The sequence below is a fragment of the Strigops habroptila genome, chromosome 2 (assembly GCF_004027225.2).
Source record: "Strigops habroptila isolate Jane chromosome 2, bStrHab1.2.pri, whole genome shotgun sequence".
Classification (NCBI taxonomy): Eukaryota; Metazoa; Chordata; class Aves; order Psittaciformes; family Psittacidae; genus Strigops; species Strigops habroptila.
Genome location: NC_044278.2, coordinates 30617705 through 30720529, shown reverse-complemented (window position 1 = coordinate 30720529; position 102825 = coordinate 30617705). Strand labels below are relative to the sequence as shown.

Here is a 102825-nt window from a genome sequence, read left to right as displayed (position 1 = left end):
CCAAATCAATATTTAAAAAAAAAATAATTAAAAAGTTCTGTTACATTAAAGTCTCCTTTGAGGCCACTACACAACTTAGCTATGCAAAGCTCATTGATTATAAAAGCTGATGTAAAATGTGAGGTTTACATTGCATTATTAGCAAGCACATACGCTCATTTCCTGAGAAAACACAGCAATTTCTGCTCCTCTAAGTGACTGCTCTGACCTAAGTACTGGGCTTAATGACCAAAGGAATAAAAAAGTTATCAACTGAGATCAAACTAGTGGGTTGATTGACCCAAGATTTTGCTATCCACATAGGACTTGTCATATGGAATATCCAGCTCCCAGATAAATTTTGGGCAAGATTTTCTGTTTAATATAACTGTGGATGTGTTCAGTATCTATATAAATATCAAATTATTTTTCAAGTCCTATCAGCATTCAGAAAGTGAATTTTACACATTAATCTTGTGTGATTTTTTAAATATTATTTTAACATTCTTAAAAAAAAAACCAACCTTTTTTTTTTTTTAACACTGACTACTTCAATTTACTGCTGCCGGCAGGAGTTTCAGTAGGAGAGTGCAACTTACTTTCCAGTGCTTTTACTCTACATATTGGTATCATGCTATGGCCTATCTGGCAACTTACCAAACACTTCCTTTATATCCATCAGTTCTCACACAGAAGTCTGCAAATTTTACTATTTTGTTAAGAATTTCTTTTTCCACAACATTTTAAAAGATATCAACTTGCACATCATCATCCCACAACACCCAGTACCAACTTTTTGCACTAGGAAAAGTTACCATTTATTTCCAGAGGTCATTAGCCGATTCTTAAGTATTTCTTATGCAGGATAAGGCCTCACTTGACACTCTTTTATTTTCCTGCCAGACTATTTCAGTAATTTTTTAAATGTCTATATCACATGTTTTGTTTTATCTAATGCTGGTTGTCAGCCCCTATATGTGTCATAATATTATTTTCCATATTTGCTAATTCTTTTGAGAGGGAAGTAAAGCTCAGTGTAATTTTCGATAATTTCAAGCCCTTTTCAAACTATCTAATGGCATTTATTCTAAGGTAATTCCCTTAAAAAATGTGCATTTTTTGCTGGAAAATGAGTTAGTTCATTCTTAAATACCTTTGAAATTCCTTGACTGGTATTACCTCATTTATGGAATTATATGCATTTCTTTTCTTACCTTCCTATCACCATTTCCTGCTTTTTCAACACCTCAGCTTCCAGCACTGCTTTGTTGCATGGCACAAATAAATTTCCTGTATAAATTTCTACATTTCCTATAACACATCAGTTTGCAGTGGTTTTACCCTCTTCAGAGGAGTCCTCATCGTGCTGCCACTGAAGTTAACACAAAAAGCTCTGTAGGTTTCAATATCACAGAATCTAGTCCTTGTTCTTTTTACTTTCTAGTGGCTGAATACAGTCCTCTAATTAACATGGACAAAGAATGTACATCTGCATTCTTCTACTCTATTTATGTCTCTTGTTTCCAAGTCTTTGAGCATTTACTTTTATTCTGCCTCTACTTCTCAATTTTAACATGCTATACTATTTGGCTTTTTGAAGACCTTTTGTATGGACTTTTCCTCAGCTTAGTTTCATCTTGACTAGCTCTTTCCACATTCACATTTGAACAAATAGGTGTATTTTGTTGCCTTCTGTAGCCTTTTCTCATTTTTATATATATATGATATGCATAGTTCTTTTAAGTCTGATATACTTTAAAGGGTAAGTTTTAATGAAAAAGAAATTTCCGTGCAATGGGAAATGTTTTAGAAAACATTGATAAGATTTAACATGTACATAGTCCCTGTATGTGGTACACAGATTCTAATTTCTTTTTATTATCTTTCTCATTTCTGAGGCATTCAGAAACACTACCACTTACATGTTGCAGTGCTGGGATTTGGTATGATTTCTCCACCAAAGATAATGAATTTCAATATGCTTCCTGTTGTTTAGTGTATCAGTTACAGTTATTTCTTCAGCTAACTCCTTTGTTAGTTAGGAGTAAAGAACAGCTTTTCCACTCAGGTGCTCTAAAAACAATTTTCAGCTTATCAAACATATATAACATTATATAAACCATGGAGTGCTCTAGAAATTGTCCAATACATGAACAGTATTTGGAATTACTGTTTTATTAGACTTAACGATCTCTGATCTCTTTCAGTAGTATGTACTCCATATTTGTCTGATGGCAAATACCGAACTTTCAAGTACATTTCTATTGTGACTTTCTATTACGTGTACAACTTCTCCCATTGGATTACTTAAGTATACCATTGTTGTCTAAGCAAAGATTTCAAAACTAAGAAAAAAGCTCAGAAACCCCTATGTTTCAGCTTCTCTATGGACCTTTACCCAATTTGCACAGACTAAATTTTGCTTGTTCCACGTTATGAATGCTATCATTCCACACCAATTAATGTGTACATTCAGCTCTAGGTCGAGGCAAATATAGAAGCTTGATTATTCTGAGCAATTTAAATGTATTTATTAAAGTAATGTCCCAAAGGAGATTAGTTACATGCATAAAACAAACGTACGTATCTTTCTACTGAAGTTAATATAATTTTTCCATTTAGTTTCAGTTTAGGTTCATGTTACCTGAGTTGTTCTAGTTCAGTTCTGGTTCAGGCTCAGCAAAACTCAAATCTGATTGAAGTTCAAAGTCAAGTTTGGGTTTGGTTAACTTCACCAGTAGTATTACATCCAAGATGAATTCAAGTAAAGTATGTAGTCTAGTGCTTTGTGATAAATTCAGGAAAAAACAGAATATATTTATTTAATCTTATTCTCATAGCTGAATGCAGCACTGCATGAACTAATAACAACAATTATATAAATGAATAAAGAGCTGTCATATCAAAGTAGCTACTGCATTTATAAATTAATTCAGATCTCCCAAATAAAACTATGTTAAAGAAAACCAACACCCCCAAAATAATAAAAGGTAAAAATAAAAAATAAAAAAAAGGGAGGAAAAAAAAAAAGAAAAAAGGGAGAATAAAAGAACTACTTTAAGGGAGAGAAATATTCAGTATGATTTTGTCACTAAAAATGCATATACAAAGAAAGCACCTGAGGACTGCAGAATAACCCTACTGTAATCACCTAACCCGTGATTCCTTAACTCAGGAATCTAACTAGCACCTCCAAGTTCCTAAAAGCTGAAGAAAACAACAAAAATACCTTTCAAATTCTGCTACACGGTACAGCAGTGATCCACATGCACATAATCTGTTGGTAATATCTTATTCTCCATCACAAACCACTGCTGCCTGAATTGCCTTGTAGCGATCCAAGCTGTTCCCATGTGTCTGGGCCTGCCCTCAGAGGTGGTATAAGCCCTGTTCTTTGCCCCTAGTGCCGCAGGCAGTGGCTGCCAGTCCAGGCGTGGTGACAGATGAGCTGCCTTCCCACCTCCAGTCTACAGGCACCAATATTCCCCTGAGATGCCCCTTAACCCTCTTTTCCCTTTTCATTCCTTCTGCATTTCCAGCCTGGAGCATGGCTGGGGCAAACCAAACACAGTTGCAACTTCCTGAAGGACCTCCCAAACACTGGCCAAATGAAGCCTAAAAGCTTTCAGTCTCTCCATTTGTCCATATTTGGAGTGGATTTTTCAAGTGGACAGAAGCAGCATGCTCCTGACAATGAGAGGACTCGGTGCCAAAATTCAAGACTTTGCTCTGAAGCTTGAACTGTTTAACTTCTTTTGCTGAAATCTTCCAAAATAATTCAGCATGAGGTGGATACTCAGTAAAGAAGATTTGTAACTTGGATCGATCTAAAGAAATCAGTTCATATGAATGGTTCTAGTTAGGCCTACAACTAGTAATAGGACAGAAACAAATAATACAAGAGATGGTCACTAGGTGATTCATGATCTTCCCCTCAAAGAGTTGGATTTTACTCTGGTAAACTTTTTTTATCTTGTGATAAAAGTGGTCAAAAGGGGAAGGGATGATCACAAGAAAGGAACAATAAAAACTGGTGTCAGATTTTGTCAAGCTGAATTGAAAAGATGAGGTTGGTGTTTGGCTTGGGCATCTCTTAATCTCTGTAACTAGTATCAGCTTGGTCCAGGCATTTAGAAGCACTGCTGGCCACATCTGCAAATCTCATTGTTTTGGCCAACAGCCTCACTAGTCCACCAGAACATACCTCACATCGGAGGTCATGGTCATGAAGGAAATAACCAATGCTGGCAAAGAAGAAATGCACTAAGAGTATTAAACTATCAATAGAGAGACTGTATTTGGATTGCGCAGTTCTTGGGAGCCAGGGGGCTCCACAGCAGTTTGTTTGTGATGATTTGTGTTGCTAGGCAGATGGGCAGCTACAGCTTGTACCAATAGGAGTTTTTTCTGGACATGAGACTTCAGTTCCTAGAAATGAGTAACTGAAGTACCTTTAAAAAGAATGATAAACAATTGATTGTGAAAATTATGGCTCTCTGAAGGCAACTATACTGCCTAGGCTAATAGTTTTCTATTTCTAGTTCTCCTTTGTCGGGGTAAAAAATAAAAATAAAAAAAAAATTCCTCTTTACCTGCCTTACAGTGACTAATAACAGTAACTAGCTATATGAGGCATGCTACTGTCATTCAGTAATCAAAGTTAAGTGCTCCTTTCTCTTTACACTGACCACTTTCATTCTCTCTTCTCTGAAACTAACACTCAGCAGAATGTGGAATGACTCGCATCTCTCACTTCTTTCCGCGAAACAAAAGATGCTCCTAATTATGAGAGTATGCACTGTTTTTTGCCAAGCTTTCTGTAAGCACTCAGGCAGGAAGGGGGCACAGTGATGAGGTGGTCTTCAGTACTGAAGTGTGTGTAGGCGTGAGGAGGAATAGGACAGAACCACCTTCTTGGCTTCATGTAGCTGAGAGGACGAATGCAGACTTCAGACTGCTTCATGCAAGCTGTGAGCGCTTCCCTCCTGTTGCTTCATGCCCCTCCATGCTCAGGAATGGTCTCTCTGCACACTGTTGCTAGTGTGGTACTCCCACTACTGACAGGGGCTGCGGGTTTGTTTTTTTCAACTATGTGAAGCTTAAGAAAATGTATCTTTAGATTGCTACTTCTAAATACCAATCTTTAAAAAGCACAGTTATTTATAAAGAACAGAGAACTTTAGAGTCTTGAAAGGCTTTTTCATTCTCCAATTTCTTCTAGGCGCATTTGCATTACCTGCTTTCATGGAGAACAGCGATAAACATGCCAGGAGACTCGTCTTCAAGCTCCAGTCAAGAGAGACAGCTCCAGCAATCAGGCTTCAAAAATCCCTAATGCCACCAATGAACAGTTCCATTAGTGCCTATCCTGGGCCATTTCTTTAGACTTCTTGGAAGACAGCATTCCAGAAATCTGTCTTGACCCTTCAGCAGTACACTTTATATACATTTGTTAGAGCCAGCTTACAATAACTGCACTGTCCACTTCCACTTTTTCTTTGTTCAGGCTTTCAGTGGCTTCATTATTTTGATTGCTACTACTCAAACCCCAGAAATATATCAGAATTCCCTGCTCCTCCACCAAGCTATAGTTTAAGAGTGAATTAGCAAACTCCCACCTTTTAAAATAAGGTAAGGATGGTGGTGTTAGACTCTGAAACTTGCTTGTGCTTCTAACATCCCAATGAAATGGCTGCACTCACTTTTCAACACAGTAAGAATGATGACTTTAGAATAGCATTAAAATTCATGCTTTATAGATTTCCTTTAGGACTTGAGATATTGCTGATGGTGGTCTCACTGAAACCATAGGAATTACATACCCATGGTCCACATCTGTAAGAGATTGAAGCATTTCTCTCAGTACTAAAACCTGACCACACACATTAGCTGTTCACCTGCAACATTTTCCAGACCAATTTCTTTGCTTCTGTTTTTTAAGACACATTTTCTCACTGTGTATTTTACTATAAGGCACTGCCTTCTTAAATGTATCCAACAACTTGCAGACAACTTGGAGGAGAGGCTGGAACATATTTTGAAACTCAATGTGCCGAATCGTATGTGTAATTGTAACAGGGACAAATTCAGTCCTCGTATGCACAGGTTCTCGTGGCTGTTAAGGCATACGTAAGACTAACCCCTCAGTGTAGTCAGGAGTATGAACTTGAAGACTGAGGACCCTTTCCTTATCTCCCATTGTTACCGCGCTGGCTGGAACACGGCCCCCACCATGCGCTAACACAGCGCGGCAGCGGAGAGACCCCGCCCGCGGGAGCCTGACACTGACACCGGCACCCTCACCGGCCCCACCTCAGGAGCCCCTGACCGGGCAGCCTCGCGGGCGCGGGCACCGGCCCCGGCCCCGCCCCTCTGCTCCCGCCAACGGGCGGTGCGCGCAGCCCTGAGGCAACGCCTGCGCACGCGCAAGACCCCTTCTCCCCTCCCGCCCTCCGAGCCCGACCGTTACGGCAGGGCCGCGCTGCGCATGCTCCGCCTTCGCGCGGGCGCCGCCGCCGACACGTCCCACCAGGCCCGGCCAGGCGAGGCGGCGCCCGCGGCGGGCCCATCCCGGAGCTGCCGTCAGCGCCCGGGGCGTGCCGCCGCACCCTTTCTCGGCCCCCGCCCGGCGGGAAGCCCCCGCCTCCTCCCCGTTGCCATGGTAGTGAGGAAGCGGGCGGAGCCAGCCGGGAAACGCGGTCACCGGCTGAGAAATGACGCCGCTGGAGACCCGGATGTTCGCGGACAGGCACACGCACCCACCCCTGCGGGCGGAAGCGGGTGGCTGCGGAAGGGCTGCCTTCCTCCGGGCTGGGTCATGTGATCCGTGCGCCGCCACGTGACACGTCGCGGCAGCGATAGTGATGGGCACGGCGCTGGACATCAAGATCAAGCGGGCCAACAAGGTCTATCGCTGCGGGGTGAGTGCGGCCCGCTCCCGGCTCCGTGCATGGTGCCGCGGAACCCCCGTGCTCCGCCCGGTGCCGCCGTGCCCTGGACTTGCCGGCAGCCCGGGAACGTCCTGGGCGCTCTGAGGCAGCAGGGCGCGTCCTACTTTACGCCGTCCTTTGCCGTGGAGATGGGGCTGTAGCGGGGCTTGCGGGCAGTTGCCGGCGCGCTGGGGAAGTTTGACTTCTATCCTGAGCTTTCCTTCTCTATCTCCCCTGCCCGCCCTGTGTCTCCCCCTTAGGTCCCTTACCGAGGACGCCACGGGTTCCTGCTGCCTCCTGTAGCATAGCGCTGCTGGGCTCCGGCACGGCTTTAGGATTAAAGCCGGCTTTTTGTCCTCCCCTTGTCCCCAGCTAGCGCGACGGTGCTGAGGGAGGACCACCAGTATGTCTCTGGGGAGGGCGGCAGGGCTTCGGGAGGGAGGGAAGGAAGGAAGGAGCAAGGCCCCCCGAGGAGTGACTGTGGAGTTCACCTATAGGGAAGTGTTGTTCAGTCATTTATACTTGTGCATTACAGCAAGTCTGGTGCTTCAATACGGTATGCAGGTTACAGTCTTGTTTCGTTTCTGTGCTCTGCAAGAAACCTGAAAGTGTCTCAAGATGTTGTTTGCACCTGATAGGAAATCTCCTCTTAGATAAAGTACTTTTTCCACTGATGTAGTTGTTGATAGTAATAAAGTGATTGTGCATACTTCCAACTTGTGCAGCTGCTTGGAAAAACGTTCTGCTTCTTTTCATTGTTGAAGACTTCAAGCACAATTTAAAAATAAAAACCCCATTTGGCTTATGTTTTTGGCATTCATTTTATCCTTTTCACACATTGCTTTCCTGTATGTTAGAAGTTTTGGTTGTTGCAGTGTATAAAGCTTGTTTCAATGTATTAAATGTTTTCAATGCCAGAAAACTGCTTTAAACAGATTTGAGTGGAAGGGTATGAAGCATCTGTTCTGCAACTATCAAATCACCTAAAGGATGACTTTCATAAAGCTGAATTATCAGTTTGTGAACAGCACATGCTTTAGGTATGGTGTCATAGTGGTAAAGGCTGCTTTCTGTATCTCGCTTTCACATTGTTTTCCTAATGTACTTTAGCAGAAGGACATTAGTTATTTATTTCAGTACCGTATTGCTGTGCCCATTTTCAGTTTCTTCACTTGGCTCGCTTTATATTACTTTAAACTGAATTATTTTACAGTAAGGGGATATTTCTTCTGTCTTTAAGCTGGAATTAAATAAGATATTTATGGTTAGTAAATCTGTCAGTATTGTGTGTTTGCTCCTACTTTAGCTCCATGTGAAAAGGTTTATAATTTTAGTTCGTTAACTAGGCTTGAAATTTGGAGGTCTTGAGTGGTATGAAAACATGATGAAAGAACTGTACACTAGAAACACATAATGAATTTTTAATAGAAATTTCATAGGGACATGAAGGAATTGCAGATCTCTCTTCAATTAGGCATAGAATATACACAGGTTTGGTTTTGAGGTTTGGTTTGTCATCATTTATTTTTAGAAATTTACTGGTTATTGTATACTTCAGTGACAGTAGCTATGCTAATAATACCTTTAGTCTATGGCAACTTTCATCCCAAAATACGCTTGCATCAGTGCTACTTGAAAATGAAGGGATTCCTTTAGTAAACACAGTGGTTCATCCCAGTATATATGTCTAGTTATTAATTTGAAGACAGTAGGCTAGACTTGATTTCCACATTACACCACACCCCCTCACCCCCTCCCAATGTATTTAAAGCTGCATTTGGGTATGGAAGAAGGTGATGTCTAAATTATGCACTGGCATAATAGTATTTTTGTTATGCCTGTTGCATCATAACAGCATAAAAAGTTGCTAAAATGTTACTGAGCTTTATAAGTCATAATTTGCCTGAGATCATGCCACTCACCTAGCATTTAATTTCTGCCACCTTTCTTGTGCTGACAGTATTGGCTATGCAGTAAGCCAGATCAGGGAAGCGGATAGTATTTGGTTGCAAGACACTCAAAACAAATAATAACGATAATAAACAAAAAAGGATGCCCATGATTCCACAGATAATTTTTTTTTTTTTTCTTATGCATGTTTTCCAACTAGAACACAGCGTATTGAACAGTTGGTATCAGAGCAGTCTTGTGGATGGCCAACAGAAGATCCATAGTCAAGCAGGAAACTGGACAAAGTGGGATGGATGAAGAGCAGTCTAAAGGATCTCGGCCTGTAATTTTAGGTGATAATAGACCAAAGAACTGGTAATGGCCATGGCTGAATTCAGCCACCTTCAAAGGAAGAATCAGCATGGCATTACCATTCCAGCTCTAGTTTTGAATATCTTGAGAGTGTGTAGTCTGGATGAATTAGGGTTTTTAGCAATCCGCATCTCTCAATCTGTTGTGTGTATGTCAACCTGCATCTTTACAACTGTTGAGTGTATTTGCTACAAATCTTTATTCCCTCAAGCAGGGAAAGGGTAAAGGGGAACAGATAGAGGAGAGACCCATATTTAACAAGTAACTGTTCTGAGAATCTCTTAATGGTAAATTCTGTACTGAATAAGGCCCTGAAGGTGTGGGAGTTTATATTAAAAACTTATAGGGAAGAACTCTGAAAGTTAACAAACTTATACCTAATTTTATTGCAGAACTGAATTAGAGTCCTGTTAGGGAAAAATATTGTTGAAAGTACCTATGAGAAGGCTGGTGAGTGGAGAAGATAAGGGTGTGTCTAAAGCAAATAGCTGACCAGGAAAATTAAGGCTGAATAACTTCTTTTTTGCTCTTTGTAAGGTCAGAGTGATGCATGCATTTCATTACCGGCTTTTCCGACCACGTCAAGATATTTAAAATTTCTCTTTGGTCCTGAAATATCATACAATAGAACCTTCAAAACCTTCCCTGTTGTTTTGGGTTGGGTCAGACTACCTCTCATCCTGTCACAGGGACCTTGGTTATACTAAATCCAGCTGATTTCAAGCATTTCTCGTTGTTGCAACGCAATCTCCTATGCCAAGTGGAAGTCACTTCACTTCCTAAGACTTTCTTTAGTTCTAGGTAGTTGAGTAGGCAACTGTTTTGTTATTTTTAGTTGTTCTTTGCTTCTGTGTTGACTGCTCTTTTTTAATTGGGAGAAATTAGACACAAAATTCATAAAATAGTCATGCATCGTGCAAGCCTGAGACTGTGTTCCTGTTTTTAAAAAGGAAGTTGGTTAAAATAACATGCTGTGATAAACAGTAAGCAATTTCTGTACTCATTATTTATAATCACCAGAAACTGGAGGAACTAAATAAACAAAGACCTTTATTTTGTCCAGACTTCAATTTGAGAAAAGCTGGCTTAAACAGATTGCTTTAAATTGTGAGTAAAAAAGAAGCTTCCCACTTCTTGGACCAAAAAAGTAATAGCATTGTTAAAGAAAAAAATATAAAAAGGGGATTTGAGAATAAAAAGACAGTAAAATGGATCCTAATAAATAGCACATCCTATATTAGCAAAATACAGCTTATTGCAGTAAAACTGTATTTAAGTTTCTAAGAACAGAAGATCTGTGTTCAGGAGACTCTTTATTTAATTGGACTTGAATTCTTGAGCCATTGAGGCTCATTTAGTAAACTCTGGAATGCTAGAAGAATGGGGGGACAGGCACAACTAATGATGCGTTTTATTTGGAAAACCCAAACAGGATGACTGGAGGAAGTCTGAGATTGATAATTAGAAGAATTGTAGGCTGAAAGGCCTGAAAAATGCATTGTGCAAAGAAAGGTACCATAGTTAACATCAGCCAAGACTTTTAGTGACAAGTGACTCCAAAATATACTTACATCAGAATTTGCCTGTAAGGAAGCCTTTTCCTTTTCTCTAAAAAAAGGCAAACTAATTAGTATATCTGAGCATTGAGGTTTTAAAGCATCTAATGACTAGTTAGTTGGATCTAGCAGGCTTTTTCTATTGAATGTGGTCAGTTTCTGTCTAAATAATCAAAAGAATACGTACTTAAGATTTGCAGGTAGCTTGCCTAGAGGAATAGATGTGGAAGAAAATATTCAGGAATATTTAGTAAATGTGATGTACCCGAATGTGAATTTTTAAATTGTCAACTGTTTGTCCTAAAAGTGAATGCCTGTGATGTGGAAAGTGGAATCTAAAAGGAACCTAAGGCGTCTTGTTGGTAACCAACTGACCGTGGGCTTGCATTCTACCAAAGTAAGGATAAGCTTAATCCATAGATGTATAGTGGCTATCAAATGGAATGAGAGAAATGTTAGGCATTTCTGTATGGCATTAGATACGATGTCCTCTGCTATTGTCAACACCTCAAAAAGCTTGATGACAGATTTCAAGTGGTCTTAAAACCTGCCTCGTGGTTCGTTACTTATTCAAAGCTACCTTGCATTTGAGAAAAGAAAAAAAATTACACTGATTTTTATTTTTTTCCTATTAAGGATGCTGTCAAGTGATTAGATACAATCTGAAAATACATAATATCTAGCTAAAATTCTTTTTTCTAGCTCATTAATGTAGCAAACAGATCTGACAGTGTAAACAGATTGGAATTGGTATAAATTTTAACACTAAAAGTAATTTTCTTAACAATTTATGGGGGACTGTAGTGTGTGCTTCGATCCTCCCAGTCCTTACGTAAAGTTTATAGGTACCGCATTGCTGTCTAGTTCAGTTAGAAGTCTATAGATATGGCTTAGGACTCTCAAGATGAGATTCTGTGCTGTGTTATGAACCATTTTGTGTTATTGATTTAAGATCATTCCAAATTGTCCTCAGCCAGACTTGGATAATTCTGCACCACAACTAGAGAAGCAAGGAATTGTGCTGTTGGATCAGATGAAGCAGGTTGAAAGTGTCATGTACGTATCTGAGTGTTAAGGAACTGAGAACAGAAAGCCAAAAGAGCTTTTTAGGATTATTAACCTGAGACATTCTTACAAGGATGTTTCGTTTGCAGTTTAGAACTAGTACCTCATTTCTCTGTCTGCTTCACATAATACACTGGCCTTCCTATGGATGGTTACTTTGTTGAGATGAATAATTCTGTATATAACTGTATTAGCTTAGTTCCATCTTGCAAAGTTTTGGTGTCGCATGGTGAAGCCATGAGGCATTTCTAGTAAGGGAGAAGGTAAAAAGTGAACAACAGCAGCTGATTGTAATTTACTACATTGTAGTACATGGGAATTGATTCCAGTGATGACTACCTCTGTGCCTTTAGTTTTGTGGTGTTAAAGAACAGTACTATTTTAGTATGACATGATGCTGCATAGCTTTTGCAAATGGTACATGTTTGCAAATGTTTTGCAAAACTAAAGTTTTCTCATAAATTATGTGCCAGCTGTAAGTGTTTTAACATCTTGGTAGGCTTATGTTCTTTGATTTTTTACTTTTAAGAAGGACATGTTTACTGACAGCTTTGTATTTAGAGGGGACTCTGGCCTTACACAAAATAACTCTTCCCCAGAAAATACATAGCTGACCACCTCCCCACACTTCAAACAGAAATACGAATATTATATAAATAAATACTACTGCATCTTTTTCATGATTCTTCCCTCTCCCCCACACTAGTGACCTTTAAAGTTTTGTTAGAAAGTGGTTTTGAGGTGGGGGTTCTTTTTTTTTTTTTTTTATTTCTTAAGAGACATTGAGTGTTATAAGAAAAATTCATATATAACTTCAAGTCACTCTTCGTTCTGCCCCAAATACATACACCCTTACCGTGTGAAAGTATGTAGGCAGTAGCTCTGGAGTAGGTTGTTGCTGGGTGGTGGGAGACTGTTCTCATTTATTAAAGCATTTTGTATGTTCAGAATTGTCCTTGCTTCTTATAGTTCAGCTGTACTCGTTTTTCAAAGCAATAACCTAATTGCTTGTACTAATTAAAGCCTGTTAGCAAAGCAGTACAGTATTTAGGTCAGCTTTTCTTCAATGTCCTTTTGTGCTTGTGCCTCCTGTTCCTGGCATTTCCCAATTGCTGCAGGTCCTCTTTTCAGACTTGCAGTGTGTCAGCCTTTGTTGTGATGCTTGATGTTCTACTGCTGTCCTGTTCTGCTTTAAACCGCCTGACCCATTTTCTATATTGTCATCCTGTACTTCTAGTAAAGACAAAAGGCTGGCAAAATTCAAATAGCGTCTGTCAGAGATGTACATAACTAGACTGGTTTTAGCTGGTCGAGTGTAGAGTGGGCAGTCTGAATTATTCTTTGGTTGGAGTGACCTGTAGTTTGGTGTCTAGCTTACAAGCCTGGTGAAGGTGCAGGGACCATTACCACCTAGCAGAAGAGAAGGTTAGCCCTCAGAAACTTTCTTCAGGTTCTCAAATCGCTTGCTGATATTTCCAGATGTGTATGAATGTTTGACGTTGAACAGTGACTTGGAGTGGATCCTCTGTTGTAGGAGAGGGGAACTCTCTATGGGGTATGTAAAATGAACTGTGTGTTGTTCTCCTGCAGTTAATCTCTTTTTTTTTTTTTTTTTCAGTGTTAGAACTTCTGAGTTGATACTTTCAAGATGCGGTGTTCTTGTGCAAATACCGTTTAGTTGACAAAACATTCTTAATGGGATAAGTGACACATTGTTTGACTCATACAACTTGTGCCTTTGATTTCCCATTGTAGCATGGAATTTTCTGGTGTGTAGCAGAGCAACTATTTATTTATTTATTTATTTTAAACCTATTCCACTCCACTCTTGAAGTGAGTCTTATCCTCAGCTTGGCCATCACTTTCACAGTTATGCCATCTCTTTCACCTCCCATGTCTGACTGTCCCACTCGTCATATAAAAATTCCTCTTGGGATTTCATTCTATCATGTGAAATGGAACTTGTTTATTACCAACTGACCTGATAGTTGTTCATGAGGATATTTTTCATCTTTCTGGAGAGGAAGATCTTGAAACTTTCAAAAGAAATCGAAGTTTGGATCAGTACTTCTGCAAGGAAGAGGACAATATTTTTAAAGAAAGCAAACTAGAAGTACAGAGGTCTCTTCCTCACACTGCTTTCATTATATTTGTCTTGTCTGACAAGGTTAGACTGTTCTCTAGGAACAGTGGTTTTGAGTTTGGAAATCAGCTAGCACACTGCCTGAGTCACAGCTATAGAAGAAATTTATTTAAACAAATATTTTCCTGTTGTCTTTTCTTCTATTAGGAAGTTCTTTCTGGAGTCGTGGTCATAACAAGTAAGGACACAGTCCAGCACCAAGGTATCTCATTGACAATGGAAGGATCGGTAAATCTGCAGCTTAGTGCCAAAAGTGTGGGTGTGTTCGAAGCCTTCTATAACTCTGTCAAGGTAAGACCTGTGCAAGTTAGTATTTTTAGCACAAAACCTTTTTCTTTTTTCTCAAATTAAATCTTTCCTTAATGACTTTCAGGTAGTTAGAGCACTTCATGCTATGTAAATGATAGAAAGCAGAGAAATGCTCAGTATTATCTAGTGATATATGATGACATTTTGAGGGAGGAACTCACACTGATTTAAGAGTTTTCTTTGGGGCTGAAATACAGTAACAAATAGTATGGTTACTGAATGATGCTCTGTGCTGTGAATAAACACCTGAGTTTCTCGAAATTCAGGAAGTCCATTCAGTGGGTGTTGCTGGTTCTTGAAATGGTGGGGCTGTCACTCTACTTCAAGCTAAACCTCTTAATATTTATCTTTGCAGCCTATTCAAATTATTAACAGCACTATTGAAATGGTAAAACCAGGGAAGCTTCCCAGTGGCAAGACAGAAATTCCGTTTGAATTTCCATTGCATACAAAGGGCAACAAAGTTCTGTATGAGACATATCATGGTGTCTTTGTTAATATTCAGGTAAGGCAGTCATATCTGCAAAGAAAATCCGAACTTTAGTTATTTCCAGCATGTATTTACTCTAAAGCATCTTTTATTCCGTGGAAGCAGAGGCTAAAGTTTTGCAATAGAGTTTTTATAGTGCAGTATCTTTTCTCTAATTTGAAGAATGAGCAGAAAGTCAGAGATCCTTTGAAGTAAGTATCTTTTAAGCTTCCCTTTATTAATACAGCATTCTTCTGGTGTGTACTGTATTTTCTAGATATAATTTAAGATTAAAAATAATGATACAAGTTAACCTTTAAAGTACTGGTTTCTGGGTAGTTTCTAGTTTTTCACTTCGAGTTTCTAGGAGTCAACACTTTCTACAGTGGTACCACTTCTTAAATGTGGCAAAGGAACCATCCTGAGATCTCAGAATCCTATCAATATAATGTTGCTTTAAAAAAATGATGTTGTGATGTCTGTTCCCTTTTCCAGCAAGTTTAAGCTTTTCATTGGAAGTAGTTGATAGTAATGAAACTAATTAGATGTGACATGCAGAGTATAAGAGAGAATTAAAAGCATACTGGGAAGAGGAGTTTAGGGTTAAAAAAGAATCAAATACATTTGCCATGCTTGTTAGATCTCGTACAGCTCTTTTACAGGGTTCTGATTCTATTGTGAAAGAAGTTGCATTTACTTTTTGTAGATAATCTGTATAGTGGTACATACCCCCCAGATACAAGTGTGTGTACTGCTAGCCTAGTACCAGTGAGACTTTGTTAGCACAATAGACAACCAATTACTGCTAATAATACTAAAATGTTAAAAATTAAGTTTATTGACTTACCAGATACATTTTAAGACACAGGGATAAATCCTACAGTAACAAAGCTACTTAGTGTTCAGAGTCTGTTTTCCTACATTCATTTATGAGAGGTATCCTCTAACTAGAGGAAATCTTTTCACCACTTAGTGTTTCAGGCCTTCCATAATGGAGTAAATATTTAAAGAATGATGGCATAAACAGAACAGTAACAAGATGTCTTGCCTGAAATACCTTTACAGAGCTACGTAGTATATATTTGATCCCTCCTTATGTTGTAGATAACTACATTTTCTTCATGAAAAAAGACCGCACCACAGTGTCCTTTTGTTCAAAACACAGGTTTGAAACTTAACCTTTTTTAGTTAAAAATTGTCTTACCATAGGTGGGTTCATTTGTTTGGGTTTTGGGTTGGGGTTTTTTGTGTGTGAGCTTGTCAGGTTTTTTTTTTGGGTTTTTTTTGAGGGGGAGGTCTACAGCCGTTTCTTGAATGTAAATATTGTGTTAGACAGTGCTTTTTCTTATTGAGGAGTACGTTTTGGGTTGGATTGGGTTTTTTTTTTTTCTTCAAGGAAAAAGTTGAAGGAGGCATTAAATGCAAAAATTTTAAAACCACTGCTGATGAAAAATCAGTGGATTATAAAGCTGGTGTTTTATTCTTTTTGTGTGTCTGTGTGTGTTTTTCTTTTGTTTGTTGGGCTTCGTTTTGTGTTTGCTTTATTTTTTTCCCACTTGTAGCTCACTGAGTATTGAATTTGATGACAAAGTATAAAACTATTGGCTATTTAGCTGAACATATTACAGTCTCGGATTTAAAAACAAACCCTAACAATCCAGAAACCCACAGAAAACCCCCTACCTACTAGCCTATCAGAAGTAACTAGAAGAAAAATTCCCTGTTTTTTTGTCTACATCCAGATGTTTTAAGTACTTCTCATATGTTTTTTCAGCCTTGGCTTTCTTCCTAATGTAACATCTGTTGTTTGTAGTAGGTATGTCAAAAATGGTGCAAAACTGGTTGAGTTGCTTTCCATATCCAGATAACTTGCCTATGATCAATATCAGTTGTTTTAAGGTATACTTTAGTGGTGAATATTTGTTTTGTTTGTTGTTCCCTCTCTCATAGACATAGCTTCTCTTTACAAGTTGGGAATAAAATGTAATTAAAAGGTTAATCATTAGATTTCAGCCAACCTGTGACAGTTGTGCTCTCCTGAAGAGGAAAATGTAGTGTTGAGGTGCAGTTTAAGAAACACTTCCTAGCCCTCTGTCCAAGTCCAAATTTAGAAGCAAACCCCTCTTTCTTGATCTGGGTACTAGCATGTTAGCTGGGGGTTCAGTTTCAAGATTCAGGACTCTGCTCTGTTGTGGTGACTTTCTAATTATCCACTGATGGGGAGGCTGTGGGCCAAATTGCAAGGCCTGTGTGGTCTTGCTGCCTCATTGCACTGTGTTCCCTGGTCCGAGTCAAGTGTAGTGCAGTAATAGAAGGTTTGCTCAACAGTGATCAACTTCAGTGGAAACCATAGTCTGTGAGGGCAGGGGAAAGGTAATGCTCCCCAGTGTCTTTCTTGCATGTATATTCAGGTTATGTGCAGAGAGGCATCATGAACTAGCAGTTATGAAGCTGAATCAGCATCTAGTTTGACTGCACCTGTTTTTGCCAATTCCTCATCTGTAAAGAAGGAAGTAAAAACAAAACAAACAAAACAAAACCCAAACCACCCCAACAAATTCCGTATCTTGTAATGTTGAACAGCTGTGTTATAGATGCTGAAGTATATGATTACTGTGATAACCAAGCTCCTACTATTTTTGAGTCCCTGGTTTATGGCTCACTTTTTTTAGGGGAGAAATGGGAGGAAATTGTCAGCAAGGTTTTGAACAGTGAACAGCAAAATTAACCTTGTTGCCTGATTTTACTGCAGGCTGCTGCTTTTAAGTTCAAATGTATGGTTGAAGACAGTTCCCCATTAACAGTGGTAACAGTTATATGCATATTTAAATCTTACAGTAGATTTAGAATTAGAGGGGCTATGAATATATCTTACTGATAATCACTTATCCAAAGCATGGTGAAAAGCAGTACCATAATCACTCTTAACTAATGTAATTTGGGTGCTGAAGCCATACAAGAATACTACTCTCTGTCAGTGAATTAGTCCCTCAATCTTACAGGTTGTTATATAATGCAGAAGATATGGAAAGCTTTTGCAAATGACATGGGGACTGTAAACTCAAAGAAAAATCAACTTTCATTTGGGAGTATCTAAAATCACTATAACTCTTACCTCCTTCCCCTTTCCCCATCACACGCAATGTGTGTACATTGCATACTAATCTGTGTTAGATGATGCCTTAAATATTAATAACAGTAAGATTCTGCACATATGCAATAAAAAGATGAAAAGGGAAAGAGAGAGCAAATCTTAATTAAGGCTCTCTGTTTCTTCTCTGCCATCCTGTTCTTGCTAGTATACCCTACGGTGTGATATGAGACGTTCTCTGCTGGCAAAAGACCTAACTAAGACGTGTGAATTCATTGTCCACTCACTGGTAAGTGTGATTTGTATTAGCTGTACAAAGTGAGATTTAATCTTTTTTTTTCCAGTTTATGTAAAGTTTGGCAGTAAGTTTGAAAACCAAGTAAAACCATGTAATTTGTAATAACAAAAATTAAACGTGTATATATATTTATAGGGATATGTACGAGTAAAGGAAGATGGCCTCAAAACAAAACCATCCAGAAGAGATAGGGTGTCAGTTGCTTCTGATTAGAATAACACATCTCTCTTCATTTAAAGAAAATAGTATAAAGAGGATTTGGCTTATAAGATGTTTTTATACTGTACTGAGTTTATTCTCTTATTCATCCTTTCAGTTCTGAAACACTGGTGTGGTTAAACATTATGGTGTTCTTCTAAACACTGTTTCAGGTTATCTGAGCATTTGTTAGCCAAAGGTTCTAGGCACCAACAATGCTTGTCCTAAAAATAGGAGTTTGTTGGTGAAGAGAAAGTATCTGATATCTGTTATTCAGATGACTAATTACAATTTAGAGCCCTGACTCAAAGTATCAAAGCTGGGATTGCATCAAGCTGGAAATAAGAAGCTTGTCAGCTTAATCACCTTTGCTATTAAGTAAGTCCATGGTTGGCAATATGCTAAGATAACTAGGTTAACAAATATCCACATCCTGCAGTTAGCAGCATGGAGACAGCATTCCTCCTGTGGAGATACCATCATGGGATGAGGTTTGATTGTTTCACAAGGAACACTTTGCTGCTTGTAATTTGAAGTTCCTTTATCAGATTGGTTTCTAGTTTATATTGACTTTATGCATGTCCAGAGCATCTGATGTCAGTACAGCCTGTGCAGGCCTAATTAAGTATCTTTTTCCACCCACAACTTGTTAGAACATACTGTTTGTATCAGTCCTTTGAACTCTTAACGGGACTGTAAAGTATTAGACTCATTTGTTTTACTTATGAATAATGGTGGAAATAGGTTATTTTAGTTCTGTAGTGCCTTTTAAAAGATTTAGTAGCTTTTTTAAAGATTTAGCTAGGTGCTATGAAGAAGTTTCCTGTTGGTAAGATTTCATTTTTTCTAAAATATTATGCTACACTTTATTGGTCCATTATTACATTATAAGTAAGCCACACTTGTCAAAATAGTGAACAAATTACATACTGTGCAGTTTCCTGGGTTTATTTCTTGTTCCCACTACAGCACTTCTTAGATCACAAGTCAGTAAATCATGAATCTCTCAGTCAGGGTGAATTAATGAGGTTTTACTGAACATATAATTCTCGCTGTCAGTGCTCAATGTACCATTTCCCTTAACTTTATTGTTTGCCAGAGTTAGTCATTTATGGGAAAATACAGTCAAGTCTTCTGCTAATATCTTCCATCTTGCAGCTGGGCAGCAGAAGCTATTTTGAATTCTTAAGCAGTGAGGGTAGATCCTAACTAAGAATTCAAGTTAAGCCCATTGATGGTGGTGTGCTCTGCCAACTCCCAATTATGTACAGTTGTGACTCAGAATTGATGCTGTGCTGGCCACTTATTCTAAATATGTAGGGGCAAGACAGTGCACCTCACTGAGATGGGGATGGAGAGAGAGGTTGGTGAATGGTAAGCAAAGCTTGCCTTCCTGATGCAGAGGACAGGCTGCCATCTCAACAGAGCTCAGGGACCATTCAGCCACTTAAAGACTTCTTGGTTTTGTGATAAATGGTGTAAATAGATACTGAAGAACTCTAATAATGTGCCCCCAAAATTGCTTCTCCAGCATGGAAAGCTGGGCCAAGTTTTGTTTATTTTACAGTTAAAGAAGCTAGAATGCTAGGCCCATTAAATCAATGCTACACTTCATTCCACCATCCGAGGATCTGCTAATGTGAGGATGGCTTACAAGACCCAAGTTGTTATAGAAGGGGCAGCAGCAGGAGTTCAGAGTGCTCAGAGATGTTTGTGCTCAAACATGTTTGAAGCAATGAAGCAAGTTCATTTATAATCTCCCTCTCTCTGCAGTGCCCAAATTCACTAAGTATTAATAACAAAAGGAAACATTGCAAGTGATACATAAAATGCAATTATTTGTAAATACAGAAATGTGAAATTTAACTGTTTTCTAAGGTGTACCCTATGCTTCACATAGGTAGTGTATTTCTTTATTTCCAGGTGTGTTAGTCAGCCACATGATTTGGTTTTGTTTTCCCTTTTTCTCCTCCAGTGTAGGTAGAGTGTATGCCAAAAACTTACAAATGGAGAGTTGAGAGGTTGTTACTGTTTAAAGCAATGGCAAATACAGAGTAACCAAAAACTGACATGGTTTTGTTTCTACAGTTCAGATTTGTGTTGCGTTGTGACTTGTACTTAGACAATGTTGTAACGTTATTTAATAACAAAGGCAGGAAATACAATTTTTTTTTTTATTATAGATGCATACTTTTAGTATGAAGAAAATCCTGAAACATCCCATAGTTGCTTGACTTTATCTTTTTTAAGATTCTCTGTGTGTGTTTCATAAATCATGGTTTTACAGTTTAACTCTTTCATTACTTGTAGTCACAGAAAGGGAAACTGATGCCAAGCCCAGTAGACTTCACAATTACTCCTGAAACTTTGCAAAATGTTAAAGAGGTAAGGGTTTTCGTATTATTTAAATGTAATGCCTGTGTGATTCTTAGTGAGAATAAGAGAGGAATGATTAAATGCTGTCCTGCAGATAATCAGCTCTCTCTGCCTTTTTCCCTCCCTTTTCTTTTTTTTACTTTTGTAAGCAGTAAAGTGATTCTGCCTGATCTCTTGTAATAGTGGTGGCTAATGTAAGGGGGAACTTTTGTTTGGTAATGGTTAAACATTTTTACAATTTTTCTGAAAGATGGTAGTGGAGCAAGGAAAGCCATTCTAAACCATGTGTAGTCAAGATCCTTTAAAAATGTATATTTGGATCCTTGTTTAAGCCTTTTTTTTACAGCCCCATGTGGCTTTGGGAAGTCTGGATGAACAGTAGTAGCTGTCTTGGTCTTTTAGCTTTCTGAACCTTTTCTGTTTTTTCCAGATTTTCCTCTTGTGCTCTTTTTGTTAATGGGACTATGTTCCCGCTTTAGGTTTCTCTTCTGCATCCCCAATTTGTCTTCCATTGCTCTTAGCCCCAGACTTCTGAATTTAGACCTATTCTTCCACTTGTTTTTCAAAACAGACCTCTTATTCAGCTGTCCAGTTGTTTCATGCTATTGTTGACCTTATTCTTCATGTTCCCAGAATCACTATGGCTAGAAGGGACTTCTGGAGATTGGTTAGTCCAGCCCTGTGCTTAGAGCAGAGTCATCTAGAGCAGGTTGCGCAGGGCCATGTGTAGTCAAGCTTTCAATATCTCAAAGGATGGGAACTTGCAACCGCTCGGCAATGTTAGTGTTTGACCACCCTCACAGAATTAAGAATAAATAATTAAAGGTAAGGGTGATGTTTACTGCCTTCTGTTCCTCAGGAACCTTTTTTGTTCATGACGGCCTTACAAAGATAATTGAGGTTGGCCTCATGGGGACATGGGTCAGTTTCCTCAGCACTTGTGAGTGCGTCCCATAAGATCTGATGGACTTGTGTACATCCAGTCTGTTTAAGTGTTCTCTAACTTGCTCCTTCTCTGCCAAAAATAACACTTCCTTGCTCCAGACTTTCCCTGTGGTTGCAAGGGCCTGGGATTTCTGAAGGCAAATCTTATCAGTAAAGTCCAAGGCAGAGAAGACATTAAGTGCCTCTGTCCTTTTCACGTCCTTTGTCACTAGGTCCATGTTGTCCTCCATGTGTCTTGATTTAACTCCAGGTGGTCTTTGGCTTTCCCAAAGCCATCCCTGCACACTTGGATACTGTTTTTATGTTCCTCCTGGGTTACTTCCATCTTCTGTATACTTCCTTGTTATGATTTTATCAGTAGCATCTTTTTCATCCATGTAGGTCTTTTCCTGCCTTTGCTTGACATTCTGCATGTTGGAATAGGCCATTCTTGAGCATGGAGGAGAGGATTCTAGAAAACAAACCAGCTAAGTTAGAGGATGAGCAGGTTGTGTCCAGCAGCCTCTCATGTCTTTGGAGGCTGCTGCATGCTGAAAGCATGTCTTTCTAAAGATAAGGATATAATAACTATTCTTGATAGTAAAATTTCTTTTGAGACTACTGCTAAATACTAAGCTCTCAGCAGTCTGCTGTTCCTACAAACCATGTTTCCATATAAATGATTTTCTGTTTCTTCTTTCTTTTCTGTATCTTGATATTCTACTCACTGGTATAGCAAAAAATTTGGTGGCGTACATCATGAAAGTCCCGTCCATTAAAAGCTCTTTCTTAGCAGACCTTGTGCCTTTCTCTATTTCAAGTACATAACCACAAAAGTAGGTTCTAAAACTTCTGACATCTCTGATCCAACAGATGTTGGTGTTTAATTGTGGAGCTGTTTAAGGAATGGTATTGAATGTGTATGGTAGCACAAACAGTGCTAGCAGGTCTCAGAAAAATTTATGAAATGTATGGTCTGAAGTGACAACCCAGTGGACAGCTAGAAAAAGTCACTGTTTTGGTATATTTAAAACATTAAAATTTCAATTCTCTGCTTGTCTGGAGATTGACAGACCTATAATTTCTGGCGGACTACTAGAAAACTGATCAGAAGGTTTAAAGTAGCCAAGCAAAGCAGAGAGAGGTTGGATGAAAAAAACAGGATTGATTTGCTTCTATGTTCTTGATTCTCTGAGGGGGATTATGAACTAGAAGATAGGCCCCATGAGAGAAAACCTAGCTAGGATTAAAATATGAAGAGTGCCAACAAGATTAGTACCTTTAAAAAAACAGGTCTTATAGACTAAGATTGAGGAAAATGGCCTTGAGTTCTCATTCTGCAAGTTCTTTTTATCTCTCTCCGTTAGGTTTCTGACCGCTAAACTTCAGGGCATAGTTATATGATGTCCCAGTGAAGCAGGGAAGCAACTCTTTTTTGCTATAAACAGCTATGAGTGTTTACTCATAGTGGTGATGAGAAGAACCTGGTGAGGGATCATACAATAAAAAAGCATTTTACTAATACATCATTAGTACTCAGTATTTCATAGGGTGGTTTTGTCAGGAATGCAACTTCTATTATTTAAGTTAGGAGAAAATACTCATTTACTAAACGCATGAAAATTCCTTTCTTTTTATTTCCCTCAAAGATTTGTTTTGAGTGGAACAGCTAAATTCTGCAGAGGTGTTGGGTATCTGAGTGAAACAGTCTAAACAATAGCTGAGGAGAACTTTTCTGCCATTGCTACTGGCAGCCAGGACTCAGAAGCAAAACAAACAGAATGGGGGAAAAAAGCTTTCGACAAGAGAGTTGGTTTGGAAGAAGGGAAAATCAGTTACATGGGCAAGGAAATCCGATGCCACAAGCAAGTGTGAACAGATGGTTGGAAGGTAGGGGCTAACATCAAAGATGACAATAACAAAAAATTAAGGAGAGAAGAATAAGGCTTGTAAAAGAAGGGGAAGGTTAGAGCAGGATGCTCAAAGAGCTTGGAAAAAGTTGGATGGTGAAGATATGAGCTGAAGATGTGGGTAGAAAGCTTGACTGTTTCAGTATGCCTCCTGCCAGTACTTGTAATTGGGTCTTGTGGCACACAAGTTTTTCTGCTAGCAGAGAATATCTGTGGTGCCTGCTGGCCTAAAAAAAGGGGAGGGCAGGGGGAGCAAACCCCCTGCTTTGGTCTTTCATAGAAACTGATTTATAGATTGTCATCCTTGATCAGCTGTTCTCACTGCTTCTTCCTTAAAAAGTAGGAAACATGCTTGTTGTTAAGAAAATGTTGAAAGTGTGATCCTGTATGTAAATTAAGCTCTTTATTAGTTGTCCTTAATTGGTATCTCAGTACATACGCAGTATGCTACATCTTGCATCAAACAAAGGTTTTAAAATGTCTGTCTTCCCTCCCAATACTAGCGGCTAGGAGAGAGAAATTTAAAAGGGTAGGAAAATCACTGAAATGAGAGACTATATTGTAATCTGTAACAAAATGGGACCAGCATGTGGTTTTTAGAGCACTGCCAGCCTGCTTGACCATCCTGTTAGTTCCTGCCAGCCTACCTCTTTCACCATGCAGTTCTGACTTCTGGATTAATTGCAATAGCCAGGTTTTGTCAGTGCATCCCAGGAAAAAGCTCCTGTGGATGGAATGAGTAGGGGGGGATTCCTGTCAAGGGGAACAGGGGTAGTAAGAGGTATCTTAATGCATCTGCATAAGGATGCATATGTAAGGAGATTGAGTTACTTGAGGCATTTCTGAACTTTTAAATTCTCAACTTCGCAGCTTTTTGGGATTTCCTACATATTTTGATACCTTTCTGTAAGGGATTTTTTTCTTGGTCTGCTTTTACAGTTGTGTCTTTTTCTCTTCCCCGCTCCTCCCAATCTTTTTAGAGAGCCTCACTTCCAAAATTTCTCATCAGAGGTCATCTCAGTTCTACAAACTGTATCATTACGCAGCCACTGACGGGGCAGCTGATAGTGGAGAATGCAGAGGCTGCAGTCAAAAGTATCGAGCTGCAGTTAGTACGTGTGGAAACCTGTGGTAAGTTTCTCTGTCAATGGAATGTGTATAGAACAGGCTGCAGTAATTACTGCCTGTGATCTTTCAGCTTAAATATGAAAGATTGTCAAAAGCCATATAATTAAAAAGACTTGCAAAAAATTGTTTTGTGCTTGAGGTGGAACAGTCCAAACATTGATTTAAATAATCTCTGTGATCCTTAACTCAGATTGCTAATGTGAAAACTTGCAGGTCAAAGGGCAAAATGTTTTGCCCACACATATCTCACCCCCTAGCCCTGGTGTATCTTTGTTTTAAATTTTGGCCACTGTGTTCTCTTCTCCCTTTCCTTTCCCTCTGAATCTCCCGCTTTCACCAGGGTGCGCGGAAGGGTATGCCAGAGATGCCACAGAGATACAGAATATTCAGATTGCTGATGGAGATGTCTGCAGGGGCCTGCCAGTTCCTATATACATGGTGTTTCCCAGGTTGTTCACCTGCCCTACCCTGGAAACAACAAACTTCAAAGTTGGTAAGTGTGTAGGGCTTTATACTGTGTCAGTGTCTTTCACCTGAGGGAAGTTTCTAAGTTTCACTTCAGCTTCTGGCAGGTAACAGGATAAATCGCTGCCAGTGCTGCAAGAAGCATCAAGGACATCACTTTGTTTCCCTGCAGTCCCTGAACAGGACTGTAGTCTGCTGTATTTCATGTAGATTGAGAAAATACAGCCCAAATACTTAGAACTAAAAGCAGCTGTGCATCTATTAAGCTACTTCTCACTACTAGAATTATATGGTAAAGGGACAGGAGCAGCAGTGTAGTGGCAGGCTTGGGGTTTTTTTTCTACCAAAAGTTACATGTGATTAAACACTTGAGTAATAGGCCAAGAATAAAATGCCAAGATGATCCCTTCTTTCTTTTCACCATCACTGAGAACTTCTCTTTCCATTTCCTCTCCTTTTTGTTTCCCATTCTCTTGCTGCACAGACTCAGAAGTAGAAGTAAAGTTAGGCTGCATGTGGCTTTTCTTTTTGCATGTGACTTTGCTTTTCTTGATCTACCAGCTACTTCTTCCTGCTTACTGTTGCCAAAATCTAACATTTTCCTTAATAAATACCTGAAATTTAGGATTTTCCTCACTTGTTCAAGTAATTACTGCAAAAATTCTCGTTGCTAGCCTGTTTTCTTCCCTTCATCCTGCTGGAATCTATGGGTGGTTCTTTTTTAGTTTTATTGTATCAAATTGAAGCTACAAGTCACTGCCTTTAGGGTCCTTCCTAGCTGAAGTCCCTGGAACTTTTCTGCTGTACACCTTGGACAAATGTGCACAGCTAGTTTTCCAGCTTTGCCTACCTGTTTACCTGTTCCCTCAAGAACTTTCTCACACCTGATGTGTACGGTGATGTTTCCCCAGAGTACTACTACTCTTTTTGCCATTTCTAGCTGTTGAACAGCAATTTAAAGTGACAAATGGCTCCTGTTAGTGTAGTATCTACTTTTAAGAAGTTATGAAGATTCCAAAAAAGGACAGTTATTTTCCGTTTAATTTGCTCTCTGGTTTCCTTCATTTATTAACTTTACCTGATTTCGTATCCTGTCTCTACTTAGGATTCATTATCGATCTGATTTTGGTTTTGAAAAACACAATATACTATCTAAAGAGCAGATTTTGAAAATTTTTTTATCCTAGTTTGTGGGCTTATTTTATTTTGGTGTTTAATTTCATAAGGCCATATGTGATGCACGATTCTAAGGTTATGTGCTGACAGGAGGGGAGGAGTCTGCTCCCCAGCTGTTTCACTAACATGCCTGAGCAATGCATATTGGTGTGAGGTATCTTTCTCAAAGCATCAATCTTGGAGGCTTGAACTCTGCCTCTTGTCTGGAAGGCTGTATGTCATAGTTTATCAGTGATGCAGAAATGAATCCAGAGGAATCCCAAAGATGAGAACAAACCAAGGTTCTCTAGGAATGGTCCAAGGATTGGGTGGGATGCCTGGGGTGGGGTTCTGCCTGGAGTACCATGTTCATGCCACAGGAAAATCCAGGGTACTGGAGTGGCTTGGAACTGCTCTGTGAAGTGCTGTGCGTGAGAGCAGGACCTGCCTGCCTCTCCTCCTATTGCTACAGTTCAGATCCACAAGGGACTCTTCATCAGGGACTGTAGCGAATAGGACAAGGAGTAATGGGTTTAAACTTAAACAGGGAAAGTTCAGGTTAGATATAAGGAAGAAGTTCTTTACTGTGAGGGTGATGAGGCACTGGAACAGGTTGCCCAAGGAAGTCGTGAATGCTCCATCCCTGGCAGCATTCAAGGCCAGGTTGGACAGAGCCTTGGGCGACATGATCTAGTGTGAGGCGTCCTTGCCCAGGGCAGGGGGGTTGGAACTAGATGATCTTAAGGTCCTTTCCAACCCAAACTATTCTGTTTGGTCTCCTTCTTTGGTTTTTTTGTTTGTTTGTTTGTTTGTTTTTTTGTTTTTTTACTTTTTTATCTCCCTCTTGCAGAGTTTGAAGTGAACATCGTTGTCCTTCTGCACGATGATCATCTCATCACGGAGAACTTTCCACTGAAGCTCTGCAGGATGTAAATAGCCAGAGGAGAATCACTTGAGGATTTAATGAAAAAGGACAGAATTCTTCAGAGGCAAAGTGAAATTTTATCCATTTCTTTCTTTAACTGAAAACACATCACTTTCTTTTCCCTCCTGGAGGTCTGTGTGTTTTCAGTTCTCTGTAAACCGTGCTATGACTTTGCCTGCCTCACGATAGCCTATGTGGAGGTGTCTATGCAGACAGCCGTGTCAGGTATCTTTCTGACTCCAACAACCATGTTCTCTCAAATTTTCCTCAGACAAATTCTGAAGGAATGATTCTGTATATTTCTACAAATTGTAGAAATATATAGTAAGTTTCTCTCATCATTTCATTTTGTAATACTTGTTCCAAAAGCCTTTGAAGACCTCTTAAACGTAGTAAGTCCTGTTATATATGGTGTATATATACTGGGGGGGGGAGGGTATGGGACTTGTAATATAATACTGAATCATGTCTTTGAAGGCATTATAAATGGTGCTACAGCAACAGAGGGTGGTGATGTGGGATGAATATTGAAGGATGAACGTGAAGTAAGTGATTTGAAACAAATAATGATGTGAAATAACACCATTGAAGTCAAGTAAATGCCAGGAAAGGAATAAGCTGTGGTCAATACATTGAATTTTGTAACTGTCCATCTTAAAGGAACTCTGTGGGAAAACTATTCCAGCAAGAAATGGTCTTGCCAACAGGACCAGGTTGTAGATTTTGATGTTTGTTATTTTAACAAAACAGCCACAATATTGTCCTAATTGAGAATTTTCCACACACTATTCTATGGGGTGGAGGCAGGCTAAGCATTTAGAGTATTATATAGAGTATAAGTGTAAAGATGACAACCTGAAATGACAGAATTAAGAACACTGCTTGAAATAATTTCCTTTAGCAGTATCCAGCAGCACTGCCAAGCAGGAAACTTCAGTTCTAGGTTTAGCCCTGGTTCTGTATCACCTTTAAGAATAACCATCTGAAATTCTTACTTTTGTCTTACAACACTCTTGGGCCGGGAGGGGGGAGCTTATTTACCAGAACTGAAAACATATTAAGATCAGGACCTGGTACAAGATAAGCAAAGGTGCTCTCTCTAGCCTGGATGGTGGTGCAAGAGTGCCACCTGCTGCTCAAGTGCCACTATCGCCTCCTACCATCAAAGTTACTTGGAAGGATGGACAGGTGTCCATCCTGCACCAGGCCCCAGCATCCAGAGTAGATGTTATGATTTAAGCCCAGCCAGTAACTCAGAACCACGCAGCTGCTCGCTCACCCCTCCCTTCCCACCCCCCGGGCAGGGTAGGGAGGAGAATCAAAAGAATGTAAACCCCACGGGTTGAGATAAGAACAGTCCAATAACTGAAGTATAATATAAAACCACTACTGATAATAATGATAAGGGAAATAACAAGGGGAGAGAATATAAAACTAAAAGGGAAAAGGAAAATAAACAATAAACTCAAGTGATGTACAGTACCATTGCTGTACCCACCAACCACTACCCAGCCCGACCCGAGCAGCGATCTGGCCCTTCCGGGTAACTCCCCCTGGTTTATATACTGGGCATGACGTGCTGTGGTATGGAATACCCCTTTGGCTAGTTTGGGTCAGGTGTCCTGTCTCTGCTTCCTCCCGGCTCCTTGTGTCCCTCCTCATTGGCAGAACATGAGACTGAAAAGCCCTTGATTGGGGTAAGTGCTACTGAGCAACAGCTAAAACATTGGTGTGCTATCAGCATTGTTCTCGGACTGAAGCCAAAACACAGCACTGCACCAGCCACTAGGAGGAAAATTAACTATCCCAGCCAAAACCAAGACAGTAGATTGGTGACAGTGGCTGGGACAGGAGGCCTCTGACTCAAAGGTGTAAGTGAACTATCTCTGAAAATCACTAAAATCCTTCCAGCTTATAGGAGTTGGGGAAAAGGAACATCCTGCTTATTTGGGGTCCCATCTCTGCTGTGGGTATAGGAAAAAGGTCGGTTGGTACCAAGCATTTCCACAGCCAGCTCACCCTTACTACCTCAGGGCACGCCATGTTCCAATTGGACCATAGTGTTCACTAGGGCAAGTGTGGGACTACCTTGGCTCTGCTGAGCAGGGTCTTGCCTCTGCTTTGGACAAGGGTCATAGAATCACAGACTCATACGACGGTTTGGGTTGGAAGGGACCTTAAAGATCATCTAGTTCCAAACCCCTGCCATGGGGTTTGGAACCTTCCAGTAGACCAGGTTGCTCAAAGCTCTGTCCAGCCTGGCCTTGAACACTGCCAGCTTCTCTGGGCAACCTGTTCCAGTGCCTCGCCACCCTCACAGTAAAGAACTTATTCCTGATACCTGATCTAAATCTCTGCTGTTCTAGTTTAAAGTCGTTCCCTCCTGTCCTGTCACTACATGCCCTTATAAAAAGTTCCTCTCCAGATTTCTTGTAGTCTCCCTTTAGGCACTGGAAGGCTGCTCTAAGGTCTCCCTGGAGCCTTCTCTTCTCGGGGCTGAACAAGCCCAACTCTCTCAGCCTGTCTCCATAGGAGAGGTGCTCCAGCCCTCTGATCATCTTCATGGCCCTCCTCTGGAGTTGCTTAAGCAGCTCCATGTCCCTCTTGTGTCAGGGGCCCCAAAACTGAACGCAGGACTGCATGTGAGGTCTCACAGGAGCAGAGGGGGAAAATCACCTCCCTCAGTCTGCTGGTCACATTTCTTTTGATCAGCCCAGGACATGGTTGGCTCTCTGGGCTGCAAGTGCACACTGCTGGCTCATGGTGAGCTTCTTGTCAATCAATCAGCCCCAACCCTTGGTGCTTTTCGTCAGGGCTGCTCTCAGCCCAGTCTCTGCCCAGCCTCTAGTTGTAGTTGGGATTGTCCTGACCCAACTTGGGATTGCTCCAGCCCTTGGTCCTGAGGGTTAAGGATGTGGGCTACTGGTGGGACAAGCTAAAAAGATGAAGTATATGTATCCCCCACCCCAAGAACATAACGGAAGCTGAAAAGGGTGCATGTGCTGTTATGGTGAGCAGTGCAGTACCTAACTGTTGAGGCAGCAAGGCTCACCAGCCTACAGCAGACCACTTACCAGTAACTCACACTAGGCAAAAATATCACACAAAAAATTACTGCTGCAGCCAATTTATTTTTGATCCAAGTGCCAAGTAATATACTGATTAATCACAGAATAGTTTAAAACTTCATCTGGAGAATACATATGCATTTGGGGGAACATCTGATTCCTAGAATTAGCTAACAACCAACCTCATGTAATCAACTTAATACTGCCTGTATCCAAACAACAGTCACAGTCCAGTTTCAGGGTGGTGAGGCTGTACACTCTCTAGTCCTGGTCTTTTGGGTACTGGAGAAAAGTTTTACAGTGACAAAGGTACTCAGGCAAGCTCAGACTTCTAAAGCAGTAGGAGAGCCAGTCTTTCAGCTGTCTGCATCCTGTACCTCACGCTGTGGATGAACATCCACACACAGAATACAGATGCAGGTTTGCTTCGTCAAAAACAAAAATTTTGTAATTCCGATTTAAACAAATCAGCTCTTCAGCAATGAGGAAAATTCAAATCATATTGTGAGATTAAAGAACTGAGCCACAGTATTACAACTCAATGATAAACAAAAAGAAGGAATCGTGAATACTTAGAAATTCTTGCTTTAAAATATTACTAAAAGTAATTACTTAAACAATTTGAATTATAAGCTATGGATTTATGCAGAGTAAGGAGCTGCAATTATGTGAACTGCATTCATAATGAATACAACAAGCCTGATTTGAATCCTGCAGTTAAATTCTGTTTGTGCCAAAGGAAGGTAGGTAATGTCTTGGCTGTTCCAAATTCTGCTGGTCTGGCACTGGGGTCACCTACTTGGTTTAATACTAGAATTTATTTTCAGGGTGGTGTAAGCTCTGGAGGATGGTGTATCACTCTTAGCAGGAGTGATGCACCATCCTCCAGATGGAGAAAAGTGGATAGAGTAGTTTCAATATCCCTTAGCCAAAAAACATGACCAGTTTTGTGTGCTGCCAGCCTCTGAGCTACACCAGCTTCACACAAGAAAAGTTCTGGATCTTAGAGGATGCCAACTTAATTCTGAGGGTGCCATGGCAGTACCAGCATCTTATGGCTTAATGTTCAGTGGGAAACACTGCAGCAAGTCCGAGCTCTGCTACCATTTCAATATAACCAGGGTTCTGTCTCTTTCTAGGCATCATATTTCTGTTCCTTATCATGGTGGTTATTCTGCAGCTGCTTTGCATCTTACTACAATGTGTTCAAATAAAACAAGGTTTAGGTACATTTGTTCCGTGCAGGAAGCTCAGGAAAGTCTTCAGGTAATAGAGCATGAACGCGGCAGATGGGGCAGGTACTTGAGTGTTGCTTGAGCCAGGTTCTAATGCACTGCAAGAATAGGAAGATGTTGAGGACATAAATCCCGGTATCAGGAGTTCAGTTTAACTAAGTTAGTAATTGTCACTAACAGGCAAGCACAAGATGTTCTATGTTATTAAAGTTTGCAGCAGAGAACTGTTCTCCAGCTGTGACGCTGTGCTCATCAGTTTACATTTGCACCTACTCTGCAATAACAAATCTGCCGTGAACAAACAAGGAAGAAGTCACAGGCAGAAGCATCCAGTTATTCTCACATAATCCTCACTTCTTACTACAGGAAGCTACATGTGCAGCTGCTAGCAGGTGGCAAAAGCAGGGCTTACAGTGATAGCCCGTTCTGTAAGTACGCTGCAAACAACTCTGTGACTTGACTACCAGATTTATCCTCTGAAAAATAAGCTCAAATTCACTCTGATGAATTATCATTTAACTTATAAATCTAAACCTGAAAACTTTCTGGCACAGTAAGGCCATGTGTGTTGCAAGTCTTGGCGTACAAAGTATGGAAAAGAAAGGGGGTTCTGCACTGTTCTTAGGTGCAGACGGGTAAGGGGGGAAGGCTGCTTTCAGAAAATGGAACACGGGCATAACTAGACAGTGTCCATAAGCATTTGCATCTAAGTGATAAGAACAAAAGTCCTTACTTCTCTGTGAAAACGATGCCCGCATTCTAGTTCACACGAGTCTCTGCTTAGCTCATCATGACATATTGTGCAAGGATCATCACTGGAGGCCTAGACATAAAACGCTAAGTTATTTGAAAGTTGGCAACAACTAATCAACAAATTCTAATAAGTTAATAGTGTTACTAATTTTAACAAAGTATATTTAAGCTTTTGCACACCAAATGAATGAGTCAATTATTTTTGTCAGCAGTTCTTTGATTATTTCATGTCTTATAAGAAGCACACTGCAATCACTTCCCCTTCATGGAAACAGTGGAAAACTTACTGTATAGTCTCGTTTCTTCCATTTCGATTTAGGTGTTGCTCCAACATTTCCCCAGGGCTGGAGACTTGGCTGAGGCGGATTTTTACTTGAAGCCTTTTTAAGTGCAGTTGCAGGTTTTGCCTTGGGTGGGCTGGGGACATGTTCTCCTGCAGGGACTTCCCGACTCTGAGTTCCAGCCTGTGCTGCTGACACAGAGGATGGCGACTTCACAGGTCTCCCTGTTGAAGTTGGTGCCTAGGCAGGTATTGGAAAAGAATTTGGAACAAGTCTGCGTTTCAGAGCCTGCAGCAAAAACAAGGTTACGTACTTTCCTGGGCTGTGCTACACCAGTTCCTCTGGCAGGGATGCACAGCAGGAACAGCAGCAACTATGTACACCACAGTACCTTGCTCTGCTGCTCCAGAATGAGATCCGTCACTCTGCTTAGAATTTCATCGAAGCTCAAACCTGACAACGTATTCCCATTTCTTCTTTGTATGGCTTTTATGTAGCTAGTAAAGTCTGAACTGGAAGGGCAAAGACGACATTATGTCTGATTGGCAACATGATGACTGTTACTGGCATAGTCAGAGCATGAGAGAACACGGTAGCCTCCGTGCTTGATTCACAGCAGTGAGAAGATACTCAAATGAACTGCACCAAGTACCTGCTTCCAGTACCTTGCAGTAACTAGAATCTTCCTTAATCATAACCCCCCTCCACTCCCCGCCAAACAATAAAATAATGCTACTTCTATTTGGCAGTGGCTCTAACTGGGGAAAAAACCCAAACCACATAAACGAACACCACAGGTCTGTTCCCTTAAGGAACATCTCACTGAGTGGGAGGGAAGGGAACAACTAAGATTACTCTGCTCATGAAACAGAAGCCTAAGAAATCAGTTCTTGTACTGGATGTTCAGAACTTCTGTTACTCAGCACTACATAGCATTACATTCGTGAAAACAAATACCTGCTGTAATTTGGGAATATGCTCTGTAGATGTGCAATAATATTTTCCAATGGTTTTGGAAGCGTTCTGTTGTTCGGAAATCCGGGAGGCCTCAGTTGTGTAGCTGAGTCACCTTGGTGCTTCTGGTTTGGCTGGACATTCTGAGCGTTATTTCCAGAACTCCCCGACGGGCAAGTTGCTGAAACTTTATCAGAATATGATCCTTCCAGGGGCTTGGAAGGTGTTTTCACTGATCCGCCACTTGCGGAACAAGCCTTAGAATTTGAATATGCTGGCTTAGCTCCAGCCTGTGTATTAAGTGAAGTACGTCTTAGACCTTTATCTTCAGAACTTGAAAATGCAGGAAGTAAATTAGGCTGTGCAGGTGCAGAGGAACACATGATGATGGCTGGATCACTGTCTGGAGGCCTGCCTTGTTTTATCTAGAAAAAACAGTGATTAAAATAAATTGAGCAGATTTCTCGAGCATTTGCAACATGAACTATGACACAGTTGGTAATGCCAAGGAACTGGAAGGTCACATCAATTTATCTAAACTTGCTTCACCTGGGTAAAAACATTGCACAAAGGTGCTCTGTAACAGGTACTACACGTAGAGCACCTGTCTGAAATGGGATTCAATAGGACAGACAGCCCATACACAGGCTGTTCCTTTAACTGAAGACAAAGCTGTTGGACAGCTGTCAGTTTTACATAGGTATAGCTTGAAGTTGGTAATAGAAACAGAACTGCTTTAAACAAGTGCCATTGATTTGGAAATACAGATTTCACTGCTTTTAAAGAATTATATAACCCCTATATAATTCAGTGTAATTTGTTTTTGAAAACCAGAAACAGATGTCAGCTATTGTCATCATCTTGAGAAACTTGGAGCTCACACGAGTCAGGAAGACTTTCTGCACTAACAACTGTCTTCCATAAATGGGAAGAACTCCTTAGAGTAAGTCTAGTTGTTTGACCCCATGACTGCTACTTCTTTCAGAGCTTGACTGCTCTAGGAAGGTGGCTTTCTAACATATGGAACTGAAATTCTGCACTTCTTCATAGTTGAAGTTGAACCTGCTGGTTCCTGTTCTATGTTCTTTAGTTTAGCACCTTTTCGAAGTGATATTTTACCATCCTTCTGAAGGTGTTTAGTTAATGGAATTAAATAGGGAAAAAAAGAGTTTTAATCCACGTCTCTCATTTAGGCTTGATAAAGCCCTCTCAAAGCTGAAAGAATTAGAGATACCTCTTCTAAAAGGTTAGTCTTGTATTACTGCAGTAAAAATAGATACCAAATGCAGAACGAGAGGCTCAACAGTCACTCCTCCCCAACCTGTAAATTGGTGGTAACCAAAGGATGGTAACTAAGTTATCTATATACTTTTAAGAGTTCTGTGCCAGTAAATAGAAAGGAGATACCTAGAAATAAGTGGGGAAGAACAGGTATGCAGGAGAGTGTAAGTGTAACTATTACTTGTGTAAGTCTAGAAAAACTGTAGTAATGATCATTACACAGTATTAGAACAGAGCCTTGAATCTAAATTATACCAAAACCAAACAAAAAAACCTATATGACTTTCTGCAGAGAATATATATAAAAATGTTGTCTTGCCTCTTCGGTGAATTCATGGATTTCCTATGTGTGTGCATTTCACTTATTGAGTCTGTTATCTCCCCTATCTTGAACCGTCTTCCCCTTCCCCTACACCATCCCAGGTCCTGTGGTTTCTGAATGCTATTTGTCTTCAGGGCTGGGCATCACCTCCCTGCCCTGGTTTCAATTTTGCCATGAGTGAACGTTTGCACCACTGCTGCAGCTAGCTTGGCTGTATTTTATCACTGTCAGGTGTCTCCCCACCACCGTGCTCATGGACAGTTCAAAGAGTACTGACTTTGTCCTTGCTCCAGGAACAATCACAGGGTATGGAAGTAACTAACATGACATGAGCAAAGCATTTGTGGAACTGTTGGCCCACAAGAAAATGTTTTTAAGTAGTAGTTATCCAGGATGTAGTCATTGCAGATGCATTTCCATAAATGGTATGCTCCATCTAGTTCACAACAGATATAACTGGAAGTTGATTTTGGTATTTGTAATCAGTTACACATGTCAGTGTAATGAGGCCTTGTCCCTATGGATTTTGGTGCTACAGGAAAGTCACGATACACAGAAATATTAGTCCCAATTCAGATAGAACATGAAGCATTTTAAAGTTAACTTCAAACAGCTTGAGCCTCTCAAACGACTTGACAATGTTCTTCTCACTGGCCTTCATCATGCTAATCCGCAGTCACCCTTTCCTTTTGACAATTACCTGGACGTATGGAGAGCCAGGTTACTTTGTATTCAAGGCTGTGTATTAAAGTTCTTTTTGTACATGTCCTATAACGGGCAGCCATGCCGATTCAACCATAAAGAACTTCTTAACAAACAGCTATCAAATGTAAGATACATACTAAGACACTGGGAGGAGAAGGAAGATCCACAGTTTCCATTTTAGTGAGGCAGTTCCGTGCACCATTTTTCACCATCTGAATTTTTTCTTCATACTCGATCTGCAGAAGAAACACAAATTATCCTCCACATCAGCTTAACTCACTCTATAGAAAATGGCATGAACACAACTACTTTTTTGCAAGACACCAACGATATCAGGCCTTTCAAATGGAGATGTGAGGCTACCATTTGCTATAAATGATGTATTTGCATTGATGCTTGAAAGGGTTTGGGAAACCCTTTCTAGTTCCTAAAACTCAGTCTAGACATTTTACATCTTAACGTCTCTGTTGTTTTCAGAGAAGTTGCATGGGTTATCTAGAGTTCAAAAAGTACAAAAGAACCAAGAGCAAGAGTGGGATGCAATTTCGAAGCAAGTGTATAAAGGACAGATTTTTGCCTTTATGAAATTGAAGATAGTTATTATAATTTAACTACACTTAAATAATCTGGACTTAAACCTGTGCCTTTCTTTTGTAATTAAAAAATTGCAGTTCAGCATTTGCAGGACAAGCTACTGGTGTTTTAAAAAAGGAATTCAAAATTATTTAAGGTATTCAATCTATTTTAATTTCCAAAGTTCAACTTAAAGCTCTTTAGGAGAAACTAAGGCTTACCTTTACTTTTTCCCGTTGTTTATTTACATTTGAAATAAATATTTCCCAGGATTCAATCTGTGACTTCAACTTAGGTGCTGCTGAAGCTGAGCTGCTGAAGCATTCGAGATTGTCAGTTAAAATCCAACATTCCCATTATTTTTGTTCAAGACCATTGGTTTTAGTACCACAGTTCTTTTCTCTACCAACTAAATCACAGTTAAAGACTCAAGCAATTTTAAAACTGGCTAAATGACCGGTACTTGGATCCTATCCAATCTTAGAAGTGGATTCCTCAAATGTAAATTGGTATTTTGTGGCAATATAAGGAAATGGAACCTGGCATAGGTTTCTAAAAAGGTTAACACCAAGAGCTGAATTAGTTTCTCGTAAGGAAGAAAACAATGTTGTTGTATGCCCAGCAGTTTTGTTTGCACTCTGCTTTATTTCCATTGCAGCCCTTTTGCAGTGATATACTGTGCAGGAATAACTGGAATTTCCCAGTAGCCTGATTTTCCCCGGCTAAGAAATAATATGACAAGAAGCTTGCTCCTGCTTAAGTATTACACATCTTGGTAATTTCAGATTAAGAAGAAATTCAGCTTCAGGAAAACTGTATTTAACTATTAAGTTTCTACGCACCTTTCAAGCTGACATCCCTTTGTGAGCAAAACTGACTTGTCAAGATTAAAAGTTCAGTAGTTATTTGTATGTAGCTACTAGTAGTACTGAAATTTCTGGTGTAAGCTCTCCATACCTGCTCCATGACTTCAGCATCTTGAGATTTGTTTCTGCTTTGACAGCTATGCCACTTAGTTTGCATACTTCAGTTTCCTTCCAGTTTTTGAGTACTGATATCTGTAACAAAACAAACTCTGTAAAAAAACCCTGTGCAGTAAAAGCACTGCTGTAGCACAAGGAATACAACACGCACTGAGTTCCTACGATGAGCAATTTCACATGGAATTAACAGCCCTGGCAGGCCTTCAGGAGGATAAAAAGGCTGCATTCATTTCAACTGATAGTAGAAAGCTTCCATAAATGTTCCATTTGCAACTTATCCTATATATAGGATATATATTTATATATGTACACTTAAAAGTAATTAAGGCAACCTTTTAAATACTGCATGGTTGAAAACTAATGTGGACCAACAATCTAATCTTTTTACAAAAATCGTAAGACAGCCTTTGAGCCCTTCTTAAGAAAGGAGAATTGTTCATGATATTAAAGCATTTCCAGTATAAAACATACCGATTTAGAAAAAATCTTGGTATTTTTCAGTACTCTCCTCCTTTCAGTGAAACACACAGGCTGGTTGTTACATTCTGATTCTAGCTGATAAAGCAGCAGCTATATATTAGCTAACTATGACTTACTTTAAACAAGGAATTTTTCAAGTTCCTATGGTTAATTCTTGCTAATGGAATCTATTCATAACAAGGCTAAGTATGAAACTCAATTACTAGTTGAATTTTGCTTGGGGCAATACTATATCCCCCAAATTTTTTTAATACTGATCAGTAACAGTAATGTGCCTGGATGATCTGTGATGTTATCTGTAGGGTAACATCATGAACAGCACTTTTGATATATGCTTATGAAAAGTTTTAGATGCTATTTCAAAAGTAAACAAGGCTTCACCAGTCATCTTCCCCACCTACTATCAGTGCAAATGATCCAAGCGTTAGCAAAAGTGGTTTAAGATCTTTTGTTTGTACCTCTGCTTTAACAGCTCTTTTCACACACTCTTGGTAGTCATCTTGACTCTTTTTGATAAGCTCTTCCAATTTTACTTTCTCACTAGCAAGTTTATTACTGTGAAATAAAAAAAAAAAGTTAAATATTTGAGTAATGTTTATGACAGAGTAGTATTTAAAATTTATGGCATTTTAGAGGTTTTCTACAAGTAAACTCTTCTTTGGAATGGCACATCTCCATTTACATTGTTCAGCTTGTGCCTTCAGGTACAGCATCATGCTCTTGCAGCCCTACTGCTGGCTCCACAGGCACAGCCTCAGGATTTCTTCACCACTTCTCCCTGTGCAACCTAAAAAGTTTACAGGAGTTTGACTACTGCAGTCATGCAAGTGTTATTGTTCTGAGCCTGATCACATAGATGAAGAATGTATCTATAAATGAAACCTTGTCTTTATACTATGTGGAAATGAGTTACTTTTAGAAAATGTTTAGGTAACCTTAAGTACATTTAGGACTACAAGCATGTGGAGGTGCAAAGCTACACAGAGCAGTACAGTATGTCTGTACCACGCCCAGCTTCTAGCAGGTGTTCTAAAACACAACTTCATATAATCAAGGGAAATGTATGAGAGTATGTTGAAAAGCCAGATTTTTATTATCCTAAATACCTAAAAGAAAATAGCATTTACTCACAAAAAGTAAAAGTAAACTAACTTCAAATAAGGGATAGAGGTTAAAATAAATACTTATTTTTCCTAAGCCTTTACCCAAAGTGAAGAGAGAACTCAATGAAGAGTCAGCAGAAAAATAATAATGCTGAAAGGTACAAGAGTTTTACCTGGTCTCGAGATACGTATTTAAATATTCTTTATACTGCTTTTCCTTCTCATCAGTGGTCTTCAAATACCTAGAGTAATCAAACATTTATTAAGCTTGTTCTGAAAAATGTTCATTAGCAAATACATGGCACGTTCCCCTACAACCACAGTGACAACTGTGCAGCAGTAACAATGCTGTTTAATACTGTAAGTGCATTTAAATGTATTCCTGATTAAGCAGTAACTAATGTAAAAGCAGGCTGATGATTTTTCAAGACAAGTTTGCCCCAAATTTGTCCCAAACTATTTAGACTAATGATAATACAACAGCATTCAAGGCCAGAAGTCTTCTCAGATCTGTGAACTGCGAGAGAACTTAAAAACACAGTAGGAATTGTCAAATCTGATTAGAGAAATTATCCTAAATCAGTTTCATCAGTTATCTAGAAGCTATTTTAAATATTTACCTGTAACTTGGGGGGGGGGGAAGAAAAAGGAAAATATGAAAGCAGAAAAGCAGATATGTACATATTTCAGCCTACTACTAATATTTCAGCCTACTACTGTGATAAACACCTATCTGGTTACACAGCCAATCGTCAGGTTACCTAAAGATTTCTGAACTCTTTAGAATTAGAATGCTTCAGAAAAAGCTACTGACAATACTGCATCAAATGACACATGATTTATTTTTCAGTATGTCAGTGACATGATCTCATGGATGCTGCTTGGCTATTATAGGAGTTGCTTCTTGCTCCTCCACAGCCAGGAGAGCACATTCCCAGGGGAAGAGCTAGGTCTGCTGCACACAGATAGGGTTATGATGGGCTTCACACATTGATATCAATGATTTAGGTTCTATGGAAAATCCTGCAAACTTCTGGTTTACGGTGAAGGATGGGTAAAAAAAACCAAAAAAACCAACAAAACCACCCAAACCCCCAACAACTCAACAGATACACCCAGTTATGTGGTTCTGGCAGTTTTACTTGAATCTGGGAAACAAGTTACAGGACTAGAAAAGGAGGAAATGTGCATCCTTCGATGACCCTCAGATACGCTACTGTGGCAGAAAGAGACAAAAAGGCTGTATGAAAAACAAATGAAGACTAGAGCTTGGTTGGGTTGACTGTACAATAGAAGAAGGAAGAATGGAAATGACAATTTAAAGCTAATCATAATGCAGTTGAGGAGCACGCTGAGAAAGCAACGGTAAGTCGTGAAGGAGAAAAGTAAAAAAGCAGTGCTACAGGTTTCTGGAAAACATGAGATCTTGAACAGTGAAGAAAGTGGCATTTGTTAATTAGGAAAAATAATGCTATATGTAGATCCTATTAACAGCAGTTCTAATCCAAGAATTGCATTTAACTCATTTCAGAATGACATAATCAGGGCAACAAGTCTGAGTTTTCACTCTGCATACATCATGGAATCAGTAGATACTGAAACTTACCAAAGTCTATCAGAAATCACTGCACTGAGAGCTGCTTAAAAAAAAAAAAAAAAAAAAAATCAAAGTAATGTAAATCAGTATTTAAAATTAGCACCTCTCATTGGTATCTGTATGCTTTTTAGCTGTGCTCCTTAGTGCTTTAAAGTTCTCTTGACTTTCTTTTTTCTCCTGTTGCCATTTTTTCACTTGCATTTCTAAGTCTCGATGAAACCAATCCAGTTCAGTCTTTGATAACTAAAAGCAGAAAATAAGAAAACATTATTTCTGAAAACACTATTTTATTCAAAAGCAAGTTAGAGCAGATTGCTGGCACTTACGATCAACAGCCAAGGCAGTGAAAAGTACAGTAACATGAGTTTTACTAGTGGCTAATTAACTGTTAATTCAGCTGTTCAGTGTGGGCAACATACTCATAAATGCTTCCCCCCCAACTATCTGCACACTTTGTTTCTATGGCTTGCAACCCCGTTTTGCAGCCAGCTAAAAGAAGAAACCCAGTTCCACAGTGTCACGTACAAATACGTACTGAAATGCAGCTCAAAATCAGAACTGATACTATTGTATTGGCACTAACAACCAGGAAGTTACAATTCATAACAGAGCAAGACAGCAGTGGATCTTATGGCTGCCATAACTGCTTAAGAAACTCCAACCAAACAATGTAGCATCAATGGATCATTGGGAAATACATGTAAAAAATTATTTTTTTTAAAAGTGCTTTCAGTGCCCATGGCCAAGTTCACCCACCCCACACACTGCCATGCTTTCAGCTCAAGCTTTTCTGAGCTCATGGTTTTACCAAATGTTGATACAGACATAATAGATGTGAGACTCCATCAGCCCTTTTATGAAGGTTTGCCAGACTACGTTTAGGCAATGGCAAAGCTAGAGCTCAGGAGCTCCCAAACTGCAGTACAGGAGTTTACTTCAACACGCTACTGGAAGGAAAAATATATATAAAACTGAGACTGAATGACAGGCTCCATCTTACTAAAGATTAAAGAGAGGGCATGGGGAGACATGGCTTTGGTGTCACCTGGTATTTATTTTTTAAACGGAAAAATTCCTTTTCACGTAGACAAATGGGCAACTGGTAGCATCTACACCTTTAACTATAAAATTAATCCTGTCAAAGTGATAATAGGCTGACAGTGTTATTCGGGGATGACTCCTCTTGCTCCCAGACATTTCCAAGGAAATAAAGCCTGTCAGCAAACCCAACATACCAAGACAAAAGAAAGAGTCAGCAGTATAGGGCTTTTTTTTTCTTGAGCTGAACCAAAACCAATACCTATCCACTAGATGGAAGCAAACAATATCCTACACGTTTAAGTGTGTTCAACGGACGATGACACACAAAGATTGTGAGATTTGCCAAGTTAGACTTCACAGCAATGAGGACTGCCAGTCAAGTTTCAGAAACACTGCTGATCAATTACAACCAATCTATCTTGTGAATCACTGCAGTTTGTCCCATTGCTGCCTGGATAAAAACATTACCTCAGTCTCTTGAACATTTCTCTTTATGACCTCTTTTAAAGCACTGGTTTCTTCTGAGCTTCGGCTTTGTAACTGTTCATATTTTTCCTGTGCTTCTTTAAGTTGTTCTTTCAACACTTGGTGCTCCTTTTCCATACGTAGAATATCTCCCTGAAAATCAATCAGTTACAAAAACAATCTAGTATTTGTTTCCACAGGGCAGCAAACATTCATGATGTCTAAAAAGAGCAGTCTGCTGCCAGGTGAGATTCAAAATCTTGAGTGTGGTTGGGGTGGGTTTTTTGGGGGGGTTTATTGCGGGAGGTAAGAGGAGGTGGTGTTTAACAGAAAGTTTTGTGAAGTTTCAATCCAGCTCAGGAAATGAACATTCATGTCTGACCATGAATGGAATGTGACTAGTTCGAAGGCCACATTTTCTCACTTCTATCTCCTGCTACAGACATAGGACTGTCAGTAACATCAGTCTGAGCTGTTTATCTGCCAAAATGGAATATTTAAATCAAATCTCAAGATTTTTGGAGATGAAATGCTAAATTTCCCTAAAACATACTCCAACATCTGAATAGCTACGGAACAAAGCTCCAAAATCTTGTTGTGGGCCTATGTGAAGTTTTCAAGAACATTACAGAATGCAGCCCAACATGAATCAGGGGAGAGAACCCAACACCACACACCACCAAAGAAACTAAAATAAAAAATATTTGCTAAACCATATAATTTTCAGAGAACCTTTACTTTTTTGGCTACTAAATTTCTGGGCATTCCTTTAACCTTCTTCATGAGAAATATGAACAAATATGTAGGTAACTTACTTGTTGCATTTCAAATGGATGAAACGGCAAAGTATTAGTTTCCCTATCAGCTACTTCATGATTTACCTAGAATACAAAGAATCATTAGTTGATTAAAAAGCTTTCCAGTTATATACGCAAATAGTAGGTGAGCTCTGTTTTGGAGTTTTGGTACCTAACCTACAATTTTACAAATCCAACTCCATTACAAAGTAGGTCTACCTACAAAGTAAAAAAGAAATCATGCAAGTGTTTCTGAAATGGACTTCTATCTATAATGAAAGCACTTTTTTTTGTCATGATCTTTCCCTAGTTTAATTGACCATGAAGCATTTATATTGAGAACAGCTCTTTGAGTCTTCAAACACAGCTGTGCTCTGAATGTCTGAAAACTTAAGACTTGCAAAACCAGTGTCTGATAGCTCACCAAGGAACTGTGTTTTGTGGCTCCTGCTAAACTCAAGATGGACTACCTAAATGCTTCTACTTAGAAGGGACTACACCCAAGGACCCTCCAAATCCCTTGTTTTCCTCAAATACCATCCATCAATGACTTACTGAAAGAACAGAGTTTAAAATCTAATCATGTGTCACATTAAAGAGCCAATTTATGATGTTACTGTTATAATAGACTATTAGAATCACAGTCGGGTAATGTTAAATAAAGAAGTGTGGTAGAGCAAGGCAAACAGAAACATATCTGTCGCTTAGTGACATTTTTATCTCTTCTAACCAGAATTCACTAAATTAAAAACTGTTGCCTTTTCTGATATCTCTTTGTTGCATGTGTTCAAGAACCAAACAGAAATCCCATTTCAAAAGCCCAGTCAGCCAAGTGACGTAATTCATCTGCCAAGACTTATGGCAAACTAGCTTTCAGCAAGTGATCAGGAAAGATCTGGAGTGAAGAAAAGTTTTGGATACAAAACAAGTTTGAAAAAGGAAAAAAAAAAAAAAGTAAGTTAACATTTTCCTAATATAGAAAGCAAGAATAAAAAGACAACTATTTATTTTAACAGCTATAAACAGCTGTTCCTCCTTTAACAAGAAACAAATGAAGATGAGGCACTCTGCATCAGTCCCTCTAGCATGTTAGATAATCTCTCATAAACGGATGTGTAAAACTGCCATATCTGTAACTCTGAAATCCCAGCATCTTAGTCCAAAATGTTTTCTGGAACAAACATGGATGTGATTTTTGTCTCCCTGTTACTGGAACTGTGTTTTCATGAGCGATGTATGCTGGTCTAACTCTGGGGTACCATTAAGAAGTGAATGTTCCAGCCCCTCTTCTGTTCAGCTGCATGGCCTGCCCCTTTCCGGGTGTTCAGCAATCCTTTCTCTTTTACTGTAGGCAGTAAAAAACTTTCAGTTTTTACTTAAGGAAAGAAAAAGAAATGTGATGGAGCTTGCCCCCTGAACTCACCATATAGCTGGGCCACCACTGTAAGACCATGAAGGAAGCATCAACCAGCAATTGTTAGAATGTACAAACTATCTAAATCCTCAAATATTGTGAAAGTTAAAACGGATCACTGAACTGATTAAAAATGAAAAATGATGACACAGAAAGACTTTCCTTAACCTCTAAAGTGAAGTTTAAACTGATGTATGTGCACCCTCCTTTAATCCTGGATCAAAAGATCTGTGAAAAGTTCAGGCAGAACAAAATTCAGTAACCAGCTTTTTAAAGAATTACAAATGAAAACCAAGAGTAGTTGTAGAAAGTGCCAGCATCTTAAACTGCAAGTTGTAAGGAAGTGCCCAGTTTGATAAACACCACAGTTATCTTCCAACTCATAGCCTTTTTTGGGGAGATAAGTACTAGAGAATGCTAAATACTACTTTTAAGATCCTTTACATTTGGGTGGCTGGAGGTATTACTTGAATATTTGATCTTGAAACTCTATACAACATTCAATCCTTTGGAAAGTCATAAAGAAATCATTCCAACAGGAGTTGCACTTTCCAGTGTTCAACACTGTCATTTACCACTTAAAAGCACTCGAATAGCTGTTCATTTTAATTTCTTACCTGAACAGCTATCATCCTTGTGTGAGGATTGCTTTTCATTAGAGGTACACCTCTACTTTCTTTTTCCAACTTAATAACCTGTAGACCACATTCAGCTTCACTTGTACTATTTGCAACAGCAAAATTGTCTTCATAAAATGTGTCATCTGAGTTCTCCGTTTGGCACTGAGGGTCTTCATCTGTTTTTATTTCAGTTGGTCTAAAGCTGCTGAAGACGTATTTTCTGTCTGAAACTGCTGATTCATCATTACCCTGATGAGCTACATGATCAGCATAAATATAACTAGGTTGTTGGGCAACATTTGATATGAGAGGCATTTGAGAAGGCATTAGCAATATTCTTTCATATTGACAATCCCAGGAAGTCAGAGGCAAAAATATATCAGGATTTTCAGAATCAAAGCACTTCAGTAAAATGTCTGGAAACAAGGAATCCTTTCCCATGTTATCAATATTATGACTTTGCAAAGAATGCACCGATGTACATGAAGCAGGAAAAGAACAGGGCAAATATTGTGGAGTCTCATAACTTGCTACTGTTAAGTCAGAAGATGTTGATATATGGGGTTGTGTAGGATAAGACAGCGGTTTAAATTCCTTAGCAGCTGGATTTAATTGTAGTTTGTTCTGGAAAGAGTAAGTTTTTTGCACATCACAGACTATATAATTTTCTTCTTCATTATTTCCATTCTCATTTCTGTTTGTATTTTCTTGAATAAGAACTTCATGCTTTCTTAAGCCAATAAGATTATCCACCATAATGAAACGAAGAGATTTCAGAAGAAAAGATTTCAGACCACCTTCATCTTCTACAATCTTGCGAACTTCTTCAGGGAAATGTTCATATTCCCCAACTAGTAATTTATCATTAATTTCCATAGGGCCATGTTGTTCCAAGATTAGAGAGAAATATCTTAAAAAAGAAAAAAAATAAGTTGACATTATCAAAGGGTTTTTTATCCCCATGTAATTCTAGAACCTTATTTCATGTTGTATTTTCACAATAATACTTAAAAGCAAAGACCCTCTGAACAACTGAAGAACAATCATTTGAAAGATGGTGTTCTAGCCAAGCATAATCATTTTCTGTAATATTCTTGCTTGTCCACATCTTACTAAAAACATGCAGCTATTTCAAAACATTAGTATATACTTTTATGTACCTACATATACCAGGCCCCCAAGACTCAAATCATGGACTTAGTTCAAGATGTTATAAAAATTATGAAGTAATATTAAAACCTTTAAACTGCTAAGCACAGAAACGTATACATACTCATACAAGCTCTCAGTGGTCGGATCTGGGTTATTATCCAAATGTCTTTGATAACTGTTACTATTTGAAATGCCACGGAGCACTTCAAATTCCTCTAGTTGCCCCCGAATATATTCTGGGATTACAAATGGTTCATAAGAATTTGTAAAATCTCTGTAGTATTATTAAAACAAAAAAAAAAAAAAGAAAAAAGAAAAAAAGAAGAAATAAGTAGTGCATATGAACAATAATTCCTGTTTCTGAAAATAATTGTATTTGTCACATATACTGAAACAAGAATATACTGTATGGTAGCTACATAGTGCTAAAAATATACCCCGATAGCACGCTTTTTTTCTAACAAGCAGAATAAACACTGTCCCCCAGAATACTTAACTGCTGAACTTATTAACTAACCTGCCACAATAATAGGGCCTAGCTCTTGCTAGCAGCTTTCACATCTATAAGCAAGAGCAAAACTAGGCTCAGAATACAAGAACCTGACTTCCGATTAACACACAAATTCTGAGCAACACACTACAGATGACCTCAATTCAACATCATAACCTGCTTGATGGCTAAGTTCAGTTCTATGGAGTATGTACAAATATATTAAGTAATTTCTCGCTACGTTAAAATGGAGCACAAAACAACCAAGATGTTACTTGAAAGAATAGCTTATGGCCTAGAAGATGTATCAGACTGCAGCCTGGCAACCATTTGGTTACTTCTGACATCATTAAGATCTTTAAATTCTAATGCCCCTTACACCTGTCCTAGAAGCAGAGAAATAATGGCTCCACACAAGCTCATGTCAAAACCACTTAGATGTTAACATAGACTTGGTGTTTCTAAGACACTGTCTTCTCCAGAACCTGCAAAGCACTTTAGGGTTTGGGCAATAAGCAAAGATACACAATGGTACTTACGAAGTATTTTCTTCTATAAATATCTTATCTTCTTCTCGTGGTGCTGTACTAACTCCACTGGATAATACTAAAATAGGCTAATTAAAAACAGATTATTATTTTTTTAATCTCACAAAAGAATATGCACAACATTCTACTTGTAAAGACTATTATTAACTTATTTACACTGACTCTTGTTCTATAAGTTGATCATGTTCAGAGGCCGTATTATGAACTGCAAAACTTTTAAGTACAATAATCAGTACTGAGTCATAGCAAGAAAATTCTTAATTTAAAATTATTGATTTCTTCTTCAGAACTTATTTTGGAAGAAGAAATTGGGATATTCAATCCAAGCTCCCTCCTTTTTTTACCAATTTCGCCAAAATCCTAGATGTGCCTCATTTTCCTTTGAGTTTGGCTTAAAAACCAAACAACAGTACAGCTTTGCTTTGTCAGGACTTCGATATAGCTTCTTTCCAGTGGGCTGCACATCAACTGACTTCCTAGGAAACTCACTCTTTACATCAGAGAGCCTTCAAGCTTTCATAATTTTACTCCAAGTAAGTGCAAGTTATTAAAACCACGTGGAGCTAGGAATATGACACCTGTTATTCTTATGTTCACCATTACAAATGTTTTAGTTGTCTTTTAATTTTTATTATCTAATAACTTTAGAAATACACAGACTTGTACAAATGCGTCTAACTCAGAAAAAGAAAAACCATAAAAATTATCAGAAAAGACAGTTTAATACATAATTTTAGCTCTAGTTCATGAGGTGTAAGGACACAATTTTCTTTCACAAAATGATGGGTAAAGTGTCCTTCTCCAAATCTTCTATTTGTCAGTGCAAAACAAAGTGGAGCATAAAGTATCAATTCCATACAGCAGTGAGTGTACTGCATTCACATTTCCCCAAATTAAGACCAGAACATTAATTCAGAATTAAGACAGTAGATAGACTAAAGGTATTGGTATCCAGTCAGAGCCAAAGTTATTCATAAATAACTTTTTTCTTTTTTTCAAGTTTAGAAATATATTTTATATTGTAATGTAACAAATGCTGAGTCTTAACAGCATTATTCTACTTCAGGAAAGACTACTTTAAGAATGAATATTTTTGTAAATGCCACAAGGTATTTAGGAAAATGGCCTCTATACATCTGAATGCCAGCAATTCTAAAACATATTTATAGTAAGCAGGTGCAAAGTTACTGACCCTTGAGTCTTTTGAGTTCTTCTTCCTGTTTTTATTTTTAACTTTGATACCATTAGTCTGAAACGGAAAAGTTAAAATGGTTATTTTTTTCATTAGAATAAAATCATGATGCATTTCCGAAACAAAAAATTTCATATTAAAACTCTCATTCTGGTTGGACCAGCAAGATTTACAAAGTGAAGTATGCAATCTTCTCCCATTCCACTCCATCCCCAGGTGGAAAACATAAAAAGAAACAGCACTTTGCAAGACTTTATCCATTTTGTTCTTTTTCATCATTTTCCTTCTTAAAACACATAGAACATGGATTTTAAAAACCAGAACATACTATCATTTCAGTATTTCAGCTGCTTACTCATTGCTTACAGCATAAAGAACTGTGACATCCCACACAACAGTTTCGTGTGGGCAACAAGCAGCAAACAGAACTGTCAAATGTTCTGGTCATTTCAGTTTTCTAAAATATGCAAAGATGAAGGAACTAAAATGCATCTTCACTTTTTAATAGGACTGTGATTATAGATTAAGATAATTCTACTAAGAGTAACTTACAGTCTATTTTAGGATATAAGTAACATGGAAATAGAAGTAATTTTACTGTAATCCATTCTTAGATTTCCAATTCATTAAATTAAAAAGCAAAGAATTTCACATTTTATTAAGATGTATATTAACTAATCAACTCTAAAGATTTATTCTATATGAAAAGTAAATGTTGGATTTTTACAGATATATTTATCTGCAGGCTAGAATAATCTTAAATGAGAGTGCCTCAAACACATAATTAACCGAGATACATAATACACTTCTGCCAATTAGAATGGATTTTAATTAAGATACTAATCAAAAAGTGATTAATGGGTTCAAACTTAAACAGAGGAAGTTTAGATTAGATATAAGGAAGAAGTTCTTTACAGTGAGGGTGGTGAAGCACTGGAATGGGTTGCCCGGGGAGGTTGTGGATGCTCCATCCCTGGCGGTGTTCAAGGCCAGGTTGGACAGAGCCTTGAGCCACATGGTTTAGGGCAAGGTGTCCCTGCCCATGGCAGGGGGGTTGGAACTAGATGATCTTAAGGTCCTTTCCAACCCTTACGATTCTATGATTCTATGATTCTATGATTCAGAATGATGTATACTTTAAGATTTATGGGTTGAATCTGAAAAGCATCTATAAATTGTAATGAATAAATGCAAAATATGTCTAACACTTCAAATTTACTTTGCTTATTAGTGAAATAAATGTCAAATTCCCAGCCTTACAATCTAATGACATCTGAAGGTAAAGCTGGGTTACACCACCTCGTTGCTTTGGACTGTAAAATATACAGTACAGTTAGTGTCCAAAATTATACAGATTCAGGTTATGTACACTCAAGGAAGAATCACACTTCAGTTGTCATGGTAAATATGCAGATACAAGGGATGCCATCCAGATGGACCTTGACACGCTTGAGAAGTGGGCCAACACAAAACTCATTAAGTTCAACAAAGCAAAGTGCAAGGTCTTACATGTGGGTTGGGGCAATCCCAAGCACAGCTGGTACGGGGCCAAGAGCACCTCCCGTATGAAGACAGGCTAAGAAATTGGGGCTGTTCAGCCTGGAGAAGACAAGGCTGCTTGGAGACCTCATAGCAGCCTTCCAGTACCTGAAGGGTGCCTACAAGGATGCCGGAGAGGGACTCTTCATCAGAGAAGATAAGTGGTAGGACAAGGGGCAATGGGTTCAAACTCAAACAGGGGAGATTTAGGTTAGATATAAGGAAGAAGAGTGGTGAGGCACTGGAACAGGCTGCCCAAGGAAGCTGTGAATGCTCCATCCCGGGCAGCGTTCAAGGCCAGGTTGGACAGCGCTTTGAGCAACCTGGTCCTAGAGTAGGAGGCGTCCCTTCCCATGGCAGGGGGGTTGGAACTAGATGAGCTTTAAGGTCCCTTCCAACCCAAACCATTCTATGGTATTTTCTAAGCTAGTAAGAGTCTCTTTTTTTTAATTCCCCAATGATACTTTCAGAGAGACATTTTCTAAGTTACCACCAAACAGCTGTTATCAAGTAATACATAAATGCTATTCTCACATGCCTTATTTTCCCTATCCAAAGGTGAGGGTGCACATCTGCTTTCACTACAACTTCATCATCTGCGTTCTTGAAATGCTCATAATCTAAAAGGTATCTTGTTGGTGTGTGCTTTAACTAAAGAGAAAACCCAACAAGTATTTCACTGACAGAAGTTTAGGAAAAATGGTATGCTTCAAGAAAAGGAGGGGCAGGAAGGATGATAAAATAAAAAAGTAAGTAGACCTCTTATTCAGTGGGAAGAATGACGATGTAAAATAAACAGAGATGCACATCTCTTCACTTTTGCACATTTTTAAAACACCAAACACGTACTCGTTTCTGACCTTATACCAAATAGATATTAATTTCACTTACCGATATATTTTCATTTCCCTGCTTCTTTAATATAATGGTAGGGTCATCTATTGAAAGGATAACAAAGTCACATTCGTAAATGGAAAGAGTAATATTTTATGTAACTTGTAATTGTAAGCTATGAAATTAGAGTAATAACTATTATAATTCTTTATCAAATATCATGAAAGCATCTCAAAGAGTGTAGCTGCAGAACCTTTATGCTTGATAATAAGATAAATACTTATTTAAATACTGAAAGATAAATACTTATTTTGGCTGGACAGTATATATATATATAAAGATAAACTCGTGCTGGCTGTGGCACATGAAACAAATCAGCAGAATGTAATCCAAAAAAGGATGGCTTGCCTTTCGTGGCCATATTGCACTGAACACTGATGATCCCATATAATAAGGTGGATAGTAGTTTGCTGAGGTTTCGGCCCTTTTACAGAGCCCATTAATTGTGGTGTAGAAACAGACCAAGTACAGTGCTTGTAAGAACGATGACCTTTGCATACTTACCCATTTTATCAAAAAATTCATCTAAAGCCTGATGAAGAAATGGAAAATGTTCTCTATTGTCTTCTAATAGCCATATAAAACAACGGTTTTTCTCTAGGGGTGGTTTTAAGAAATAATCTCGAATTTCTTTGTCTTCGGAACCAGTTGTCACATAGTCAAATTTACTACCATACTTCTCATTCCAGAGTGTGGTTAAAATAGAAATGTCAAGCTCTTGTAAAAATTGCCCATATTGAAGGAGAAAGTTCTTTGTAGCTGTCAGACCTAAAACACATTAAAAAAACCCCAAAACATTTCATTCAGGTTTCAGAGTTTGCTTACAGTGTGATATTCCTCTTCAAAGAGGAACAATTTGTTCTAAAAACTATACAGTAGATGAAACAATTACGTAAAACCTCTTGTATCTTGAAAATGTAAACTAAAATGATAAATGTTTTATATAAATTTTACTCTTAGTCAACACCAAATTATTATTTGTATAATAAACCTATATAAATGCCTTAAAGAATATGGACATGACAGTTCAAAATTAAGAAACCAAATCTCATCCAAGGTTTCTTTTTTGGCATCTTACATCCATTTTGCTTGTAAAAAACAAACTTCTACCTTCATAGGAAATAGGAAATAGGAAACTATTGAGTAAGGCAACACTGTCAAAGAGCACCAAGTTAAATTACTTCCAAGTTATACAGTCAGCTGAACTTTTATGACAAAAACCCCAACATACTCAGAAAAATAATTTATTTTTCTGAAATAAGATATTTATACAAATATTATCGTTTAAGCCCATTCTGGAATTTAAAGACATAAAAAAAAAAAAAAATTCTTAAATTTTCCCTTTCCAACATGGACAAAGCCCTGCTCACATTAGAATGCTTTACTTGCAGAGACAGGAGAGGTTGTTCCTGTGTTACCAATGGTCGTGCTTTCTTCTCTAGAAATCCTGGCTAAGGATCAAGTAAATGAAAACGAGGAAAGCTTTACTTTACCACTTAAAGTTAAGAAAGCAAGCCTGGAAAATAGGGAGGTTATCTTTTCATCTGTAAACAGAACAATTATAACAGAGTAAGATCTTCTGCTATTATATAACCATATAACCTACCCAAGTTGTTAAGATCTTTCAGCCACTTGCGTAATTTGGGATCCGCTTCTTCCAGCTCACTCAGAACATGGATAAACCCCCTTGTTTTTACTCTGTCTTTTTCCTGAATTAAGTAACTGATGAGCTGCTCCATCACATCATGCGTCATGCTACTAGTTTCAGAATATGACATGTAGTCTTCCTCACTGATTACAAACCATGAAAGTAACTCCTTTAATAGTTTGGAAGCATCACAAACAGCTGTTTTTATTCGCCCAGCATTTCGACTGATATGCTGCAGAACTCGATCACCAGCATATAAATCCTGAACATAACCTATAACGGGATTTAAAGAAACAAACAAAGCAAACAAGATTTCATGTCTGTTTACCATAATTAAAAATATTAACTTTATAGATAATTTGGACTAAGTGGGGTTTTTAATTATTTGCTTTATCACAACACTGAAAATTACAGAATATATAACTTCCCATACAAACTATGGGAATTCACAGCATTATGAATTTGACACAACATTGTTTTAAACTTGGTTTACACAAAGAAACAATCCTTAAGTAGATTTCAGAGAGGGAAAAAAAAAAAATTACCTGTCAGTAACCACAGCTTCAAGCAATTGTCTGTACAGAATTGTCTGTGTGGGCTGCGTGCCAGCCCTCATGCAGAGACAGAATTCCCCCAAGCATCAGTTCTCAGAGCAAAGGCACACTTCTGAAGCACCTTTGCCCTGACCCTGCCACTGGTTCTTTGTAGAACAAGAGTGAAAAAGATTACTGGTTCATATCAGCCTTCACCTTTCATCATTCCTCGAGATCATACATTCATAGAATGCCACTTTCAGAGCTCAACTGACAGTAACTATAGTCAAAAGATTCAGATCTGAAAATATTTTTTTAAAGAACAAAGCACTACATATTATACCTAGAATAATTAAGCATTGTTAAGACAAACAGTTCCAAGCATACTATAGGATTCAACGAACTCTACAGGTATAAGCCATGCCTGAGTCTGCATTAAAAATGTTTGTATGCACACCTGTAAGATACAGAGAAGTGCTCCTCTCACTTGCACTCCTCTCCAGTGTACGAGCAGATTCGCTCTTATTTAAAAGGTAGCTGTGGCTGCTAATAAAACTAAACAAAAAAACCCCTTTTTGATCTAGCCCTCCCCTGAAATTGGTGTCTCAACCTCAGCTTGAGAGATTAAATTAGATGGGGTTTTTGGAAAGAGTTTCTCACAAAATTCCCCCAAGCAAAAAAAACACAACCAAACCCAGGGCAATAGATACCTTGACTCCAAAGAATTCAATTTTGTTACAGAATTCACTCAGGACAAATTAGAAAGGTTGGCCAACACCAACGCACAGATTTTTGCAGAACTGCATTAAATTGCTTCATGTTGACATACTCCTGCGTCACTGTCCCAACTTTTACCCACAGTACTTCAGAGTGAGTATTCTTAAAAGTTTTAAGGGCATTTAGGACAGCCAACTCACATACATGTACCTGAGTGACCTGCAGTGGATCCAAGGACCAGAACTAAAACTAAGCCATAGGAAAGCAGATAGAGGAAATGCCACTTAAAGAGGAAGAAGTGCCAGGATACGCCACTGAGCAAGCAAGAGGGTTTTGGAGAACTCCAAGTATGCCATGTATGGGCTGAAAAGGTTTCCTGAAAGTACTTAATATGAAATTCTACAAAGAAATTAACATGAGAACTATTTAAAAGTAATAATACAGATGAAAAAATGTAAATAAAAAAAACCAAAACAAATTATTTTTCTTTGCACTGTAGCTTGCCTTAACACAAGATTTCATACCTCTGAAATACAGAACGCTGCAGACCAACATAACTGGAACACAAAAGCTGAAGCATTAACTGACTACATACTTATAGGTTGGAGTATTTTATTTTCCCAAGTCCTCTGAAATATGCTTTTCAAGTCATAGAATCATAGAATTAACTAGGTTGGAAAAGACCTTTAAGATCATCAAGTCCAACCATTACCCCAGGACTGCCAAGACCACCACTAAAGCATATCACTGAGGGCCTCATCTACACAGTTTTTGAACACCAAGTCACTGCAGTTTCTGCAGGTAGGCTATCGTTCATTCTTTATCCGAATGCAATTGTCTGGGGTTTTCATCTTTAGCAGTGTCCTAACTTATTGGTTATAAAGCTTTTTCTGAAACTACTTTTAAATAGATGTACTTGGAATTTGAGCCTCTGACCTCTTCAGGCTGCTTCTTCATGAACCAGTGAAGCAAGAATAAAGGTTTTTTACAAGGAATTTAACCATACATTAACATCCTACAGTTATTTAGAAATCAAACCAGAACTGAAATAAAAGCGTCTTAAATTAAAATGCAGAGGGGGATTATATTCAATAGTAGTTCTGCTATAATTTGACCTTGAACATTCAAAATGCTAATTATGCTACCTCATGATAACTTAGAGCAGTAATCTGTATTTCCACATACCACTCTGAACACTGTACTGAGATGGTTCTTTTCCCATCTGGTTTTCTTCCATTTTCCTTTTAGCAGAATTCTGTGCCTCTTCTCGTGCATGTTTTCTTCGTAATTTTTTTTCTTCTTTCATTTTTAACTTCCTAAGACTGAAAAAAAGCAATTAAGCAGTGAGCCTAATGTTAGTTAAGTTGCCAAAGGAGTTTGGCACATCTCAGTTATTTTTCTTCTTATAGTGGAATGGAGCATATAGCTATTGTAAAATACTGTGCTGAAAAGTACAAATATAATAAAGCTAGTTTTCACTTAAAGTTGAGACCGCAAAATTTTGTTAGTTTCATAAAGTATATAAATGTAAGAATATCCACAAAATGCAAAAACTTTTACTTCCATTAAAGATATCTGGATTAGAATTAACTTAAACACTATCAGGTTTTTAATTCATAACTCAGCATTTTGAACGAAATATTAATGTTTTATTTCCTTAACTTTTAAAAATCAATTTCGTTTATCCTCTCATCATGATTTCTCATTATTTATAACCTTGCTTGACCAGAAAGTGTAGCCTCAGTTATATCAAAGGGACTGAAGTCGCATCACTTCATAGTTTTTATTTACACTTTCTAAAATTCACACACAGTTGGTTATTAGCAAATTCTGTGGAACTGAGGTGTTGAACTTATGCCATACAGCAATACCTCTCCCATTCAGCTAAAATTCTTGCTGAGTTTCTTCCCTCTAGCATGGGGAAGGAATAGAATTATGCTTGCAATGTCAGACTGAAAATAGAGGTGGTATTCTAATATTCTAATATTTCACACATGCAGTGAAAGTCAAGTGTAATTAAGGCACTCAATCCATTAAGAAGAATAACAGACACCCCCTCTTTTAGTATTCCAATTGTTAAGTATCTTGGCACAAATGAAAGACATGTATGGAAAGCAAAAGTAAAGAAACAGTCCTCTAGCTCTGCACACAGCCTCCAAATCACACTTTCCTCAAACAACATGTTACTTCCCCTGCCCATAGATTTCACAATGAAATTAGGTTTCAAGTATAAAGACTTAAAGATGACTGCAGCAACTTGTACTCAAAAACTATTGGTTCAAAATTGCTGGGAAGTTAATGGTGCAATAGACAATTTATCCCTTCAAACAGAGGTATGAGAAATCAGATTTGTATCAACTCATATCCTGTATATGTGAAAACAGTTTTGTGTGACCAAACTGAAAATGTTGTTTTTAAAGAACTGTATGACCAATAGAGAGCCACCAATAATTTATTCAGCAATACCAGTTAATGTCCTCCTGTGCTCAGGTTATAAATTTGTAGCTCTCTATCTTTGCTTACAAGTTAATTTAAATGCTTTTGTAATTTGTAATTTTGTAAATTAGTTTTCGTAATTTGGATCATAACATATTTTACCAGACCTTTTAGCTTATCAGAGGCAAAGAGCAAGAATAGCTTTCCAAAGTATTTGTGGTATTTTAGCAATTCTTAAAACGGCATGAAAACCAATCCTAAACTGTTTTGTTCTCAAATTGATTCAACTTAATTTTAAACAGCAGAGAGCTTACCTTGAACATTTCTGTTTAATAATGGCTCTTGGTGGTTCCTTGGTTTTTGTGATTTTTTGTTCAAACTACCAAAATAAGTGACATCATATTAATTAAATTTGGGTTACAATGCAACATTGCTGTTCCAAAATCCAGGAATCAACATTTGATGCTTTGGAAAGCAGTAAAAGTGATACTATGAAAGAGATACTGCAGCCTACATAAGCCTCATGAAGGCCTACCTAAAATTATCTTCTACTGCGACAACTTGGTATATAGCAATACATCTTTATCTGCAGAAAAGACAGGTTGAAAGATAACACAAGGTCAAGAAGAATTGAAGGCTGATTTGCTTCACCAGTGGGCAGGAAGCAAACTTTACAATCACTTTTTTTTTTGCTTCTCACATATAAATACTGCTCTGGGAAGAAGCATCCATCTTCCTGCTACAGAGGGTGAGAGCACTCTTCCAATAATACCATTATTTCTTCTAGCAAGATTAGCACTGAGTTAAACTAAAAGAGTTCCTTTCATGTCACACAAACTAAATATAAAATGAAACTCGAGTTCCCATTCATGACAATTCTAACCCATTATAAAATAATGCCTACTCCACCAGAAGAACAGCTAAGAAGAGAATGGATAGTTAATATTCCTAGCTAATGCTCAAATTCTGTAGTTAAGATGGCATATTACTTATGAGTTTGCAGTTACATTCTCATCTTCATTTTATCTACTTTACCAGAGTAAATATTTTAAGGATTATTTTCATATTTTATATGAATGTTAACTTACTTCACATTTTACCAGACCAGAAGAACTGAAAATAACTATTTTTGAAATAAGGCCTGTACAATCAGGAGTGAAACACAATTCTTGAAGAAAATCCTGTAGGAGAAAATGGTACAAATACATTTAAATTCATACAAAATCTATGTTCTTATATAGATTACAGTTTCTTAATTTCAGATGACCAAGGTATTTAAAACTAGCACAGTCCTAAACTCTTACTGGATGAGGAAAGCAAGTGACAGCTGACTTGACAAGGACTGCAAATGAAAAGGATCGTAGATCTGTGGCACATACCTGTTATTCCCAAACCTAGAACAAATCCCCTCCTCCTCCAGCTTCACATTCAAGAGTCAATTTTAGGAATATTCTTTTATGAGTTCATATACTGCCTGCCTTCATTTTATACCGGCTGCTGATATTGTACTTGGTAAAATTCCTTCAGACGTACTCAATGTCGAACTCTTGCTTCAACAGCAAGACTGTAGAAAGATCAAAACTTCCATATGGGAAGACATGAATGATGCAACAGAAACAGGCTAAGCATACTAAGCCTTCACATAGACAGGTCTTTCTTCTGTAGACAACAGCAAGCTTTACCTACACTTGCATGTCAGACAATTTAGCAAGAGACTCCTCTTTCCAGTCTCCCCTCCTGCCATTGTCAAACGGGTGGAACATCAGGCTGTAGCACTGCACTTATCCCAAATCAAAGGAATGCTATAATCCTGACTAAAAAAGGAAAAAATAAAATGCTTATAATTTAACAACTCTTACCTTATCATTTTTATCACTGTAGTTTGTTGTTTTCAACTTTTTCCAACAGCTGATATGAAACTCCACTCTACATTGCTGACAGCAAGTAATACGTATAAAACCCTAATATTGAGAAATAGTATGACTTTAACACGTTTTAAAAGAACAACCAAAAATCAACAGAAAACAGTGCACAACTTAATAGTAGATAGGATAAGATGGTATGTTTCAGATAGCTCTTTCATATTAAGGGGGCCAGAAAATATGTAAAAATTAAGTTTAGTTTCCAAAACCTTTTAAACTAAAAATTTACCTTAAAGTCTGGATCTGTAAAAAATATTTGGATTTTGGAGTGGCCATGGCATTGCTGATACCGACAAATTGCATCTGGTTTTGGAGGCAACTTGCATTCCTCAATACAATTCTTTAAAGCCAGCTAAGAAAAACAAAATTATATAAGACAAATAGCACAGAAACCAGGAAAAGATTCAATATCTACTTACAAACTTCTAGGCAACTCTGCAGTGAAACACACATCTCTTTTTGAACAGCAGTCAACTAATACGAAAAGAACAACTCTTTTCTAGTGAAAGCTATGGAAGATTATCCTTTCATGGCAAAAGATTCAAAAGCTCATTTGAACTGCTATCAGCTGAGTATGCATAGCTTCCCTGCATGCAGGTTTATCTTGGACCAATGTTTTACATGCTGACCAATTCCAAACACATGAGAATACAGTAAGTTTTCCATTACCAAAATGATGATCCAGATTACTCAGATAATGTGTCAAAAAGGGACTGTCTGTTCATTTCCACCATTTCGCAGCACTTGAGGAGCGCCTCACCTGGGATCTGCGTGACAGGATCAAGTATATTCCCAGGGACAACTCAAACCTGGACCTGCACTGGAGGTACTGAGATCTAGAATAGCATCTGAGTTAAAGACATTACAGTGGCTTTATATAAAGTCAGTGCAAGTCCCACAGGGTTGGCATTCAGCCCAGATTAATAAGACATTATTACAAACAGACAGACCACCAATTACAGCCTTTCAGATATTTGCATTATGTTTTCCAGAAGTCCCAGACCACTGATATATTACTGTGGCCAGACTACTGTCGCATCAGCTAGGGGTTCTATAGGAAATCTTTAGGTCAGTTTTTGTTTAGGAAACAACAGTACTGCTGTTTCTACCAGAAACCAAACAGGTCAGTACAGTATATAGCCAAGTTCATAGACTGAATAACCTGGTAAGCTCTACTATGTCAAACTGCATCCATGCAGAGGAGCTCACACATCTTGCCTCTCACAGCATGGTTTATTCAGAAACCCTTCACAAGTAACAGTGACTCAATTACAGTTTAAAAACGAATAACAACAGCTATTATAATAATATTCTTTTTGAAAGCTTTTCAGCCTGAGAAAGCAATTTGTAGCATCAAAAGCACAAGTTAGATTTCAAAACTCAAATGGGGAATTTTACCACACAACTCCCACTGCACCAGCCAAGAACTACATGATCAAGCTCTCTTACTTGGTTTTAAATATAGCACCATCATTGCAATTTTCAACTTCACATTTTTGCCAATTCAAATTTTTAACCAATTCTCTCTAGCGTTACATTGTGTATAGTATTCACATCTACTTAAAGTTTGGTATCACGCAACTAAGTAGTTAACACATTATGAAATACTTGGAGCAGATTAGAACCATATTATTGCATAAAAATACCCAACCATACAGACTGACCCAGAGCCCCTGGCCTTGTGCTGTAAATGGGATGCTCAAATATGGGATTTTCAAAAAAACATCAAACAGGATGTTCAAATATGCTATCACAGAAAGAATTCTGCTCTACAAAGACCAGGCCTCAGGGTTGACAAACTCAAGACAATGAGCAGCACCATTTGCACTGGCTGCTCCAGGCTGAAACCTCCCCACTTCACCCCCCCGTCTTTCTTCGGTCTTGACAATGGGGAGGCAGAGAGGAGGATGACAACCCTTTTTATTTTTTTGAAAGGCCATTTGACAGAATAGCTTTTTATGACCTTTTATTCTTTTTTTAAACAAACCTGTAAATTCTCTGCTCGTGTCTCTTCAATGACCTGAGATGTTGTGGGCCAAGTTAATACTCCAGGGACAATCTTGTGATTAACCATTGTTTGTGATTTCATGAACTGATCGAGCGCATCTGAAAACCTGCAGTTTGAAACAGGTACAACATGTTCAGAATGTTCATGAATAACTTCTGCGCAGTCTGTAATACCTTCACAATTAATTTTATGATGCAAGGGGAAAAAATGGTAACTGTAAGAGTATGTGGAATGAAAGAGCACCTGGTTCATTAAATTATCTGTTTAAAGACTCTTCAGTATAAAAAAAAAAAAAATAAATCAAGGAGTGAGCCAGTATGCCAGCCTGGGTAAGAGGCCAGAATCCAGGCATGGACATGAGGCAGACTGAGAGCCTGAGGTGATATTCAAGGGACCTATGAACATGGGGGTGCTTGTCAATACAGAGAGTGAGGGCATGTGTATGATCACAAGGGACCTTCAACCCCGATCAGCCAGAGAGGAGGCACAGGACCCCACTACCTATGCTTATATTTTACATGGGTTCAGGTAGAGCTATATGTGCAAGCAGCTCTGCCTGGGCTAGTCTGGGTGGCCAACTGTCTTGTTATGTGTGTGTGTACACACTTTGGGACACACACACAGCCTTCCTAAGGTCATTACTGCCAAAGGAAACAAAAGCCACATCTGTGGAACTGGGATGCAGATACCTCCTGAGTCTCAGAGCACATCTGGCTATGCTATGGCAGTGGGAAGGAATAATCCAATCTCAGGTTCCAACACTCTCTGACCAGGTGCTTTTAGATATTCCACGTGAGCAGACTTTAAAGTTTGATACTAAACTTATTTTGGTTAAGCAGAGGGGTGGGGACCAGTGGCACAGGGGCAGCCCCTGTGAGGAGAGGCCAGGGCTGCTCCAGTTCCAGTTGGCTCTAGCAAACCCACTACAAGGTACAGCTGAGCCCCTCAGGCAAGATAGTGGTACCTCAGTAAAAGCATGGATAAGAAAGCACAAAATACACTGCATGGCTGTGAGGAATAAGGACAAAAAGTCTGAGAAACAGCCCTTCAAGCACCAACGTAAGAAGAAGAGGAGGAGATGTTCCTGGCACAGAGCTGAGATTCTTCTGCAGCCCCTGGAGAGGACCCTGCTGGAGCAGACAGATATCCACACTGCAGCCATGGAGGACCCCTGTCAGAGCTAGTGGATGTGCCCCAAAAGAACTGCAGCTTGTGGAATGGTCCCATGCTGCAACAGGGGAGGAATGCATGCAGGAAGGAGCCACAGAGAGCCAGTGTTAGGGACTTATCACAACCCCCATTCCCCATCTCTCTGGGCAGCTCAGGGAGGGAGGAGGTAGAGGAGTCAGGAATGAGGGAGTCAAGCCTGTGATAAGGGTGAGGGGAGGGAGAAGGTGATTTTAGTTTTTTTTACTTTGTTTCTCACCATCCAACTCTATTTTAACAGACATTAAACTATTTTTCCTCAAGTTGAGTGTGGTTTGCCTAGTGATCTCCCTGTCTTTATCTCAGCCCCTGGGCTTTTTCTCCCCTCTCCCGTTGAGGAGTGGGAGCACAGTTAGATGAGGGTCTGGCAGCCAGCCAAGGCACAGCCAACCACAGGCATTACGGGGGATTTTGATTAAGTAGAGCAATACAGTCATATACTGAAATCACAACACAAGCATAACATAGCAATTGCAAAACACAGTTGAACCCATACAAACTTGATTCCCGTTACCTGTCCCTATACACTTACCATCATGACTCTGGGAAGAAACACTGCCAGGAACATGTGGGTTGACGCCAGCTCTCAAGTTTATTAGGTGTCCACTTTCTGCACTTTATGTTTGGCTGAGCCATGTATACACTCCCCACCTCTCCCCATGCTGGTCTGGCTAGCTCAGAAAACACTACTCTTTCTTCATCTGTTTCAGGGAAAGCAATGACTCACCGGTGCAGCTGCCTTATCTAAAACCAAGGTTGCCCTCCCATCTCCCTAGTGTTGAGATAAGTTAAGCTTTCTTTACAATACATTTTTCCCCTGAGATCATAATTTTTTACCCTTCTCTTTCAAGTTGTCCTCCACTGCAGGGGTGTGCTGGTTGGTTATACCCCTGTGCCCTAAAACGCCCCTCGATTCAGCAGCTTCCATTAGGTCCTTAGCAGTAACAAAGTTGTAATACATCAGTCTGATGTACGAATTTAATGATTAACAATGAATAATTTTAAAAAACCGAGACATTTTCTCAAATGAAAATGTTTTTTATATTGAATACTGAAGCTTTACATTATACCAACCTGTTTTGTCTGAGGTACACCTTTCCAATTCCATAGTACGCCAAACAACCAAATCTTTCTTCCTGGTACTGTTCAATTATTTTCTTAAACTGGTCTTCAGCCTTTGCCAATGCCTTCAAAATAAATTGAAGACAAAAATATGTGGTGCTTTGCCAATATTTTCCTCTTCTTTTTTTGCTCCACTACAGTGGGTCAGTATGCCCTATTCTTTCATCAGCTTTACGAACAATAAAGGGAATTAAGCAACCTCATGATCACATACAAAGGCTTTCTTTTTTTTTTTTTTTTAAAAAGAAACTTATTCTGTAATCATGGGCTCCCTCTTAAATAACAAAATTAAATGATTGAGCTGACTGAGCTACAAATGCCCAGACACTTTTAAATTCACTGTAAAACACTGAATATTTTTAAACACTTCAGCAGGAAAAAAAAACCCAAACCAACCCCCTCCCCTAAAACCCACACGCCTGTTTTGGTGTTTTCCAGAACCTTCTTTTGTTTAGAAGCAAAATGTTTGTGTTAGAAACACTAGTGCCTAACCCCATTACAACAAAGTAGAAGAAAAATGACTGACTATACTTCATTAATTCTTAAGAATTTCATCTGAAATCTTAAGAAGAAATTTTATGAAGAAATTTGGTGGCTTACTTTATCCAAAACCATTAAAGATCTAGTCCCAGATATTAAACCGTATGATTCTAAAATGTGACAAAAAGTTTACTTCCCCACTCATGTTGTCCGTTAAGAAGAGACAAAAATGGATTGCCAACTAGCTGAACTAGAGTTTTGAATAAAAGCTATATAGTGCCTTAATGTCATACCTCAGGTTGTCCTATTCCAAGAAGAGCAGTGGCATGTCCATAAATGATAACAACGTAATTAATAACACAAAGATTCAGCTGCTGCAAAGAGAGTGAAATTATAGTAGTAGCATTCAGAAAAACACTTCACTGGTAACTAGAACATTATTGCCTATTGTGAATTGAAGATCTTTGCTACAACAAAGATAGGAAACTCTCTTCTCATCCTTCTTTATCATAGCCTCTACCCAGATTTGTTATAATTAGCAGAAAAAGTGAAGGTTAACTATACCTTTACTACAGACATTTGGTGCCGCTATGTATTTCAAAGTGATACATCCCCAAACCTCTGCTTTTAGAAATGCTATAACTACTTACAGCACTCTAGCCTTACTATGTTGACTTCATACAGCACAGTTTGTCTTTGCTACATCTCATATTCAGAATTGAGTAGATTTTTCTGATTTTGGGTTTGGTTGGGGGTTTTTTTTAATAATAAAAAAAAACCAAGCCACCTTCTCAACCTTTTTCTTCCTAATAAACTAGGTTGCAATTCCAGATGGATTGGTGCATTACTTGCTTGGATAGACTTACTGGCACTGCAACAACCCTTATTAAAATGGGAGCCTGAACCATAGCAATGCATGTGCACATGCACTGGCACACAAAACTTCATACTACTGTACAACAATTTAAAGAAATCTGGGATACAAATCGGCTGATTGGCTAGATACATATACACAAAATTTCAAAGTATTTGCCATCAAAGGGTTATCTGACCTGAAGAATATAAATTCTTTTTACCCTACATTATTATGAATAAGGGTTAAGCTGACAACGTACAGTAGTTGCTTAACAAATAAGGTATTTGATAAGACTAGCTTACGTTACTCATTATTTTGGTAAGTATTATTTAGATTGCATCTAGAAATGCAATGCATACTGAATGTTACAAAAATACATCCTACCATGCCTGTTCTCACTTGTAAGCTCCGTGGCATACTTATCAGTGAAACACTTGGCACTGTAGTAAACATCGCTGGCAACAAGTCAAAAACAATGACTGTTTCAGTAGAAGGAAAGAATGAAACATGGTATTGAAAGCATAAATCTCAATTACTGCAATAAACTAAGTTATTACTCTTGGTTTACCTTTAATTCTGAAGGATTCAGAATGCTCAACAATTGTGAAAAGGCTTGTGCAGCACTGTGACACCGCTGGTCCATCAAGGCTGTATAACCATCACGAACAAGGGATTTAACCTCCTCTGGGAACATAGTTAAATCGACCTAAAACATTTAGGAAAACAGTAAATCCAAAAGAGTTTTTTCCTTTTTTTTAAGCAAGCAAACTACATGCTAAAGTCCCACAGACAACTGTTAAAATTCTGTACTTCCTATGGTTTTATCACAATTTCACTTTAAAGCAGAAAATCAGGTACATTTTTTAAAGCTTTTAAATTCAGCTTCTAAAAACTTAAGATTTTCATGGACCTACTGCTGCTGATCTCTTAAAAATCTAGGTTTCGTTCTAAGTTTAGATCCTCTTTCTCTCCAGAAAGCTTCAAGTTTAGTTCAAGCATCATTTTAACCATTCTTATAGTTATGAAAAACCCCTCAGACTTATGCTTTTCCTCACTTGTACACTCCATTTTGTGTACAAACATTTTTGAAAAACCTGAGAACTATTCCCTTGTGCCTGCACTTTCTCTCCATCTAGGTTAACAGTTAATGCTAGAAGGTTTCAGAACGCTTTATGTTATTAGCTTTTTCACTACAGATACTTCCTGAAGCCTGCGGGAATTCCCAGCAGTGAGACTGTAAATCAGACAAGCAGCTGCAGATTAGGTACTTCTATTCCCTTGATCTGTTGAAAAACTAAAACAAAATTAGCTTTGGGAAGCAGATCACTGTGCCAGGGTAGAAGTAATTTGACTATTTAAGAAGCTCTTTCAACACCTACTCCTGCAATCATAAACAAAACATGAAGAGTAACAAGGAAGCCCATCTGTGTAGTTTAGGCCGCTACCTCATTTCAGTATGAATTAATCTTCAGTATGAAGTAATCCCACTTTACAAGCTTTTCGCTAACTGCTCCTTCCCCCTCTCCATATATTAACATTTGAGCCTGGGATTCTGAAGAAGCCGTCATGGGCAGGGAAAAAGTGAAAGAATGGTAAGGTTGGGAAGAATGGAACATAACAACATCAATGTATTCCTGTGAACTGAATTAGGCTTTTGTCATACTAAATTTAATGTATGCCCACAATATATTTTCCTAAGCATCAATGAATTTTGATATTATTTTGTCTTCATCCTGTCAACTGATCAAAAAGAACAAACATAAGAAAATACCCATCATCTAATGACAGTTATAAATGAAAGTCTATACGTTGGCAGGGACAGTGGAAATTACAAATAGATAAAGACCAAAATGCAGAAATGTGCTGATGAAAAAATGATTAAGACTTATTTCAGGGTCCTAGAACTACTGACACAAGTAAATGCTGTCAGACCATATAGTTACAGAACAAAACAAAATATATTAAAGTTAAATTATTGATGTTAAACTATATGACATATGAAGCTGATTAAATAAAGCAAAAACCTTATTTTCAATAATAATGCATTAGTCTTACTAAAATATTTTAAAGTATCTTACTAAAGTATTTTAAAGGAAATAAGGGGTCTTAATGCAGGCAGAACCTGCACCTTTTCCTGAACCCAGTTTTGTCTTAAGATGTAATTAATCAGAATAGAGATTTCTGGTATCTACTTCCCCATATTAACAGAGAGGAAATGATTAATTATGTATGTCCCCATGATTTCATTCAAGAACTTTGGGATACTCATCATTCATTGCTGATGAGATCCAAAAAGGAAAATTATCAATTTATGAATTTTACAGCATTTTAAACTGCCATTCAACAAAATGTTCCATGGTTATTTCCAAATGTACATATCAAACACATGAAAACATATTTGGTCAGAACTTTGGGAGGGGTACTATAAATCCCTGAATGATTTTCAGTGATTTTTGTAATTTTTATTACAAATTAAGATACAAGAGAGTTATATTACTAACTCATGGTTTTAGCTAAATTATTCTATGACTACACTGATTTTTGTTACATTAATTTCCAGTGTGAGGTCTTACAGGAGGGGACAGAGGAGAAGCAAAAAGACTATGGGCAACAAGACAGCATGAATCAGTGTAATCACATAATCTTTGTCCCCTGATAAAAGTCATGCTAAGCATGAAGTGTTAAATTTTTGAATGAACTGGGACTTTGGATAGTGTAACTAAAAGGTGACAAATCATTTACGCTTAAGGTCGTATGGTAATGAATACCCAGTTACCTGTTGCATAGTACAGAAGAGTTTATCCTGAATGGCTTTAGACTCTATCTTCAAATCAAGGTGATCTCTACAAATAACAGGACAATGGCATCATGAGTTTGTACGTGTACTGTATATGTAATTCTATTTTCAAGAAACAGCAATTTCTGTGCTTTTATCAAACACATCACATTTGCCTACGTGATTAAGGCACACTTTCACAATCGCAGTAAGTATTATAACACTATCAAGGATTATGATACTATTCATATAGTTCATGTATTTCTAGCTCAGGAATCACTAGGGCTTCAGGGAAGCAGCAGTCTTCTCCATAACTTTATTTGATTTCTTTTGTCTTCTCTACCTTATTCTCAGCTGAGTTGATCTTATGAAGGGGTGGGAGAGGTGACTAGAGAACTTCCCTATACCAAAGGTAGCAGCATGAGAAGGTGCTTAGGCCTCTTGCCCCTTCTCTACTCTTCCTAAGTACAAGATCCTTTATCCCATCACAACCACCAGTTAAAATACACATAGCAGCTATGCAGAGCAGGGACAGGGAGAACAGAGAAGAGAGGAACAGAGCTGTTCCCAGCTCTTCCTTTCCACTACTGCAACAGAAACATGCATAGCTAGGGAATGGGGAAAGTATAATGAAGAGGCAAAGTATTGCTTAATACTCTAAACTAGATCCTCATTGCTAAAATTGTTAGTCAATGCTTAATGCTACTATATTGCCTTTTGCTATATACATTCAGTTCTGTCTCACGCTTGAAGGCATCAAACACTCATCACCTGAGATAAATTTTTTACAGTGTCAGTGGATTCCATAAACTTTTGGAAGCCAAGCCAAGCAACCTGCTAGTTACAGAAATTGAGATAAGATTAAGATAGTAACTGACCATGCACCTTGCCTGTTGAGAAATAGCATGTTTTCTATACCTAATAAATTTCTGTGAAAAAAGCAATTTTGTAGATGGTTCAGTTACTTTAAAGAGGATTTGCTCCCATGGTGAATTCTAACATTTTTTGCCCCCCTCTTACAGTGAAAGGAGAAGGAAGGCAGTGACTACCCAGTCAAAGAACATAAATGACCTCTCCTATGACAAAGTTTCAATTATCCTAGCTACAGTGGTATTCAAAAAGGTATGGAAAAATCTAAAAGTATTGTACTATAATAAATACAGATTAAGAGATGGTTGATTTTGTGGTCACACTTAGATTAGGACTGGGGATAATTAGGTTCAGCTCCCATGTTTCCTAAAAGTTGGCCTCTTCTATATGAGAAATCTGTCTTAAAAAAATTAGCACTTAATGAAAACTTTCCTATTTCAATGTAAGCAACTTACTCTGCTGTACCCCTCATCTGTTTTAAATCACCCTAAACACAACTAAAAACAGTAGCTGAAGAAGCATATACACAAGAAGCTACACTCAGAGCTTGTCTAATTCCACAGCTCAGGTTGAAACACTGAAAGCTTCCATCTCTGCATGTCCTTGAGTAGCCAGTCATCATTTGCCTCAAACACCTTACAAATAAGCCAACACTAACAGTTCTTTCCTCCTTAACTATCTATTAGATGAGGGAATCTGTTGGCATATGGTATCACCTATAAATGCAGCAATTTCCCCCAACTTGTTTGGAGCATTTTGGCCCCAGTATCACTGGAAAGAATTATTTCTTTTGTTCAACTTTAAGTGTTATAATGGATGGAAGCATAAATTTTGTCCATAATGTCTATAATGCTTTTTATCTCAACTAATTTAGTTTTGGCCCCGAACCATCAAACATACGCATTCACATTCAGCATGATCTACAGGGAGTATTCATGTACTTAAATTAGACATGGATATGGTTTAAGCAAAAATTCAAATCTACAAACAATTAGAAGACTCTTTAAGTAGAAGTTCTTTTCACGTATTGAATTCTGAGACTGACTTACAATGCTTTCTTCACAGTCAAAACTCTTCTTCATAGTAAGCATATGAAGTGTCAGAGAAGCTTTAAAAATTATTTGGTACACAGAGTAGAACTAGTACAAAGAGGCCTTGAAAATAAGATAGAGCTTGAGTTATGTTGTGGTCTAAGTTTGAATGTAACAACTGGAACAAGATTCCTATTATCTTGGCTGTAAAGGAAGCACATTTTTTGTTACAGCTATGCTGTGTGACTTGTTTTGGGGCAATGGTTTTAAACAGCAATTATTAAGATTATGCCTTCATTTACTAAAATCAAGTAATAACTCAGGCTTTTTGTGAAAGATGGAATTTTGTCAACTTTAATCAGCTATCTTAGCATGAACTATATCCTGAAGAGTATGTAACAACATAAAGAAGGCAATTAGCAAAGTCAAGCAGCAAGTCAAAGTTGCATTAACGCTTTTTTAAGTAGTACATAAAATAACTCAAAATAATAATTAAAAAATAAACAAGATTTCCTGCCTTGTCTTTTCAGAGTCACCAGGTTTTGGCCTTCCTTTGTTTTGATGACTTTGGCCTGTAGTAAGAGAAAGTATTTCACATAAAATTAACATCACCTAAAACGAAGGGGAAAAAATGCACTCAGAACTCACCATTTTGCTTTATAAATAATAGATCTTAAACATTCACAATATCATAAACTAACACAAGCAAAAAGTTTTTCAAAAAGCCACCTCAGTGTTACAGTACAAATTTTATATTATTTTTATTAAATAGTATAGGATTTTATTAATTCTACGAAGGCGAAAAGAGACTTTAAATAAACAGAAGACTCTTAAAATTCTGTAAGATATGATCTAACTCTACAATACTGTAACAACTGTTCAAGTGGACTCCAAGCTAAAGAAATCATATCTTATGTAAAACCACAGATCACATTATTCACTGTTAGTTGATAAGCAGAATTTTAAAAGGGGATAACAGATCACTATAGATGTTGAAGTTTTACTACAGAAATTTTACAGAGGCTTCAAAAATACATCTCTAAAGGAGTTAAGTTCAACCCACATTAATCTTAGAAATGTAAACTTCAGTCAGACCAAGATAAATGTCCCTGATTACAAAATAAAAATGTTTAGTATGTGGAAATACGGAACAAAGACAAGAAAGAATCTATCATGTGATACTGATTCATTTCTAACTCTGTACCTGATTGCAAAATAAAAATGTTTTACTATGTAGAAATACTGGACAAAGACAAGAAAGAATCTACCCTGATACTGACTCATTTCTAACTCTGAAACTTAACATCACAGACGTAACATGAAATTTACTAATACGCTTTACAACTTCAGCCATCTAACACTGTCCTTGATCAGTTACAGGGCTCTACAAGCTGAGTAAACAATTCGTTAGTAACAAGGAAGAAGAAAACATTATTCTAAGTGGTCAAAACCAGGAAGCCATGCTATTAACTGCAAAATAACCTCTTAACCATTTTCTGTGGGATTAAAACATAACATTAGGCATCTGAAGATGCACACTCATGATGAAGTCAAGAAGGTTTTAATTTTCAAGAATTTTATGTTAGAACTTTACAAGGCATTAACAAAATCCACTTAAGGAAGAGCTACCTTCCAGTAACCAGACAATTAAACAAGCAAGGCAAAAAATAGCATTTCTGGGCTGTTAGGGAGTCAACAAGCAGCTGACAAACGCAGTTGCAGACCATCACATGTTGCAGATGTTCCTTATTACACAGGGTAAATGGAAGGGGTGCAGAGCAGCAGATTTTTTGCTAGTTAAACCTAATGGATTTTATAAGACTTATGCTGAATTACCATAAAATTAGATTTGGAAAAAGGAGTTATTCACCTTAGTTATAAAGTTTCATAACTATCTATGCTTTAAAATGTTTATTTCATGATACTTAGAGAAGTATTTTATATAACTGGATATGAAATACTGAAAGATATCGACTGTTGAAAAATACAAATCTACCCATTTGAGTAATCTCACTTAAGCCAGTGGGATGTCTCATGTACACATTTCTCAAGTTAAATCATATGCATACATGCCAGAAGTAATATTTAATTAAAAAGTACTTAATGACATAAAACTGAAATTAATCAGAACAAAAATCAAGCATCACGAAGACTGAACGTGTACAGAACTATTTCATGAACACTTCTTGAAATTGTCACACAGGAGTCTGAATGGTGTCTGTTGAAACAGTTCATACACATTAAAAACTCCAAAGCTACACTAATAATCATCACAAATTCCTCATAATAGAGACAATGGTTGGAAAACAATAATCCTTTTGTAAGCCTAAAAACACTTCAAGCATATCATCATTTAACCATTTAGAGATAGAGATATATTACCTTTTCTTCATTATATAAGTTTCTTTCCCTTAAGGAACCAATCTATCACTCTAAACAAAATCCTAATTAAGATAAAGGAACACAAACCTTCCCTCCCACCATCAAAAGAAAGAATTTAATCAGCACTATATTTTCATTGAATGATCTGATTCTAAAAGCCATTCAACAAATACGATTTCAGAAAAAATTCCTACAGAAACTACTTCTCCCATATACTACCCAACTGAAAAAGATACTACTTTCAGGTTTTTAAAAATACATCAAAATAAAAGTAACAAGCAAATCCTGCTGAATTATAGTTAAAATACTTTAGGAGATATATTAATTCAACTGCAAACATGACTCACTTACCCCACAAGCATTTTAAAATATTAGTAGAAGTAGTATTGCTTTTGCTAGACATTCCCACTAGTAGCGAACAAAAATATTTAACAGAAATGTACACATGCTCAAAAAAATAGTACATGCAGACAAAAACTGAAATTAAAAAAGACAGTAACTTTAAGATAAGATACAGTGGCATACAGTTCCTTTACATTAGATCTCCTGCAAGTCTTAAGCCTTTAAGCGAACAAAGGCGAAGAAAAAGAAAGTTATTCTTCCCCACCCACAGTAAACTTGTATCAGCGAGGCATTCAGAGCCTAACTCCTCCTTTCAAATCAAAGCAAATCAAATACTTTCTCCTACTGATGTAATTGTAGCAGGACACTCTGCCTGAGTGGGGGTGAAACAGCTCGAATTTCACCCTACTTATGAAGATTATCAGTGATGGAGGGAGGTCACACTCATTTTGGTGTTGAAGAATCCAAGACCACCCGAACTGAACAGTCCCATAAAATTAAGTATCACAATGATACGAAACCAGATGTTTCCTGACAAAGGAACCAACAAGGATGTGAAACCGGCTTGTTCCCTACAGAGGAACCAATGAATGGTAATAACTAATCTAAAGATAAATTCTGTTTCACTGAGCTGGAAAATCTAACCTGGTAGAAAATGACTGACAGTCAACCACTTTCTACTACAACAGCTTAGTCCCACCTTTCAGCAACAGGGATTCTATCACAATCCTCCTAGGAAAGTGTCAAAATTCCTTCCTTGAGTGGGGACACCCCTCAAGGGTAGTCCTCCAGGCTGAGCAAAAGAGTTGCCCACAGTCACTGGCATGGGTAAGATCAATCTCTACTTAAACAATGATTAAGCTAGCTTTGAAACTATTGATTTAACAAACAGTGATTCTAGTAAATGGTAGTTATAGTGAATTATAGTGAACAGTAATTCTAAGAATTCATACTGTGTAGTAGTGTAATGGATGGGAACCTAACTGAGAGTTGATCCCCGCTTATAACTGTGAGAAACATAACAAAGCATGTTTTTGATAAAGTGTATTTGATAAAGTATGTATTTGTTATGACCATTTGTTGAAAGAGACAGGAAAACATAAGCATGCAGCTGTTCCATGACCTCCACATTTGGCCACGCCAGGGTGCCTGGCCAATGCTCTCGGCACGGCCAACAGCAAGATCATGAGAAACTGCATGGCCACATGAGCAAACAATTACAGGTCTGGCATAAAGTCGCCTGTTTCTAAGGGTATAAAAGCAGGACCCTTTTGTAGCTAAATCTGAAGCCTCACCTACAGGTGGACGCACCACGTAGGAATCTTCCCAGTTACCTAAGATTCCCAGCATCAGTTGCAATGGGGCTTCTGGGCTGAAGTGTGGGCCTGGATGATGAGGATTAGGTAGTAATTGGTGATGTATTTCTTGTCAATCACTGTTCTCTCTATGCAGTAATGATTTAATGCATTGCTAATTTTCCTCTGTACTATTCATATATTATGTCTCTCTGATTTGCTTTATTGTGCTTGTTCACTATACGTATATGCCTACACCCGATTTACTTCAGCATGCTTGTTTAATAAACTGTTCATGTTTTACGACTAGTGTGTGATCGTTTTGTTGAGTACCCTGCCTGTTCACAAAACAAGTAGATATTCTTATTAAACTCCTTTAGCTTAATTATAAAATTATCAATTACCATTACCTATTGAAGTGTTTATTTTATCTATGGATATACCAAGTTTGCCATCCTTAACCCTGCAGGACAAAGTGGTATAAATGATTGATTACGCATCTATAATCCTTTAGGTATAGAACCACTGTCCAAGTCTGAGTCTAAGATTGGATCCAGCCACCCCTAAGCACCTCCCTGAGAAGGAGTTTAGAAAACAAGGGGTTCCCTTCCAAACCTTGTGACTCAACAGAAAAGCCTCCCTGACAACTTTGTCTGAAGTATATCTATCTCCCACTCTGTCTGCAATAGTAAGAGTGAGGGGCAGAGCAGAAGGAGAAAGGAAGAACAGAAGAAAGAAAACTGGAATGAGCAGGGTTTTTTGAAATTACCATGTTCCACACAACATTTCAAAGTCCTCTGATCTCTTTAGCCCAGAAGAATTTTCAGTTCTCTCTCAACATTCAGCCTTTCATTATCCCTCTTCCCCCAAAAATTAGCTATCCTTCTGATATCCTGCCCCTTCACCAGTATCAGCAGTGCAGACAGATCGCCAGCACCCTGGTTCCTCATTCAATAAGGGCAGCAGGACACTGCCCACATTACTCATGAGAAGTACAATTCAAATCCCAGTGCTGTTAGCGGAACCAAAAGGGCAGCAAAACTCCTACCTGCATTCAAAAGCCATTTGTGTGATTTGGTCTTGCCACCAGGTGTGCTGCACACCAAGTGCCCCTAGCAATCCACTGGAGCAGAGATATTGCTCATAATCCTGTGTTTGCAATCGGAGATTGGGGAGGCTGCTTTATGGGTGTGTTGCTGCTGACCTTTACCACTTTGAAGATTAGAACTGTTTGCACTTCACTTTCACCACAGAAAAGTAACTCTGGCACTGTGGGAGATTTGGCAGAGGGTAAATTCTCTCTAACAGGATTGCGTGGTGGGTTTTTTTGGTTGGTTGTTTTTTTGTTTTGTTTTTCTTTTAATTCATTAAAAAACCCCAAACATGAACAATAAATCACACCAACTTGTACCTCTTTAAGTCAGTAGCTCAAAATCCTCTCTGACAAATATTTTGTGGCCTCCTTCCTCTCTAACTGCAGGATTATTTTCTTAAGGATCTATATGGAGCTCTTAGTAATCATAAATGAATTACGAATATTGAAAGTACCCACTTCTCTTAAATTTAGATTCTTTTAGATCCCGTGTACCTGTCTCAGAAGGACAGAAAGCATTTCTAGCCTGTGACTCAGCATTCTACCTTTTGCTTCCAGTTTCAATTCTGAATTCACCCATGTAAAGTAGATTCAAACTAAAAAGGCATGAAAGACAAGTACAGGAGAGAACATAGTATCAAAGTAACAGCATGCTAACAGGAAAAGAAGTGAAACGTAACAGCTTACTGTTGTGAAAATAACCCTAGATACACTTTTTCTTATTAATAATGGCAACAGCAAAGAAGGAACCAATTCAGACTTGATAAATAGCAAAAGCATACTCACTTGGTGGGAACTCCAGAGACCAACCTTTGCTTTCTGTTCTTTGAATGTCAGTCACCTAATGACAAATACAATAGCTTGGTTTTACACCGATAACAAAAAGCAAATAGATAGCACTCTAAATTTAAACAAAGAACTAAGATGTTAACGTTTAACCAAAGAAATCACAATGATAATACAGTATGTTATGTCCCCAATCAAGAAGTAAAGAAAAATAATTTCGTTAATCAAAGTGCATTCATACACCTACACTTTTTTCCCCAGATTCATTTCAGTTTGTTATCTGCTAGTGTGACAAATACTAGCCTTTTTCGCAGTAATATTCATCCTCAAGGCAGATAAATTTACAGACTTACATTATGAAGATTTTCATAGCATAAAAGCAGATGAAAGCTTTCATAAGACAGTCAGAAATCTTCAAGCGCTCCTTGTGCGTTCTGTAAACAGCTTTCTTTTTTAAGAAGTTGTAACTTTCATTTCCTTCCCTTTTCCCTTGGACATTGGTTTCGTTTTCCCCACTAACGAGTTATCTGGGTTTTTTTGCTGCCCCACCCTCCTGTGAAACCTGAATGTTTTTTTTCTCCTGTGCTAAATTGTTTTGACCTCGCTACTACGTTCACGTTACTTATCCTGTTTTCTATATTAAATAGCTTATTTATAACACATTTTATCGGCTAAAATATAACAATTTATTAATTATCTTACAATAACAATGCTAAAGACAACCAGAAAGAGGCACAAATGTTTCTTTAAACTAAGAATTAGTGTGAAAGAGAACTGCCTGTATGCAAACTGGAGGTTGATTATTCAATTTTTAATTCCACGCTGTTACTGCAGGACTGTCAGTCTGCATTTGTCTAGTAAAGCAAACCGCTCAGGAAAATTTAAGCACAGGAATGGTTTACAGGCTCCCCATGATACTGGCCATAAGACAGGCACTAAGACAGCAACAGCTGGGACATTCCAGTGACATCCAGTAATGAAGCCCACCTAAAACAAGGTAAGTATCAACAAAACCCCCAACTTTCCACTTTTTGGGGGTGTTTGTTTTTTAAGGAATAAAAAAATGCATACTGCTTTGGGCTGGGATAAAGTTAATTTTCCTCATAGCAGTTTGTATGGTGCTGTATTTTGGATGTGTGATTAAAAGTGTTGATAACGCAGGGATGTTTTAGCTAATGCTGAGCAGTGCCCGCACTGCATCTTTTCTGTTTCAAATGCTGCGCCCCCGCCAGAGAGTAGGCTGGAGGTACATGAGAAGTTGGGAAGGGACACAGCCAGGATAGCTGACTCCAACCGACCAAAGGGATATCCCAGACTATATGACCTCATGAGCAGCAACAAAAGCTGGGGGAATGAACTCCTTGTTTTGCTTTGCTTGTGTATGCAGCTTTTGTTTTGCCCATTAAACTATCTTAACTGATAAAGACGAGTTTTCTCACTTTTACACTTAGGATTTTTTCCCCTATCTTGCTAAGGGGAGTGAGCAAGCAGCTGTGTGGGGCTGAGCTGCCTTCCGGGGTTAAACCACAACAACATTGCATGCCATTGCCCTTTCAACAGTAAAACAACCTAATAGTCAGAATTAGAGGCTTTTTTTTTTTTTTCTGCTGTATTTCTTTGATCATCCTTCACTAACACGGATCTTTAGTGTAATTATTTTTCAGAAACAAAAGTAATCCATGAACAGAGAATAAAGTTAACTCTGTTAAGCTTCTGTGATGCACTTGACTCCTGATAGTTTGGTTCAGGCTCCAAAGGAAGAAAAGGACTAGGCTGTGACTAGGCCATGAACTTCTCTAGTTCAACCTGTTCTTTGAAAACCCAAAGGGACAGGGTGACATAGTGAGCTTTGATGTGTATGAACTTGGAAACAGGAACACTGATCGTGCGATTAATACATAAATAGAAGTTGGTTCTTCCAAAACTAATTTGGTCAAGGAACAAAGGAACCTGTGGCTACAAGGAGTCTCTTCTCCATCACACGTAATTTGACCACAAGCCAACCACTTTATTCCACATACATGAGTGAGCTTTTTGTAAGTTCTCCCTGTTAAGTAGCTGGCAGCATGGCGGTGATGCCTCTCCAGGTTACTGCTTGTGGTTGAGAGACCCCTTACCAACTGCAGATCTTTGGTAAATGATTGATATTGCACATGACCTCATATCACAGGGCATTAAGTTCCTGTATTGGTAGCTTTGAATGATTATTATATCCTCTGTGCAGTAGCATAATAGACTGAACCTTGCCATCAGACTTTGTTAAGCCTCACTTTTACAACATCTTGCTTCAATAAAACCACTGTTGCTGCTACTTTTGGCAGCGGTTCTTTAAGCAGTTTGAATCTCCCCTGTGACAGCTTCTCTCTCTGTTTTAAGCCTTCCTCACCATATAAGTTAATAAAAATAATCTAACAGAATATTTCTGCTGTTTACAGAGCGCAAAAGTAATGGTCTATAACCATGCAAATACATTAACATCACAGTGTCAGTGCAAAACAACACTCCAGTATAATCCATACACAGGGCTTTTGCTAACTTGGCTAAAGCAGCTTGCACTGAACCCTGTAACACCAGTACACATTAACTGAATCCTCTCCTAAAGCCAACGGGAAACCCACATCTGAATGCACATTGACAGGCAGGACTGGACAGTCTATCAAATCAGACATGACTTCAGTCTTATTTTCAATAAGCCCAAAGAGACCTCTCTCCTCCTTTTAACATACGGCCTTCACCTTCTCATTCAAGCAACCACCTCCCACCTCCTTTCAAACCCAAAGTTCTGAATACAGACTTGGTATTTAAATATTACAGGACAAATGCACTTGGCCGAGAAAGCAGACAATTATTAAAACACAGTGGCTGCAAAATTTCAGCCACACCATTAAACAACACATTCCAGGACAATGAAAATCAACACACTGTTAGTTTTGTAATGCCAGCTGTAGCGTAACTTACCCTAGTATTATGGCTTTGATGACAATGATGATCTTTAGGATCAGACTCGGTTCTCTTTCTGTATTTTTCTATTTCTTTTTGTTCTTGAGAAATTATTAAATTAAATTCTGAAGAACTGTAGTCTCTGATACGCAAAAAGAGAGAATCCTAGTTCTTCCAATGTTGATGTCTTTTCCCCATATTTAAGACACATACCACACATGTTTAATGAAAAAAACCAAAACCATATAAAGTCTAACCCTCATACAAGTGTAATGGCATAAACATATTTAAAGGATTTGATCAAACAGCCATATTTTATAACTTCAAATTGCACAGTCCAAAGCTATGCAAAATATAACATCAAAAAAAAGCGCACCATTTTCTAGAAAAGGGATAGGAACTGAATTGCTGCACTTTATAAAAAATAAGTAATTTGGGTAATTAATGAAAAATCTTGCCCAAAGCCACATTTCATTTGTGCAATATAGAAGGAAAACAAAACTAAGCTCCTCCGGAATTTTCAGGTTTATAAAAAGCTGTTTAGTAGTTTGATTACTGTACTGTTTTTGAATGACAGCCCATCACTACAAGTAGATCAATAAAAATTAAGAAGATTTTTCAGAGAAATGTTTAATACAAAAGTTACAGCATATATGGTAACTTAGCTGAATCTGTGAATATGGAATCTCTCTTACTCCCTTCTCTCTGGGCAAGGCAAAAGCACAAAACAAATGTGGCAAAACCAAGTTCCTACAAACTAGAATACACATTCATTTGTACCATTGCCAAATGCATTTGCTAGCATTCAGTTCCTCAAGTCAGCTTACCCTAGCAAACTTTATATAGCAAAGTTAACACAAAAAGGTGGGCCTGACTGGCCTGACTGTCCTGACATTTTCAGGCACCAAATTTCCCCAACAGCAAAGTACTTCAAGTTGGCAGGACAAAAAGTCCCCCTGAAAATGTAACTGGAGAAGGACTTTTTACAAGGACATGTAGTGATAGGACAAGGGGGAATGGCTTTAAATTGAAAGAGGGGATATTTAGATTAGATACTAGGAAAAAATTTTCATTATGAGAGTAGTGAGGCACTGGAACAGGCTGTCCCAAGAAGTTGTGGATGCCCTCATCCCTGGAAGTGTTCAAGGCTAGGCTGCATGAGGCTCTGAGCAGCCTGGTCTAAATGGAAGGTGTCCCTGCCCATGGCAGGGGGTTGGAACTAGATGATCTTTAAGGTCTCTTCCAACCCCAACCTTTCTATGATTCTATGATTTCCAATCTTTGTCAAGCTTAATGCTGAAGGAAACTGCTTGAAAGTGGAACACGTCTCAAGATAGCTTATTTAGGTCCCAGAAGATCTCTTTACTCCCAGGCTATGCTTTGATTGCATTTTTGGTAAGTTTATTCCTTCCATTTTTATTTACTCATAGATAACAAAATTTAAACAATATATATGCTATATATTACTTATATTAAGAATTACTAATTTTGAAAAAGGAAACAAAACTTGGCAATTACTTACTTTTTCTCAAGAAGTGACTTCTTTGGTTTCCATTTATGTTGTTTGATAGCTATAGAAAATTATATAGGAAGGGGGAAAAAAACATTTATTAGGTAGTTTCAAAGGAAAGTTACCGATGAAGGGATTTTGCTATGTTAAAGGTAGATCTTGAAATCAGAAAAGGTTACCATTGATATCTTCCAATGTCTTCTTTAACTTCTCATTTTGTTGCATAAGATCCTTAAGTCCACCAAGAATATTCTTGCATAGCTCCTGAGCCCTCTCATTGGCTTTCAAAGCCAGTTCGTGTTCCCCCAGCAATGATAGTGCCTTACAGAAATGGTAGTGACCCTACATGGACAGAAGTTTGAATTTCAAGCATTCTTTCACACAAGTAAGAAAAAAGTTTATATCCAAACCAGCTGCAATAGACAAGGTAAAATTTTACATACTCAGAAGTTATATACTCCATCTATTTCAGGTCATATGATGAATAATCAAAGTTTTCAACTACTCAGAACACTGAAACAGAAAGAGAATTGACTGGAAGTAGCATCTAGCCTCCAGCTTTGGAAAAGAGCAAATTTGAATTTTCCCCTAATCTCAACTACTACTTTGCAATTCTGTAACTATCCTTTTATTTACTCCTCTTTAGGCCCAGAATATTGGGAAATACATGTTGGTCATTAACCAGGATTTTTTTTCTTGTAAGGACTAGGTATATTCTTTTTAAAGCATTGTGATAACATAGCTACTCACAATTGTAATGAATGTTTTTTTTACAAATGCAGAACACCATGTAACAACACCGACAAGCATGTCAAAACAATATTTTTAATATAAAAATACAAGCAAGCTACGTACTTGGCTGACTGAAGCAGAATTCTTAGTCCACAATGTACTGCATTCATTTGACTGTCATTTACATTTACTGTGTTGAATGCAGATGAGAACATGTCACATCTACCTGGGCCAAAGCTGTAACTAAGACTCTGGGTTCTTGTAGTAGTTTACAGTACCAACAAAAGACAATTTTGAAATGTATATGAAACTAACCTTTGGCCAATTAGGCTTCAAAACAATGGCTCTTTTTCCATCAGCAAGGGCTTTCCTTAGAGAAAGGAGGGAAAAAGAAGAGATATTTATTACTTATACTTCAGAAAAATCCACAGACAAGATGTACAAGACACTATAAAAACACAAGTGAATAAAAGAACAGTTCATTCACCTGTGAGAAGGCATGGTCAGACAACACTTCTTAGCTGAAACTTACCTGGGTTAAGATGTTACAGTCTAAACTATTTCACCCATCAGATATTTATTCCCTCATCCTGCCTACTATGTTTTCCAGCATTTCTGCATATGTACCCACCCCTTAACTGGGTTATAACAAAATGTTCCTTTAAAAAGCAAAGCCTTAATAAAAACTCTGAATACCAAACCTAAATATTTTGACAAAAATCACATTAGAGAGTAGTTAGATAATCACAGCTAGAGATTTGAAGGTGCAAGTATTAACTACTGAGCACTGAAAGACAGTAACCTCCAAGACTCATAACAACTGAAGCCCGAAAAACATGCTTGACTGACTTTTTATATACAAGGTGTCGTGGAATAACCAGAATTAGTTTTGGTCAGAAGAGAAGCAGACTAGCCCTACGGCTACAGGAGAGAACACAGAGCACCAGTGATGGCCTCTGCTGATATCAAAGCTGCGCGAAGCGGATAGTTGAAGAGTTTATATACCCTTGGTATATACCACTCATTCTTCGCTGAACTAAAGGTATGTGTCAGATCAGCAGGATGCAGTAAATTACAAGAGTGGTTACACATGGATTACTTCAGATGAGAAAGCTTACAAATAATCTCACTCCTTTGATAGCTGGGTCATGCTGACTCAGTGAGGCCTTTACAAAATGTCTGCAGTGAGACCTAATTTGAGAGGCTTGCAAAAGCCTGAGGCATTAACTATTTTACCTCCACAAAGGGAAGGAATACGGGGAAAAAAACCAAACAAACCACACTTGTTTCACACAAAAGTCTCCATAAATTGCCTTGTCACTACCTCCGGTTTTTGTAAGCACTATAGCAGGAAAGCTTGTACAGAGGGATCTGAAGGAGGACAATGAGATGTAATGAAAGCTGGATACTCAAGGAAAGCCTGAAAGAGACAATAATTTCAAGACAAGGTAGTAATGGTAGAATTTAGAGATGTACTAATTTTAAAAAATTAGTAAGAAGGAAAAAACCACAACAGAACTAGTGATTACAGTGGGAGAAACTGCACCATATTCGTATTGCAAGGGAAGCAAACAAAAGGAAAAAAATGCTTGAGTGAAAGATAGTGGGGTACAGAACCTCAAGATAGTAAGGGATTATAAAAGCAGTTGAAGAGATTAGAAAAAAACTGAAGCATCTGACTTTTTCTCTAGCGTATGTTGTTGTGCCTTGTTTTCACCCACCCAGTCTTTCCTCCAGTGCCACCTTTCGACAGCCCGGCACAGTGCTAGGACACGTGCCCGTGTGGAGCACTGTTCAAACATCCAGACATGAGGCCAAGCTGCAGGGAAAGCTCCTGTCCCGTAGCAAAGTCTGGGAGGGAACATGATCATTGCCTCTCATGAGGCTCTGAAAATGGGAGGAATACACACGCTTCGGATAAAGCCTTCAACGCTCCAGCAGACAATCTGGAGAACACTGTTAACTGCCTAGTCCCATAGCACAGTATTGCCACCACTGATAACATGATCTAAGCTCAGTACTGAGTTTGCAAAACCTCAGGACTGGCGCTTCTTGGCCTTGCTCAGCCTCAACTGCAGTTTCACCTGCCTGCAGCTTTCTTAAGTGTGACATCATCTTCTCTAATTGAGTACGTGTGTATGGCTAATTTGATCTACTTGTTTGTCTTTGTGTGATACAACCATAGATTTAGCTGGAGTAAGTGCTTGTTACTGCTATCTATACAGAATGAGGTATTTATGACTCCAGAAAAATGATGTCCTGTAAACAAATACAACCTTGATATGACAGCAGAGGCCTTGAGAAGTGGAGACACAGCATGCAACAAAGGAGTATAGGCAGGAGATGACAAGAAATGAGGCACAATCTTGGCACTGGAGACCCCATGGCTATAAACAATTCACCAATGGTCAAAGACATGCCAAAACTGGACAATATGACTTAAAGGATAACAAAAAGCAATATCCATAAGAAGTACTATGTGTAGTAAACTCAGATATAACAGGGTGCCACAGACCAACAGAGTAAAGGTGTAATAACACATTAGTAAACGCAAAAGCGACCCCAAATGGATCCTAGAGTGAGAAAGAAGAAGCTATCAGCATGAACATCACATTTCTCATGAAGAAGGGCTCTGCCCACCTGCAGATTTCTAACCCTCCTGCTACAGCAATGGAACTGCTGACTTTGGTACCTATCCAGAGGAGCAGTGGAAGAGGTGAGGATAACACCAGGAAAATGGGCAAAAACTAAGAATCATGTGGATACCAATTTTAATTACATTAATATTTTTTCTTTTCTTTTCAACAATCAGATCAGGGCTAATAATAATTAGACCTTTAAGACTTCAGTTATACTAACAATAAATTCTTGGGTTGGCTTTACATAAAAGGTATACATCCACCTTGCCCATAAACAAGATTTTTAGCTTAACAACTGGCTTAAGAAAAATAACCCACATACTCACAATGATCTTTTCTTCAAAAGGTTTAATAAAAATCACAATACTCACTGGTACTGAGATTTTTTTTTTTCTTGTTGTACAAGCCACACACACACACTAATTTTAAGTGGTATTACATACTGCCAGAAGATACATCTAATATTACTTATTTTTCTTAATGTCAGTTTTCTGAGCTAGTAATATCACCATTATTATATACACAAGTTTTAAGAATATTATTTTCCTAAGTCTATTAACAGTTTTTAACTGCAGGATCACCACAACATGTCAAGTTACACTCAAGGGGTTACTTACTTGTACTGCTGTGTGAGAATTAAACAAAGAGCTCGGTTTCCATACAGAAGATGGTTTGCAGGACTTAAAAAAGAAAATTATGAAGAGTTAGTAATGTATGTTACCATGGAAAATCTTTAGGAGAAAATAAAGTAGGTTTTCACAATAACTGTCTGCAAGCACTCTAGCATCAACAATTATATACAAATTTCCTTGAACAGTCCCATTGATTTACAAGTCACTGAGAATATTAGTTTTAATTATGCACTAATTCATAATATTTGGTCCCACTAATGTGACTTCCAACCAATTCGAGTCACTTTCAGACTAAAGGGGGGGAGGGTGAAGGCGGGGGGGGGAGAGGGTGGGGGGCACAAAAAAAGGGCACGAAGCATGGAAAAGCCAACTTGACTGGCCGGCTGAGCAGACTAAGCAGTGGTTCTAAAGAGTTAAAGAATCACCCCCAGTGTACCTAATGAAGAATGAAAGGGGGGAACCAATAAATGTAATCCAGCAACCACTTGAAAGAAGACCAAGGGAAGATGCAGCTAGTTAGGGATGGAATATGATGATGAAGCAGAAGAAAGTCAGTTCACACTGGGAGAGTGAGAAAGGGAAGACAGTGCACAGAGCAGATGAAGAAGGATCCCCTAGCTGCTAGACATCCCTTCACCTTCCAGGAGGGTCTTAAGGACAAAGAACAATTTTTAACAAATAGCTGTCACAATAGCTCAAGCTCTACAGCCCCTGGAAACCAGGAAACTTCCTTTGCTCTTTCCAAACCATGGGATTTCCTTTGTTCTTCCACTGAATTCTGTTCATCCCTTCCCCTCACCAGCTATCCTGAGCAAAGCCTTCTTAGCCTGCTCCATGATCCCAGATACAGTCACTTGACTCAAGTCAGCCAACCCAACTTTTCAAGGAGGCTGAAATCAGCTTGCATTTGGGATTGAAATGTATCCTACTATGTGACATAAAATCTGAAGCAAGGATCAGCAAAATGCTAATCCTTTCAACCGCACAATTATAAAGTTACAGAGTTCAAAATGAAAAAAAAAAAAAGTCTCCACAATCAAATTTTATGAAAGGCGGGACTTTATGAATTTCACCACATTTCATGGACACCAGAACTTGTAAAAGCAGCATCTGCACAACTACAACACAAGTAGTGATATACTTCAAACCTGCATTCCGTAACTACTTGACATCCTATGCGGACTATAGGAAAGGGGCAAGTGCTCTACGTGCATATGACAAATTCTCATTTACTCTCTGTCTCCCTGCCCCTTTACAGAGCCCAGGAAAGTCTCCAAAGTCTTTCAGCAAATGACTTTTAAGAAGAAATTAAAAAAGACTCACAAAAGGAAATTAAGCCTTTTGCATGCACAGTTGCCAAGACCACACCTAAAAATAAATATTTGTTCTTGTTCACTTGTTCTGTGTCATAGCTGAAATGATACACATTTGCAAGAGTTGGCCATATGGTTCTGCTGGAAGAGTATTTAGGAAGGATGATGCCAACAACAGCTGTTCACACCAGATAACGACTTATTTCCTTTCCTAGGTTTACTATACTTACTGTTAGCTCTTTTAAACCAGCTTTAAGCCTTACTAGGACTTTTGGGGTAGTACGAGTGCAAACAATCATTAGTAACAAGAAATAAAATAGAACAAAAAATGTGTTAGATACCTAATTTAAAAGAAAAAAAACCCAACAAAAAACCAACTATCATTTGGCCTCCAAGTGGCTTATGCAAAACTATACAAAAATCAGGATAAATCTGAATAAGCTGAATACATATTATATAACACAATCTAGTTAACCAGTTAGTTAGTTCTTACCAAAATTCTATGGCTTTAGTATATGATATTATAGCACGATCAAAGTTTCCTTGGGAAAACTCCTCGTTTCCCTTCTGTTTCATAGATTCACTGTTCTGTGAAATCAAGAAAAAACAATTCAGTAACCACTGTAGCTAAACTCATCTGCAATGAGAAGAAAACTGACAAGAGACACCTCAGTTTTCATGCTTATAGAAACAGAATGCTATGTATGCACTATTAGTTGTAATTTAATACTTTTAATTCATTGCAATTAATAAGCTTAAAAGTGTATGAGTGAAAATTTTTTCAGACAAGAATACAATGAACAATAATTAAAAAGCAGGACTAACTCAGAAGGTCTCCTGGCTTCCATGGTATAGTCATCATCAAAAGTGAGAATGTGTCAAATAGGAAAATAGGCCAAGTACAGCACAATGCACACAGTTCCTTACTTGATGCCTTTCAGTGCAGCTCCTGAACTACGGAATTGTAGCAAGGAAGACACAGGAATTAACTAGACTTCTGCAGAAAAAAATCCCACACATCTAAACTAAAGGAACACATAGCAAAGAATTTGAGAGCATCTTATTTCTATATTAAAAGGATCAAGTTGAAAATCTTCTATCAACATTAACTGCATTTCCTTGAGCTTTTTGGGGGTTGAGGAAGGGAACACTCCCCAATGTACACCAGCAACATAAACAACTAATTTGTTGTTTATTAGATGAGGATGTCTCAAGGTAACTATTTATGTCAGGACAATTACTTACCTTCATCTTTAATCATTTGGTCATTTTCATAATCTTTGATCATTAAAACCCCTCAAAAGATAACAACGGAAAGTGAAAAGGACAAACACATTCTTATATCTTCTCTCACCTTCCTACAGTTTTCACAGGTCACAGCTTTAAATTCTTCAACTAAATTACAATCTTCCAAAGCAACTTTAGTAATACAGCTTTTGCCTGGAGACAAAATTCAGAAAAATACAGTGGGTGAAGAAGTTACCAATGACAAGAAGTAGTGTTTATCTGCTGCTGCTAAGAATCACACTGTTTTCTGACTGGAAGCAAAATTTGACATACCAACTAAATAACAATCAAATTAAGCAAAAGAAACATTCACAAGAAAAGGATTTATTTATTATTGGGCAAGCCCAAAATAACTGGCTGCAGACTGCAAAATGTTTAACTTGTCTAATTTCAAGCAACCAAGTGAAACTTGACTGTATTTTAAAGAAATTGCATTTTAAAGATCTGTAAAGATTTGTATTTTAAAGAATTCATATTTCAGTTCTTAACTATGAAAAGATTCTTCTCCTCACATGTAAGTTCAATTTCTACTACACTGTTACTGCAACAACTGAGTTAGAATGCATATATGCAGAAAGACGAGAATAGAAGCCATTTAACATAGAATCATAGAATCATAGAATAGTTAGGGTTGGAAAGGACCTTAAGATCATCTGCTTCCAACATGCATCCAACAATACAGCAGCCTGGCAGCTTTTTGTAATTTCAGAAGTTGTTCAACTGCTACTGCTAATATCTTATGGTAACTTCAACGAGCTACATAAGCTTATTTTTGAAATATGACTAATCTCTTAGTGTTTTGACAAAATCCTCTGCCAAACATTTAACAGAAAGACCCAAATAGTATTTTGGGCAACTTTCAACTTAATTTTAAGTTAAAAGAATACAGGGCGAACGTACAGCCCATAACTGACACCAAAGTGCAAAAGTGTTCTGTTCAGAAAGAGCATGTGCACTGTAAATATGATCCACATACAGAAATTCAAGGAAGAATTGACTGGTGCAAATACACAAAAAAACAAGGAAAAAAACCCCACACCACCACTATTTTTCCAGTCACTGTTTCAGTCACTCCCAGAGCAATGAAATACATGCAAACACTCACTATTTCATAATTACAACACAAGTGACTTTCCTCACCATTGTTTCTTCAAAAGTGTTCATACTTACATTGACCAAAGAAAACTCCAAGACACATCGAACCAAAACCACTGAGTTTCTCTAGCCTCTGCAGAATACTGAGATCACCTGTGTATCTGACCCAATCAAGTCCATGCCCAAAATCAAAGACACCCTATTTCAATTGAAGAAGAGGAAAATAAAGAAAAAAAAAATAATTCTATACAAAGCAGTCTTAAAACAAAAACACCACCACACAAATCAGCAGCTCACTGACAATACAGGGGAAGCATTCAATGTAAATATAACAAACAATACTACTGTAGCACTTACAATATGCGCTTGTTACTGATCTGTTAGCCTTTGAAATAGACAACAGCTCGTAAACACAAATATCTGGATAACATATGCACAGCATAACAGCATATTCACAAAATGAAAACAGTCATTCTTTCAACAGGAGGCAGGGGAGCCACTCAAATTATAGAATTTAATTTTGAAACTTCTTTTCAGTGACTGCACACAAAATTGCTCCAGTGTGAAGTGACAAGCCTGATCAAAAAAAGCAACATTCTCCAAGCTGTTAGACACACAAGCAGGGCTAAGACTTAATTCTGTAAATCATTACTTCCTTTCTGTTAAAACTGTATTTAACTGTTTGAGCTACAGAGCTTTAACTGAAGGAGAGGGATTGAGTGAAGAATGTCCGTTGCCTGGGATATTCCCACATTACCTGAGCCTACAGATTTTGAAAAATAACATAAAAACCCACATGACTAAGACAAATTATCACTAAAAATACAGGAACTGCGTAATCCAGCAGTAACATACAGTTGTACCTATTCTGCTTCTCCCATTGCAACTATCAGCTATGGTATTGCCTTCTAATTTCAATGTTTTTATTTTAGCATTTGCAGTTAACCTACAGCAGGCAGCTGAAACTAGGAAGTGGGAAGAAAATGACAAACACAGGGAAATTAAGTACATTCACTGTCCAAAGTTTACAAGCTGAAAAATGTAATGAGCATAGGTCTGCTATACACTGAATCTGTCAATGACGATGGATCAGCAGGTTTTCAAATCACACACTAGCTCTTGCATTCATAGTCCTTCAGATTGAATCAGTATCACTATTTGACAATGTCATAAAAGATTTCCAACCCATCTCCAAAGAGGAGAACTTCTGCATCATTTCAGTGGTCCCTTCCTCGTAGCCCTGTAGGCCCATCATACAGCACTGTCATTGCTTTATGCAGAGTTTGCAAGGCCACAGGGCTGTGACTAGTCAGGTTTATCTGGAGCTTGTCCTGACCTGCTTAGAGCTCTGTTTTAACTTGGTTTTAACTGTAACAGAAATTTTCCTTCTGACCAAGTGGTTATGTCTAATTTGGTTTTAAAATGAACCTAAGTAGACTCTAGGATGAGGAAGAAGAAAACATCAACAGCAGTCCTGGCAGCGAAGAACGCCAGCTAGCTCCAAGGAGCAGTGCAAGGATAAGCATAACACCTGCAAAACAGTCAGATACTAGCAAGTGTGTGTATTACAATTTTAACCGTACTATTATTATCATTAGAGAGTTTTTCTGTTTAGTAGCATTTATTTTCTTTATTTTCTTTCTTCTTCTGCAATAGTTCATTCTCGAAGACATCTGCTATACTAGCAATAACTTCTTATCTTTACATGTAAAGTGTATTTGCCTTCTGCCCACATCTAGACTTTCAGCATAACACACCAATACCAGGACAGAAAGAGAGGACACTCATTTTGGTCGTCTTAAGATATTTATTTTGCAATTCCTGTCACACACAGATTTTGGTCTGTGGCTCAGAGTTGCACCAGCTGGCAAATCCAGTCCTGTATCTACACACTCCAAAAACTACAGACTCGATTTATTTATGCAAGCATTTTCAAGTTTGGGATATTTGTATAAATATTTAGGTTTTATTCACACATAAAAAAGCATTTGTATTAAAAACAATTTGAGAAGCTTACATGTTCTACTCCGCTGCCAATTCTCAGTACACCACGAATAAAAGTTGGAATGTTCTGGAAAAGGTATAGAAAACAAACAGAAACCAAGTTATTAACATCTGATAACTTTAGTTTCTATCTACTGAGGTTCAACTCAATAACATTTTCTGTTCTGGCTGAATGCAGTATCATTGGGACAGTTGCTCTGGTCCATTTCAATTCAAGAAATATTCTTGTATTCGATAGCAAATCCCCTACCATTTTTGTTGAAAGCAGCAAAAAGAGCATAAGGAAGTATGAATCCATAAGATCAATATAGTACATGAACACCTCATCAAAGAAAGTTGCTTCGGGTTGAGCACAGAATTCTGGCAAACAATTTTTTTTTGTTTTAAATACCTAAATTAAACATAAAAATAAAAAATATCTCTTCCCTTCAGCTGCTGAGAACATTTGTTATATCATTCTCTCCTCTGCACTGTTACATTTCTGTTTCAAGTCAGCAACAATATCGAATTTTAAGTATCGTTTGGTGAAAGAGGGGAAAAATAACTGAGAGAAAAAGTAGTATTTAACTTGCACATCCAGGAATGGTGTCATTTTCCTCACACATATGACTCATAGCAACTTACAGGAGCCCCAGTCAACTGTATTATTGGCTCTGCAAATATTTAGTAAGTTATCCCAACTGTAATAAAGCCTATTACATTCTTTCTAGAAAGCTGCAATTCAACTATCAGACAAGTTATTCATACCAGCAAAAGGAAATATCTAATTTAAGACAAAATCCCAAGATGCATAAGGTACAGATTTAATTAACCTATTATACTTGAAAACTTGCACAAAGTTAAAACATAGTACTTACAACAACTTTTTTCATTAAATCAAAAAGGTCTTCCAAAACCTCTAAATCACAGAGTCTCTTCCAATTCCAGTCTAAAATCTGTGAGCTGCTTAAAACCAGAACAAGTTTGTATTTAGGAAAATAACACTGTACTACATGGTCATCGTTACTAATATTTACGGTAATTAGATCTAAGCAGGACCATGGTTACAAACTCAATGGTTACAAATGTCATCCAGGCAGACAACATCAGCTGCTCTGGTTAGGAGCAGAGAGCTGATGTCATCTACTTGGGATTTGTGCAAAGCATTTGACACTGTCCCGCATGACATCCTTGTCTCTAAACTGGAAAGACATGGATTTGATGGATGGACCACCTGGTGGATAAAAAAATGGCTGGATGGCCGCACACAGAGAACTGTGGTCAATGGCCACTGGCTCAATGTCCAACTGGAGAATGGTAACGAGTGCTGTTCCTCAGGGGCCAGTGTTGGGACCAACCCTGTTCAACATCTTTGCTGGTGGCACAGACAGTGGGATTGAGTGCGCCCTCAGCAAGTTTGCCAATGACACTAAGTTATGTGGTGCGGTTGACATGCTGGAGGGAAGGGATGTCATCCAGAGGGACCTTGACATGCTTGAGAGGTGGGCCAATGGCAACCTCATGAAGTTCAACAATGCAAAGTGCAAGGTCCTACAACTGGGTCGGGGCAATCCCAGGCACAGCTACAGGTTGGGCGGAGAAGAGATTCAGAGCAGCCCTGCGGAGAAGGACTTGGGGGTCAATGAGAAACTGAACATGAGCCGGTTCCAGTGTGCGCTTGCAGCCCAGAAACCAACCATGTGCTGGGCTGCATTAAAAGAAGCGTGACCAGCAGGCCGAAGGAGCTGATCCTGCCTCTCTCCTCTGCTCTCATGAGACCCCACTTGGAGCACTGTGTGCAGTTCTGGTGTCTCCAACATAAGAAGACCATGCAGCTGTTGGAGCAAGCCCAGAGGAGGGCCATGAGGATGATGGGGCTTGAGCACCTTCCATACAAAGACAGGCTGAGAAAACTGGAGCTGTTCAGCCTGAAGAAGGGAGGGCTGCATGGAGAACTATGCCTTCTGACCGTAACTAACTTAGCCCACTGGTAAAAACATTCCTGCAGACAGTCTAACCACTACTGAAAGTGTACAACGAACTTTCACAGGCAACCCAAAAAAACCCCAAAACAAAACAAAGGCTGATTAAATCACTTTGATAATATGATTACTTACTTCAAATCAGCTGCCAAAGAATTACTTTCACTTTTGAAGAGAAGAGGCCAAAAGATGAGTATTTTAATAACGTTGCAATATTCTGTTAACACGTCAACTGGCTGACTGCACCACACTTCACAGGGATCAACATCTTCAAGAAAATAGTTAGGAATTAGACTACACAATTCAGGCATTACAAGTAACCGAAGTCAAAATAAACATTCAAACCATCAGTTATTTCCATGCTGTATTCTTAAGTACTATGTAACCGAAACAAAATTTGAACACTCTAAATACATCTGGCAACTTGAAGTGTTTTATAAATTGAAGGAGGAGAGGGAATTTATATGGAGGTATAGAGGCAGTATAAGGGTATCTGTGGGAGAATACAGGCCTGCTGGCAGACTTTACATTCCTTGCTCAAGGAATTGCTTGTGTTCTGAATTGTATTGATGTAATAAGTTATCATTTAATAAATGCAGCCTGCTTCTAAATGAGGAGCCTAACAAGGGCTGTGAGCTGTTTACTGGCTGTTAATGTTCAAGGTAAAACATGAGCCTCTTCTAACTGTACCCATTCAATTATTTTCTACAATAAGTCCAGAGTAGTGCGGCACATAGCAACATGGTACAAGAAGATTGGCAATATTATTCTTTTTTTCTCCAGAGGCATGCATGATGCATGGCTCTTTCAAAAATATAATCCATTTCCCTCAGAGATTGTCTTTAAAAGGTAAAGATCATTTTTACACTATTGAGATGGCATCAATTATTCTCAGAGCAGAAGCAGTATTATCTGAGAACCTGAATATATGCAAAAACTCATTCGACACTGTTGGCTGTGTACATATGAGTTTCCTACATGTTACAGGGTATCGTTTGTATAGCGAATACAGTTCTGAAGAACTTGACATACTCTTGACCCACTTGCTTTTCTGCAGCTAAAAATTATTTTTAAATACTGTAACTACAAAATTTTACCTACAAAGATCAACTTGAAGGTATCTTTAGACCTATACAGCTAAAATATAGCTACAATTAACACACAGGTAATGAACACAAGCCCAAGTCTCCATCCTAAAACATTAATCGACTGCATATATGCACATATTACTGAGAATTTACCCGTTTCTCACAAATGTTTAGGAGTCTTGTGCACATTACTTTTGAACAAAAAAGATGAGTCTTCTTCCAGTGTAAAAGAACTAATGTTTCTGCTCAGAAATAATAATTTTCTACTTATTCAGACAAAATAAGGAAAAAAGTGAAATAGCAGTCAAAAGATCTAAACACAGCACAAAAAGTGTATTAGAAAGTATGTAATATTAGTTTACATACCTGTTTTAGGCTTCTGTGGCGATCGCTGTACAAACACTGCATGACCCTAAAGATAAACGTCTTTTTTTAACATTGCCCATCTTTCAAATGTGTTACACTAGCTATGATCGATGAACTGTTTCTAAATATTAAACCAATATTAATTGTTTACATCAGGAAAAGGGAGGGATGAAAGTGATTTTTACATTCTGTCTCTGACTTCTCAAGAAAAGGTAATTATTGAACATACTTAGATCAGTATAAAAGATGCTCTTTGACAGACGTTTACTCTTTCAGTGGCACACTTCCTGCAAATACTAGCATGCTATGTGCAAAGTTGACTTACTGTGTGCAAAGATGAGTTACTAACTTGACCTAAAGTGATGACAAGCAATCATGTGATTTCACCCAACGCAGCACTTCTGAACTATTACAACGTTACATGCAAATCAAAGCTTACTCTCAAAAATAAATTGTCATAACAATGACATACTTAATAGACCATCACACTCAATAACAAAGAAGAAAAAAAATAATTATTTCAAAATCAGTTAATCTTGAAAGACGACTGAACATTTCCTTCACTCCACAGAGCAGATTTTACTACAATACTTAAAAACAAAACAAACCACACACCCACCCTCAACACACACCCTCGATACATCAAGCTCAAGGTGGTATTGCCACCAAAGCAAACTTGAAAACCAAGATTTAGCACTTGCACAGAATCAAGGGCTTTCTTTCCATAGCACAGCACGCACGTCACCTTAAGAGATAAAACGTCTAGTATCTTACGTTAACACAGCTGTTAAGGTACTTTATTTAGTCCACAGAACACACAGGAAAAAAAAAAAATCTTTATTGATCTAAACAATTTCTAATGATACTCACTACTGTACTGGTAAATTCAATTTACCTTTATTTTTAATTTTTGCATATGAAGAATAATATTAGGCCAGCTAGCTTGCATTCTGCAGCAGTGACACTTGGATAAATAACTCAAAACTAAACTCTCCAAGCAGCAGGAAGATTAACTAACAGAGTGTTTTCCAAGACCCCTTAAGCATAGCAAGAAGGGGGAAATATGAGTCAAGGGAAGCAATCTTGAAGTATTAAAACAGAAAAGTGCTACAGTTTATTCAATAAAAGAAACAACTAAATGAGTAGAGACTTTATTGGGCACAAAGGGCTAGAAAAAAATTGTAAGAGATGATAAGAACACAGAATGGGCGAACACTGCAGTTAATTTGCAGACTTGAACTTAAATGAACTAAGCTGTGATTGCTCTGCAGTTACAGGAAGTGAACCTGTCACTCGGAAGTATATCATCCCAAATATGGCTTAGATACGCAGCCAACAAGTTGGTCAAGTACTGCTAATAGGACCTATGCATCACCATCTAGTTTTACATAGTTGTATATGAATTAAGTAAAACTTACCTGATAAGAGGATACACAGTCTCTGTGCTATATCCCAATTTACTACTTTCGTAAGTGAATAACAGTGGTATAAAGTACTTTTGCATCAGTTTGAATTAATCAACACTAGCAATTACTCTGCAGATCAGATATAGGTATAAACTCCCCTGGAACATCTTGCAATTTTTTCACCTAGTTCCAACTCTACTTACCAATTCACAGCAAGATTTACGATCGGCATAAAAAGCCAGGCCCGCAGACTCGGACTTGGGTATAGGTTCACCCATGGTACATGATCCTGAAAGAAAAGGATTATGAGAAAGGCATGAAGGGAAGGTAAGAGGCAAGTAACATATGCCTCGCAAGACTTGAAATAATCACAACATTAAATTACCCTTTGCAAGAGTTTCACGGAAGATGTGCTCTTATTTTCACATAGCATATGTTAATGTGGAAAATAATAACCTAAAGCATCAGTCAAAAGCTAGTTAAATCGACTAACAGCCTCCCAAGCCCCTGACGCCTGACAATACTCCAGCACTCCTCACACCAGACCGGCAGGAAAAGGACGGGCAGTTTCCACCAGCTGGGCAGGCGACATCATCCCAGAGCTATTGCCACGTCCCGGGAGAGCGGAGTTAAACCCCCGGGCAGCCCCGCCTGACAGACCCAGCGCTACAGCCTCGGCCCAGGCCGCGCATCCCTCTGCTGCCCGGCGGCTCGTCCGGCAGCGCCCGTCCCTTCCCGACAGTCTTACAGAGGCGAGGCTGGGGCCGGCCGGGCTCCCCGCCGCCGCTACACCCCGGAAACCCCGAGGCTCGCCACTGACGTGTCGCAGCGCAGCATTTCCCGCCGGGACAGCCCTGCCCGTGCTCGGTCCTCCCAGAGACAAATAGCTCCAGCGACCCGGAGGAGCTCCGCCGCCGACAGCACCGGTCCCCGCTCCAGGCGGACCGGACCGGGCCGGGCGTCACCCCGCCGGGAGCTCCAGAGACACGGGCATCACCCTCCCCACATGGGAGAAGGGGGATTGGGAGCCCAGCGAGACACGGGGAGAGGGGAAGCACCCACCTCCACCGCACTCACCAGCCGCCGCCTCCGCCGCTCCGCTCCGGCTCCGCAGGGCCGCGGCAGCTCCCACCCGCGCGCAGCCGGCTCTGGCGACTGGCTGGCTGCCGCCTGACGTCAAGGGAGCTCACAGGCTCGGCGCCCGCTGCCGTGAGAGAGCCCGCGGCCGGCGCGGCTGTGCTTGCGCATGTGCGAGATGAGGCCTGGCGCGGAGGCGGAGGCGCGGTACCGCAGTGGGGTGCGCGGCCGGGTGCTCACGCCGTATTCCACTTCTTCCTTCCCTGTCTAGGCCGTGGCCTCGAAAGGGAGGCGGCAGAGGGACGGGACGGGGGTGCGGGCAGGCGGTGGGTCCAGAGGTGTGCGGAGGGGAGTGCCGGTCGGTAGCACCGCGGTTCCTGCCTGTGGGGCGAGTGGAACGGTCACGGAACGAGGGGAAGGGGGTCGCGCACGCACGGCCACCGGGAGGGTGTTCCCAGGGGGACTGACCTGGAAACCTCCGGTAACGTCTGACCGTGTCCTGTGTGTGTTGTCATTCATCCCCCGTAGTTAAAGGGAAGAGACCGACATGGTTGAAAACTCTCCAGCCCCCTTGCCGGAAAGGGCAATATATGGATTTGCTCTGTTTTTAGGATCGTGGTTTGGCTTCAGTAAGTATAGTGCGTGCTGAATACTTCACCGAACAGTGTTCCTTTGCTTACGAGGCAAATGTAATTCCAATAAGACCACCTGGAAAGGATCAAACTTGTATGACACCGCCTGTTGCAAGGGTGTGTGGTGAAGGACTAAGTGAGCAGACCTGTCTGCTGCTGCAAAGATGTGTCACTGCCTTCTAGTTTCCTCATGTTTTGTCTGTTTTGAGTGTTGTTACGGGATCTTTAGTAGTATTGCGGAGTCAAGTTATTTAAAAAATTCTCTGCATTCTTATGTTGGTAGCTTTTTTACTTGCGTTGCATACATGGTCATATTCAGTAACCACTGTCGATGCTAGTAGTGTAACCTTCCCCACCCAAATACTGAAATAAAAAAAATAGTAAGTCATTTTGGTTAACAGCAATGGAGAATGATTAGAGTTATATCAATATCTCTTTGTTGGTGTGACAGATGCTTTGGCATATCACAGAGTACCAGGTTGGAAGACCTCAAGGATCATCTAGTCCAACCTTTCTTGGCAAAGCATGACCTAGACTAGATGTTCCAGCACCCTGTCTAGACAAATCTTAAAAGTGTCCAGTGTTGGAGAATCCACCACTTCCCTGGGGAGATTATTCCAATGGCTGGTTGTTCTCATTGTGAAAAATTTTCCTCTTGTGTCCAGTTGGAATCTTCCCAGGAATAATGTGTGCCCATTACCCCTCATCCTTTCCATGTGACTCCTTGTAAAAAGGGAGTCTCCATCTTCTTCTTAGCCACCCTTTAAATACTGGGGCAAATGTCTTGCATGCCCACGCAGGACCAAGACTTGAGAAGGTGAGAACACCTTTTCAACCCAAGAAAAGGTGCTGCAACTGTACTGTAGTCAAATAATAAACCAGGATCCTTCTGTCAGTCTTTCTCTCGCCCTTAGGAAGTAAGAAGAAATGAAAGTATTTAGTTTCTGTTACTACTGCAGGAAGCCACTGCAGTTCTGCAGCTTGTGTCACTGGCTACTAACCTGTTCCCCTCAAGTTTTGTTAAACTTTTCTCTGGATTTGTTGTTAGGAAACAAAATTTCTCAGTATTGGTTTTGTTGACATGAAAATGATTATCTTGCCAAGAATCAGAAAGTATTTCCAGTAACAGCATCTGACCAGTTCTATCCAAGCACTGCAATTCTACCAGCTTTTCTCTCAACCACGTGACTCACTGTGTGATCATTTTCTGATTTAATGTTTTCCACAGTCAGTCATTTGGCATCCTTTTACTGAGGGCTTGCTTTGTTCTGCAGTTCAACTTGCAAGAAATTCTTGTCTACGCAGGAAATCAGAAAGTAAATGTTAAAGCAAATATAAAAATGATATCATATAACCACCTACAAAACACTGTCCCTGTGTTGGGCAGGTTTTGTGCCTGGGACACATATTCTACAATGTTTTGGTTGAGCTACGTTGGTTTGTGTAATAGTGGAATAGTGTAAAGGAATTTTTGTGGAGTAGTGTAAAGGGAAAATACTGCTCTAAAATTAATGAAGGAAGAGCAAACCAGTATCAGTTGTACTATGATGACCTTTTAATTCTTTCATGCAGTGTTGTACCTCATCTGGGCTTATGTTCCCGAGACTTGGCTGTTCTCATTGGGACTAACATACTGGCCTCAAAAGTAAGTTCAACCAGTTAAACTTTTTAGCCTGAATATGTGTAAGTATAGGACACCCTTAAATATTCTGAAATAGCAAAAGTTGTTGGGTTTTTTTTAAAATAGTGACCCTGTATTTAATCCAGTTTTTGATGATAAAGCACTCTAATCTTTTTGAAGCATTTTTATGTCTGTAGATAAGTAGCTATGGTGAAAAAAGCAATGGTATTTGAATGTTTTATGATAATTTTTTTCTCAGGAACTTTTCCAGTGAAAATACAGTAAATTTTAAAATGTAATTAAAAAAAATAAACATCTGTAAGGAATCTATTCGAGGATTTATACTAAACTAGCTATGGAGACTCTGTAGTCAGTCATAATGGGAGAGGCCAGGGCCCGTGTTTGGAGGTGGTGTTCGTTCTCCTTTTGGCTAAGTTTGTGCTAGATACAATAACAACTGCTGTATTAAAACTGTTACATCATTAGGTGTTTGTTATTATGATATGTGAATTTTAAAATCTTCTTCCTCAGATACTGGGCAGTTGCTTTGCCAGTGTATCTACTGGTTGCTATAGGAATCGGTTATATATTACTTTTTGGTATTAACATGATGAGTACAGCTCCACTTAACTCCACACATACCATTACAGGTAATTTTATTGGTTTTTCTGTTTTGTTTTGTTTAATTTTGATACTCAACTGGTAATTTCTGTAAATATTTATATATGTAGCTGTATATAATATAAACCAAATTGTAAGCCTTTAAATATTTTGATTTAGAAAAGGAGTTCTTGGAAGTACTGAAGGACTAGAATGAAAAGATAGCCATAAGCCTGGCTCTTCCATCCATGCCATCATATGGCAGTGGCTTCCAACTAGTAAAGAGTACTTTGTTAGTAAAACAGACCACTTTAGAGGAACAGGGGTTAGGCATATAAAGAACTCCCAGGTTTGCACCTTGCATTATGAACCAGGGAAGAGTGTCATGGGACGAAAGGGGTGAGTACCTACCCAGCAGTGGCAGAAGCGGGAAGTCAAGCAGGAGCCAATGTGGCGCAAAGGAGGATGTTGTGGTATTGAGGCCTGATTAGATATGTTAGTGATTGCCTGTGTAAAAAAGCTGTTCTTCAGTTTTTCTCTCGACTTTTGTGTAGCCTTTACTTCTGCAAAGGAGACATGTTCTAGGCACTCACAACATTCTCCACGTAGCTGCACATTCTTCCACATGAGGAATTCCACCACTATTTGCAGGGGTTAGAAAAAATGCAGACTGTAAAATTTGGCAGGAACTTTACTTTGCTAAAGCGACTGCTGAAGTTGCATTGTTTTGTGTGCGTTGCATACTACTATATGTACATAGTAGTAGTACATTACACTGCACTGCTAAGGAAAAGCAATCAGTCAGTGCTGTAGTTCAAATGCGTTACTCCAATGCTTCTGTCAAGAACTGCTGTTTAGTCACCCCTGTGTTCTTGGGCACTCATTGACATTCTTACGTCACCCTCTCTTTTGATGTCAACCCAGGAGTTTGTGTGGCTGTATGGCAGGTGGGATGGGGGACCTACTATGTTTGAAAACAACTGTATTTGAAAATTTTCTTTTTCAGAAGGAGAAGTTCTGTAATTGTGTCAAAATGCATCTATAAAAATGTTTATACTGTTGTGGGAATGGGTGCTGTGTGGTGATGGGAACAAGCAGCCAACATAAATGGAGGGTGGACGGCATCTCTCAGCAGAAATCCTAGTACAAAGTGTTCAAACAACAGACTGTGCTATCCACTCTGGGGTTTTTTGTTTGTTCTTTTTATCTTTGGGTAGTGATGGTTTAATGTCATACAGTATCTTAAACCTAGTCCCAAACAGTGATTTCAGCAGGAGGGTGGGGTTGATTTCTTCAGGGGCTCTGCTGAGATATCTTGTTGTAAAGTGTTGCTGATGGCCGTCTCATTATACCTCAGCAAGATGGGCTTTTCAGCATCACTTATAGCAGCTAAATTTATACAGTGTTGCATTATATTACGTTTCTTGAAAGAAAAAAGAAAATCTTTAATAAGTGAAATGTTCTTATTCTTTCCTGTAGATAACTATGCAAAAAAGCAGCAACTGAAGAAATTTCAAGAAGAAGCAATTCCGGCACTGAGGGATATTCCCATCAGTGAAGTAAACAGAATGTTTTTCCTTTCTGAAAAAGGAATCTGCAATAGCAGATAGTCATAAAAATCTGTTTGAATAAAGGATTAGTACAAGTGTTACATAAGGAAAATCAAAACCTCTCCAAGCTAAAAGTAACCCAGTCTCTTTCTACTTGCAGAAAAAAAGGTGGGGGTTTTGTGGGTTTTTTGTTTTGTTTTGTTTTGTTTTGTTTTGTTTTTTTCCCTGAATCTAACTAGATTTCTGTTAACACATTTCCTTGAGAAGGCTTGATTTTATTATTCATGCACCTTAATAACCTGCATTGGTATGAGAATTATGCCACATTAATTTATCTAACCATTCTTGTGAGTTTAAAATTGTGTTCTATTACTTGCAACCTTCTGCTTGTAATTTCCCTCCGAGAGTGAAAGAAATAGTTTTTGGACGTAGCTTAATTCTGTTTCCCTTTGAATTCAGGAAGGGAAAATGTGTTCCACTAGTCAAATGGAAATTACATTAATTTGAAGTGTTTACATTGTAAATGTACAGTTCTCATTTGTAAATATTAGTAATAAAATGTAGCTAATTTTTACTGGTTAAAGTTAAAAAATTTCCTGTGATTCTATGGTATTTGTCCTGGGAAAAGGTGTATAGTGGTCCACTTGTCTTTACACAATTCTTTACTCAGCAAAATACATTGATTTCCTCCCCCTCGCCCAGAATCAGTGGGCTTCATGAAATGCCAAGGTTGCCAGAAATAAGGAAGGTTGGTTGTGAAGATTTTCTGAAACAAATCTTGAAATTACTTTTTTTTTTTTAACCATTTTTAAAAATACTGAAAACTAGGTTCTGGAAACACAGGAACCAGCAGATCCATGATATTATAGTGTAGGTTATAGCAGAAAGTGCAGTAACTTGTTATGGCAGGGGTTCAGATGTTTCTCGAACAGTGGATTTTCTTTCATGTGTGCATTACTGAGCAGAGATCCAGTTTTTACTGCCTTTCTTCTAAGAGTCACAAATCCAGTTATCTTCAGTATCAAGGTTATTCAGTTTGGTTATGAAAACCAGTGAATAGAGCCTCATTATTGTTTTTTAAGTCTATAAGCCAACTTCTGACCAGCAGTGAATTTAGTTAAAAAGATCACTATTTCATTAAAAGGTAATAAGAAAGTTTTGAAAATTTGTGTGAAGAATCTCACACCAGTTCTTTAGAAAATGGTCAAAACAACCATCAGTTGCTGTGGGAAGTCTTAAGACCTGGTAACAGTCAGTCTGATATGAATAAGAAATCTGTTGTTTCTTGGTCCTCTTTAGTAGTTTGCTGGTTTTTTCCACCTGTGAAGAAAAAACCCAGACCTGCTAGGTATTATGGGTAGGAGAAGAATATCTTCTTAATTAAGGTAAAAATGCTTTTCAACATTTCACTCTGAAATAGTAGATTTTAGGTATATTGTTGTTTGGGGGCATTTCACAAGAGCGAGTGGGTGTACATAAGCCTAATGATGGTAGATTGGTACAATGTTTGTTTGATAGTTTACAGACATTGTTGTGAACTTTTGTATTTCAGTTTGCCCCCAGTTGCTATTGTTTCCCCTCCTGCCGTGCTTTTACCCTTCTATTAATTTTAATTTATGTACTCAAACACCCATACGTAGGGTGAATTCAAGATTTTACAATCAACAGACATGAAGATTTACTCTTTCGTGAATTCTGTAATGTTGTAGACACTGAAGTATTGAGTGTAATTTTTGTGTGTGTGTGTAATTTCTGTGTTCTACATTCCTTTTGCTTTCTGAGAAAGCAATTTCGTTTTTAATTCTAAATTGACAAGTGAAGGCCACGTCTCTGGTATCATTTGATGTAGGGATTAATTTAGTCCCCTGTTAAGGATACCCAAATCCCTTCAGGATAAAGAAAAGCTACTGGAAAATGCCCTCAAGCCCTGAAAGCACACAAATTAAACGACTGTAAACCTTAGACAAAGATTGTATCAGTGATGAATCTGCCATTTCATTTAACTGCAGACCTCACAATTATGGGAAAACTAACAGAGGCACCTAAGTGAGTAGGCAAACTGGGGCCATTTGTTTAAGTAAAACTTGCAGGCATGAAACTCAATCTTTGCTTTTCTGTCACTACTGCATAGCGGTGCTTCAAAGGCACTGTAGTGACCTTTTCTTCAACTTGGGAGTAATGCTTGACACTTCAGAAATTGCCTCTGTGATCAAAATAAAACCAGGTGTCTAAAACAGTGTCAGTGGGCTAATAAATACACTGTAGAGAATTGCAGTTATTTGGGATCCATCATCTCACGGTCTTGCTGTGACTGTGATTGAGGAGAAGATGCGCAACTCTGCTAGCAAAGAGAAGAGAGATTCAGCCTTTTGTAAATGTACAGCACACTTACAGCTATAGTTATTTAGTGGGATTTATATAGATTTTGCCTTAGATATTATTCAGACAAAAAACCCTGAAACGATTGAACTGTGTTGCTGGTAGTGCCTTTCTTTACAAAACATACCTGTTCACAGACTGGATATCAGGTATCCACTCTTCTCAGAGACTGAAGAAAAACTAAATAAATAAAGTCAAAAGCCTAAATTTGCCCTCATTTTCACCCTTCTGACTTACTGGTGGTGTACTGTTATAGCCCAACCACTAGTAACAGGTAGAGCTACACCAACTGCATTGCCCCTGCTGAAACAAATGATGAAACTGCAGCCTTGCATTTTAATGCATCTTCTAGGATTCTTCTGCAGTTTTTATATGTTGGAGACTGATGATATTTTACACATTTTGCTATAAATGTAATCTTGTAAAGCAGGTTCCCCCCAAATGGTGTTTGAACGAATGTCTATGTAGACATGTCACATTAAAAAAATAACAAAGGTGTTCTGTTTAGAATGAAAAGGTTGTATGCCAAAGGTAATAGTAGAGCTGTGGTTGCTAAATTGTGTAAAGGTGGTAGAGTATGTCTCTCTTCTTTCCACCTTAGCTGTAAGGGAAAGAGTAGTAGCAACACAGACTGTGTGTTTATGATATTGAAGTTGAGAAGTACTGAAAGAGAAGAGAGTCATGCAACTGATTTAAAAGGGGAAGCTTCCTCAAAATTGATTTTGGTCTTTTTCATTGTACTGTGTTGAATGCCGTAAGAATGGAGGCTTCAGCACAAATGTATGGTGTATGCATATGAAGTAGTAGAAGAGTTAAATTCTTTGTGTAGCCACATAATTTCTTTTTATTGTAAGTACTGGTAGAACTAATCTGCCACTTTGACATCAACAATGAGTTACAGCAAAAGAGGTAAATGCTTTTTTGTGAAGTTCAAATGTATAAAGCCCATGAAGTAAAATATGCAGGCACATATGAGTAGGAGGTTAGCACAATTTTGTGTGTGTTTCTGTTTACTGTTCCTACAGATAGGATGACTGGAAGAAGAAAAGAAAAGAAAAAGCAACATGGCATCTCAAATGTTATTTCAGTTTCTAGACATGAAAGTGATGCCTTTGCAGGAAGCAATGCTGAGTGAAAAAACTTGTTTCAGCAGTGGTAAAATGGAGTCGTCTTTCTCCTTGAGATACGCAGGTACACTTTTGCTGTTACCTAATGCATTCTGAAGTGTACAGGCCATCATAAAAACACTTAGAGCATACTATGGAATGCTGTCAGCTTGATTTGATGATTTTAAAAATAATCATTATTTGCGATTGGGAGGGTATAAGCTAAAAGGTAAGTAATAAATTACATTACTCTAGATATTTTATGGCAATTTCAGATACCAGTAGGTGCAATCAAAGACCCTCTCATATGAATCAGAAAGCTGTAATATTAGATGGTTACACTGTTGCTGCAAGCATTTCAGAAACCTCCAAATCGGGAGGGCTTATGCTGCCCATGAAGCAGCTAGTGTGCCTGAAGCTTTTCTGAGAGTAGGAGCAGGGAAAATGTATGTATGTTTTAGTTCCATAGTGTAGATCTCTCTGTCCTGTCCTCTGGTTGTTCATTGGTACACCTCTGTGCTAGGTGATCTATAAACATTAAAAATGCAACTCTACCACCAACAGCAAGTAAAGTGTATACAAGGAATGATGATGGTAAAGTAATCATAACAGGTTTTGTCATTCTTTTTAGTGGAACTTAAGGTGTACTAAGTTAAATCAGGAAAAGTTAGGCCAAAAAGATATCGTAAGGAGAAGAGATAAGTGTAGAAACGAT

The 102825-nt window shown here is 38.5% G+C and overlaps 3 protein-coding genes across 14 annotated transcripts; 2 read left to right on the top strand and 1 right to left on the bottom strand.

The window, feature by feature from the left end:
• The first annotated feature begins 6473 nt into the window (after positions 1-6473).
• On the top strand, positions 6474-27832 carry VPS26C (VPS26 endosomal protein sorting factor C). Of its 2 annotated transcripts, none has more exons than XM_030471996.2 (8): positions 6474-6899; positions 14082-14225; positions 14599-14748; positions 18012-18092; positions 20610-20684; positions 24490-24640; positions 24978-25130; positions 27108-27832. In XM_030471996.2, the coding sequence occupies exons 1-8, from the start codon at positions 6843-6845 to the stop codon at positions 27188-27190; spliced, it is 894 nt and encodes a 297-aa protein (XP_030327856.1). In that variant the 5' UTR covers positions 6474-6842; the 3' UTR covers positions 27191-27832. The 2 variants fall into 2 exon arrangements, with proteins under 2 accessions (XP_030327856.1, XP_030327862.1); XM_030472002.1 differs by lacking the exon at positions 6474-6899 and adding an exon at positions 9111-13958.
• Positions 27833-30293: 2461 nt separating this feature from the next.
• Positions 30294-94380, bottom strand: TTC3 (tetratricopeptide repeat domain 3). 7 transcript variants are annotated; one of them, XM_030471899.1, is made up of 46 exons: positions 94223-94319; positions 93349-93434; positions 91740-91785; positions 90421-90553; positions 89182-89269; positions 88338-88391; positions 86396-86519; positions 85293-85378; positions 84432-84526; positions 82611-82673; positions 79670-79724; positions 78802-78964; positions 78635-78683; positions 77131-77254; positions 74173-74227; positions 68792-68846; positions 66374-66440; positions 64166-64303; positions 63035-63115; positions 62214-62326; positions 59913-60039; positions 58155-58277; positions 57863-57964; positions 57092-57184; positions 56318-56382; positions 54753-54889; positions 52276-52590; positions 51174-51437; positions 50667-50713; positions 48237-48293; positions 47036-47112; positions 46128-46280; positions 44852-45764; positions 42839-42904; positions 42027-42176; positions 40621-40760; positions 39094-39162; positions 38276-38372; positions 37312-37412; positions 36576-36669; positions 35919-36017; positions 33477-33898; positions 32911-33031; positions 32526-32759; positions 32219-32308; positions 30294-31583 (listed from the first exon to the last, which is right to left on the bottom strand). In XM_030471899.1, exons 2-46 carry the CDS (start codon positions 93421-93423, stop codon positions 31473-31475), a joined length of 5931 nt encoding a protein of 1976 aa, XP_030327759.1. In that variant the 5' UTR covers positions 93424-93434; positions 94223-94319; the 3' UTR covers positions 30294-31472. The 7 variants fall into 7 exon arrangements, 6 of the variants coding, with proteins under 6 accessions (XP_030327759.1, XP_030327774.1, XP_030327782.1 ...); XM_030471914.1 differs by having other exon boundaries at positions 30458-31583; positions 89182-89266; positions 94223-94380; XM_030471922.1 differs by having other exon boundaries at positions 30458-31583; positions 36576-36666.
• PIGP (phosphatidylinositol glycan anchor biosynthesis class P) lies at positions 93939-98763 on the top strand. 5 transcript variants are annotated; one of them, XM_030471979.1, is made up of 5 exons: positions 93939-94393; positions 94751-94851; positions 96427-96499; positions 97007-97125; positions 98555-98763. In XM_030471979.1, the coding sequence occupies exons 2-5, from the start codon at positions 94770-94772 to the stop codon at positions 98683-98685; spliced, it is 405 nt and encodes a 134-aa protein (XP_030327839.1). In that variant the 5' UTR covers positions 93939-94393; positions 94751-94769; the 3' UTR covers positions 98686-98763. The 5 variants fall into 5 exon arrangements, with proteins under 5 accessions (XP_030327839.1, XP_030327830.1, XP_030327813.1 ...); XM_030471970.1 differs by having other exon boundaries at positions 94340-94429; XM_030471953.1 differs by having other exon boundaries at positions 94352-94442.
• Positions 98764-102825: the final 4062 nt, after the last annotated feature.

Bases quoted from the DNA above. Each gene is read 5' to 3' on its own strand.
- VPS26C (XM_030471996.2), top strand. From the start codon at position 6,843: ATGGGCACGGCGCTGGACATCAAGATCAAGCGGGCCAACAAGGTCTAT. The intron at 6,900-14,081 runs GTGAGTGCGGCC...TTCTTCTATTAG, and splicing joins ACAAGGTCTATCGCTGCGGG to GAAGTTCTTTCTGGAGTCGT. The intron at 24,641-24,977 runs GTAAGTTTCTCT...CGCTTTCACCAG, and splicing joins AGTACGTGTGGAAACCTGTG to GGTGCGCGGAAGGGTATGCC.
- TTC3 (XM_030471899.1), bottom strand. From the start codon at position 93,423: ATGGGTGAACCTATACCCAAGTCCGAGTCTGCGGGCCTGGCTTTTTAT. The intron at 91,786-93,348 runs GTAAGTAGAGTT...GTTTATCTTTAG, and splicing joins GTAAATCTTGCTGTGAATTG to GGTCATGCAGTGTTTGTACA. The intron at 48,294-50,666 runs GTAAGTGAAATT...TTTCCGTTTCAG, and splicing joins AGGGAAATGAAAATATATCG to ACTAATGGTATCAAAGTTAA.
- PIGP (XM_030471979.1), top strand. From the start codon at position 94,770: ATGGTTGAAAACTCTCCAGCCCCCTTGCCGGAAAGGGCAATATATGGA. The intron at 96,500-97,006 runs GTAAGTTCAACC...CTTCTTCCTCAG, and splicing joins CTAACATACTGGCCTCAAAA to ATACTGGGCAGTTGCTTTGC. The intron at 97,126-98,554 runs GTAATTTTATTG...TCTTTCCTGTAG, and splicing joins CTCCACACATACCATTACAG to ATAACTATGCAAAAAAGCAG.